The 121,668-nt window shown below is 48.9% G+C and overlaps 3 protein-coding genes across 4 annotated transcripts; 2 read left to right on the plus strand and 1 right to left on the minus strand.

The window, feature by feature from the left end:
* Positions 1-9,969: 9,969 nt before the first annotated feature.
* On the minus strand, positions 9,970-72,163 carry LOC116938986 (formin-binding protein 1-like). 2 transcript variants are annotated; one of them, XM_032946791.2, is made up of 14 exons: positions 71,953-72,163; positions 51,011-51,126; positions 36,281-36,337; positions 31,004-31,151; positions 30,295-30,357; positions 27,735-27,833; positions 26,254-26,382; positions 25,920-26,066; positions 25,221-25,367; positions 20,740-20,849; positions 18,739-18,871; positions 17,183-17,274; positions 15,163-15,293; positions 9,970-14,426 (listed from the first exon to the last, which is right to left on the minus strand). In XM_032946791.2, the coding sequence occupies exons 1-14, from the start codon at positions 71,974-71,976 to the stop codon at positions 14,284-14,286; spliced, it is 1,539 nt and encodes a 512-aa protein (XP_032802682.1). In that variant the 5' UTR covers positions 71,977-72,163; the 3' UTR covers positions 9,970-14,283. The 2 variants fall into 2 exon arrangements, with proteins under 2 accessions (XP_032802682.1, XP_032802681.1); XM_032946790.2 differs by lacking the exons at positions 51,011-51,126; positions 71,953-72,163 and adding an exon at positions 41,957-42,066.
* A 6,352-nt stretch (positions 72,164-78,515) lies between these two features.
* LOC116938987 (uncharacterized) lies at positions 78,516-95,996 on the plus strand. The gene is made up of 6 exons (XM_032946792.2): positions 78,516-79,046; positions 83,833-83,895; positions 85,624-85,752; positions 87,774-87,935; positions 88,541-88,714; positions 89,773-95,996. The coding sequence occupies exons 1-6, from the start codon at positions 78,963-78,965 to the stop codon at positions 90,886-90,888; spliced, it is 1,728 nt and encodes a 575-aa protein (XP_032802683.2). The 5' UTR covers positions 78,516-78,962; the 3' UTR covers positions 90,889-95,996.
* An 11,812-nt stretch (positions 95,997-107,808) lies between these two features.
* On the plus strand, positions 107,809-121,058 carry LOC116938988 (uncharacterized). The gene is made up of 9 exons (XM_076061137.1): positions 107,809-109,725; positions 110,384-110,533; positions 111,801-112,187; positions 113,349-113,476; positions 116,225-116,448; positions 117,142-117,214; positions 117,689-117,814; positions 118,652-118,890; positions 119,802-121,058. Exons 1-9 carry the CDS (start codon positions 109,302-109,304, stop codon positions 119,965-119,967), a joined length of 1,917 nt encoding a protein of 638 aa, XP_075917252.1. The 5' UTR covers positions 107,809-109,301; the 3' UTR covers positions 119,968-121,058.
* Positions 121,059-121,668: the final 610 nt, after the last annotated feature.

A 121,668-nucleotide genomic window follows, 5' to 3' on the forward strand; every position in this document is an offset into this window, starting at 1 on the left:
AGCAGCAGCTAGAGGGGCAGCAGCAGCTAGAGGGGGCAGCAGCAGCTAGAGGGGGGCAGCAGCAGCTAGGAGGGGGGCAGCAGCAGCTAGGGGGGCAGCACCGTACGTAGCCAACCGTGCTTCATCGGAGGTGCGGGGAGGGAAGGACAACAAACTAAACACACAAAGCAGTTCCGAAGCAATGAGCTTTTGTCAATCCTCGGATGATTTAAAAGTGCCGTGGCTCCTGGTGGCTTCCTCATGCCGGAAGGAAGAGCGTTCCAGACGGCCGCAGAAGCGCGCATCTGAAAGCGCGCGTGCTTCATCGTCGGATCATCATCGGTGGCACATGGTCAGTCCGCTGCTGGATGAAGACCCCCCCCCCCTCCGCGGTCCCCCCCCCCAATATTCCACCTCTCACCTCTCCGCCTGCGATGTCATTAACATTGTGCGGGCATCGCTTCTCTGGTTCCCATTCGTCTTCTCTCGCGAGAGACCCCCGCAAAAAAACAACAACAACAAGGACGCTAGGAGACATTCTCTGGACGCGTCCCGCCAGCCGATCTCCACGTATCTCGCCACTTTGCGCGAACAACTCTAGGAGGAGGCGTGGGGGGGTGGGGGTGGTTGGATTTTCTTGCAGCGAGGAACGTGTGACCAACCATCCGCCTTTGTCACAATATTCAACCGCTCGTCGTGAGAGACACTGAGAGAGGGGAGCCCGATGGAAGTGTGCTTGCGCATGCGAATGGATTTCTTCACGCGGCATTGCGACTCGTGAAATTGTTGGGGGTTTGTACAGAATTCATGGGGAGCGGTGGTGCAGCGGTTAGCGCTTACGATGCGCTACGAACCCGGCGACCCGAGTTCGATTCCCGCTCGCGGCCAACACCCAGTGACGATTATCTGAACCGGTCCTGGGCCTCCCCTAGGTCGACTCGGCCTCAAATGAGTACTCCGGTGCGGTGTGTAAACATCGCCACTGGGGAGACAAAGGCGGTCGGGCGTGGTGCTGGCCACCCACCCCTTCGTGTACCGTTCCAGCCTTCATAGGTGCTCGCTAACAGCACTTGCCGCTTCAGTCTGTTAAGGCTATACGGGGGATCTTTGTCTTTCTTCACATGGCATTGTGGCTCTTGAAATGTTGGGTTTTGTATTTAATTCGAAAAAATATATATTATCTTGTTACTTTCGTTTCCAACCCCTAATTTGGAATAGAGGTCAGACATTGGGCAGTGAAAATTCAGGCAAATCGCCTTTTTATTCACGCTTCGGGAATGCTGCATTGAAAAGATGCCCCCCCCCCCCCCCCCGGTCTATTTTCGTGAATAGCTCAATGGTTTACTGGTGTGCAGTGTATTGCAAACCAACCTTGCTGCACGCAGGCAGACACACAGGACAGATCAAGGCTTTCACTCCTGAGAGCTTAGTACAACGTTGACTAAATGCCGAGCCGTGGTGGCCACGAACGTCGCCTAAATTGCAAACTAGTTTGTTTAGAACTGCTTTTTGTGTTGAGTTGTGTTGTCCGACCCCACCCCCGCACCTCCTATTAGCACGGTTGGCTACGTACGGTGCGGAAAAAGTTCAACATACATACAGACGCCTGTAATCCAGCACTGGAGGCAGCGAGGGTCGGTGGATCACACACAGAAGCAAATGTTGTGAAACTCTTCTTCCCGTCGGCGTCGAGGAAGTGCTGTACCCTGGCTCGCCGGGACAGGGCGGTGAAGGAAATTTAGACGAATCGCCATCTATGCCATCTGTATGGGATAGAGTTTTGCCGCGTAACGCACGTGGGGTTTCTCCGATTGCTCCGGTTTCCTCTCGCATGTTTAAGCACTCATTAATAGGCTGAAAACATCTTAATATATGGGGAACCGCAGATCTTGGGCAATTGTTGTTAGCCGCCGGCTCACCGTCTTGGCTGCTGACTCGACTTGTTCCTGCCGGCGCTTCTTGAGTCATTCTCTCTCTCGTCTTCGAGAGTGAGCCAATTGTTGTGCGGCGCGCTAGAAGCTCAAATGTATTGATATATGTTTATTCGTGAACCAAAGATAATGGTGCAAACATTTGAAAATGCAGTCAGAATCATGACTCAAGTGATTTTTTTTCTTTGATTTTTATCTACAGTACACGAAAATGTGACACGGTATACCACACGGTGAATATATTTTGCACGCTGTAGTCATACTGTACTTGCAAATAGTTGTTATTTGCCCGGATGTGTAAAAGGCGTGAAGGGTGGGGAAAGAGTCTCTTGGAATTAAGAAAGAGTAATTCTTGAAGGTGGAAAATTAAGGACGCTCACCAAATCAACAGGTCCTAAAAAAACGTGGCAATGTTATAACATTTGTTGTTTCCGGATCGGTGGTGGTGGGGGGATATGAAATCAAAAGTAACCCATGTATATTGAGAAGTCACTGAAAAACTATAATTGCTCAGTACACATTCAAAGGTTGGGTCAACTTTGGCATGCGGCTGGAACCGTTGGTCCAACGGCGGCCCCAACGTTTGATGCTCGCTGGGTCTGCGGAGAGGCAAAGACTCTCTGATGTTCTTTGGTTCTTTCGGTAAAGTCACGTAGAATGAGAATAAAATAATAAAATAATACGTTAAAATTCTCACGACGTTTCGGCCACAACGCAAGCGGCCGTCACACTTTATATCTCATGTTGTCGCCTGCCTCGTGCGTTGCGTCTCGTTGTTTACTCCCATAAGCAACGCAATGACTTATCAACATTGAATTATTTAATGCATGCACAAAGTATATACGTTTATTGTGACTGTGCTCATTGATTTCAATCGTTTTAATAATTAAATACCTATTACAAGTCTCGCTTGGTCTCGACCAGTGTTCAGGAGGGTCCTGCTTTACATGTTTCGCTCGCTTTTGAATATATATTTTACGTGTGCACCCTGGACAAAACCACACTCGCTTACGAGGACAGCGCTCAAACCCCATGCACATAAATTTCGGCAGCCTAGTTGCTGTACTACCTTCTTGCAGGGACGTCAATACCATGGATGTTGGTCTTTCAGACACGTAATTTATATGCGATTCACCTGCAATTTATTCAAATTACACGTATTTCCATTCCTTAATAAAAAAAATTGCGATGGGATGTTTCATTTTACATGGTTGTTTTATCATGAGCTTTTACGCTTTTATGAGGTTGTTACTGTTTTATCATTTAATTTTGTTTAATGTTTTTAGCTCTGTACAACACCTTATGGCCTCTGGGTGAATATTGCTGTAAACGTGTAAATAAAAATTACAGTTTTATTAAAGCTCGGAGTGACGTATGAACATTGGTTACATGCTAACATCCCTGGCTGAGCTTAAAGTGCAATCAATCCATAACACGTTTATTATTTTCTGATCTTCCTGATATTTTGTATTAAGTACCAGTTACCGATTCTCAAAATGATCAGATAATTCTGATGATTGAGAGCACTTCCCAAATAGCCACGGAGAAAACAGCATTTGATATAAAAAGGCTCGACACGACTCCCACCAATCTCAACGCGACGTTGATGCAATCCTTATCCCCCTCTGAGAGATATTGATCCATCGCTGATTGCAGTGTTTCGCTGCTGAGAAGAGAGATAGGGGGCATTTGCTCACCTATCTGTTTTCACATCGCGGTGCAATCCACAAACATCGCAGAGCCATATGATGTGCAGGGTTGGCTATGTACGGCACGAAAGAAGTCCAACAGAGTGTGAGCCCTCCCTGTCCACGAGGGTTACGTTCTTGAAAACGCTCGCGAATGCAGAAACCTTGTTCCAATTTGAAAAAAATGGGGTTACGTTCCGTAATATTATTCTAGGTTCGCGGGGCGTTCTTACAAAACGACCGTTCTCTGAATCCAATACAGTGTTTTATCTCGCCACATGACGGCAATACAAAATAGCAATTTCAACTTAGCACTGACGCCGCACAGAGGAGCGAGGAGGGACCAAAGGGTGAGCGGAAAAGAGAGCCACGTGATGAGCCGGCACCAGTTTCCCCCTCCCAAGCTCTGTGGTCCTGTATATACGAAGGTGTTATCGGACAATTAATGAGCGTTTTTAGTAGTGGGAGGAAAAACCGGAGCACTCGGAGGTAACCCACACGTGCGAGGGGGGGGGGGCAGCCTTCGGGCCAGCCCAGGATATAGCGCTTCTTCGACACACACGGGAAGGGAGTTTACCAACATTTGCGTGGCGATCCACCAACCCCTCCTAGCTGCCTCCACAGTGCTGGATTGCAGACATGCACAGTCACCACCGCCCGCACGGCTGTGGTGATGCTGAGACGTTGTGACACATCATATAGGAGTGCGTGGGTCTTATCCTCGCGTGAGAAATGTGGAATTGCCACCGCTGGCTCAGGGCAGTTAGTGGGGAGTATATTATCACTGACTCGCACACATTTGAGGAAGGAAATGTTTTGGCTGCGAGTCAAAGGGATTTCAACAAAATGTAGGCCACGCACACGCCTCTTATTGCCACCACTGCACGGTGACTCAATGTCCTCTTAAAATATAATAAAAGCGTACAGCCCTTTGCCAATCGACAGCTGGATGAAGATCCTCCGCATGCCATGTCGGTTATTAGTGTTGTTTGACCATACTTCACCACGCTGGTCAGTTGAGGTTGGAGCCCCGGACCTGTTCGGATAACACTCGCTACTGATGTTAGCCGTGGCTGGGAATCGAACTCGGCTCAACCGGGTCTGGAGTGCTGCGTTGCCAACCGCACTGCCATTCATCTTTATTTGCATACCACCAGAACCGAGACGTGGCCATTGTGAGCTCACCGAGGTTATCGACCCGCCGGATTTTATGATTTCCGTATCGCGAGAACGCTCGGTTACTTGAGACTTTTGCGAAATCATGAGCACCAAGAAATGGAACAGGTGTTGGACTTGTGGGGGGTGGGTGAAAAAGGTGAATGTATCCTACCACGAAGGGACGAACCGTGCCTCTGAGCCGTCCAATCGGTCATGGGTGCGATTGCAAAACGGTAGAACGCCTCTTATCCGCGGCGATGTTGGGGCACGAATGGCAGGAAGTGTTGTGGAATCCACAGCTGCTGGTGCAGATGAGTCGCATGGAATAGGGTCACAGAAAAGATGAATTTGAATATTTTATTCTGCGCATGCATTCTAAGTGGAGCCGCCTTGCATCGCCGACGAACAGAACGGCGTTTGAGGAAACCGTTGTTACCTTTTTTACAAATCGACGAGACTTGTGTTTTCAGATATTTTGACAACAATAAAAACAAATATTCCTTTTAGCCAGTAAAGCTTCAAGTAGTCTTTAAAACGTTACCTTTCATGAAAGTTCTGGCATGGGATGTTCTTTGACTGTGTATGCTTTACAACGAAGCTTGAAAGCATTTACGAAACTCAGATTTCCAAAACCACCCCAACCTTCAAATAATTGCCCAATGTATGCATACTCTGTTATGGTTCAGATATGTGTCCACGATGTGCGATCACATATCACCGTGAGAGTGGAGTAATGCATGTTTCATTAACTTAGCCCACTCACCCACTCACTCAGACGCACAATGAAAAGCGGAACAGGATCCACGCGCGTGCCCATGCACGCGCGTGCCTATGCCACATGGATTTATTTATTCGTTTGCCATTCACCTGGCACTGTGGTTGGCACACTCCGCTCACCATCGGGCTGAAATTCCGCCCGAGGGCCGGCTCGGATATTTTATCCATCAGTCAAGCCGGGGTGGATAAATTGAGTACCGTTTTTGTGAGGGGTCGACAAGTGGTCGTCCTGTGGGAACTCGGACCCGCCAATGTAATGTGGAATTGCCACCTACTGTCGTGGTTCAGGATCGTAAACAGCGATGAGCGCTGCCGAATGAGCAATCGAGCAGGGCGACACTTTTGACCATTTTATCTGAAGATGTTCGTTCAAAAGCAACGCATGAAAAATGTGAACGTTAGTATTCGTAACTGCCAAAGAGGTCTTACCGAGTTATTAATTATTATGATCAACTCATCGACCGTACAGATTTACAGACCCTATGTACTATTTTTATTTTACCAGGTAAGGCCCACTGAGCTGTACGGCTCTTTTTCAGAAGCGGCCTAGCCACAAATGATAGTTCAACGAAGTCGCTTATCATGTGGCACATGTATCGTAGCCCAATACTCTAAACGCATGTTTATGAATTTGAAAGGAAAAATTGGAGGATGCGGAGAAAAATCCATGCGACTATGGGGAGAACACGCAAACTCCAGAATATAGAGCAGGCAACAGGGTCGGGATCGAATCCACGACTTCCTGAATACCAGGCGAGATCGTTAACATCTCGTCACCGTGGCAACCCTATGACCGTGTGTGCGTGTAATTTTTATGTTCGTGACCTTGTTATTGCTCCACCACTTGGGCAATATAAATAAGGGCCCTCCTTGCGGCACGTTTTACTTGATTCGCCACACACTCCCTATCTGACTCCCAACCAGTGTCGCAGACGACCGACCTGCCCACGGACTCACACAATCTCACCGCACAACCTAAGTCCACGCGACGAGTAATCAGCGGCGTCCAAATTCCAATGCCACGTGGGCTTTTGTGGACAAACAGTGCTTGTCGAAACAGGGCGGTCGGCGCTACTGCCTTTAATTGCAGATGAAAACGTATTACCTTGTGCAATAGAACACCTCGCCCCCCCCCCCCCCTCCGAATGCAGACCACGCAGCCACAGGTTACCAGAATTGGGTACTGTTGATCATCGTCATCATCAAAAGTCCAGTCATTAAATGTGTCCGTTCTTTAAATGAGAATGATATCGCGTGCCCGCGAGCAGTCAACCGTGGCGCTGCTTATCCGGCCATGTGTCAATCCACTGACCAGATGAAGGCCACTTCTGCCAACGTCATTTGGGTTTTTTTTTATTTAAAGCTTTCATGACTGCAGTAATTCATATTCTTAGTTCTTTCGGTAAAGTCACGTTGAAAGAACTAAGAATATGTCATTTGGGTTGTGGGCCGTTTTTTGACCGCATCCACTCTGGTCAGCATGGGTTGGTGAATGGCAGGTAGCCCATGACCACCGGTTCGGACTGATAACATTTTTTGCTGTGGCCAGGAGAGTCAAGATCGTGGGGGCCACAGCGCAGTGTTACGGACCACCGGGCCACCGCTCCCCCACCCCAGCATTATTTCACTGCCGAGGTGAAACGCAAGATGCGCGTGGAGGATGCTGGGGGGCCCTTCGTGGAAGGTATTTAGGTGCAAGCGATATGGAATTTCAGAAGAAGGGCTGTCGATGCAATCGGGGAGAGAGGAGGCTGAGAAGGGTGGGACCTGTGTATCAGAGGAGCGGTGTGACGCAGTGGTGTGCGCACTGCACTATGAACCCGGGGACCTCGAGTTCGATTCCCGCTCACGGCCAACACCAGTGACGATTATCTGAAACGGTGCTGGGCCTCAACTCAGCCTCAGATGAGTACCTGGTGCGCTGTGTAAACATCGCCATTGGGGAAACAAAGACGGCCGGACGTGGTGTTGGCCACCCACCCCCTCGTGTGCCGTGCCGGCCTTCGTAGGTGCTACTCGCTCACAGCGACTATGGAGAGAACACGCAAACTCCAGAATATAGAGCAGGCAACAGGGTCGGATCGAACCCACGACTTCCTGAATACCAGGCGAGATCGTTAACATCTCGTCACCGTGGCAACCCTATGACCGTGTGTGCGTGTAATTTTTATGTTCGTGACCTTGTTATTGCTCCACCACTCGGGCAATATAAATAAGGGCCCTCCTTGCGGCACGTTTTACTTGATTCGCCACACTGCCTATCTGACTCCCAACCAGTGTCGCAGACGACCGACCTGCCCACGGACCCACACAATCTCACCGCACAACCTAAGTCCACGCGACGAGTAATCAGCGGCGCCCAAATTCCAATGCCACGTGGGCTTTTGTGGACAAACAGTGCTTGTCGAAACAGGGCGGTCGGCGCTACTGCCTTTAATTGCAGATGAAAACGTATTACCTTGTGCAATAGAACACCTCGCACCCCCCCCCCCTCCGAATGCAGACCACGTAGCCACAGGTTACTAGAATTGGGTACTGTTGATCATCGTCATCATCAAAAGTCCAGTCATTAAATGTGTCCGTTCTTTAAATGAGAATGATATCGCGTGCCCGCGAGCAGTCAACCGTGGCCCTGCTTATCCGGCCATGTGTCAATCCACTGACCGGGTGGAGGCCACTTATGCCAACGTCATTTGGGTTGTGGGCCGTTTTTTGACCGCATCCACTCTGGTCAGCATGGGTTGGTGAATGGCAGGTGGCCCATGACCACCGGTTCGGACTGATAACATTTTTTGCTGTGGCCAGGAGAGTCAAGATTGTGGGGGCCACAGCGCAGTGTTACGGACCACCGGGCCACCGCTCCCCCACCCAGCATTATTTCACTGCCGAGGTGAAACGCAAGATGCGCGTGGAGGATGCTGGGAGGCCCTTCGTGCAAGGTAGTTAGGTGCAAGCGATATGGAAGTTCAGAAGAAGGGCTGTCGACGCAATCGGGGAGAGAGGAGGCTGAGAAGGGTGGGACCTGTGTATCAGAGGAGCGGTGCGACGCAGTGGTGAGCGCACTGCGCTATGAACCCGGGGACCTCGAGTTCGATTCCCGCTCACGGCCAACACCAGTGACGGTTATCTGAAACGGTGCTGGGCCTCAACTCAGCCTCAGATGAGTACCTGGTGCGCTGTGTAAACATCGCCATTGGGGAGACAAAGACGGCCGGACGTGGTGTTGGCCACCCACCCCCTCGTGTGCCGTGCCGGCCTTCATAGGTGCTACTCGCTCACAGCACTTGCCCCTACAGTCTGTTAGGGCTACACGGAGTGGGGAGGGGGGTCTTTGTTTAAAGGGCAGGCCACGGAGATGAGATCGGAGGCTCTCCAACATCATCGGCAAATAAAACAAACATCAACATACAGTACCAATTATTCAGATCTTATTGCCTCTCCCCCCCACCCACCTTGGATCCACCAGTGGGAGTGGCACGGCACAACGGATGTCACCCGACGGGGAACAGCCGTGACGTCAGTTGCAAAATTGTGAACGTCGGTCCAACGTTGGCACGCTGTTTCACTGGGTGGCGAGATACTGCGAGAGCAGACCTTTGAGAATAAAAGGTGCGAGTGGCGACAACATACTTTGTCAACGCCGTATCATTCATTTCCCCTGCCTTATTGCAGACCAATTCAGACCCTCATTGGTCACCCCGTGCCCCTTTATAAATCTCGGCGTTCATCCTGTAAAGTCCCATCACAATGGGGAAACACGAACGACCGCACCCATCCTGCGCACTGCCCTTGGGTACACCTCGGGCTCTCCCACTCTTTCCAATGCCTACCTGCCGACGTCGCTAATTTCGCCTTTCCTCGCCGCAGGAGGTGACGCTGCTGCGCTCAGTCGCTGGTGCAGTGGCGTGGCTTGTGTGTGTGTGTTTGGAAAAGCGGACGTGGAAGTGCAGCTTGTTGCGCGTGATCTGCGCCGAGAGCGCCTTAATTCCCGATCATATGTGTCGGCTGCTGCGGGGATCGCCACTCTTCAGAGTAACGAAAACTAAAATCTGTTCCACGACTTTTTAAAATTTTATTTTGGCCGTATTATTTTTTGTTGTTGTTGTTGCCCGTATTGAAACGGCTGTACGTCGCCGTATGGACCTGAAAACTCAATTGCCCTGTAAAAGGATACGGGGTAAACCGCATGGGTTGACAGCTGTGGCAACGCAAAACGTAACGAGAGATGATGTCGGTATTTGCATAGCAGCTGGAGTCGGCGCTGCTCGTCATCAGCGATGACGATGTGGCTTCAGAAACGCCGGATGGGTTTCGCGATTCACGTTCGAACCACAACGAGCGTCTTTGAAGGAAGTTTTATTGCTCTCAGGGGGGGGGGGGGAGGAGGAAAGAAGGCACTTGCAAGGCAGTGGTCGGCGAGTCCCACAATACAAATATTTGTTTTCTTCAAATTTTATTACATCCGATGCTTACACATTACAACGCAAGCCCTGCCCACTGAATCGTTTATCTGAAAAAAATGTGTAAATTTCAAACCGGGCGGAGGAGTGCCACTGCTTTTATATATACAAAAGATAAAAGACCCCCCCCCCCTGTAAAGCCTTTACAGACTGTTGGGGCAAGTGCCGTTCGCGAGTGGCACTTGCGAAGGCCGGCACTGCTGTGGCACACGAGGGGGGGAGGGGGCAGCAACACGCCTCGGCCGCCAATGCCCCCCCCCAAACTGGCGATCTTTTACACAGGGCACCAGGTACTCATTTGAGGCTGAGTCGACCTAGAGGAGGCCCAGGACCACACAAGAGCCGTGCTTCAAATTGGTGGCTACAAACGATGCCGAGATCGTCCCCGACTGTGCATCGGCCAGGGCGGAACAAATCCCCCCCCCCCCCCGGAGAACGTACGGAGTGAAAAGGCGTTCAAAACGCTCTCCAGTCTTGTCCAGACACAACGCAATTCAGAGGGAAAGGGCCGTTTCAAACCAGCGATGTTGCTTAACTCTCTAAGGATGCGCGTGTGCGCTCTTCGATCATAAAGGAATCCCACCGGCGATGAGAAAAGGGGTTCTCATGTGGTGGATCGTTTCCTACAGTAGGGTTCCATGCATCATCTCCCCTCGGGCATGGGCATTTAAAAAAACCATCAACATTTACAAACGCGTGACACCAAAGTTGTGGGATTCGTTTTAAAATGTGACGTAAAACTGATTTGCGATACGCACACAGTGGATTGGACGTCAGTTCGTGGGTCAGTGCCAAAAGTGGATTTTAAAAAAAATCACGGCTCCGAGCAAAGGGGAAAACGTTGGCCGATATCGCCTGGGCCCTTACCACGAGAACGATCACGGACGGCCACGTTGACGCCAATTAAACTTTGCATGGGCAACCACAGTCCTCAAACACCTCGCCCAACATCCGGCATCGTGACGCAGCCAACGAACCCGATAAACCGTGGCAGAGCAAACGGCGCCCCTGCCCCCTAGATTTTGTAGACGAGACGGGTTGACATCCGTCACCGGCAGCGCGTTGTCTACGGACGTTCAACTTGCGCCACTAGCACGTGGCCAACTGCGCTCAGCGGGGCTACGGGGTTCTGGAGGTGCGAATTCCTAGCTGGCATGTGCCGCAAAACACACACACAAAGACGCCCCGTGTAGCCTTAACAGACTGTAGGGGCAAGTGCTGTTAGCGAGCACCTATGAAGGCCGGAACGGTACACGAGGGGGTGGGTGGCCAGCACCACGCCCGACCACCTTTGTCTTCCTAGTGGCGATGTTTACACACCGCACCAGGTACACATTTGAGGCTGAGTCGAACCATGGGATGCCGGGGACGGGTACAGATAATCGTCACCGGTGTTGTCCGTGAGCGGGAATCGAACTCCGGCCGTCGGATTCGTAGTGCAGCGCGCTAACCACTACACCACCGCTCCCCACACACACACGCTCGATCGATCGATCCAGGCGATAACTTCACCAGATCGCCGTGGCAGGTGCAACGGGGGAGAGCCTCTACGTCGCACTGCGATGCCGAACATCATCAGCACTCGGCCGGACGAGCGGCAGGCCACCTCCGAAGGTCCGAAAACCCGCTCCTCGGCAACTTCTCTCGGATTCCCTCCCGATCGTCTCGACTGCCCCGAGTTCGTGTAACCTCACTCTCAACTCGCTGGGCTGTTTGGAGGCGGCGGCGTCCGTGACGAAGGAAGATCTCGGACAGGTGGACCGTTTTGACGTGCTCTGCCGTGCAGAGTCTGACCACCCAACACCGCCGGTGCCGGCGTGCGCACAGCTCAGGTGCTGCGGTGGCTCAACTTTGTCGTAGGTTTGCCCCTGCGCTTCCCCCCCCTCTGCTCGCCCACCCCCCCCTCAAACTTTCAACAGCGTCTTGTCCACACGCAATCCGTCTACCCGTACCATGACAGGCCGATACCAGGACCCGCCGACAAAGCGGTCTCGCTCCCACCAAGTGGGGAGAGACTCGCAGGCCAGAGAGGACACCGAGCGGCATCGACACCGCATGGGAAGAATAAGAATCCAAGCCGCCTCCCTCGTCCAGGGACGTGACACAACCGTTACTCGGAATCATTGCTACTGCTCGGCTTTCCCTTCCGTGGTTGATTTAATAATATATCGTTACGCACGCACAGACATTAATAACACTAGATGTGATGATCTCACTGGGCTCTCACCCCATTTGATTAAGGTCAGCGATTGTGTAGCCAGGGGAAAGGGTTGAGCCTCGTTACACAAAGTCGACGTCAAGGTCGGGACTTGGAAACTAAACTATTTAAACGGAAAACTATTTTGTATTTTACCAGTTAAGGCCCATTGAGCTGTATAGCTCTTTTGCAAAGCGACCTGGCCACAAATGATAGCTCAACGAAGTGGCTTTTCATGCCGAAATGTATAGAAGCCAAATACTCTAAACGCACGTCGATTCTCAATGTGGAGGGAAAAACAATAAGACCCCGAAGAAAAAAATCAACACGCAACCATGGGAAGAACATGCAAACAAATATACTGGCGTTAGGGTCGGGATCGAGCCCACGACCTCCTGCATACCAGGCGAGGTAGTTAACATCTCGCCACCGCGGCTCATCTATAATATACACACCATGCGGTGATATTCCCTCGTGTTTTAATCAACTCGTCACAGAAAGTGTATGCATGACCCGCCCCCTACTCGACACTTGCCCGCCCCCTACTGGACATCATGCATAGCTCATCGGATTCCTCCAGTCTCAATACGGATTCTGATCCTAGGATGTAGTCCATGAGCCCAGATCAGATATTTCACTGGTCACTACGCACCCGAGGAGGGATCCAGTTTCTTCACGTGGCCAGAAAAAAAAAAGACTGAATTACGTGATAACCACTTGAAATGACCGAGTTATCAAATAATTCACTCTTGTTAGCCGTACGCATAATAAATCGGTGCGACGAAAGGTTCTAGAGCAAAGTTGGCACCAATTTACGCTCTGGTCCATGGACTAATGTGGCCCACCAAAGTCAAGGCTAAAAAGACTGCAAATTGGTCACCCGTGGAATTTTCTTAGACCGTGGCTCCTCCTACTCGTGGCCTCTCGAGTGGCCTGGCCTGGGAGATATGGCTCGCCGAGACACAAAGAGGCACGTATCACCGAGATGAGGCAGAGGTGCACAAGAGACAGAAATGAGAGCGCCGTTGAAAAAGGGATTGAGGCTAGCGAGTAAAAGTGAGGTAAGGAGACTCCGGGGTGCGGAGGTATGGAAAAGCGGTCACGTGCGCAGGCTTCTAACGATGTCACAAAACCCACGTGACGTGAAGAGGCCAAGTGCCAATTTTTATTTGAGGCTCGTCAGAAAGAAATTTAAAAAAGCAGCAGGTATAGATCCCGGGTCTTAAGACAGCAAAAGGGTCGAGAAACCAACGAAAGTAACGGTAGAAGTGCGTGAGAATCCAGCGCTGCTGGTGAAGTTCACGCCGCAAGTTTTGGGCCCTACGCTGTGAAACCCGGCGATTACGACCCAACCCTCGGGAGGGTTATCGTACGACCGGTTCTGGTTAGAAACGCTCCTTGAGATTCCAGGGTAATGCCTCGGTAACAAAGCAGACTTCACACCCCCCCCCCTCCCCCCCGGTTCCAACGCCACATAACATTCTCCCGGTTGTCAAAGGTGCTCCTGGAGTTTACGCGCTTGTGGATGCATATTCAGAACGCCAGAGAAATATATATTTACACTGTCAGGGCACATTCCAGTGACAGGGACCCACAATCAGAAGAGTGGCCTCTACTGTGACTTAACGGTGATTGGTACTACTCTTTATCCACCCTGGAGGGATGATGGGCCACCGAGTCGACCCCATGACAGGGACTTGGCGAACGTTGCATTGTGAGTCTCACACTCCGGAAAACAGTGCCCGCTGTTCAGATGGTGAATATATATTAGATGTATTATTTTATTTGTGTACCTCACCACAATTGCATGGTCATGAGCTCAAAACTGGTGGGGGTCGCTTGAGCCCCCCGCCCCCCCCCCCCATGGTTCTCTCCCCGGTTTATGAAAATAAATTAGCACCAACCAATTCGTCAGAAGTCAACAGCAGTGGTCGTCATACCGAGAGACTGGCCTCGGACATAGGAACTTGGAAGTTTCACCGCTGGCTCAGGGCCACCAATCGACACACACGAGCACCGCCCCACCGCCCCTCCACCCGACGCTCGCTCGGTGAGAACTTTGTTGTGGGCTGGACACGCGCTCGTGGTGGTGCTCAGAGCAGCAGGTAGGTGGTGGGCACGTAGCCCTGGGCCTGGCCCGTCTGCCTCTTCACCAGCGTCCAGCCCTGCCCCGCGTCAGCCTCCACCACAAACAGCGCCTCGCCCTCCGCCACAGCTATGGTTCCATCCGAATCGCCTGCACGCGCGCACCCACCACCACCCACGATACACCACCCACCATCACCACAACAACAAAAACTGCCATTCGCCACTAAGTGGCAGTGACGCCACCACGGTGCTTGTGCCAGGCTATGTGTACGTCAAGGCCACGTGAAGTGTCGAACGCCCGTCGGCAGGAGGTCACGGGGCAGACCCAGGTGCTATGGGTTAACTGACTGAGATGACTATGTGATGCACCACCTGTGCCCCCTATTGTGCCAACTTCACCACACACACACCACAACACACGATACACCATCAACCACCATCCTCCCCCGAAACACCACCACCATACGCCACCACCACCACACACCACCACCACCCACCCACCACCGCAATCGCACACAGGCATCCATCAGCATACACAGGGAGGGATAATCTCCCCCCTCCCTACTCCATCGCTAGAATGTGTCCCGATAGTGTAAATATGTATTTCTCTAGCGCTCTGAATACGCATCCACAAGCGCGTAAACTCCAGGAGCAATACGGATGATGATGCCAATGCTGAGGATGCTGGCTGTTGCTGCTGATATTAATGATGATAACAAAATTGATGCCACAAGATTACCAATAAACATTTTGGGCCAACATTGGCTCAACGGGTTCCAACAAAGATGGCGACGTTGGCTCAACATTGGCATGTTTCCCGGGTTGTTGCGGACGTTGATAATTATGCCGCTGATGCTGCCGCGAGTGCACGTCCGCGCGTTTACCAGGGAAGGCGTAGGCAGCTCGACACTGCTTCTGGGGCTCCGCCTCGTAAACACCATCGTCGTCGTCATCAAACTCGTCGTCAAATGATTCGGACGAGGTGGGCTGCGAGGGGCCGCACGTGGGCGTGGGGCTGCCGGGACAGAAAGACAGGAGACAGAATGGGACAGTGTGGGGAGGTCAGAGAGAGAGAGAGAGACTGTGAAAAAAGAAAATAGCTGGCTTGATCCACAGACGACGAGGCCCCGATGATTCTCATTAATTCAACTCAGAAATCGCACTCAGCCTGGGGGCCCCCAGCGGTCAGTGGACCGCGGCCAAAGGCACCACAGGGAGGGAGGAGGGGAGAGACCCATTGGATCCCTACTGCAGCAGAGCTGGTGGTTGTTTTTACCCAAATCATGCAAAAAAGTGCACAAGCTGGCGCTGACGAACCGGATACGGAAGTCCAACATGTTGCACGCTGTGGTCACAGTGCAAATCCCATTGTAATGTACGTGAGTGTTTTTCTAAATGTATTAGTCTGCCTGTGGCTGCAGCTATCCCCATGAGAGGCGGGACGAGTAGCTAGTTAAGTCGAATGGCTGACCAAAAATTGTAATCGCCTACTTCCTTTATGATCGAGTATGAGGCTTCGTAGACAATGGCCGCCGGCCCGACATCCCGAAGGCATTGAAACCCCCACACAAACCACGCCCAAACGTGATGCAGGCAATGTTGCTGATGACATCACCAAGCCCCGCCCATCGAGTCCCATCCAACAGCACACGTTCGAGTAACCGAAATGACAATCGGGAGAGTGTTCGATGATCAAATAATCAAAGGGAACAGCTCTCATCCACACCACGCCGGGGAAAGGTTAGGAAGGCCAAGGTTATGAATCTCACGCGCTGGATTATTCGCTTACGGCACGAATGCACTCACCCACCCGAAAAGCAGCCTTAGAGCCAGGCCGCAATGTACGTGTTTATGTATGTATGTTGAACTTCTTTCGCACCGTACGTAGCCAACTGTGCTAATCAGAAGTGCGAGGGAAGGACAACATGTATGTGCACATGTGTGTGTGTGTGTGTGCATGCACGTGTTATGGGTAGCGGTGGCGTAGCGGTTAGCACATTTCGCTACAAAGCCCGGTGACCCGAGTTCGATTCCCTTCACAGCCAACACCAGTGACGATAATCTGAACTGCTCTTGAGCCTCCGTAAGGGTGACTCAGCCTCAAAAGAGTACCTGGTTCCACTGGTGAGACAAAGGCGGCCGGGCGTGGTGTTGGCCATCTACCCCCTCGTGTTGACACTGCTGGCCTTCAAAGGTGCTCACTAACAGCACTTGCCACAACAGTCTGTTAAGGCTACATGGGGGATCTTTGTGTTTGTGTGCCCATCTGTATGTGATGAGTAGGGGGGGGGGGGGGGTGTGCTAGTGTAGCGGTTAGCGCACCAAACTACAAACCCAGCGACCAGAGTTCAGTTCCTGCTCACGACCAATAAGTTTTGCGAATATTGTAACCGGTCCTCTAGGTCGACTCAGCCTTTAGTGAATAGGTGGTGCGGTGCATAAACATCAGCACAGGGGAAACAAAGGCGGTCGGTAGTGGTGCTGGTCACCCACCCCCATCGTGTGTCATGCCAACCTTCATAAGTGCTCGCTAAAAGTACTTGCCCCAAAAAGTCTGTGAAGGTTATACGGGGATCTTTGTCTTTGTGGAGAGTTTTGGTGATAACTGAAGCCCATCCTGGGCCTCTCTATGTGTTGACCCAACTTGAATTAAGTGCAAACATCATTACTGGGCAAGGCAAATGCGGCCAAAGATGGCGCTGGTCACACGAGCGCCTTGTGGGGCGCGTTCAGCCTTAACAGGTGTGTGGCCCATGCACAGCACGAGCCCCAACAGTCTATACACGCTGTACCAGGGGGCGGTGGTGGGGGGGCTCTTTATTGATCTGTGCGCATATAAGAGTGTCATGTGCCTCGGGGTGACTGTTGACGAGGGAATTCCATTCACACACGATGGCATCGCACCTCTCCGGCGGTCCCTGAGAGACTCGGTAGGAGCTCGTGCGAGAGGAGATGGAACGCGACAGGGGTTTCCCATCCACCTCCATCATCCAGGTCTGCACGCGCGCGCGCACGCACGCACACACACACACAAAGACAACGATCACCGATATAGCCTGTAGTAGGCCGATGGAGCAAGTGCTGCAAGTGAGCACCTAAGAAGGCCAGCACGGCGCACGGGGTGGTGGGTGGCCAGCGACACGGCCGGCCGCCTTTGTTTCCCGAGTGCTGGTGTTCTACACGCCGCACCAGGTACTCGACCTAGGGGAGGGCTCAAGAGCGATTCAATTATTTGCTACCGTTATTGGTCTTGGCCGGGGACAAAACTCGGGCCACCTTGTTTATAGTGCAGTGTGCTAACGACAACACTGCCGCTCCCCACACCCCTGCACAGGCATGCAGGAAAATGCACACACATTGTGTTCAGCCCTTTGTCAATCCGCTGCTGGATGAAGGCCCCCCAAAGCCACATCGGTCGTTGAGGTTGCGTTATCATACTTCATCATGCTAGTCAGTGTCTCACAAACTGCCTCGCACTGTCCCACCAACTGCCTCGCACTGTCCCACCAACTGCCTCGCACTGTCACACCAACCGCCTCGCACTGTCACACCAACCGTCTCGCACTGTCCCACAAACTGATCAGATTATTTCCTCTCCCCTTCTGTTTTCCATTTTCAAAACCATCTTCGTCATATCTCCAGCTGATCCTTTTGGAATACAACAAAATAAACATGCAGGCAACACGTCGCCTTTACATAACCGTCTCGCCACATGAAATTTTAAGTATTTGTTATATAATCCATCGGCCGCAGAGCCCTCTTCCAGGAGGGCATCCTCTTAGGAGCATTAATTCAAATTCCAGCACTGGTTTTTCGACATACCAGTGTCTCGTCAGCAGAGCCGGGCTCACTTGTAATCAATGCCAGAAAACTGCCGAGCTTACAGGCAAGGTATGCCTCTTCAAGATATTGGTAAACACTCATTAGTTGGCCGATAACACCTTAATATAGAGAGGACTGCAGAGCTTGGACAACTGCAATGTTGGCGCAGCCTCGTCACGTGGCTGCTTTCCTGCCCGTCTGTGGTCGCTCGCACTTCAAAGTTGTTATTTTATTTTGCGTTTCCTGAAGAACACCGCGTAATGGAAAAATCGCATGAAAAAATAATATATATAACATGCGGTGAAGCACAGTCCGCAATAACGGCGTGAGATGCGCACGCAGGATGAACAAAGACTGAGGCGCTTGGGTAGCATCTAGAAGCATACAGCAGCATCCCGCTGTGTGTGATGATGCTACGCTGAGGCAGCCGTACAACCGCTTCTCTGTTCACTCAATCGCGTGATTTCCAATTTGCATCCGCATTGATGTAAAAATGAGTTCCCCAATACATTCATCGCGTGATATCCAATTTGCTTTACGGAGAACAGACTGCACCTATCCGGTGCGTTACAAGTTGAGACGATCACTGTCACGGGATACAGCGCGGCGTGCCAGCCGTAGCACCACCGCTCCATTACCTCATACTTGTGCAGCTCCTGCTTGAGCTTGTCGAGTCGCAGCTTGTTCTCGTGGATCTGCGGGTCGAGGATGGCCGTGTCTCCCAGCTGCGGGTTCTTAGTGTACACGTCACGCATCTTTTGCAGCGCCACGCTGCGACCCAGGCAAGGACACATGCGCACGCACACAGAGCACACATGCACAGAAAAAAAGACAACGATCCCCTACATAACCTTAACAGACTTTAGGAGTAAGTGCTGTTATAGCGAGCACCTATTAAAGGCAAGCAAGAGGGTAAAGACACACACACACCTTCCTCGTAAGCCTTACACGCTCGCCAGTGGCAAGGGTTGTTAGCGAGCACGTATGAAGGCAAGCACGTCACTCGTAGGGGATAGCTGGCCAGCACCATGCACGGCCACCTTTGTGGTACTAATTGAAGGCCGATTCTACCTATGGCAGGCCCAAAACCGGTTCAGATATTCGTCAAAGATGTTGGCCATGAGCGACAATCGAACTCGGTCGAGGGGTTCGTTGTGCTGCCTCTTGGTGAGTGCTTGCAGACCAACAGTGGCGGTGCAGCACTAAAGTATTGGGGCAGGTAACGACTCATTCACCCAGACGTTCGATCAATCGCTGCGATTAGATGAAATAATCTATTCTTTCATCTCAATTTTTATCACCTCATTTATTTTGGCTATGGTTGTTTTTTTTTGGCCTGTTCATCCTGTTTTGTTTACACCATGAGTGTAAATGTCACATTTGCATATATTTAAAAAAAAACTTTTCATAATCCGATGAATGCATCTCGAAATCATCCCTTTTCCCATTCATTGGAACAGAATAGGGAGTAATAAGCCACGCGGGAGGGCGTGTGGCGTAGTTTGGCACCGGCTATCATCGAGTATGGTCATGTCCATATTCTTAGTTTTTTCGGTAAAGTCACGTTGAAGAGAAACAACAGAATAACAAAATATATATAAAACAATAAAAAATTCTCACGACGTTTCGACCATAACTCAAACGGTCATCATCAGATGACCGTTTGAGTTATGGTCGAAACGTCGTGAGTTGTTTCTCTTCAACGTGACTTTACCGAAAAAACTAAGAATATGAATTACTGCAGTCACGAAAGCTTTAAATCAAAATTTATGGTCATGTCGTTATGGTTCTCGGCGGTGAGTACAATGTCTTTAAAATAACGGCGCTAAGCTTCTCACTAAGATTAACGCCAAACACTTGCACGCTCCGAGATTCAGCGGTGAACGGGACCCGCCCTATAACTTGCAGACATCTCGGAACGGGAAAGCGTTAAGAATCCGTTTTTATTGACGGATCAATACTTTGTTGCGTGCTTACAAAACTTTACTGGCTCCTGACATGGATATGTGAAATTTCCATGAATGGCTCATGGCCACCTACAGAGTTAAGTGCTGCCCCATGCTCCGTTGAGTATGGGGGCATTCTTTAGCTTGATTCAGTACGCACTGCGGTGGCTGCCATAGCGTTCAGGAGCTAAATGCCAAAGTTGAGTTCCTGCTAGTAGCCACGAGCGGGCTTCAGGAGAGAGATTTTTTGTCGTAGACTACAGTGGCTCACAACACGGTCCAAAGTTTGGGTTGCATGGCAGTAGTCGCACTGCTGTGGCTTGTGTCTTTCATTTTCCCTTCGTGAAGGAGATGTGTGTGCATTTGCTTTTTGGTCTTCTGATGCGGTTGATGGTTAAAGGGGTCTCTTTGAGAAATATCAAAATCAGGAGGTGCTTTGTTTGGGTCTTGAATTTAGGTGTTTATTCTGCTGTTCGTCAGAGTTATTCTGGACCTGGGTGAGATTCTAGGATGGTGACTGCACGATCCCCTACAAGGGGGAACCAGGACTTGAGCAGCAGTGAGAAACATCGTTGAGGTCTTGGGTTGATGGGTACGGATGTTGTTGGCAAGAAAACGTGCAAATCGTGTGAAATATGATGTGTGCAAACGAGACAGTACAATAGTTTCCATTCACCGCGCATTGACACGCACCTCTGGTCCGACTCCTTGGCGATGTCACGGTTTAATTCATCCATCTTGTGCTGCAGCTTCTTGCGCCTTTGTTCGGGGGGCAGGTGGCTGAAGTCTTCAGCTGGGGGGCCCTAGACACGTGCACACACACACTCACTATGGTTGGCGCAATATGGCAATTAGATATTTAAAACCATTCAACTAAATGATGAAACATTTTTTTTTATTATTGTACCAGGTTAGGCCCACTGAGCTACATAGCTCTTTTTTCAGAAGAGACCTGGCCACAAATGACAGCTCAACAAACTTGCTTATAACGTGGAAATTTATAGCAGCCAAATACCCAAAATCACTTGGCTGAAAATCAAACTCAGGTGACTGGGTTCATACTGCCGTGCATGAATCACTACGCAAACAATGTACCACACTTACCCCAACAGAGTGTTGAGGCAAGTGCTGATAGCGAGCTGCACAGATGAAGGCCGGCACGGCACAAGTGGGGGTGGGTGGCCAGCACCACGCCCGGTCCCCCTTTGTGGTACTCATGTAAGAGTCCATACTCTTTGGTTCTATTCGGTAAAGTCACGTAGGTAAAAAATAAAACAACAAAAATCACGACGTTTCGGCCACAACACAAGTGGCCTTCATCAGGTGAAGGGACTGTACTGTGAGAGAGGGAAAAAAAACGCTTTGACAAAGGAATTAGCATAAAATGCTGTAGAGGACCTTTGTCAAGACCTGGGCTTGGCTGTCTTCACTCCAACGCTGTCCTCTGGACAGTACGGTCCCTTCACCTAATGAAGGCCACTTGTGCTGTGGCCGAAACGTCGTGATTTTTGTTGTTTTATTTTTTACCTACGTGATTTTACCGAATAGAACCAGAGTATGGATCCTTGCAGTCACGAAAGCTTCAAATCTAGAACTCATGTAAGAGGCTCGGCTCCTAGTGGTCAAAACGTGCCGGTAGACACGGAGCTAAAATTTAAATAAAACATGCACAGTGTAATTGTGATTGGCGAAACACCAACAATGCTGAATAATAACCTGCAGGTTACTCATTTGGGCTTACACACAGCGACAGTCCATTAAGCATGCCAACGTTGGGATGTGGATGGAACCATTGGCCCAACATTCCATGCTTATTGAGATGGCCTCCCAAGTAAGAAAACCTGGCAGGACATTCCCGAAAAAGTTTCTTAAGACTCCGTGAGACTGTCTTTCGTAATACAAAAAAACCGACATGAAGCCAAACCGGAACTTCTCAGAACACAAATCCTTGCTATCAGCACGGTTCCTATTCTACGATGTCTCCGCAGAAGGGGAACGGCAGTGAAATGTGTGCTGCAGGACGGGTAGGTTCCACACCGGCACCTCTCTACACTTACACTCGGGATTTCCTGACAAAATATTCACAAAGTAACCAAATCGTCAATTGAAAGTGTTACCAAATAGCAATTATCCATCAAATGAGCGCTTTGCAAATATTTTGCAGAGTCGTCGATGCCATGATGATTATGGTATGGCATCATGACCTTCGTAGTTATGTTAAGTAATTTAGCGAAACCGACACTTGTAAATTCTATGCTGCCCACCATCAACTAACCCGCACAAACTGATTACTGTACACGTGTAGCGTTTCAACCTGGACTGACAAGTGCTGCTACGCAAGCGCCAATCAAAGACGGCAAGGAGGACAAACAGTGGGTGCTGTGGTCAGCACCACACACAAGACGCAACAGCAACAAGAACAGCCGCCGTTCGCCACCAAGTGGCAGGACGTTTTAGGGCAGAAGGCTCGCTGACAGGATGGCATGGGATAGACCCAGGTGTGACACACACACAGACAAAGATCCCCCGTAAAGCCTTCACAGATTGTCGGGGCAAGTGCCATCAGCGAGCACCTATGAAGGCCCGTCAGGGCATACAGGGGGAGTGGTGGATGGCCAAGCGTGACACAACTTGCCACCTTTGTCTCCCGAGTGGAAATATTTACACACTGCACAAGGTACTCATTTTGAGGCCGAGTCAACCTAGGAGAGGCCCACAACCAAGTCAGATAATCGTCCCTGGTGTTGGCTGTGAGCGGGAATCGAATTCAGGTTGCCGGGTTTGTAGGGCAGCACACTAACCGCTACATTGCCGCACATGCTCACACAAAAGGCAAAGATTTCCCGTAAAGCCTTCAAATACTTTTGGGGCAAGTGCAGTTAGCAAGCACCTATTAAGGTCGGCACGGCACACGAAAGCTGATATTTTACACACGGCACAAGGTACTGATTCGAATCAACCTCGGGGAGGGCCAGGTCTGGTTGAGATAATCGTCACTGGTGTTGGTCAAGAGCGGGAATTGAACTCGGGTGGCCAGGTTTGTACAACAGCGCACGAACCACCAGTGGCGGCTCGTGAAATTGCCACCAGGTGGGGCTGTTGTGATTGACCTCTGAAAAGATGGTGTTCTAATTAAGAAAAACCTCGTTATGTTATTGACCTTCACGTGAAAGTTATATACAGTGAAACCTTGGATTGCGAGCATAATTCGTTCCGGAAACGTGCTCATAATCCAAAGCACTCGTATATCAAAGCGAATTTCCCCATAAGAAATAATAGAAACTCAGATGATTCATTCCACAACCCAAAAATACTGTATTCATATAAAAATGATTAATACAAAATGCCTCTTATTATCTAAATTTAATATAAAGTAATCACATTTATTAATTATATTTAATCGTGGCTGGTGTGAGGGAGACGAGAGAGAGGAGGAGGGTTATTGTGTAGGACGACTTTCACTTGCAGTAGTTACTAAAGAACAGTCACGACACTTGGACACAAAATAAAAAAAATGCTTTACGCACACACACGTGCTCACAACACTATAGTGCTGTAGTAAACAGTACACACGTGGTCACACCACTATAGTACTGTAGTAAACAGTATACGCTCGCACGGATGTTGACTATACGAGTGAGGCACGCCGACTGAGACCAAGCATGGGAGATGATTACCCACAATCCCGCAGCGAGAGAGAGAGAAGAACCACTGGCTCAGTTGTGATCACGTGACGCTCGGCAGACAAAGCGTGTACACGTGCTGCTCGTATTGCAAGACCTCGCTCGTTTATCAAATTAATATTTATTTAAAAAAATTTGCTCGTCTTGCAAAACACTCGCAGACCAAGTTACTCGCAATCCAAGGTTTTACTGTAGTTTATAGTTTACACAGTGTTAATCTCCTTACAGATGTTACCGCAGAGCTGTGATGGGAATGGAACTAGCGGCTTCGATGCAAGTGGCGCGGTGCAAAGCCCCACAGAACATTGAACCGCTTGGGCCAGCTGAACAGATTCTGGGCATTTTTATTTATTTCAATGTTTTAACTGGTTTGTGCGTGCGAAGATGCAATTTTGTGCTCTGAAAAATGTTTCATTTCAAATGCGTAGTCGTGGATTTTAAGCGTGAAGGTGTTTGCAATAACGTTTTCCATTTCTTCCGGCTCTGTAGATGTTGAATCTTACACACGCGCACACGGAAATCAACGTGCGACCTGTTAATCCTTGTACTTTTATATGTAACCTGACCCCAGTTTTGTTGAGCTCGAGGTTAACATTCAGTTGTTGTTGTTGTACCAACAAAACTGGTCACAATAAGCTGTGGTTACAAGTGCCCACGCGCAGGCATGCACGCACATGCATGCACGCACATGCATGCACGCACATGCATGCACGCACATGCATGCACGCACATGCATGCACGCACATGCGTGCCTTATCCTATCAACGGTGAGGCATTTAGAAACAATACGAAACGAAACAACAAAGCACTAAAATGCTGTCCCCATGGCCTCCAAGTCCACACCACACAACCCCCCTTGACATTTGCAAAAGCCTAAAGAACAATTAAAGACCAGGAGCCAGTTGCTTGACAATAAACTTCTCCTGCAAAGTCGTCCTTCAAATGTAATATTAGGAGCGACTCCACGGTGTTCGTTGCTAGTTATTTTCTCGCTGCGCCTGCTGCCATAGCCATTGCTGTTGTTTCCTTCTAGAGCGTGTGTAGGCCGCAACCTCCGATATTTGCACACTGCAACTTCGCGTCGTCACATCAGCTCATTACAGCCATCAGCGCCTTTTTCACCACCCCAAATGTGTCTTAAAGGCATGGTTAGAATGCGAAACTAATCGCAATGAATGAAGGGATATCTCTCACTCGGACACCTTCAAAGCCGCCCCGAGACCTCCGCAAAGCACAAATCAGACTGTGGTGCTGCAGGGGTTTCGAATATGAACAACTTAAAATGTTATCTTGATTAGGCAATTCACGTTGAAAGAATCATTATATCTATAACTAAACAACAAAATAATCGACAGGAGAGTATTTTTTATTAGAAAAATAATTTCTCATCTCCAGCTGCTTGGTGCGGTAGTGCCCCAATGCCTCTAGTGGACGAACCGTGCCTGCCAACCACGACTCTACCCCTCTCCACGTACACACACACACACACACCTTGGTACGTTTCCAGGGCCAAAGAATGAGCTTCCCTTTGCCCGATGCTCCCAGGTCATGTGACCCCGCCTGGCTAAGATCTTCGAAGGCGACGTCGCCTGGAATCTGGAAGCCTGACTTGTAGGCTTCGATGACCCGCTGTGCATCCTGAGCAGGCAAATGCAAAAAAACAACAACAGGGAAAGTCGGGCGAGTTCAACAACAATGCCATGCAGAGCACGACACGACACTGATACCACAATCGGGATCAAATTTAAAAAAAACAACAGAACAATGCCGCACCACTTGTTGTGCCATGGTAGGAAGGAATCAACTCGCAATCTAAAGGTTAGGGGTCAACTAAGCCCATCATCCCTCTTTAGTAAATACAATTATTACCTTTTGTGTGAAGTCAACAGCATAGATTGTTGGGAGTTTCAAAAGTGGGGACCCTATGGCTACGGAGAGACCGGTCCCCGCCATCACAATGTGGAATTTTCAACACAACTATGCATGCATGTACGTTGAACTCCTTTCACGCCGTAACGTAGCCAACCAAGCGATTCGGAGGTGCGGGGGGAAGGACGACAAACGAAACACAAAGAGCAGTTCTAAGGAAATGCGTTTTCGACCTAGATTTAAAAGCGCACGTGCATGCCGTATGTGCATATGCGTAGCTGTACGCGTCTGCGCGTGCGCGCGCAAAGTGCCGGTACGCACCGTGTCGGGCTGCACCGAGTCCGCCGCCTTCTTCATGCCCTCGACGCACTTGGACATGATGGGCAGCACCTCCTGCTCCCTGGAGGCGGTGATGGTGAGGGCAGCGCCCACCGCGCTCACCCTCTGCCCGTCGAGCTCCTGCAGGGACTGCATGCACACGCGGGGGGGGGGAGGGGGGGGAAGGGGGGGAGCAAGCGTTCGCCACGAACGCGTTACTGACGATACCTCCCACCCCAACGTGACGTGACGTCACGTGACGTCACGTGACGTCACGTGACGTGACGTGACATGACGGACGCGCGCGGCAGCGCGGGGGCCGGGGACGCGCGGTCACCTTCAACACGCTGGGCATGACGGTGAAGTAGTGCTTCTTCTGCTCATCGTTGAAGGTGGAGTGCAGCATCGCATATTCGGCCTTGCTCTCGTCGTGCGCGCGCTGCCTCTGGGCGGCCTGCTGCTTGGCCTGCACACGCACACACGCGGGTCGCCATTGAGCAGCCCCGGCTCAATGTTTACGAAAATTAAACAACGTGCGCTCGTATAGCGGCGTCTAAACGCAAGCGCACCCTCCGGACGCTTTCGCCGGGTGGGTGTGGGAGGGAAATAAAACCCGACGATGAGCTGTCCCCCGCTCATGAAAACAAGTGCGACCTTAAGTCTCAACTGCAGAGTTCAAGAGGAAGAGGATTGCGGGCAGCAGGAGCAGAAGCCGAGAAGGAGCGACAAGCACCAATCAATCATCGAACATCGGGCCGGCTAAACCGCCGCTTTTGGTCGGCGATCGCGGTGAAGCCAATCGAGGGGGAAAGCATTGGCGGGGAGAAGTGGGGGCGGGGTTTTGAAGCGCGCTGCAGACAGAGACTGTCACGCGGCGCGTGGGCAGCAAGAAGAACCCACACGGGTAGGGCCCAGCGAGAAATCGGCGAAAGGTCAGAGATCTATACGCCGTGATAGAAGGACACCGATTAGGTGGGCCGGGAAAACCTGGGGGCAGCGTTTTGGAATTTTGGTAAAGTGGAGGGAAAATGGAACGGAGGCGGACAAGAGTCTAGGATAGACAGACAGCGTTGTAAATGTAACCGTTTTGAAAGTACACCGATGTTATGGCGAATCTCAAAATCAGGATGGCGTTGCTTCATCATCATCATCATCAAGGTCACAAAACGACTGAGAGCGGGAGAGGAGGAGGGAACTATCATTAGATACGCTTTTTTAAAAGTCAGAGCAGGGAATGGCGCACATCCCCGCTGGTAACTCTGAGCCATAGGAATATTCCACATTCCCATGACCCGGACCAATCCTAACGTGTGACCACTGCCGACTCAGCATAGACTGGTACTGGCTTGGTCCAAGCTGCATGGAGCATGGGCCGAATTTTAAATGTGGACTTTGAAATGTGATATTATAGCTGTGAGGTTAACCTCCAAGCCAATGTTAGTGGGTATTTTATTAATTCGTAAATGTTTAAGGTTACGAGTTAAAATTCCATTCGAGAATTAATTTCGCCCATCATCTCATCTTTTTTTCGGTCGAATTAAACCAGGTACCACTTACTGGGATGTCAACAAATTGTTCGATGTAGAAACCGGCCCCCTCTACCAGTGACTCAGCGGCGTGCTCCATTTCTTGAGCGTTGCCGCCTTTAGAGTTTTTTTTTAATTTGCCGAGCAAAGCGTCACCGAGTTTCAGGACTAAAGAGGGTTTCCGCTAAGGACATGTCCACGGTTAATGGCCTTGCCCTAACACCACACCTCTGAGCCACGTTCGTTTTGGAAGATCATTCAGTTACTGCTTACACCACAGGCTCTCCCTTACCTTATCAATTTCAGCCTTGATGCCTTCTGATTCCGTTTTCTCCAGGAGCTGCTGAGCTTTCTCCCACTCCCGGAATTCCCGCTCGTACCGTCTTCTGGCCTGCATCGGAAGCACGTGACACGCACGACATTATATAGGCGCACGTAAGTATATGCGCGCAAGTAAATACGCGCTTGAGAAAACACGCCCGCTCTCAGGCTCAAGGAATTGATTTCAGATGGGAAGGCCCCGTTGAGCTAAGCCAGTGGTTCTCAAACTTTTTTGGCTACTGTACCCCTTGGTTAAATTTCGTTTCAACCGAATGTAAAACTCTTTTGAACTGGATGAAAACATCTTGATATACAGCGAGGGAAAAAAATTATTGATCCCCTGCTGATTTTGTACGTTTGCCCACTGACAAAGAAATGATCAGTCTATAATTTTAATGGTAGGTTTATTTGAACAGTGAGAGACAAAATAGCAACAAAAACATCCAGAAAAATGCATGTCAAAAATGGTATAAATTGATTTGCATTTTAATGAGGGAAATAAGTATTTGACCCCCTCTCAATCAGAAAGATTTCTGGCTCCCAGGTGTCTTTTATACAGGTAACGAGCTGAGATTAGGAGCACACTCTTAAAGGGAGTGCTCCTAATCTCAGCTTGTTACCTGTATAAAAGGCACCTGTCAACAGAAGCAATCAATCAATCAGATTCCAAACTCTCCACCATGGCCAATACCAAAGAGCTCTCCAAGGATGTCGGGGACAAGATTTTAGACCTACACAAGGCTGGAATGGGCTACAAGACCATTGCCAAGCAGCTTGGTGAGAAGGTGACAACAGTTGGTGCGATTATTCGCAAATGGAAGAAACAAAAAAGAACTGTCAATCTCCCTCGGCCTGGGGCTCCATGCAAGATCTCACCTCGTGGAGTTGCAATGATCATGAGAACGGTGAGGATTCAGCCCAGAACTACACAGGAGGATCTTGTCAATGATCAAGGCAGCTGGGACCATAGTCACCAAGAAAACAATTGGTAACACACTACGCCGTGAAGGACTGAAATCCTGCAGCGCCCGCAAGGTCCGCCTGCTCAAAAAGCACATATACATGCCCGTCTGAAGTTTGCCAATGAACATCTGAATGATTCAGAGGACAACTGGGTGAAAGTGGTATGGTCAGATGAGACCAAAATGGAGCTCTTTGGCATCAACTCAACTCGCCGTGTTTGGAGGAGGAGGAATGCTGCATATGACCCCAAGAACACCATCCCCACCGTCAAACATGGAGGTGGAAACATTATGTTTTGGGGGTGTTTTTCTGCTAAGGGGACAGGACAACTTCACCGCATTAAAGGGACGATGGACGGGGCCATGTACCGTCAAATCTTGGGTGAGAACCTCCTTCCCTCAGCCAGGGCATTGAAAATTGGTCGTGGGTGGGTATTCCAGCATGACAATGACCCAAAACACACGACCAAGGCAACAAAGGCGTGGCTCAAGAAGAAGCACATTAAGGTCCTGGAGTGGCCTAGCCAGTCTCCAGACCTTAATCCCATAGAAAATCTGTGGAGGGAGCTGAAGGTTCGAGTTGCCAAACGTCAGCCTCGAAACCTTAATGACTTGGAGAAGATCTGCAAAGAGGAGTGGGACAAAATCCCTCCTGAGATGTGTGCAAACCTGGTGGCCAACTACAAGAAACGTCTGACCTCTGTGATTGCCAACAAGGGTTTTTCCACCAAGTATTAAGTCATGTTTTGCAAAGGGGGTCAAATACTTATTTCCCTCATTAAAATGCAAATCAATTTATAACATTTTTGACATGCGTTTTTCTGGATTTTGCTGTTATTATTCTGTCTATCACTGTTCAAATAAACCTACCATTAAAATAATAGACTGATCATTTCTTTGTCAGTGGGCAAACGTACAAAATCAGCAGGGGATCAAATACTTTTTTCCCCTCACTGTATGTAGAAGACCACAGAGTTTGGGCAATTGTCGGCGCCAGATCACCGCCTGGCTGCTGCCTTTCGAGCGTGTCTGTGGTTCCTTCTCGTGCCTCTGACTATCTGTGGTGTATACATTCTTAAAAAATAATGCAAATTCCGGTCATTCCCTTCGCAGCTTTTGGCTAACCATCGAATAAGGACAGTCACTACAGCGCTTTCAGATGCGCTTCTTCTGCAGCTGTCTGGAACGCTCTTCCTTCCAATATTAGGAAGCCACTGGAGCTATGCACTTTTAAATCATTTGGATTGAAAACTATTTCTTGAGAACTGATTTTTGTGTTTAGTTTGTTGTCCTTCCCCCGCGCCTCCAATTAGCACGGTTATCTACGTCCGATGCGAAAGAAGTTCAAAATACACACACACATACATGTGCACTGTGAATTGACAGGGCCGTTAAGTCATATGCAGCAGTGGAAAATTAACCCACTCACACAGATGGGGCAGCAGCTGCAGTGCGTGAGTGTGACTGATGCTTGCTGGTCTTCTCTCCCGTGCGTAAGCACGTGAAAGTATGTTTTGACTGCTGTGGACGTGCTGCTGCTGTTGCTGAGAGTGTAAGCTTGTATCTCACCACTTCAAGCTGCTTTCCACAATTCTCCAGGTTTTGCTGATGGCGCTTTCCATCCATTAACATCTAAAATGCACAACCCAGAAACACGCACGCACACGCACGCGTGCACACACCACAGTTAGAGACGGAGAAGTGCTTCAAACGCACCTGCAAATCCATTCTCACGCGCGCCGTCCGGCTCCACAGGTGAAGGTACGAGATGACACGGGGTGGGGCTCACAGATCGGAGATTTGAGATCAGAGCTGGCACCCACGGTGTTAATACGGGCTACTCGCTTAATTTGGGATATTCCATCTGGGAACATATTTACATTTCGGTTTACTTGACGTGTGTGTGTGTGTAAGCATGTGTGCGTATACATTTTATATTGTGGGGAGCGGTAGTGTTGCGGTTAGCGCGCTGAGCTGCAAACCCGGCGATCCGACTTCGATTCCCGCTCACAGCCAACACCAGTGATGATTATCTGAACCGGTCCTGGGCCTCCCCAAGGTCGACTCAGCCTCAAACGGGCACCTGGCGCAGCGTGTAAACATCACCGCCCGGGGAAATAAAGGTGACCGGGTTTTGGCGTTGGCCACCCACCCCCCCGCGTGTGCCATGCCTGCTTTCACAGGTGCTGGCAGCTAACAGCACTTGCCCCAACAGTCTGTCAAGGCTACATGGGGGCCCTCTGAATGCATATCGTGTGTGCGTGTGCATGCCTCTCACCGTCTTGCGCTCGTGCTTGACCATCGTGTGCACGCGCAGCAGCTCCGTCGCGACCTTCCCCATGAGCGTCTCGGCCACGAGCTCCCTCTGGCCCGCGAAGTCGCCCACCTCGTTAGTCAGGTTCTCCATCGCGCACACGTACGTGTACCTGTGCCGGACACGCACACGGGATGACGACGTTGACGAAGAGGGGGTGGAGGAGATGGCGCCACTCGCCACCAAACGAAATGATTAAACTATTTTCTATTGTACCAGGTAAGGGCCACTCAGCTGTATAAGCTCTTTTTTCAGAAGTGACCTGGCCTTAAATGATAGCTCAACGAAGTGGCTTTTCACGTGGAAATTTTAAGCAGCCAAATAGTCTAAACACGCGATGTGGATTCGAAATGTGGAGGGGAAAACCGGAAGAATCTACATGACCACGAGGAGAGGACACACGCAAACTCCAAATATACAGCAGCAGGCGTCAGGGTCGTGATCGAACCCACGACCTCCTGTACACCAGGCGAGGTAGTTAACATCTCGCCACGGGGAGAGAGAGAGAGACACGCAAACTCCAAATATACAGCAGGTGTCAGGGTCGGGATCGAACCGACGACCTCCTGTATACCAGGCGAGGTAGTTAACATCTCCTAGCTACCGTGATGATGATGATGATGAGCGAGAGAGAGAGACACGCAAACTCCAAATATACAGCAGGCGTCAGGGTCGGGATCGAACCGACGACCTCCTGTATACCAGGCGAGGTAGTTAACATCTCACCACGGGGAGAGAGAGAGAGACACGCAAAATCCAAATATACAGCAGCAGGTGTCAGGGTCGGGATCGAACCGACGACCTCCTGTATACCAGGCGAGGTAGTTAACATCTCACCACGGGGAGAGAAAGAGATACGCAAACTCCAAATATACAGCAGCAGGCGTCAGGGTCGGGATCGAACCGACGACCTCCTGTATACCAGGCGAGGTAGTTAACATCTCACCACGGGGAGAGAAAGAGACACGCAAACTCCAAATATACAGCAGCAGGCGTCAGGGTCGGGATCGAACCGACGACCTCCTGTATACCTGGAGAGGTAGTTAACATCTCATAGCCAACGTGGTGAGAGACAGCACAAGGAAATAAAGTCCTTTATTCGTTCACGTCACCAAATCATGTTTCACGGGTCCCGAGGGGGAATTGACCAGTGTCACGAGGCAGACACTAGATGGCGGTATATAAAGGTCACTGAAATTGCTGCCAGAATGTTTAAGTCAGGGGTGTCCAAACTACGGCCCGCGGGCCAACTGCGGCCCGCGGTCCAGTTTTTATTGGCCCGCAGCAAATTCTGAAAATATAATTGAATATGGCCCGCACAAGAAGCTTGAGCTCAACTCTGTTGCACTTCTCAGTTTCAACACTAGATGGAGCCAGCCACGGAAACCGCGCTTCTCCACTAAACAAAATGAAGCAAAGAAAAACTTTAACCGCGAGTCACCAGAAATGGCAGCACCGAAGAAACGCAAAATAGCAAGTGGGTGTAGAAGATTTCAAACACGGTGGGAAAATGAATATTTTTTCAAAGAAATCAACGGAAAGTGTGTCTGTTTGATTTGCAATGAAGATGTTGCTGTGATGAAAGAGTATAATGTCCGTCGGCACTATGAGACCAAACATCAGAGCTACACATCGTACACCGGTGCCGAACGAACACAGAAAGTCAAGCAAATGGCGGCTAGCCTGCAAGCTCAACAACAATTGTGTTTTCGTGCTAACAAAATACAGGAAAACGCCACAACGGCAAGCTATGAAGTCACTAAACTTATTGCCCAGCACGGGAAACCGTTCTCAGACGGTGATTTCATAAAGCAGTGCCTCATCAAAGTCACAGAAATAATGTGCCCGGAAAAAGTGCAGGATTTCAACAGCGTGAGCTTATCCAGAAATACAGTGGTGTGGAGAATCGAGGACTTGTCAGCTAATTTGAAACTTCAGCTGAGAGACAAAGCTTGTGCTTTTGATTTTTACTCGATAGCATGCGACGAGAGCACAGATGCCACAGACACCGCGCAGCTGTTAATTTTTTTGCGGTGAGTAGATGGTAATTTTTGCTGTACGGAGGAACTGCTTGATATGATGAGCCTAAAAGGCACAACGACGGGTAGAGGTATTTTTGAAGCTGTGTCAGAGGCAGCTGAAAAGATGGGGCTTAAATGGGACAAGCTCTGTGGAGTAACAATGGATGGAGCTCCGGCCATGACGGGCGAGCGCAAAGGAATGGCATCGATGGTGTGCGCCAAGGTAAAAGAGAGCGGAGGTGAGGCTGTTAGGATGCACTGTATAATCCACCAAGAAGCACTGTATGCCAAGAATGTCCAGCTGGGCGATGTGACGAACACTGTTGTAAAAACTGTCAACATAGTTCGAGCTAGAGGACTGTACCACAGAGAATTTCAAGCTTTCCTATCTGATGTGGATGCTGAATACGGGGATGTACTCTACCACTCTGATGTGCGCTGGCTCAGCCGCGGCTCTGTGCTGCAGCGGTTTTATTCGCAGAGATCAGAAATCGCCCAGCTTTTGAAAGAGAAGGGCCGACCTCTTCATGAACTGAGTGACCCTCTGTGGCTGGCAGACCTGGCATTTTTAGTTGATCTTACTCATCATCTGAATACACTGAACAAGAACCTACAAGGCAAAGACCAGCTGGTGCCACACCTGTATGCGCACATGAAAGCCTTCTGTGTAAAGCTCCGCCTGTTTGAGACACAACTACGAAGCTTTAATGCTGCACACTTCCCTGCGCTGTCTGAAATCAAGTATGCTTTTCCAAAGGCCGACCTTTCTGCTAAAAAGGAGAAATGTGTCTGTGATTGTATCTCTCGTGACAGAATTCAACCAGCGTTTCCAAGATTTTTCTGTCATTGAAAAACAAATCAAGCTGTTCTCGACCCCCTTCCTGGTGGATAAAGAAGAAGTGGAAGAGAGTCTGCAGTTAGAACTGATTGAAATGCAATGTGATGATTCTCTGAAGAGTCAACATCAGCTTCTTTCCCTCCCTGACTTCTATCAGAGTTTGGATAATGCCAAGTTTCCTCTGATGAGACGCCACACAAAAAGAATGATGAGCCTGTTCGGCTCAACATACATACGTGAACAAACATTTTCTCTGTTAAATCAGAACAAAAGCAGACTGAGAACCAGAATGACTGATAGCCATCTCTGTGAAGTCCTTCGTGTCTCAACCACCAAACTTTCTCCTGACATGTCAGCCATCCTTCAATCCAAAGGACAGCATCACTGCTCCCACTGAGTGCAATGTTCTTCACATTATAGGTGAGTTAGAAATACACACAGTATTCACATGTCAATATGTCACCTCTAGTGTGTGGCCCGGCCTTTTGTTTATTTTTCTGTATTTGGCCCTCACTAAAAAAACTTTGAACACCCCTGGTTTAAGTGTTCTCTCCCACCACGTTAATGGGTTTTCTCCGGGTACTTTGCTTTTTCCTCTCAAATGCAAATACTGAACGTGCAAATTATAAAGCCGCAGATTTCAGATATCACCCTGCTGGGAAAAAGTATTGCGACGTGTTGAACGTTTCCTTGACGGGAAAATAATTCCCGTATTATCATTATTGTCTTCCGAGGCAATCGGAGGTCATTACCATGGGGCCCAAAACCTTCTCTTCTCCCATTATCCCCGCTCACATGGAACTGCAACCAGGCAAGGAATCTAGGCAAGATTTTGTGGCCTACTTCTAAAGGCTCTGACCAAAAATAATAACGCATTGCAATGATCCAATAAGTGCTGATCATGTATGTTGAACTTCTTTCACACCGTACGTAATTAACCGTGACAATCGGAGATGGGGGGGGGGGGGGGTAGGACAACAAACCAAACACAAAAAGCAATTATCAAGAAATTCGTTTTCAATCTAGATTATTTAAAAATGCATAGCTCCAGTGGCTTCCTAATATCGGAAGGAAGAGCGTTCCAGACAGCCGCAGAAGCGCATTTGAAAGCGCGCGATGCGGGGACCGACTTTGTTCGATGGCTAGCCAAATACCACTGTTGCGAGGATGACTGGAGGTCGCGTGACGGATTATGCTCATTGACGAGATCCGCGAGGTATTATGGTTCATTTGTGGCAAGCACTCTGTGTATAATGAGTGAATTGAAGTACGTCTTCAAACATGTCAAGGTACAGCCTTGCAGCTACGTGCTTTGACCACTGCTGGTAGATGGGCCTCCAGCAGAGGGAGCTCTATAAAACGCCTCTGTCGCAGGTGTATTTGGTCTACTCTTCCACACCGGCGGAACCCACACTTTACCCCCACCGCACACGACCTGCGGGTCAACCGCGGCGTAACCCACTCATGGGTGGAGTTAAGCACCATTGTTTCAACCGCTGTGATGGGAGAACGACTCGGCAGCCTTTGGATCGCAAGTCCAAGGAACGTTCCCCAAACGTGCAACGTGACAGGTACGCAATCAGGAACCTCCTCCGATTACCACAACGCCATCTTTTCAATTCACCGTAAATACCGGCAGCCCCTTGTTTTTGCCAGGAAGGGGGGGGGGGGAGGGGGCTTTGCCAAATGTTGGCGCTATCGAATCCTTTTCCAATCGTTTCACAGAAGCCTCGTACATGACAGGCCCTTCGTCGTCACGTTCTCGCCGCTTTTTCGACGACACGTCAATTTTCGGACCACAAGCACAACTTTTTATTTCCGGCCGGGAAGCAAAGCCGGCGCCTCCCGGTGCCTAACCCAGGTGGCTCCCGTTGCGCAGGTCTTGCTGGGGAAAAGTCTACGCTGCACAGACATTGACACCGATGCCCATAAGAGTGACCTTAACAGCCCCTTAACGGCTCCACAGCCACCCAGCAAAATTCCAAGCCTCTCTCAAAGCTCATGAACGCGCAGGAGTGTTTATTGAGAGACGGCAAATGAATGATAATCTATTTTTGCTCTTATTTCGTTTTCATCTTTCCCTGACTCATGATAATTTCAGTTTTAAACAGCGTCATACATGCGATTGCTTCTCACCAACACTGTCCAGTAATTACATATATGTATTAAAAAAAATCTGACGAAGGGCTAAAATCCTATTTATAGCAATTAAGAAAATGAAATGCTCAGAAAATAGAAATGAATTATTTAAAAAAAGGTATTAACAACAAAAGCAGCTATCACAACAGAGGTATATAAAATAATGTGTGGAACAATTATGTACACAGCTCTTAGCTTCTTACACCAGCAAGAGGAATTAGTCCACAGAGTGGCTTAACGTACCGAATCTCATCGTCCTCCTTCGAACTTTTCTTGGGCTGGTATTTCTTGACAAGTGATCTACGCGCGCACAAACACACACACAGAGCAACAGTTGTTAGAAGCAGAAATTGAAGAGGAATACACCGTGTGAGGCTGGCTGGCTCGGTGGTAGCATGTCCGCAACTGATCAACTAGACGTGGAATGAAGGCGTCAGCTCATCATCATCATCAGGCATGCTCAATCCACTGCTGGAAGAAAGCCACCCCCAGCTTCCACCGCCATCTCTCACAGTGCTGCGTCGCCAAGATCCATCCAACACCTGCACATGAAGTGAGTTTGTTGCTCCATAGACGAGGTGGAGGCTCTCTCGGACGAATTCCGTTCCATGGCTGTCACTCGGTTATTAGTTTCGATCGTCGTCCATCATCCTATCTAGCCGTGACGCGTTCTGCCCAAGCCCCACTTTATTTTATTAACCTGTTTCGATGACGGACGCGTACATCATCAAAACAAAACTGGAAGAAAAACTAAAATAAAACAACTTCATCGGTACCGAGGCTCCCACAAGGCCATGCGGGAGGGCGTGTGGCAGAGTTTGGCGCCAGCTATCGTCCAGTGTGGTTGTGTCACTACAGTTCTCTGCGGTGAGTACAATGTCTTTTAAAACAACGGCTCAATGCCTATCTAAAATGAATGTTAACCGCTTGCGCGTTCCGAGATTCAAAGGTGAATAGGACACTCACCCTGCAACTTGCAGACATCTCGAAATGGGAAAGGGCTAATATTTCAAGATTTGAAGTTTTCGTGACTGCAAGAATCCATCATGCTCTTTGATTTTATTCGGTAAAGTCACGTAGGTAAAAAATAAAATAAACAACTAAATTAAATCACGACGTTTCGGAAGCAACACAAGCCGTGTCTCAACAGGACCAACTGGATCTTCACTTCCCCCCCCCTACTACTCCACACCCCTCGCCCTCTGCACCTCTCCTCCCTGGCTCCTCCCCCCCTCTGACCTTATATAATCACTTCACAAACAGCTCTCTTTGCCCACTACAGAAACACATTTTTGCTGCGGTTGTCCCGGCTGATGACGGAAGCTTGTGTTGCTTCCGAAACGTCGTGATTTAATTTAGTTGTTCATTTTATTTTTTACCTACGTGACTTTACCGAATAAAACCAAAGAGAAAAGGGATAATAGTTTCGATCATGTAATTAACCTGCGTACATTCTCCAATTCACGTGGTTTTTTTTTCTATCTCTCGGTGCATTTCCCCGTGCATCTTTGCGCACTTTTCAGTTTTCGTTCGATGTTTTTCACGAATGACCGCGGCGTTTAGGAATCGCACATCATAACAGGTAATATACGCACCGGTTAATCGATTAAAATCGATCCTTACACTCACGATACATGCCTTCGAATTGTGGCATCTTGAGAATGAATCATTCACGACCTTTGGATCTTATACGAACAGCGTTATGCTCCCATTACATTTCCACCAATGGGGCAAAACTGAAGTGCGTGGATGAGAAATGATACCAACGAGATGGGAAAACAGGAGAATAAAACTATCGATTTAAGAATCCGGTCGCATCCATGAATCATAGCAACATGTTACTTCGCTGGGGGGGGGGGGGGGTGATGAAGCGTAACTTATCTGGAACCTCCTAGAATTACAGGCTCCAGCAGGTAAGCCATGAAGCGCTTTTTCATAGACGTCCAGGAGGGGCACGGGGTCAGAACATTACAATAATCAATACAAAAAGAGGACAGGCGTGCAAAAACATGCATTCATATACATTATTGCAAGGGATTAGACTGGCACCTACCTGCCATTGCAATGAGGAACTTCAACCACTGACTGGTTCAGGGCAATTCAGAGAGACAAGCAAGAGGTGCGACGCTCATTTGGGTGGAGAAATCAACCCTCGCATCCAGCATAGCCCAAAATGCAAATTACGAAAAAGGGTCCCTTGCAGCCAATCCCCAAAACTGTCCTCAAATAAAAAAAACATGGGCGGGCGGCTTTCTCTGTCACGAGAGACAAAAATACGTCCCGACGAGACTGCCCTAGGGCTACACGAATGAAACCACACACACAAACACAAAACGCACGCAGGCGCACGCGCACACGCACAGACAAAACGCGCGCACGCACACAAAACGCACGCACACAGTCAACCCACCCTCACACTGCTTGGATGGCTATCTGGTTGTACAGCAAAATAAGAAATAAGAAAATTCACAATTGAATACGAACTTCAGTTACATTTCTAATAGTAATCAGTGGGCAAGAGTAGTTGGTGTGTGCGTTCATGCGTTTTTGTTGGAAGTGGAAGTTCAGTTTGTTCAGCACTGCACCATGAACTCGGCAACCTGGGTTCAAATCCCGGCCGCAATAAACGTCAGTGGAAACGTGCAAGTCCTGGGCCTTCCCCCTGGGGGGGGGGGGGGGCTCAGCCTTAAATTAGTACACGGTAGTGTTGCGTAAACGTTAACGCCGAGGAGACAAAGGTGGCCGGACGTGGAGGGAGCCACGCCATCCCCTCGCGTGCCGAGCTGGCCTCAACACCTGTGCCACCAGCTCTTGGCGCAAGAGAAGACAAACACTGCTCACGAACGCAGAGGCCGGCGACGATGAGGGTGCTATCAGACACTCATGTCACGGACCCAGGAAATTAAAGCAACTAACCCGAAACTTCCCATTTGAGTCGCTTCTAGAGACATCTCTTATCCAACACTTAAACTACTATAAAACAATTTGTATTTTTATAGCTTTACCAGGTAAAGCTATAAAACTTTTTTTATATATATGAATAAACGACCTGGCCACAAATGATAGCTCAACGAAGTGGCTTATCATGTGGAAATTTACTGCGGCCAAATACTCTAAATGCAAAAAGCGGAGGACCCGGAGAGAAATCCACGCGGCCACTGGGAGAGCGAACATGCAAACTCAACCTATCGAGGCATCGTCGGGGGTTGGGATCGAGCTCACCACCTGCTGTATATCAGGCGAGGGAGTGAACATCTCGCCAACAGGGCACTTTTTCGTGCTTTATAATGTATTTCTTCGGTTCATAATCATTGGTGACTTATCCGAGACCATCACCTCTGCCGGACCGTGTGCCTCCATCTCTGTATGTATGTTGAATTTTTTAAAAACCGGATATCGCCAACCATGGCTAATCAGAGGTGCGGGGGGAAGGTCAACAAACTAAATACAAAAAGCCGTTTTAAATATGTACGTATGTGTGATCCACAAACTGCCACCTCCAAGTCACAGGATTACCAGCGTGCACCACCACTTTCCAGTGACGACGATGACGACGACAACGATGACTACGACGGTGACATGGTCAGGCAGACTTAAAATAAAATCCCGAGGTATAGTAACGAGTTTGCCCAGTGGATGGGAAAACTACAGAAACATCCGGGCAGACATGGAACCGACCGGGAGCCAATGTTGAGCCAACGGTTCCCCACCGAATGCCAACGTTGGCCAAAAGCTGTGCGTCTACCGGGATTGCGAGGTCATGCAATTGTCCAAGTGCGCTGGCGATGAATGTCAAGAGCCGCTACCGCCGGAGCCAGAGGATACGAGCCACATCGCACACAAGCATTCCTCAAATTCCACCACTTCTGCACTGTACAGCTTCGACGTCGTGACTACGGCGACGCCCAGGGATTCACTCAAGCCCATCCTTCCCTCGGTGGCCGATAAAGGAAAAAAACACGGACTGCGGAAAACGAATAGCGGTCATTCCGGTTTTTAAGCGTCGTACAAACGTGGAATTTCCACCGCTGGACCAATGGGTAAAGATTGCCGCCGCATGACCTTACGTGAGTATGGGAAGACATTGGATGTTTTACTTGAGATTGTCATCCTGCCAACAATTGCATAACCGCCACATTCCCCATACTTGTGCGCGCCTGGCACCCGAGTGGATTGGTGCCTGGGGAGCTGTGGCGACCCCAGTTCGATTTCCACTCGCAACTAATAACAGCGGCGAATAATTGAACCGGTTCCTGGGCCTCCCCGAGGTCGACTTGGCCTTAAATGTGGAGATGAAGGCGGCCAGGCGTGGTGCTGACCACCCGTCCCCTTGTGTGGCGTGTAGGCCTTAATAGGTTCTCACGAACAGCACTTGCCCCAACAATCTGTTTAAGGCCGTATAGGGAATCTTTGTTGTTTGTTTGTATAGATGTACCATCGCTTGCTTCTGCAGTGCCAGGCTGAATTATGTGATCATTTGTCCTTAATGTTCAAGTGAGAAGCATTGGTATAGTAGACCACGCGAAGTGGTGTTTGTACTTGGCTAAGGTCTCCCTTAAATTGACTCGGCCTAAACTCAGTGACATGATGGGAGTGTGTAAACACCAGGATGGTGGAGATTAAAGCGTGCCTGTGTATGGACACAACGAACTTTCACGCACAATGCTAGCTTTAATGGACACTCACTGACAGCAAATGTTCCTGTAATCTACAAGGCTCATACTATGAACCTTTTTTTGTCGGTGCACGCTTACACATTGGGAGTGAATGGGTGCACTGTAATGGTCAGCGCAATGAACTATGATCCCAGGGACCCGGGTTCCAGTCGTCGGCAAGTTAACCTGCTTGCTCCCTTGCATGATCAACCAATCCCCCCTTTTCAGGACAATGGATTTCAGGTGCGCCACTGCTGGTGTCATCAACACAACTCAATGAGTGTTGCTTGAGATGGAGCCACGTTCGAGTGGAGTCAAATGTGTCGACGTGTTGAGGCCAACCGTAGACGTGTGATCCAAGCGTCTCATTTCACGTTGATTTTGTTTAACCAGCTGAGAATTAAAGAGGCCGATGAGAGTCTCGTTTGCAAGAGTGACTCCCGGGTCACCGAACTGGCACAAAAGTAAAACGAAGCACAGCATTGAGGCAAATAGAAATCAGAACACCCTCACCTGGGGGAAAGGCCAGGTGTGTGGAGTCACACTACCGAGGGCCTGAAGCCTGACAGCCAAGGGATTGTTTTAAAATCGATTTTGTGTAAATGGGGGTTAGGTCGGGTTTCAACTCCGCATTGTAGATGTTGAATTTAAAAAGGGGGAAAAACAAAGGCACAGCCCCCTTTGGTTAAACGAGGAGTTGGGATCGCAAAGCCCGTGACGACTCCAAATTATTGGTCATGGAAACACAAGAGAACGTTCACAATTCGCAACTGTTGTTTTTTGGCCATGTGTAGGCGTATCATTCCAACAGCTGTCCACCCATTGCTGTTACATTTGTTGGAAATTAAGTTCTCAAAAAGAAAAGTAATGGGCTGAAACTCATTTCTGTTGGAAGCCCTGAGCCAGTTGTGGAAACTCCACATTCCATGGCAGGCACCAGTCTGCCCATAGAAGAACCACTACCATGAAGTGGCACTCATTTTATTGGCTCATGCCTGTGTCTCCGTATCTCTAATTGTATCTCCGTGTCTCGTGTGTCTCCGTCTATCTATGGGCCTCCCATGTCTTTGTGTCTCTATGCCTCTCTCTGTGTATCTCCATGTCTCTATGCATATCTCTGTGCCTCTGTCGGTGTCTCTCTTTGCGGGTCTCTCCGTGTCTATCTCTGATCTCTGCATTACCGGTGTGCAGCGTGTGTTCAAAGTGACACGGGATCTCATAAAAATGACAACAATGAAAAAACGTGTACGAAAGCCAAACTCACCCGAAAATTAAACCAGTTGAAACCATACTCTGTGGTTCTTTTGGTAAAGTCACGTAGATAGAAAAAATAATAAAAGAAAACACGACGTTTCGGTCGCAACACAAGCGTCCGTCTTCAGGTGAGAAAATGATCTGTGTTGTGGCTTTATATAGGAACGGGAGAGGGGGGGGAAGGAGTTTTGTCGAGTCGTGGCTGTAGGAGCTCACGCGGGAGAGGGGGGGTTGTGGCATGCAGGGACGGGTGGGGCTGGAGAAATTAGCAAGTAAAGTAGCTCGAATTAGTAATTGGACGACGACAACCGGGTGGGCGAGTGAAAATCATAGCAGTTAAAACTTGGCGCGGTTTATCACATCCTTCCAATGATTGCTCAATCTAAATCCATCTTCTCGATTAAAGTTTTGTCTGTGTTTGTATATCTGGATGGCTTCATGAACAAATCCCTGATGGTGGCCCGAGGGTTTGCAGAGCACCTTGGTCTCGGAGAAAACAATGTCACGTGTTAATGTCACGTGTGCCCACAGCGTTGAAACAATGATCCGCCACCGCCGAGGTGTTGGTTCTGCCGTGTTTCAAATCCGCTTTGTGTTCGCGAACCCGGTCTGAGACACGTCGCTTCGTTTCACCAATGTAACTGCTGTCGCAGACACAACTCAGCTTATAGACACCAGGACATTGCATGTCCGGAATCGCATCCTTCACCGATGGGATCAAATCACGGATAATGTGTACGGTATTGAACCGAACTTGGATCTTGTGTTCGTTCAAGATTTTGGCAATCCTTTTGGTAACCCGTGCTATGTAGTTTTCTCACCTGAAGACGGACGCTTGTGTTGCGACCGAAACGTCGTGTTCTCTTTTATTATTTTTTCTATCTACGTGACTTTAACGAAAGAACCAGAGAGTATGGATTCCTGCAGTCACGAAAGCTTAAAAATCAAGTTAAAAACCAGTTTTATGCAATCAGTTAAACGGAACCAAAACCATCTATGAGCCTATATTGGAACGATTGAGCTGTGTCCAGTTTAACGCGCAGGGTTGAGGCATGTCTTCCTCAAACAGTTTATATTTAAGCCAACCAAACCAGACGAGCTATCTGGTTTCAATACGCCGATCATTCGGCAGCAAATTCTAATTCTGGTTGGGGGTCGGCTCTGCCCACAATCCCTCCAGGCTTGATCAAACGAACGCGAATTTGTTTAGGGAAGCAAACAGCGGCCATGATAAGCAGTCACTGCCCCCACCCTCTACGCTCCTCTCTGCTCCCACCATAGGGATGTAGAATTTCCAGCAGTGGTTCAATGCCAGACATCTGAAATAGCAACATCCTGCTTCATGCTTGTGCAGGAAGTCACCTGCTCAAAAACTATTCCAGGCACCTTGACTATGCCCCCTCTGCCCTGTCTTCGTTAAGCCCACAGGCGGCGTTCTACAGCTCCAGTCGGCGTGACGACGAACTTGAGTGGTAATTTCACTGCTCCTCGGCTGAGCACTCAGCTACCAGATTTAAGAACGAGATAACCATCGTGCGGGCCCACGTTCCAGTCGCTCTCTGCTCCCTGCACGCGCTCTCCACTCCAGCAAGCAAGGGCTCCACCTAAGCCCGCAATCAACTTTCGATCAGTACAAAAGAAATCGCCCTTTCATTTATGCTGCCCCTGAAATCCGTAAACCCACTGGAGAAGTCCAGGGCTTAATGCCTTTCTCTTATCCTCTTCCTTTTTATTACTATTATTTTTTATTTTACCAGATAAGGCTCACTGAACTATGTAGCTATTTTTCAGAAGAGACCTGCCCACAAATAATAGCTCAACGAAGTGGCTTATCACGTGGAAATTTATAGCAGCCAAATGCTCTTAACGCGCATGGATTCTAAACGTGGAGGGAAAAACCGGATAAAATGTCACGCGACCACAGGGGAGAGAGAAATGCAAACTTCAAATATGGCGAAAAAATTCAAATATGGCAAAAAAGTAAAAAAAATACTTTGCCTCGCTTCCCCTGAACGTCTGCGTCCCAAGAGGGCTCCAACACTGCGTCTTGATACGCATTTGTGTTGGGCGCCATCTTAATCCACGTGTTCTAAGCCCTCCAGTACGGCAAGAAGCCACCGGGTCAACAACATAAGCGGCCAGTGCCATTCGCGTGCCAAATACATGAGACACGCACAAAACAACGATCCCCCGTATAGCCTTGAACAGACTGTTGGGGTAAGTGCTGTTCGTGAGCACCTATTAAGGCCGGCACGGCACACAAGGGGATGGGTGGCCAGCACCACGCCCAGCCGCCTTCATCTCTTCAGTGCTGGTGTTTACACACTGCACTATGTACTCATTTGAGGCCGAGTCTACCTAGGGGAGGCTCAGGACCGGTTCAGATAATCGTCACTGGTGTTGGTCGTGAGCGGGACTCGAACTCGGGTCGTCGGGTTGAAAGCACACACGCGTAGGGTAACGCTCACAGGCTCGGATATTACTTTGTTGAATCTTCCTTGCTGTTAGCTGATGTGTAAGTACAATATGAGAGTGTGTTTGTGCATGGGGAGTGATGGTGCAGCGGTTAGCGCACTGTGCTACAGACACGACGAACCCGGTCGGTGTTCGATTCCCGCTCACAAACCAACATCGGTGATGAATATCTGACCTGGCCCGGAGCCTCGCCTAGGTACATTCAGCCTTAAATGTCTACTTTGTGGGATGTGTGTGTAAACATCAGCATTGAGGAGACAAAGGTGGCCGGGCGTGGTGCTGGCCTCACTACCCTCCCTGGTGCTAATAGCACTCGCCCCAGACGGTCTGTTAGAGGCTACCTGGGGGATATTTGTCTTGGTGAGAGTGAAGCCTGCACAGTGGTGAGAAGTCAGAAGCCGTTGGACAGGTTAGAGGGGATTTTTTGAATGAGCAGAAAAACACGTGCCCGGTAAACGTGTTGAAACACACACGGTTACAACTATCCTGACACAGACACACACACGCGCGTATATCTCTATGGTAAACCCAGATACACACAACTTAGACAAAAATCCTCCCATTGAGCCGCATAGACGGGGAAAGTGGCTTTCAAAGAGCAATGTGGTCCAGGAGCTAAGTTCCAGTGTCGATGTTCGCTGGCCACGACGAGATGGCTCCAGGATATAGAGCTCGTGGAGTTTTGAAGAGATAAAAACCTGCATACATTTGGACACATACAAAGACAAAGATCCCACAGTGTAGCCTTAAAACACTGTTGGGGCAAGTGCTGTTAGCGAGCACATATTAAGGCCGGCACGGCACACGAGGTGGTGGGTGGCCAACACCACACCGAGGTGGTGGGTGGCCAACACCACACCCGGCCGCCTTTGTCTCCCCAGTGGCGATGTGTATAAGCACCGCACCAGGTACTCATTTGAGGCTGAGTCGACCTAAGGGAGGTGCAGGACCGGTTCTGATAATCGCCACTGGTGTTGGCCGTGAGCGAGATTTGAACTCGGATCGCCAGGTTCGTAGCGCAGCGCGCTAACCGCTACACTACCACTCCTCACATACCACTCCTCACATACACATACATATAGACACAAACATATACACAGAGACCCGCATGGACACATGCACATACAAGTACAACAAACATGCAGAGAGATACAAAGATCCACCCTATATAGCCTTTAACACGTATGAAGGCAGACACCGCACACTTGGAGATCGGGTGGCCAACACCACACCCGTCTGCCTTTGCCTCTCCAGTGCGAATGTCTACACACCACATCAGGTATTCATTTCAGGTTGAGTCGACCTAGAGGAGGCACAGGACCAGTTCAAACATCCGCCACTGTGATTGGTCATGAGCGGGAATCGAACTCGAGTTGCTGGCTTTGCAGGGCAGTGCGCTAACCACTGCGCCACCGCTCCTCACTGGGGATACAGACACACACGTAATTACTCAGTTTGGACTGCGCACACTTCTCAAGAGTAATTTTACGTGCTGTGAAGAAGAGCCGTGGCCCAAAACATCGACTAATATAGATTTATTTATATTTAATTTTAGGGAGCATTATTGACGAATGTGTTGAGTTTTTTTCAATAATAATTAAGAGTTAGCGAGCGCCTATTAAAACCAGCCACAAGACGTGTGTTGGGCCGCAGCGGATAGTTATAATTTAGTCAGACATAACCCTTACACATGGACAGCAGCGATTAGAGGCCTGAAACACCACCAACAACAACAAGGATGACATTTGTTAATAACGGCACACGCGAGAGACAGCAATCCCATTAGGAACAATGGACACGTTGAATTATGGAGCTCCGGATCTTATTGTTATAGACGGAACGGATGTTTGCAGCGCCCCTGACCCGGGTTCAGTCAAACTCGTGCGGCAGTGAGTGCAGCGAGGAGGGGGGGGGGGGGGGGGTACGGGGAGACAACTGGGGTTCAACAAATGGACATCCTCCCTAGCCGAACAGCCTACAGCTTCAAACGAGCGTGCGCGGCGCCGCCGTTGACGACAACGTGGAACGCAGGCATGTCCACACACACACAAAGAGACACGCACGCACGCACAGACAGACGTGCGACATAAACAAAGAGACAGAGCCCCCGTATAGCCTTGGACAGATTGTGGGGCACGCGAAGTTAGTGAGGACCTATGAAGGCCGGCATGGCACACGACCGGGTGGGTGGCCAACATGACGCCCGGCCGCCTTTGTCTCCCCAGTAGCGATATCTACACACCGCGCCAGGTACTTATGCGAGGCTGAGTCGACCTAGCGGAGGTTCAGGACCGGTTCAGATATTCGTCACTGGTGTTGGCCACGAGCGGGAATCCAACTCGGGGTCGCCGGGTTCGTAGCGCACCGCAGCGCGCCAACCGCTACGCTATCGCTCTCCCCAGGCACATGCACGCACACACAGACAGACAGACACAGAGACCTCATGTAGCCTTGGACAGGTTGAGGGGCAAGTGAAGGACAGCACGGCGCACAACGGGGTGGGTGGCCAACACCATGCCCGGACGCCTTTGTCTCCCCAGTGCCAAAGTTTACACGCCACGCCACGTCGTCATACGAGGCGGAATTGACCGAGGGGAGGTTCAGGACCGGTTCAAATGTTCATCGCCGCTATTGGCCGCGAGTGAGACTCGAACTCGGGTGGCCGGGTTCGTAGGGCAGCACGCCAGCAGCTGCGCCTCCGCTCCCCCAATAAAAAACACCCACAGACATATAAACACGCAGACATTAAGCATGCAAAATGCAGACGTTCCCCATATAGCCCATGCAGGCTGTTGGGGCAAATTATTTTGGCGCGCACCGATTCATGGGGGCCATGGTCTACCTAAGGACCTTGTGGCCAGCACCACACCGGGGCCGCCTTTGTCTCCTCAATACTGATGTATGTATACGCAGCGCAGCAGGTGTTCCTTTAAGACTACGGCTACCCAGGGAGGAACCAGAAACAGCTCCAGATAATAGCCCTCTGATGTTGGTTGTGGGATCCAAACTCAGGTCGCCGAGTTCGTATCACAGCACGCGAACTGCTACACTTACAGGCAGACAAATTACACACATCAATTTACACATGGACATACAGAGGTAAACATAGAGATGCCAAGAGACACAGGCACGCACTTGGAGACAGAGGCACATGACAATAGATACAGACACAAAGACAGCTATCTACAGAGTGCCTCGGTGGCGAGATGTTAACTACCTCGTCTGGTTTACAAGAGGTCGTGGGTACGATCCCAAACCTTACACTTGTACAATAAAACCATGGATTGCGAGTAACTTGGTCTGCGAGTGTTTTGCAAGACGAGCAAAAGTTTTAAATAAATATTAATTTTATAAACGAGCGAGGATGTTGCAATACGAGCAGCATTTCTAGACGCTTTGTCTGCCGAGCGTCACGTGATCACAACTGATATACGAGTGCTTTGGATTACAAACACGTTTCCGGAATGAATTATGCTCGCAATCCAAAGTTTTACTGTATATTTGAAGTTGGTATGTTCTCTCTCTCCGTGTTGGCGTGGATTTTTCTGCAGTTCCTCCGGTTTTTCTCTCCACATTCGGAATCAACATGGATTCAAAGTATTTGGGGCTGCTGTACATTTCCACGTGATAAGCCACTTCGTTGAGCTATCATTTGTGGATAGCCAGGTCGCTTCGATACAGTTTAGTGGGCATTACCTGGTAAATAAGTAATATTTAAAAATACATTTTTTTAACACGCTTTTATGAAATGTACGAGTAATGGCAGAACTCCACGACTCCAAGAAGTGGCCCTGAAACTTGCCATAATGTAAGGGACAGTGGCCAATTACAGCCAACGTCAGTTGAGCGTGGACAATTAGACCCAAGCCGAAACATAACATAGAAAAATGTTTTAAAAATATATATTTTTTAATGATAAAATATAGTATTGTCATCAGTATGACATAAGTATATACCAAGTTTGCAGTCGATACCACATTGGGAAGTGGGTTAAAATTGAGTTACAAGATTTGAGGATACAACAACAACAATGACAACAACAACAGACAGAGTGAGTTAAAAGAAAGCGTGTAATAAAAAATATATATACAGACACAGTTGCCCCATACAGCCTGTCCTATTCAGGTGCACACACACATTGCCTATGGGGAGGACACAACACACAGTGTTGGGGAGAACAAGTAACGCATTACTCTCCGATCAAATTAACAAACGCACAAACCGTAAACACTATAACCCCTATTCTTGGTTCTTTCGGTAAAGTCACGTAGAAGGGAAACAATAAAATAATAAAAATATAAAACAATAAAATTCTCACGACGTTTCGACTGCAACACAAGCAATCTTGCTGTGGTTTTCACACCTGATGATGATTGCTTGTGTTGCAGTCGAAACGCCGTGAGAATTTGATTGTTTTATATTTTTATTATTTTATTGTTTCCCTTCTGCGTGACTTTACCGAAAGAACCAAGAATACGAATCCCTGCAGTCACGAAAGCTTTAAATCAAAACTATAACCCCTTTTTCCGCGTGTGTGTATTCAGATGACAATTTTTTCTGCTATAAAAAAACGAAACTTCTTCCACAATCAATTTAGAGGGAGAAATGCTTGTCCATCATCGAAGTGATTTCAGGTTAGATCACGTAAATATAAAGGTGTCGTTTAAACCCGCCGCCATCCGGTGTGTTGAAGAGTAAACCAACTGCGTTTACAAAGAATTAAGCCAGCAGCTTGAGAGCAATATGACAAGTAATTGGATTGAATAGAAAAAAAACACACACAACTGAAACCGTTACAGCTGGAGTGCATTCTATTGCTATTTTCGACAGCACATTCGCCAAATTAAGTTCATTTCACTATTGAAGTCCCATTAAAAAAAAGCTTTGTTCACTGTGGCCTTTGAGTTGACCTTGGTTTCGGTGCGCTGTGTGGCTTTGCGAGGGGCATTTTATTTTATATATTTCTGTTGTCTTGAACAGCGTTGCAAGATGCAGTTTTGCATGAACGACACTACATTTATTAAAAAAAAACAATCAGAATTATACGAATCCGCGGTTTTGCACCATCCAATCATTTACACATACAGTATATGCATTCGAGTGTTTCACCGGGGTGTGATATATTCGCCAAATTAACGCTTTCCGTTCAAGTTATAGCTTTTAAATGTTCGCAGACGCGTCGCAACGTGTTCGCTATCAAGAGTGAGGCAACAGCAGAGACCCTGTGGACACACCTTTACGCAAATGAAACATTCCGTCGTGAGGGATTGTTCAGGTGAAGCATTTGAATATTAATCGTCATCATTCTCTTACATTCTTGAGTATGGCAGCAATACGTTCAGGGAGCTAAATGCCAACATCGAGGTCCTGCTGGCCACGAGAGCACAGATTACGGTGGGTTTATGAGACGGTTCATCGTTTGGGTCACACGGTCACAATCTCACTATTGTGGCTCGTCTCGAACCCTTTCCCATTCCGATGACATAGGTGTACGTCACCAGTTTCTTCTTCCAATTCCGGATGAAAAACTAAAACAAAATAACTTTATTGGTTTAAAGCTTTCGTGACTGCAAGGATTCATCTTCTTTGGTTCTTTCGGTAAAGTCACGTAGAATGAGAATAAAATAATAAATTAATAAAATAAAATAACACAATAAAATTCTCACGACGTTTCGGCCACAACACAAGTGGCAGTCTCGTCCCTTCACCTGATGAAGGCCACTTGTGTTGTGGCCAAAACGTCGTGAGAATTTTATTGTGTTATTTTATTAATGTATTATTTCATTCTCATTCTACGTGACTTTACCGAAAGAACCAAAGAAGAACTTTATTGGTACCGAGGCTCCCACAAGGCCATGCGGGAGGGCATGTGACACAGTTTGGTGCCAGTGGTCATGTCGCTACGGTTCTCTGCGCCGAGTAGCAATGCCTTTAAAAACAACGGCGCATTGCCTCTCTAAATAAAATTAACGCTGAGCCGCTTGTGAGATTCAGCGATGAATGGGACCCCAACCTGCAACTTGCAGATATCTCAACGTGAAAGAGTTAATATATCTCGATGTATCTATATGGGTCTCCATGTATCTCCGTGTCGATGTCTCTATGTATGTCTACAAGTCTGTGTGTGTGTTTCTGGCTTTACGATATAGCGCATGGTTATGGTTGCATGGCCATAATCGCACTACTGTGGCTCGTATTTTATTTTCCATTCATGAAGGAGGTGGGCTACACATCCGCCTGTTCATGTTCTTGTGCAGTCGACAGCTACACCAGTGTCTTCGAGGAATTTCAATGTACGCCGTCCGACATTGGGAAGCCATCGGAGCCGTGCACTTTTAAATCTACATCGAAAACCCATTTATCTTAGAACTGCTTTTGTGTTTGGTTTGTTGTCCCCACCCCAACCGCACCTCCGCTTAGCACGGTTGGCTACGTACGCTGCGATTAGAAGTTCAACAGCACGTAGGTACATGCACATGGAAGTCGTTAACGTCAATGGACGCGAGCAACGACGACGGACTAAAAGTGACAATGGCGCGAGGCGATGACTGCCGCGGCGTGGTCGTGGCTCCTGCCCGGGGGACCTCACCGGAGCTGCTTGGCGTAGGCCAGCTCTATATCCGCCTTCTCCCGCGCAAACTTGGACAGTTTGTCGACAAACTCCAGCCCCCACGCCGTGTGCTTCTCCACATTGTCCAGCTGGTCCTGTACGCACACAGCAGACAAAGAAAAATAACAATATATATAATGTGTCCCCCGTGTGGCCTTTTAAAACAGACTGTCGGTCGGTGCAAGTGCTGGGAGCGAACACCTATTTCAGAATAGGAATATTTATTTATACTGAAGGAATCGAATGAGCTGTAAAGCTCATTTTCACAGATGTCCGGGTCAGAACGTTAAAGGGCAACGCGGCGCACGAGGGGGTGGGTAGCCGGCACCATTCCCGGGTCACGTTTGTTTCCCCAGTGAACACACACACACAAAGAGAAAGATCTCCCGTATATCCTTTAAAACAGACTGTTGCATGTATGTTGAACTTCTTTCGCAACGTACATAGCTAACCGTGCTAATCGTGCCACTTTCGAAACGTGAAAAGGACCACTGTTGAGGCACGTGCTGGTAGCTAACACCTATTTAAAGGCAGCACACGAAGGAACCAAGCCTCACAATATTTGTCTTCAGTGCACACACAAAGACAACAATCCCCCTTATAGCCTTAACAGACTTATGGAGCAAGTGCTGTTCACGAGCACCTATGAAGGCCGGCAAGGTGCACGAGGAGGTGGGGTTGCCAGCACCACGCCCGGCCGCCTTCGTCTCCTGCGTGGCAATGTTTACACATTCGACCAGATACTCATTTAATGCTAAGTCGACCTAAGGTAGGCCCAGGACTGGTTGAGATAATCGTCGCTGACGTTCGCCGTCAGTGGGAATCGAGCCCAGGTCGCTGGGTTCACAGCGCAGCATGCCAACCGCTAAAATACCGCACCACACACACGCACACAAAAAACATTCTATATTGTGCTGCACAGCCTCGATATCCAAAAATACGATGGCCTCTCTCAAAGTACCCACCTACACGCCTGCGGAAAGGTTTGGTCATCAAATGGCATCTGTCAGTCTCCATTGACAGCAGTCCTGGCTTTAATAGGATCCACCCTCGTACATGTACAGCGCTGTGTAAATGCACTGCCCGATGAGGGCCCCCCCCCCGCATCGCGTTCCAACGCGACTCTAAATTTGTCTTCACGTGCGTCTGGATTTGGGGGTTAAGTAATGGCTGAAACAATGCTGCTGAAATTATGCACTCCCAGAAGGCCGTGAGGCTCATGGGTTGCATAAGAAATAATTTAATGATGGAGAGACAGAGATGTAAAGAGGACATTGTTATCCGATTTATTTTTTTATTATTCATCTATTTCCACAACGACGCAAATGATTATTCTGAGCGCTATTTGCTCATGCATCGCCTCGCCGGTACGTGCGGGTTTATGAAGGTGGGTTGGCACATAGATGTAGGAAAAAATATGTACAGCATAACATTGGATTTTGCTGCACTGAACAAAAAAAAATATTATTGTTCATACATGCAGGCAAATAGAATTTTTTTTTTTTTACCAGGCAAGGCCCACTGAGCTATGTAGCTCTATCATGTTGAAATTTATAGCAACCAAATACCCTAAACACAGGTTTATAAATGTCGAGGTGCAAAAACCTGGAAGACCCGGAGAAAAATCCATGCGACCACGGGGAAAACATGCAAACAAAAAATATTCAAGGGTCACGGTGGGGATCGAACCCATGACTTCGTGCGTACCAGGCGAGGAAGTTAACATCTCGCCACCGTGCACAGCCCTCTGTTGCCCAGCCTGCAGCCCCCACAGCCTGTAATGCTTGTAATGCAGGGAAGTCCCTCATCCGAGCACTATCCAGCCTGAATCCGGATGAGCTTCCAAGATACGATGGGTTAAGATGCATTCTGGGTGAAATGCTCATACATGCAAGCAAATACATATAATGAAGACATTGGTCAAACAGCCCACGCAGCAGCCCATCCCGAAAGTAATAACAATGACACTTACGTAAACAGGAAAGTCTCACTTAGTCTAAAGAGTGTGTTTTTTTAAGGAGGGTCCTTCATTGGGATGTTTGGCCAGGAAATTCTAGGTCCAATAAGCTGGGTAAGACAGTATATTAAGTGCATAAGCAAGTTGAACAATTTGACACAACTGTTTAACACCGTTAGGCTTTCGCGAACATGTTTTGTTGGCATGTTTCCATGACAACCCTTTATAAATGTCTGTCGGGTGGTGGGTTTAACGACACATTTATATTTTTACACGATCTAACCGAAAAAATACTATTTTGGATGCAAATGAGGCTATTGGGCGAATATAACGGTGGGAGCTCAATGGAAGGAAGGTCGCGGTTGCCGACGATGCCTTTGAGAGGGGACGCCGCACGGAGACATTTAGGCTTGTTTCACTTTAAGAAGTGTTCTCGTGTCCTGGAGAAAACCCATCACACGTACTACGCGCAAGATGGGCATAGCACTCAACGATCTCACATGGATGGGTCACGAACCCATTTGCGGCACTGCAATATGCTGGCTGCCCTCGCGACCCAACAGCAACAACAGGCTTGGAGGTGACAAATTTCTACCTGATCTACTCACCCTCATCTCCAAAACAAACTAGGTAGAGGCGCCACCACACTCGGATCAGACGGAACGCAGAGATTATTCCCCGAGTGGTGAGGGTGAGTATTAACACTCGTTATTAAGATGCGTTTACCAATCAAATTACAGATGTTCAATGCAAGACCCAAGTCCAAAGTGGATGTGTACTCGCACAAGCTATTGAGGGGGGTGGGGGGGGGATATTCTCAATTTGTGGCTAATGAGCCAGTGGAGGATATTCCACATTTCAGTGCCTGCCAGTAGTCTCTCCATAGGGTTAACACTGTCGCCGATTAATCACCATACAGCGGTAAGTATTGACCCTGGAGTAAGAGTCTAACTTATATGAGTCTCTGATTACGAGTTCAGCCTGGCCAGGCGGGAGGTATGAAACTAAACTACTCAACTTTTTTTTTATCTTACCAGGTAAGGCCCCCACCAGACTATGTAGCTATTTTTAAGAAGCGACCTGGGCCACAAATGACATCCCAACGAAGTGGCTTATCACGTGGAAATGTATAGCAGCCAAATACTCTAAATGCGTGATGTTAATTCCAAATGTGGAGGGGAAAACCCAGAAGAACCGGATAAAATTCGACACGGCCACAGGGAGAACATACCAACTCCAAATATACAGGCGTCAGGGTCTGAATCCAAACCACGACCTCCTGTATACCAGGCGAGAGAGTTAACATCTGGCATCGTGCTCGTGAACAACGGGGCGGCGACTCTCGGAGCAAGTGCCCCGGACACAGCACAATCGAACGATGCCTTTGCAAAGAGCAGGAGTGCCGCACGAAACCAGTGGGCACTTTAAATTAGTAAAGAGAAAGGGAGATAGCGCATCTTCAGCCTGGGCTTGGGGACATGGGCAGGGAGCCGACAGCACGGATGGCAGGGTGGGGTGGGGTGGGGGGGAGGAAATTTCAGATCATGGGGGGCATTAAAAGAGAAGAAATATAATCTTTGGTTCTTTCGGTAAAGTCACGTAGAATGAGAATAAAATAATAAATTGATAAAGTAAAATAACACAATAATATTCTCAATATTATCGTGTTATTTTATATTAATATTCTCAATATTATTGTGTTATTTTATTTTGTCAATTTATTATTTTATTCTCATTCTACGTGACTTTACCGAAAGAACCAAAGAAGATGAATCCTTGCAGTCACGAAAGCTTTAAATCGAAAAAGAAATATAATGCTTCTGCAGAACCGAGGATGTTCCTGCAGACTCCAGAACGCTATCTCATGAGATACGGACATTTGTGAAACCACTGCACATCTGTGAAGAATTGCTTCATAGCTCATCGGATTCCTCCAGCATAAATAAAGATACTGATTCTTATATCTGGATCCCTGAGTCTGTGGATATTTTAAAAAGTCGTCTTAAAACATATTCATACACATTTCGCTCATGCAATTTGTAGCCAATTCCGCAAATGGCTTGTGTAGCATTACATGTGATTGTTTTGGCGTTTCTTAGTTTTTAAGTTTCACGAGTTATTGCTATGTCGAGTGTCTTCTGCAGCCGTGTCTTGTAGAGAGTTTTGAGATCCTTGATGAAAGGTGCTTTATAAATACAATAATAATCATTATTAAACCACAGCGGGGCATGGCGGGACATGGGCAGAAACCACGTGCATAACTTAATACTCCAGCAAGCGTAACGGAGGCTCGCTCACCCGCCAGACCGGTTTGGCTACTGCTGCTGACAGACCAACTGCCAGGCATTAACTATTAATTTCGTCTCATGATAGGTGAGACAGTTTATCCTTTGTTGCACGCTTCTTTAGAAGGCACACACACACGTAATGTATCCCAAGCATAGCACCGCATCGCCTCTCTTACCGTATGGACCTTTTTTGTGACGACAAACGGGCGAGTGCCATCTACGTGATTTAAAAAAAAAGAGTCGGGCAAGTTCGGTTTGGACACAAGTCAAGAAAAGTGGGACTGCCTCCAACATCATCTTACAGGGCAGAGGACAACCCAAGGTCAATGGGTGACTCGTGCGCCAACACAGACTTAAAAGCCGGCACGATACCTGACAATAGCCAACGAAGGGCAGGCCAAACGTGGAGAGTTGGGCAGAGGAGGAGGAGGCATCAGCGGTGCCCACAGGACCATCGCGATTACGGGATGGATGATGGCAATGATGAGAGTCTACAGGCGGTGAGTTCGGTAGCTCCGACATGATAACCACGGCCGTCCGCAGGTGGTGACCTCAACACTACCCTGAGGCATGACTCACCTTGCTCAGGCACAGGAGCGTAAGGAGCGTGGTGGCAGGGGATGTCTTGCCCCTCCCCCTCTGCCCCGTGGGTAAAGCTACGAGTTGGGGACCCCTTGACAACCGCCACGAGATACGTTTTCAACAACAGTGTCAAAAAACACAAAAAACACGTATTTAAAACGCGACTGAAATTTATATATATTTTAAATGCTCTCATTTACGTTCCACGTTTTAGTTTGACTTAATCGGAGCAGTAAACGTCTGGCGACCGTGCGAGACAATATTGCCCCCCCCCCCAACCTGGCCGATTGCCGCACCCCCCTCAGCTGATAATGTCGTCACTTTCGACACTGCTCAGACGCTAAACACCGAGATGATGAACAGCACCGAGATGATGAACAGCACCGAGATGATGAACAGCACCAGAGATGATGAACAGCACTGAGATGATGAACAGCACCGAGATGATGAACAGCACCGAGATGATGAACAGCACCGAGATGATGAACAGCACCGAGATGATGAACAGCACCAGAGATGATGATCAACAGCACCGAGATGATGATGAACAGCACCGAAATTATGAACAGCACCGAGATGATGAACAGCACCGAGATGATGAACAGCACTGAGATGATGGACAGCACCAGAGATGATGGACAGCACCAGAGATGATGAACAGCATCGAGATGATGAACAGCATCGAGATGATGAACAGCACCAGAGATGATGATCAACAGCACCAGAGATGATGATCAACAGCACCAGAGATGATGATCAACAGCACCTAGATGATGATGAACAGCACCAGAGATGATGAACAGCACCAGAGATGATGAACAGCACCAGAGATGATGAACAGCACCAGAGATGATGAACAGCATCGAGATGATGAACAGCACCAGAGATGATGAACAGCACCGAGATGATGAACAGCACCAGAGATGATCAACAGCACCAGAGATGATCAACAGCACCAGAGATGATCAACAGCACCAGAGATGATCAACAGCACCAGAGATGATGAACAGCACCAGAGATGATGAACAGCACCGAGATGATGAACAGCACCGAGATGATCAACAGCACCAGAGATGATGATCAACACCGAGATGATAAACAGCACCAGAGATAATGAACAGCACCATAGACGATGAACAGCACCATAGACGATGATCAGCACCAGAGATGATGATGAACAGCACCAGAGATGATGAACAGCACCAGAGATGATCAACAGCACCGAGATGATGAACAACACCAGAGATGATGAACAGCACCAGAGATGATCAACAGCACCGAGATGATGAACAACACCAGAGATGATGAACAGCACCAGAGATGATCAACAGCACCGAGATGATGAACAACACCAGAGATGATGAACAGCACCATAGATGATGAACAGCACTGAGATGATGAACAGCACCAGAGATGATGAACAGCATCGAGATGATGATCAACAGCACCGAGATGATGAACAGCACCGAGATGATCAACAGCACCAGAGATGATGATCAACACCGAGATGATAAACAGCACCAGAGATAATGAACAGCACCATAGACGATGAACAGCACCATAGACGATGATCAGCACCAGAGATGATGATGAACAGCACCAGAGATGATGAACAGCACCAGAGATGATCAACAGCACCAGAGATGATGAACAGCACCGAGATGATGAACAGCACCAGATATGATGATCAACAGCACCAGAGATGATGATCAACAGCACCGAGATGATGATGAACAGCACCGAAATTATGAACAGCACTGAGATGATGAACAGCACCAGAGATGATGAACAGCACCTAGATGATGATCAACAGCACCGAGATGATCAACAGCACCGAGATGATCAACAGCACCGAGATGATCAACAGCACCGAGCAGTGTCGGCTTACGCGGCGAATGTTCGGTCGGCCCAGCGGGAGCACGTCCGCCGCTCACTGCGGAGGTTCGGAGGTTCACGGTTCGAATCTAGCGGGCGGGTGCCTATGCCGCAGTTGATACTCCGGCGCGCTGTTAAAGAGATCCCCCACCCCGGCAACGTTCACAAGGAATAAGCCCATTGGCGGCGCTGCCATCTGGGTCCAACGCGGCCGGCGAAATGACTCGTTTGGAACTGCACAGAGGCAATCATCGCCCCCAGATGAGACTACTGCCCTAGTCTCTTGAGTTGTCACCCTATGGTTAAACGATCAAGTTGCTCATTGCGAGCAGTATTGCTGTCCAGGAAGTGGAATTACACCAAGCGTAGAACTCTGCTCGATTCCTCTCTCTATATATAGCATGGCTGTGTACTTACAACTCGTATGAAGAGTATTCCAAAAGGAAAACAATCACTCAGAATGCACCAAACCTCATCATATTTCGAGAAGCTAAGCAGTGTTGACCCTGGCCAGTGCCTGGACGGGCGACGACCACGCATGAAACACGTGTTGTGTAGAAGGCGACTGCAGGACTACAATGCGAGCAGATGGCTGTACTGTACTATACTGAAACACCTATGTTCCCCACTATCACCAAACAGCGCTGACCTACGTGGGGACGCATGGTCAAATGACCCGCACGGCATGGGGAGGCCCTCATCCAGCAGTGGATTAGCAATAGGTGCTGCACATGTTCATGCAAAATCTAACCAAATAAATTATTTTGTGTAACGTCAGACTTAGCATAAGCAGATGGCAAATCATGACAGACTTCTCCAGATAACCAACCATTTCCCCCACCTTGACCTACCTACCTGCTCGCTCTACTGCAATTACTTTGCTGCTGATCCAAGTTCAATTCCCGCTCATGACCAAAATCAGTGATGAATATTTGGAGCGGTCCTGGGTCTCCCCAGGATCGACTCAGCCTCAAGTGAGTACCTGGTGTGATGTGTAAACATCGCCACTGGGGAGACAGATAGCCAGGCATTGTGCTGGCCACCCTCCCATCGTGTGCCGTGCCGGCCTTGATAGGCGCTCACTAACAGAACTACTACACGTGTAGTAGCTAACGTGTAGTAGCTAACGTGTAGCTACGCGCCCCGCACTTTCAAGGGCTCCGCGCTAAATGCTTTCAAGCTATCAATTCCGGTTCAGCGATCCTGCACTTGCTCTATTACTATAGTACTATACTGCCTTCAACTTTTATGAACGACTGGGTGTTTAGGTTTGCGATTTGTCGTATCATCTGGCCGTATAGCAAATGCAAAAAGACAATTACTTTACTATGCAAGTAAAAAAAGAAAAATGTGTTTTATTTTTTTATTTAGGGCCCCTTTATAACATATGCTACAGGCCTCGCACTGGCTTAATCCGCCACTGCAGACGACGAGGCCTACTTATTAGTGCACAGCTTTCGCAACGTCCCGCTGAAGGACGCGCGACCGTGCGCGTTTCATTTACGTGGCCCACTGATGAGGCATTCGCGAAGATAACGCGCGTCTTGAGACGGAGAGCTATTTGTGCTTGAGCTGTCGCAACACTCTCTTTAATCGTGCGTTAAACCGGCTCCCCGGGGGTTGGGCAGCCTAATGTAGAAGCCCTTCCCCGTCTGTCTCCGATAGGCTGGAGCGGAACCACAAAAGCCCCCCCCCACCGCCTCTTTGTGCTGTCACAGGACACGCAGAGAACTGGTTTCAAACAGCGAGTGAATCAAGATCGGTATACAGTATTGAAGAGCGGACACGTAGGAGCGAAAAAGCTCTCTTTTTTCAATCTACTGCCAGACGAAGGCTTACATCCCCCCCCCACCACCACCATGCCACGCGCCGTCATGGGAGAGTTGTTTGACCGTACTTCACCAACGCTGGTCAGCGAGGCCTGGTGATTGGTGGGGAACATAGAAGTGCAGACAGAGACGTCCTTAGGGTTACACGGCGGCGAATCCGAGGCGACCGCCCCGGGCCACGCGCTTGGGGGGGGGGGGGATGGCACGCTTCAACGTCACGCTGTCAGATGTAATACCTCCGACCCTGAGTGCAGTACAGCAAAGCACCGGGCCACCCTTATCCCATAACAACCTGTTTGCAGACGATGGTCGCGCCCATCCAAAGCCGCACACTATCCAGGCTCAGTCCTGCTTTATCTTCCGAGATCTGAACGATGTCAGGGCGAAATTATTCCGGGGGATTAAAAAAAAAACTAAAAATGTCAATGGTTCAGTTTGTGCGATTTTAGCACGTAGCAAACACCACCACCAACACCATAATCATCCCCGTTTGGCGATTTGCGAGGCTCGCTAATCTTGTCGTGTTAGTGGTGGTGCTGTTGGCCTGTTCTTATTACTTAGTTTTTTTGTTTAGGAATGTGGGGAGGTCGTTGACTTTAGAGCTCTTTAATTAAAGCTTGGGCGTTTGCCTGTTAAACAATGATACATTACCACATTAAAAATGACCTTATAAGAAACGGAAACAATCCGCTCAACGTGTAGATTTTAAAAAAAACCGAGAGACTTAAGCATTTCGTTAAGAGCCACGATTGGGAATTAGTGTGTCAAAGTGAGGCGTTAATGTAATTCAAGTAGCTTTGGAGAATTGTGAATAACAAAATAAATAAGCAGACAATATGGCTCCTTCGCATATATCTCTATCTTGTCATCATCATCATCTATATACAGTATATAAAAGGGGAATTTGTGAATGTGTCTGTTCGAAATGTTTAGTATACTTCCCAACATGCAACAAACTTGAAACTTGGCATGTTGGTAGCTTCCAGACTGTACACAATGCAAAAAGTGTAAAAATAGACTTTTGTATTTTGGGGGGGCCACAATAATGGATATATTTTGCACGACCAAGTGAGCGGTGACGTCACATATGTGATGTCACCCGCATGCGGCAGCGTCATGCAGTGTGCCTGCTGACGTCACGCATCCCCCCCCCACCCTCCGCGTAGGCCGTGTATTAATCCAAGACAAGAATCCAAGTCTCGGGCGAAGCCGGGTAGTAAAGCTAGTAAAATAAAAGTATTTCTTACACAACGAATCAACTTCATGACATTCTGGGAGGGCGTAATTTCAGCAGCATTTATGCAAATACAAGCAAAAAACTCTGGGCCGGTTTTGACACAGCGTCTCATCAGGAGGGTCAGGCTTGAGTTAAGGATAATACAATTTTGCGTCGCACTAAAGGACCCATATCGTAAAGGGACACGTGGGCATTGCTTGCGAGGTCAGGAGGTCACCGGCACCGATTCAAGCTGTATTAATGCCAAGTCACCAAACAGTGGTCGGTGCTGTTCTGTGTGTATGCGTTATACATTTCAGCATCTGAGTAAAGCTTCTGGGGCTTTCTCTATCGTCGGTGGCTTTTCACCCGAGTCAAGGTGCCCGCGATTCAGACCAGGTGAAAAGAAAGTGGAGTGCTGTAAGAGATTACACGTGGGTAATGCGTTTCAACAGCAATGCTGCGGCCACTTTTGAAGTCTTTACACAGGGAAAGCCTCTGCCAACATGTGAAAAGATTGTAAAATATTAATCGGTGTATGCTCACCCATGCATACAGCGCACATAAACGAACAAAAAAAAAGCCTAAGTGAATGCGGGCATTGGCAACACTGAGCCAGTGCTGGGAATTCCACATTTCCAATCACTATTGACGGCCTATGACCCCCAGAGTTGACTACCAACCAGCATTTGATGACCCCCGTGCGTTGAGGAATCCTCCTCCATGCCACCCACCTAGATAAAAAAAAACCTCATAGCTGTGACTCAGCATTACAGACTCTTGGGGCAAGTTCAGTTAGCGAGCACCTACTAAGGTCGGGCATTGCCAGAGATAGATTATGGTGTGGTCAGTACCACAGACTCCTGACCACCTTTGTCTCCCTCGTGGTGATGTATAATAATATGACCAAACGACTGTACTGCGTACTTATCTTAGGCTGAGCCAACCCAAGAGAGGGCCCAGAACAGGCTCCAATACAAATTGTCACAACTCACGTGAGCCAATAGCAGGGAGATAAACCCACGTAGCTTAAGGTGCCAACTACTACATAGGCAATACCTGCGTTTACATACAAGTAAATACGAAACCACACCACACGCACACAACATTCGCTGCCAGGGGTGGTAACGATGCATATCGAATCTCAAGCTCATGCACCAATATGCACGTGAAAAGAAGCAAGCAAGAAGTGCCCTTTGGAGCTGCACCGAGAGACAGTATACGCACGTGGCTTGGAGAACACATGCAAGTCAGAAGCATCGTAGTAGCCGTTTCGGAAAAGTAAGTGTGGCTTGGACAAGAAGGAAACTTTTTTTAAAGGGATGATGGCCAGCGGTCGAAACTAATGATGGAGTGGCAGCTAATGGAAGGAACGTGTCCGAGAGGATTTCCACGGCAGAGACGGAGCATTGAAATCGTCTTGCGTGCAGCAGCTACGTGGATTGCTGCTGCATCACCGCAAGGCCACGAGAGATGGCGATGGCTTCTAGGGGAGGCATTCATTGAGCAGTGGACAGATCATGGCTGATCTTCTTGGCGAATGGCTGCTGATGTAGATGCAGAGCAACAACTACAATGTTACATTCAGGTGGTCAAGCCAGGTAACTGCATCAGGAGCAGCGACGCGTATCACTGTGATGTCTCCTTCGTATTATTATTACAACATACATTATTTATATGTTGTACGGTCTGTTCTGGATGACCAGTGGTATACACTGGAGAGTTTTCAATTAACTATTTCTGCATCAGGTATGATGATATGGCATATGTAGTTATCGGCGAAATATTGAAAAAAAAAAGATTGCTTCTTGACTGAGTGGCGACCCTTAATCGGGGGACAGCTCACAATCCCCAGGAAGGGTTGGGGAGGTGGTGAATTCTCTCCAACCCCTATTGACCACACTCACGGTGCGATTTTAGACATACAACCCAATCTATGGACCACATCGTAAACCTCTGCGGTCCGCGCGCTCCTTCAACGGAGCAAAAGTACACGAACGAACACTCTCTCCTCAAGCCCTCTCCCGTCCTGGCCAGCAGACCTCGACATTGGCATTCAGCTCCTGGGCGTATCGCTGTGATGCGCAAAATAGTAGAACGGAGCAGAGCGCGTGGGCACCGCACGTTAAACAATAACTTCCTGACACATTCACAAAACTGTACAAGGCCACTTAAGATAGATCCTGAGGTGCCCTTTGCACTTCTGGCAACTGCTGTCACCTGCCCACAGATAAGCTGAGCACACACGCCCGAGCGGAACACAGATTGTGTGCAAGCAGCAATCAGTGTACACACACACACATAGACAAGACATGAGGGCCCTCATTATAGTTTATGGACAAGTCAGCCGTGCTGGCTTATAAAGACGTAATGAGGCTGCTTGTCTGTACGACTCAATGAGGGTTATTGCCTATGAGACAAGGAGCGGTAGGGTAGTGGTTAGCGCACCGCACGAAAAAACACGGCGGCCGAAGTTCGATTTCCGCTCATGGCCAACACCAGTGGCGATTACTTGAACTGGTGCTGGGCCTCCCCTCGGTTGACTCTGCCTGAAATGAGTACCTGGTGCAGTGTATAAACATCGCCACTGGGAAGACAAAGGCCGCCAGGCGCGGTGGCTGGCTGCCCACCCATCATGAAAGCCGGCTCGGCACGCTGGTGCTCGCGAACAGCACTTGCCCCAACAGTCTGTTGAGGCTATACGGGGGATCTTTGTCTTTATTTTTGGTAAGGACAGGGCAAGTCACTGCTGCTTGTCTGATAGAGAGTTCGGCCTTAGCCATATGAATATAACATTTCCACCACGAGCTCAGGGCCACCAATGGAGATGAGCACCGACCGCCGCCCATTTGGGCTCTCCGACACATACGACCACTATTGAGTCGTGGCATAGCCAACACGGTGGCATGTAGAATAGTATCAACAAGGCTCGATTACTGCAACTCACTCCTGTACGGGAGGTGTGGCAAAAACATTCCCGAGCTGCATTGGCTTCCGGTTGCTGGACGAATGCATGATATGGTCGCACTCATTACTCACAAAGTGCTTGCCACAAATGAGCCACAATACCTTGCCGATCTCGTCAAGGAGCATCTAAACCAATCGTGCAAAGCCTGGTCACCTTCGGAGCGGCGTTTGGCTAACCGTCGAACAAAGACGGTGGTCACCGCATCGCCGCGCTTTCAGATGCGCTTCTGCGGCCGTCTGGAACGCTCTTTCCTTCCGATATTAGGAAGCCACTGGAGCTATGCACTTTCAAGTCTAGATTGAAAACTCATTTCTTCGGAACTGCTTTGTGGTTCAGTTTGTTGTCCTTTCCCCCCCCCCCACACCTCCGATAAGCACGGATGGCTACGAATGGTGTAAAAGACGTTCAACAAAAATACACTTTGAACGACGGTGTGGGGGTGGGGGCACGAACTTTGAATGACATCGAGGGTGGCGGGAACCTAGAAGCCCATGGCCGCGCAAGGCTTCCACGGCACACGGGACCGATCCCCAAGCCATGTTTATCTGCCACCGTGAGCAGCTTAGCCGCACCAATCGGGCTTTGCGACGGCTGCGTCTCCGAGTTCGGCACGGCACAGAGCCTTCTGTCAGAGCAAGGGCCTCTTGCAGTGGACAGGAGTTTTGAGGTATCTGGCTATCGAATCGAAGGTCCTGAGGCACGTTCCTATGGCAGAGTTCATTCATATAAATTGAGAGCCATGTTAAGGATCATGAGTGCATTGTGCGGTTGCTTAGCCATCAAGCCTGCATTACGTGTGTGATGTGCGCACCAAAGTTAGATATGAAAAACACTCATTAGGAAAGGGGCCAAGCCCTTACCGATAAAAGAGACTTGCGGCATTCCTGAATAAAACAACAGACCTGCTATTCTTCATTTTGGCAGTAACCAGTTTCTGTTTACAAATAAGTCGCCACAGTCACCACCAAGTGAAGGTCACCACAGCAATCGCGCCAGCCAAGGTGCACTTTGAGACCGCATGAAGTGCCAAAGGCTCGTGTATGTACACTTATACAAAAGCAAAGATCCCCTCGTATACCTTTTAACACACTGTAGGGGCAAGTGCTGTCAGCGAGCACCTAGAAAGGTTAACATACACAAAACAAAGATCCCCGTATAGCCTTTAATAGACTGTAGGGGTAAGTGCTGTTCGCGGGCACCTATGAACGTGGGAACGGTACACGAGGGGGTGGGTGGCCAGCAACATGCCCCGACCACACCTGCGTTTCCCCAGTAGCGATGCTTACGCATCGCACTCGGTACTCATTTGATGCCGAGTCGACCTAGGGGAGGGCCCAAGACACGTTCAGATATTCATCACTGGTGTTGGTGGTGAGCGAGAATAGAACTCGGGTCACCAGTTTCGCAGCACGCTAACCACTGCGCGACATGTACACACGAGGTTGGGGTAGTGGCGAGGTGGGGAGGGAGGGTGTCTACTGTGGAGGTGGAGGAAATTAATAAACTCGTGTGCAGGTGCTGGGGGAGAATTGCTCGCGACATCACAGGACCGAAGGGGAGGAGATAGTGCAGCCTTCTTTGATGAGGTCGACGATCATAATGATGATGAAAAGTAATCAGATCACTGATGTGTGTGTATGGCTATTTAGAATGAATGAAATGTCTCATTCTTACACATATATACTACACTTATATACAGTGTGGTGTATAAAGACAAAGGTCCCCCGTATAGCCTTAACAGACTGTAGGGGCAAGTGCTGTTAGCGAGGACCTATTAAGGCCGGCACGGTACACGAGGGGGTGGGTGGTCAGCACCACGCCCGACCGCCTTTGTCTACCCAGTGGCGATGTTTACACATCGCACCAGGTACTCATTTGAGGCTGAGTCGACCTAGGGGAGGCCCAGGACCGGTTCAGGTAATCGTCACCGGTGTTGGCCGTGAGCGGGAATCGAACCTGGGTCGCCAGGTTCATAGCGCAGCGCGCTAACCGCTACACTACCGCTCCCCACCTACATGTACACACACAGACACACACACGTGTGCACGCTAACTGAACATTTAATTGATCTTGAAATAACGACAGTCCACGCTCGCGTCTAATGAATTAACACTGCACACACTGCGCTAGCTGTGGCCCGAGCGGCACATTGCTGTGACAACGGCAGCGACATAATGGTCACATTGTGTGGCTGTTAGTTACTTTGGCTGAGACTGCTGCCACATTTTTCTCAATAGTCCCTTCTCTTCTGCCTTTGAGCCATGGGGCCACTTTAATGTCCCCTCTCCAAAGGTGATGGCCACGGTAAACACTGCCCCGTGTGTGTGTGTGGCGAGCGGTGGCGCAGTAGTTAGCACGCTGGATTATGAACCAGGCGACGGGATTCAATAATGCAGAGCTGTATGTAATGTAGGGGTGTATGTTATGTTCGATTCCCACTCCCAGCCAACATTGGTGACGAATATCTGAACTGGTCGGTGGGCCTCCTCTAGGTCGGCTCGGCCTTAAATGGGTACATGGTGCGGTGTGTAAACATCAGCGCTGAGGAGACAGAGGCGGCAGGGCGTTGTTAAGCTGGCCACCCTATCCCCTTGTGTGCCGTGCCAGCCCGAATAGGTGCTCGAGAAGGGCACTTGCCTCTCAACGTCTGTTCAAGGCTAACACGGTGGATCTTTGTCTTTGGATGGCGGGCAGAGCGATAACAGCTCAGTGGCTCGCGCACTGCACGACAAATCCGATCACCCGAGTTTCAACATCTACCACGGCTCTAACATCATTTGGCGACCGATATATGAACAGGTCACGTGGCTCTTGGGTATTGCCACCTCTGCGATATAACGAAAAGCGGACGTGTCCATGGGACTAAGACTACTACGTCACAACACCTTTAGAGAGTGGGGGAGGGAGGGGCGGGGGAAGAACTTGAATGTGCATCATCTTCCAGTGGTGGAGTGCGATTACGCAACTGCCAATCAAAGAAAAGCCGGGAACTTTGAACGTCGGCAGCTATCTCGGAGAGGTCGGCGGCAACCTCCGGCGCCGGGAAGTCGCACGCGGTTCGTTTTCGGGACTGGCTTCGTGACGTCATGTATTAAGGACTCGACGTTTCGTATCCAAACTTGCACTGCGAGCGCCGACGGACGTGGGAACGGTACACAAAGGTGGTGGGCGTGGCCAGCACCATGCCCCGACCACACCTTCGTCTACCCCACGTAATGTATTGCGGCAATGCAAACGTGGGGGTAAACGCCCTTGTTGTTATTTTGAATTTCCGATCCCTGGAGCTTATCTCGACAACAAAAAAACGATCCTGGGGAGAAACTCGGATATAGGTGGTAACCCCACCTGGGCCTCCCGGCATGCGGTTGGAAAACCATTGGACGAACGTTGACGCAACGTTGCGCGTCTTTTACTGGGTGCCTGGCGTGGTGTGTAAACATGAACACTGGAGAGACACACCACACACCACACACACACCACACACACACCACACACACACCACACCACTCACCACACCACTCACCACACCACTCACCACACCACTCACGCTCGTGCGCCGTGACGGCCTTAACAGGCGCTCGCCAATGGCACGTGTCGTGAAAAGGTCCGCATGGCGACATCGCTGTGTTTGTTCTCATGGAGGCGTTTGTCACAGTCTACACGTGTGTGCGTGCGTGCCTGTAGATGATTTGTGTAATGGGCTGTAGACCTGTATAGTTTCAGGTGTAGGCTTAGTGCTTTGTTTAACACGTAGGGTTTCGCGACCAATATTATTCATAATAAAGGTTTTTGGGTTAGGTCGTGTTATTTACAAATGTGTCGTAACCCTCCACCACCCGACACGGCCAATCAGCAAAAAAGTGTCACGTTGACAAAAGACAAATAGTTCACTACTTTATCCCACCGGTGTGTTGAAGAGTGAATCCACAACATTTACAGTTTGAGTACGACATTTCGCCGGTAATAACATCCAGCATCATCGGGCAATTCGCCAGAATGGTAAAGCCCTCGCTTGCTCCCGGTCTTAAATAGAGCAGCAGGGTGACGTCATCCTTAAACTCATTCAGGTGCAGTAATTATATAATCGATTGCTAATCAGTCAATGGTTATGATTAGTAATAAGTTGTAGATTAGTAATTAGTTGTAATGTGTGTTATTGTGATTATATGCTACGTTAGTAATCCGTTAATTAGTATGTGTTTCCCCTATAAGGAATTGTAATACTGGTAGGCACGAAGTTGTAAACTGAGTGTACCAGCCTGCAATAGATTAATGTGTCCGTCCGTCCATCCCCTTTCAATATTAACGAAGTGAAATCTCGTGCTGTTGGGTGTAAAATCAGCAATAGACAGCGCAGAGACTTGTCCTACCAGCCCACCCTGCAGGGACTTCTGTATTATTTAATAATACGCTTCCAAGCCGCACTAATGCTTTGGTTAACCACGTGAGAACTTGGCTCGCCAAAATGACAAAAGCGACAACATGTACGCTGACCTTCTTTCGCACCGTACGTAGCCAACCGAGCTAGCGATCACATGTATAGCATGTATGTAGAACTTCTATAGCATGTATGTAGAACTTCTTTTGCACCGTACGTAGCCAACCGCGCTAATCCGAGGTGCGAGGAAAGGACAACAAACGCAACACAAAAAGCTGACCGAAAGAGATTGGTTTTCGATCTGGATGTAGGCAACGTACAACAATGAAGCGACTGAAACTGACGGCATGTACCAATATACGCGCGCGCGCGTGCGTGAATGACGGCGAGATTGATGTTCAGCATTCTGTACAATAAGCGTGCGCGCTACGCAGGCGATTTGTGTATTTTGCTGTGCAATATGAACCAGGATAAAGGTGCACAGCGGTGGTGACGTGTATTGCAGTGGGTCTGGGGTCAACCAACAGGTCATGTTTGTTGTACCTGTGTACGTTGAACGCCTTTCGCACCGTACGTAGCCAACCGCGCTAATCAAAAGGTGCGGGGGAAAGGCTAACTAATTATGATGATGGTTGTGTGCTTTTACTGCCTGGTCCAATATTCTGGTACAAGCTAAGTGTGGTTGAGTGCGTAGTGGACTGTAGGTGCGTGCTTTTATTTCGCGTGTGTTGTGCCGCGCACGCGTTTCACGTGTGGGGGAGCGGTGGCGCGGTGGTAGGCGTTACCTCGCTACTAACGCGGGCCCCGCCACCGACGTTCGATTCCCGGTCCACGGCTATCCATCATTGGCGAGTGATATCTGAACCGAACCTGGGCCTCTCTCTCCCACCCCCATCCCACCCTAAGATCGACGCAGCCTCAAGAGGAGCACCTGGTGCGCTGCGCAAACATCAGCACCGGTGAAAACAAAATGTTGCCGGGATGTGGTGCTGGCCACCCACCCCCACCTCGTGGGTGCAATTCGCTAACAGCACCGGCCCCAAAAGTCTGTTGAAGGCTATAAGGGGGGGGCGGGGCGGATCTTTGTATTTGAATTGGGGATTGTATTGTTTTGCTGTGCACTCGATTACGTGGTCAGTTGGACACGCAGCAGGCTTTCGAGACCAATAATATTATTATGTTTTGGGTTAGATTGCGAAAATATTAATATGTCGTTAACACACCACCACCCGACACAGTGAGGGTTCTCACGAAAACAAAACGTGCCAACCAACAAGTAGTTACTCAGAATAACATCATCCATTGTAATGTATGACAACGTTTATCCCCCCCCCCCCCCCCCCGTGGTATTTGCACCTGGTCGACTCACAGTGATGACATAACTTTTACTCTATTTAAGACCGAAACAGAAACACGTCTTCACAATTCTGTCAAACCGCCTGATGAAGCTGGTTGTAATCACCAGTGAAACGTCGTGCTCGAATTGTAAATGTTGTCGGTTTGCCAGACCGGTGCGCTGAAGTAATAACTAATCGCCACGTTTTGTTTACGTGAAAACTCTTACTCATTGGCTGTGTCGGGTGGTGGTGATGGTTTAATGACATTTATGTTCATGCGATCTAAAAAACCTTTTTTTACAAATCGGCCACAGTGTTTAGACGTCAGCAAGGCTGTCCATAGGGGGTTGGAGGGCCCGGGGTAGGTCACGTTGTGTGACCCCCCCCCCCCACCGACGCCTTCAAACTAATACGGAAGAATTACATCTGACACCGTGCCATCGAAGAGCGGGGTTTGGGGCGGTCGCCCCACTTCGCCGTACCCGAGAGATAGCTCTGGATGTCAGTGTGTGTGTGATTGGGGATTGGTGTACTGTATATTATTATTTTCCACGTCCACACCGGGATTGTACACGCGTGTGTTGATGCTGATGTGTATCGCTTATTGAGGCACACCATGTGTGGGTGGTGGGGTGAACGTGTCCTTCCAGTCCGTTGTGGAGTTCGTGCAGGAATTTGTTTTAATGACCTGGCACGCATCTCTAAGTTACACACATCCCTACATTACACACAACCATACATTACACACGACCCTACATTACACACAACCATACCTTACACACGACCCTACATTACACACATCGCTACATTACATACAACCATACCTTACACACATTCCTACATTACACACAACCCTACCTTACACACATCCCTACATTACACATCACTACATTACACACATCACTACATTACATACAACCATACCTTACACACGTCCCTACATTACACAACCATACATTACACACGTCCCTACATTACACACAACCATACCTTACACACGACCCTACATTACACACATCACTACATTACATACAACCATACCTTACACACGTCCCTACATTACACAACCATACATTACACACGACCCTACATTACACACAACCATACCTTACACACGACCCTACATTACACACATCGCTACATTACATACAACCATACCTTACACACATTCCTACATTACACACAACCCTACCTTACACACATCCCTACATTACACATATCACTACATTACACACATCACTACATTACATACAACCATACCTTACACACGTCCCTACATTACACAACCATACATTACACACGTCCCTACATTACACACAAAGCCTACCTTACACACATCCCTACGTTACACGCATCCATCCCTGCGTAACACACATCCTTACATTACACACATCCCTGCGTAACATACATCCCTACATTACACACATCCCTGCGTAACATACATCCCTACATTACACACATCCCTGCGTAACATACATCCCTACATTACACACATCCCTGCGTAACATACATCCCTACATTACACACATCCCTACCTTACACACATCCCTACGCTACTTACATCCCTACCTTACTCACTCCTACGTAACATACAACCTTACATTACATACTGCTAAAACGTCGGTTGTTGTAAACCACATTCTGAAATTCCACATTCGCGCGACGAGAGCCAGATTTTCCACTGGAGAACCACTTTTTAAATTCCTGTGAATTGGTACTCGGCTTATCCACCCCAACACTATGCCGATGACAATGATGATCACGGTGGTGGTGATGCGGTGTGATACACAGTTTGTGAGAAAACAGCGGAGCAAAGCCGGTCTGGTTACATATGCACACATAGACCCCAAGTCAAATCAAGCTGATTTGTTCAACCACGTGAAAATTGAAAGAGACCAGTATAGTCTCATTGTGGCAGTGACCAGGGTATAACGATGTTAATGACGGTGATGATTGTGATGCTGATAGTGATGATGGTTACGGGGCCGATGAAGCTGGTGATGATGTTGATGACAATGGTGATGAGGAAGATGATTACGATGATGATGTTGGCTATGATGAAGTTGATGACGGTGATGATGATGATGTTGGCTATGATGAAGTTGATGACGGTGATGATGATGATGTTGGCTATGATGAAGTTGATGACGATGATGATGAGGCTGATTACAGTTGTGAGTGAAGAGGTTGATGACGACGATGATTATGATGATGTTGAAGTTGGTGAGGAGGTTGATGATGACGGTGATCAAGTTTGCGGTGATGATGTAATTGAAGGATTAGCCGAGGCGGGATGACGAGTCACGCTGGCATCGCCACCCATCCGGGTCTCAGACCTTACTTTTCTCCAGGCGCGAGGCTGAGATTGGAACCCACCTCGCCCTCCCCCGGCTACACCTGTGTGTGTAGGCGCACGCTATCCATACAGCGCGTCCACACACACTCACGTCTGTGAACATGGACCTCGCCGCGCTCTGTACCCGCAACTCACCCACAGCTCCATGCCCCAGCTCATGGTGGCGGTGGCGGAGGCCGCGGCACGGCGGCTGAGAACGAGCGCGGAGGATAAGAAGGAGAATAAAATCAAATAAACACGAGCACAGGATGAGGAGGAGGAGGAAGCGCAGAATGGGGCTCACGCTCGCTCTCTCGCTGGGACACGACGCTCCGCCCCCTACTTAGCCCCCCCCCACACTCCGCGACCAGGGGGAGGAGCTTCCAATGCAGGTGTGGGGGACACTACGAAGCACCCTCCTCCGAGACCAGGGGGAGGAGCTTCCAATGCAGGTGTGGGGGACATGAGACTCCACCCCCTTAAGGACCCCCCCTTTCTGCGACCAGAGGGAGGGGCTTCCAATGCAGGTGTGGGGGACATGAGGCTCCACCCCCTTAAGCACCCCCCCCCTCCACCGGGAACAGGGGGAGGGATTTCCAATGCAGGTGTGGGGGACATAAGGCTCCACCCCCTTAAGCACCCCCCCCCTCCACCGGGAACAGGGGGAGGGGCTTCCAATGCAGGTGTGGGGGACATGAGACTCCACCCCCTTAAGGACCCCCCCTTTGTGCAACCAGAGGGAGGGGCTTCCAATCCAGGTGTTGGGGACATGAGGCTCCACCCCCCTATTAAAGACCCCCCCTTCCGCGACCAGGGGGAGGGGCTTCCAATGCAGGTGTGGGGGACATGAGACTCCACCCCCTTAGCACCCCCCCTCCACCGGGAACAGGGGGAGGGGCTTCCAATGCAGGTGTGGGGGACATGAGGCCCCACCCCCTTAAGCACCCCCCCTTCCGCGACCAGAGGGAGGGGCTTCCAATGCAGGTGTGGGGGACATGAGACTCCACCCCTCTATTAAGGACCCCCCCTTCCACGACCAGGGGGAGAGGCTTCCAATGCAGGTGTGGGGGACATGAGACTCCACCCCCTTAAGCACCCTCCCCCCCTCTACGATCAGGAAAAGGTGCTTCCGATGCAAGTGTCCGGGACACGAGGCTCCGCCCCCTACTAAAATATTTTTTTCAGATCCTGTACCTCGTTGGATGTGGTGCAAATGCAGAGATTTTTTTGTTTTAAAAAACTACACGTTTGTCAAGTAACACAGCTTTAACGGAACAGATATTTAAAATAGCGGCCTTTTGGGCAATGACCGGGGGGCGGGGTGTGAAATACAGGTGTATGGGAAACGAGGCTCCGCCCTCATACGAATGTGGTGGAAATTACACATTCGTATGGCAGGACCAAGTTCACCATGGGACTATTGTTGACTTCCCACAAATCGGTACTCCTTTTATGAGTCTCGGACGGCTTATTGGGTTAAGCTTATGTTGATGAGTACTTTGCACTAATCGAGATGGGGTAGATTATTAATAGGTTCCGTGAGATGGGATTATACATTAACAAGCCTAAGTAAAGTCTTAGGATTTGGATGGATGTTACGATCAGCCAGCGTACAGGATCCCACTGTTGTGCTCTTGCAAAGTTTAACCCTTACCCTGAGCTTACACAAGAGCAACCTAACCACATTTAAACTAAACTTTTTATTTTACCAGGTAAGGCCCACTGAGCTATATAGCCATTTTTCAGACGCCACTGGCCACAAATGATAGCTCAACGAAGTGGCTTATCATGTGGAAATGTATAGCAGTCACATACTCTAAACGCACGTTTCTAAATGTGGAGGGAAAAACCGGATGACCCGGAGAAAACCCCACGCGACCAAGGGGAGAACATGATATCACCTCACGCATCCGCCTGTGACTTGACCAAGGTGACTCTTGCAAATGAGGCCTGGTGTATTGAGTTCTCACCCGGTTAAATAGATCATCTAAGCCTCTATTTAAGGAACGAAACAGGAGGACTGCTCCACAAATGTGGCTGTCGCCTGATGAAGCTAGTTGTAATTACTGGCGAAACGTCGTACTCAGATTGTAAATGTTGTGGCTTTGCTCTCCAACACACCGGTGTGCTGTACTAGTGACGAATTGGCACGTTCTGTTTAAGTGACAAACCTTAGTATAAATTGGCTGTGTCGGGTGGTGGCGGGTTTAACTACATATTTATATACTTACGTGATCTAACCCAAAAAAAAACCTGTATTATGGATCAACAGATTAACTTGACTTAACTTTTGATTTAAAGCTTTCGTGACTGCAGGGATTCATATTCCTGGTTCTTCCGGTAAGGTCACGTAGAAGGGAAACAATAAAATAATATTGCTTTATATTTTTATTATTTTATTGTTTCCCTTCTACGTGACTTTACCGAAAGAACCAAGAATTTCACTTAACTTATGAGAATATCTGTATTAGCATCGCGTATGGTGCCAAAGTCACACTCTCTGTACGATGGGTGACCGGGCCTTTCCTCGCGTGGCCCCCAAGCTGTGGACTTCACTTCCACTGGACGCTCGCTCTATTGACTCCCTCGCATTACTCAAATCGCTCCTTGAGACGCAACTCATGTTTAAGGGCTTTTAATAGATTTCTTGACTCCTTTATTTTTTGGAGTTGGATTTTATTGGTGTGAGCGTGCCCTGTGCGTGTCTGTTTTGTAGTGCCTTATAACCTCCCGGTGAAAAGTGCTTTAGAAGTGTAAATTATAGATTATTTATAGCATCAATGCAGTTTAGCCACGTTAGACTGTATAAATAGGGATATCCGATTAAGGGATTACTCTTCTGATTATAATCGGTTCGATTACTTGACTAATTAGATAACATGACAATTGGGGAGGGGGGTTGTCACCTGTGTTCCCACGTGTGCCAACTGGACGGGCTGCGATGAGCCGGGCTTAGCATCGGCATCATCAGCCGCATGACACTGGGCATGGCGTGTAGGGGTTTCTCGCCTTCAGGAGGCAATGGGGAGGCGGGCGCCTTTTTTGGGTGTGAGTAATCAACCATAAAAAACAGGTCCCTGCAGGGTGGGCTGGTAGGAACATTGGCAAAGTAACGTCACGGTGCCTTCGAACTTCGCCTCGCAAATGGTATTCGGCTGTGGGCTGTGTGTGAATTTGCCACATCCCCAAAAGCGAAGTTCGCAAATGAGATAATGTGACTTCCAAATGTTGGGTGCAATAAGACATATCAAGTCTCTGCGCTGTCTATTGCTGATTTTACACCCAACAACACGAGATTTCACTTCGTTAAAGTATTGAAAGGGGACGGACGGACGGACACTAATCTATTGCAGGCTGGTACACTCAGTTTACAACTTCGTTCCTACCAGTAAAAAGTTATATGATTACAATTTCAGTCGATTCATCGACTTAAGTGCCTAATCGTATTCGCTCTATGTGGAAGAGTTTTGTTCTTACTAGGATAATACGTGTGGTGCGGCCCTGCTGTGTGCTTACAAAATATAATAGTACAGTAATACCCCGGTTTAGGTTGGGAATACGTTCCTGAAAGGTGCGACGACGAATATCAAAGCGATGTAAATAAAAGCAATTTACAGAGTAGGTGGAGGCGAAGGCTGAGGCGACGGATATCAGAAATTACGGATGCTCTCAGCGACATAAGTGTGGGTTGAGGCAACGCAAATCAAGTAGTGGTATTAATAAAGTGACGACATATTTGCGAATCTACGGAAAAGGGGGTGACGTAAATCGGGATATTACTGTAATTTATCATTTTTAAAATGCCTTATATCCAAGAAATCCTTGAGTGTCAAGACTTTTTCAGGGGCCTCGCATTGGGATGTTTGGCCAATTGCTTTCAAGTATATTTTGTTAACCTACAGGGAAATTATTTGGCAAGAGAAACACTACAATGATGATTACGAATCCTCGTTGCAGTATCCCAGTAAACATGTAACGTTGGACAATCTTAGTACAAGGTCAACCAACGTTGGCCCAACATTGCATGTTACCGGGATGTCTTTGATACGCTGCAGGACAAACATTAACACCAGGCAGGCAACGATTAAATTTCATAAAATCAATTTGCACTCCTGATTGATGGATTATAATTATGTTAAGATGCCCCGTCAGCGCTCGAAGTGACACCCCAGAAAACACTGAACGTTGAACCAATGTTGGCCCAAAGTTGCGCTTTACTGGGACACTGCTATTGACGCATACGAATCTTGGAAAAGACACCAGAGTGACGGCAAATAAGTAGCATGATGATGCACTTGACCGGAGCTTTAGAGTATCTTTTCTCATTCACGAAGCATCCAAATCCTGTCCAATAGCCCAGGATCTCACAGTAAATACGCCAACGTTGTAATATGGTTGTGTAGGAACCGTTCGACCCACGTTGGGCCAACGTTTCATGTTTACTTGCGACACCCAGCCTCTACACTTATGCATTACAAGTGTTGCTGTTTTATTGATCTAGCAGTATATTATGGTCACCACAAGATAAGCTTCGTTTTACTACACATGCTTTAAAATCAAACGTGAGAAAAAGTTCGTCGTAAAAACATAAATTGTATGTAGTGATACCGATCTGATGTCGTTGGAAACCAAACAAAACTCAAACATGGCAATGATTATAAAATCCACAAAAGTAAGCATCAGATTTGGCCTGCAATAAAGTCTCACCTTATACAGTGGGGCCTGCACAATGTTAATTATCAAAGGGCCGAAAAATATTTCAACCCGACACATCACATCCAATATACCACTCTCTCTCTATAGCTGTGGCTACTGGAGACAAGTGCCTACTATAAACGACAGTATTCCGTGAGATATTAAGTCTTTGCTTGTAAGATATGCAAGACAAGCAAAACAACCCCCTTTACATGACCATTCCGCACCTCCGATTAGCACGGTTGGCTATGTACGGTGCAAAAGAAGTTCAACATCCATACATATTAGCAATGGAATCCCAATGAACATGGAATGTTGGGCCAACGTTTACTAACCAACATAAAAAAATATATAATGCGTATTCTATCATAGGATGCCAATGTGCAATGCATGAAAAGCAGGAAACAAAAACAGAACCAAGGCAACCGACCAAACTAAAGAGGGACGGCCAGTTTAAAGAGATGGGTTTTCAAAGCATATTTAAATATATCCACCGACTCTGATTGCCTGATTTCAAGTGGCAAGACGTTCCATAGCTTAGGTGCCACACTAACCAAAGCCCGATTGCCAGAATAGCACAACCTAAACCTGGGAGTGCTGAGCAGTTGGAGATCAAAATATCTTAAGGACCTTGATGGAATATATAAATGTATTAGTTCCTGCAAGTAATGTGGGGTGAGCCCTTTTAAAGCCTTATCGGTTAACAGCAGTAACTTAAAATCCACTCGGAATTTGACCGGTAGCCAATGAAGAGATAAGAGGACTGGTGTAATGTGCTCGTGTAATCGTGTGCGTGGTGCAAGCACTCGAGCAGCTGCATTCTGAACAAGCTGGAGTCGGCCCAGTGCTTTGCTCGGTATCCCAGCCAGGAAGGCGTTGCAGTAGTCGAGTCTGGACGACACAAAAGCATGGACCAGTCTCTCCAAGTCAGCAGGTGACAAAAAGCGATGCATTCTGTCAATATTTATTCGGTAGAAAAATGCATTTTAACCACCTTAGATATATGTGCCTCAAAGGATAATGACTAGTTAAACTGAACACCAAGGTTTCTGACCTCCCGTGTGGGAGTGGCATCGTGACCATTAATCAACAAACGAGGCGAACCAATTTTTGAAAGATGCCGAGGGGAGCCGATGGATATGGCTTCAGTATTGTCGGCATGCAGTAGCAAAACGTTTTGGCGCAACCATGAATTCACGATTGTTAGTGATGCAGATAGCGCAGAAGATACTGTTGCATAGTCTGAGATTCCATTGCGAACCCAGTAAACATGGGCAAACAACGTTGGCCCATGTTTACTGAGGATGGTACCTAAATGTAAATCGCCCTCACGCTGTCATTCCAAAAATATATATTAAGCGATTTGTTTACCTTCATCCAGAAATTGTTTGCCTGGTAGGATGGGGATGGTTTAGTTTTATTTATATGTTTTTAGAGAGATGTTTGCCTTTCCTGTACTTTGCACTCCTATAGTCCCCCCCCCCACCATTGTTTGTTGCTGTAACGTTCTGACCCCGTGCCCCTCCTGGACATGTGTGGGGAAAAAAGAGCATCATAGCTCCATACCTGTCAACCCCTCATCACCCCGTGCCCTAATAAATCTCAACGTTCATCCGACAAAGTCCCATCACAAGGAGAGAAACACAAACAAATAAACACATTGTTTGTGTGTGTGCCCGTATTGAAACGGCTGTACGCCGTATGGACCTGCAAACTCAATTTCCCTGTACAAGAATGGGGGGATTAAACCGTGCGGGTTGACAGATATTGTAGCTCATCGGATTTCACCTCCGGGGATATAAATAAAATATTCAAAATCTACTACCACGCCACAGCGCTCGGCTATTCATACTCTTTGGTTCTTTCGGTAAAGTCACGTAGGTATAAAATTGAATAAATTAAATCACGACGTTTCGATTGCAACACAAGCAATCATCATCAGGTGGGGAAACCACAGCAATCACGAAAACTTCAAATCGAGATTCGCTCGGCTATTGCTAGAATTCCGAGAACGGTGGGTGACGACGCGGTGACGTCTTCGCCTGCGTGATGACGCCGTCCCTCCCGGCGCGTGCGCGCTGACGTAACCAAATCGCGGCTTGTCAAGTTTTGTTGTGGGAACTGCAACATTTTTTTTGTTTACGCATTCAAGCACTCGCACACGAACCAAAACACCCGGCAGAGTTCCCAAACTCTCATTCTCCCGGGAATTTCTCGGCGCCCCGGGCTTTTCTCAAAGGCGCGGAAACCAAATGACACCGGCCGTTCCGCCAGCCGCGGCCCCGCGTTCGGCAGCCGGCTCCCTCCTAGGCCTTTAGCCGAGGGCCTCGCCCGCCGCCTCGACCTCGCCTGGATTCCCCGCGGGAACTGGGTGATCCCGGCTCGGTCGAGACCCTCGGGTCCGCAAGGTGCGGGATAGGCATGGCGTGAGGCGGGGGTGAAGGTGTGGCAAAGGCGGACGAAGCGAGGCGATGGCTACTGCCTCCTCTTCTGCTGCTGTCTCCGCAGCAGAGGCGGAGCGAGGAGCCGCGGACGGTCTGGACCCCAGGATCAAGGTGCTCGATTGGGGAAAGGGTGGTTCTCACACACACACACATGTGTGTTTGTTTGTATATGCCTAGGTAGACTCGGCTTAAAACGAGTACCTGGTGCGGTGTCAGAACTCAGCCGGCTGTGGTGGTGGGGCACACCCCTCCGTGTGCCGTGCCGGCCTTCAATGGTGCACTTGCTCATACAGTCTGTTAAGTGTATAGAGGGGAGGTGGAGGATCTTTGCGTGTAAGTTTCTGGCATATACTCTCTGGTTCTATTCGGCAAAGTCACGTAGGTAAAAAATAAAACGGCAAAAATCACGACGTTTCGGCCGGGACGACAGAGCTTCAATTGAAGAGCTTCAATTGAAGCTCTGTCGTCCCGACAGTTCTGTGCCTTCACCTGAAGAAGGCTACTTGTTTTTGTGGCCGAAACGTCGTGATTTTTGTTGTTTAATTTTTTACCTACGTGACTTTACCGAATAGAACCAAAGAGTATGGATCCTTGCAGTCACGAAAGCTTCAAATCTAGAATTTCTGGCATATATCTATATCCCGATGTGTTGAGACGTGTTCTTAGTGAAGTGTTCTTCACTAATTGTCAGATGTGGGCCACTTTCATCGATTAGACATCGCGGTGTGAGGTCCGCCACAAATGTGAAACCATTGGGGGTTTGACAGCATGATCGGGATTTTTCACTTTTGTATATTTTCGGGGGGGGGGGGGGCACTTGAGGGCCTCGAACTAAAAGGCCACCAGGGGTCGCCAGTGACCAGCGGGCCTTGCAGTGAAGCACGCAGAGATGCAACGATTTCCATGAATTGAGAGACCAGCACCGATGAAATGTCTACAAAACAGTCGCATGAAGAATATACTGGGTGTGCGCCAAGTGTAATGCCGCTTTGTCTTTAATTATGAACTTTTCATTGGCCTACAAGTCTTAATTTTGCGAATGGCATTCTTTTCCAGCAGCTTAGTTTACATTAATGACTCCATGTATATAGCGCTTTTCATCAAGGATCTCAAAGCGCTGTACAGGACACAGCAGCAGACGCAGACACTTGGCATAAAAATAATGTTGCTGAGATTTGTCATCCGTCATGGGGCGAAATAGATGAAAATCTGAGGTTAGCCCTGACTGGGATGTACGTTGGATGGAGGCAGCATAGTACCCCTGAACGGGTCCTGTGGTCTCTCATGTCCTCAGGCTTGCGTAAGGCTTGGCGTTATCTTGTTGTAGAATGACTTCTGCCATCTGCAAGTCTGGACGTGTTCACCAATTACGGATTTTAAAAAATCGTCTTCAGCGTAACAATTTTTTTTCAACTTATATATTGCGTAAGCAATAAAAAGTGTTTGAAAGAAATGAGGCATTCATTTGAGGTATCCCTGGCGGTAACGCGTTCACCGCATGTTGCAGAGGTTCACGTTTCGAGTTCAGCGGCCACCCTGGTTAATACTTGTGGGTGTCTTAACCATAAAATAATAACTAATATTTTTATAAAACTTGATGAAATGTACTAGTAATGGCAGAACTCCACGACTCCAGGAAGTGGCCGCGAAGCTTGCCATAACGTAAGGGACCGTGGTGATTTAAAGCCAACGTTAGCTGAGCGTGGACAATTAGACCCAAGCCGAAACATAACATATAAAAAATAATGTTTAAAAATAAAAAAAATAATGATAGAATATAGTATTGTCATCAGTATGGCATAAGTATACCAAGTTTGCAGTCGATACCACATTTGGAAGTGGGTTAAAATTGAGTTACAAGATTTGAGGATACAACAACATACTTCACGCTGTCCGCTTTACGGTGGAGGCTTAAGATCCCGCGACGTCTTTTGCAAAAGTAGGCCTTTGTATATCAGCGTCATGGTCCAAATTAAAACGACTACCAGCAAATTACTCAATTGGAATATCATTTTGCGACTGCGAAAAACTTTGCATGATCCTCCTGAAAAGAAGTCTTGAGAATCGGTGATGCTTTCCTGGATAAACAAACATAATCATAATGAATTACATACTATACAGTACAAGTTATTTCAAGTATACATTTAAAAAGCCTAAATCCCATTCAGACGGGACATTTATTTGGCTAGAGAGACCTGAAAATACAGGTTTGATGGTCTGTAAGAGAGGGGAGTCCAGTGAGGCAATGTCTTTTTCATTGGAGACCTGGGAAAGACATGGCTTGATCAGGTATGGAAGATAATAAAGTAATACGTGGTAGTATGCTTCGTGCAATTTATACATTAGGTACCAAGAATAAAAAAGTATGTACAGTATATTAAACAAATAACTTCAGTTAAAAGATTAAATCAATTGAGAGACATTCAGCAGCTTAGAGGCTAATCCCTATGTCTGAGCACTGAACCAGCACAGCTGAAAGATCCTGAGTTCAAATCCGGACAGCTTTTTGCGTATAATAACACCCCTGTTCTCGATTGGAGTGAGTTGATGGGCTCAGCCTGGTCAGTAGTAGTTAAATAAACAAAAACACCATTTTACATTTGGTTTTGTACCTGGATTTTCTAATGGAATGAGCTTTGAGAAATAATTATTGAACAGATTGTCATTGGGTGAACCACTCTTCCATACAACTAAAGTATCATGCCTTAACGGTTGAGATAGACCCCTGAATCATATCACATAAGGCCTACAACGATTTATTCCCCCCCTACTCAAGCATGGGGCAATGGTCATCTGAATGTTGGCAGTCCTCAACCAGCAGTGAAAATTGTGTACATTGTTATGGTGTGGGCATGTCTCTGCATAGGACATCTGTGTCACTTGAGGATGATTAGCCACTGTGATGAGTGAGTAGTAAGGGAGTTTGAGATACGAATGTAATTTCCACTGTACCCCGAATAATATAGTGCATACTCTTTGGTTCTTTCGGAAAAGTCACGTAAGTAGAAAAAAAAATCACGACGTTTCGATCACAACACAAGCAATCGTCATCAGGTAGAAAGATACAGCAGTAGAACTGCTGAACAAGAAAGGGCTGCTGCAACAAGAGGTTATATAGAGGTTTGAGGCGGGGTCAGAGATGAAAAGGAGTTCAAGTTTCAAGTTTTCAAGTTTAATTTATTAGGTATAGCCCTGTGAGCCATGCGGCTCTTAAGTCGGGTGCAACCGCAACAAACAATATTTGAACACAGAACATCTTAAAGCGACAACGCGTAACAGAAACATCCCGGAATAAACCAGCAAATATTCCACACACAAAAAAATACGTATTAAAACGCTGTGTGCAAAAATCAATGTGGTGCAAGCCAACAACAACAACCATGAGACAATTTAGATTCAGCATATGTTTTCGAATCACCAAAATAAAGCTATAAAAACAATGCAACAACAGTAATCATAGGAACTGTGATTTTAAATTTAGCAATAAACGATATACATAACACGCACAGCAGTTGATTTCTTCACTTGCTTTAACGCAGCTGCTGTGCGTGCGTACGAAGACGGTGCTCGTGTTGCGACTACGGGGCTCATTTTACGTTGTGCTCGTTTACATTAACATGCCAATCCTCCTTTGGCGCAGCTGTTGTGCGTGCGTACGGCGACGGGACTCCTTTGCATCTCTGACCCCGCCTACTTACCCTTGGGTGACACCCACCTCACACCTCTATATAACCTCGTGTTGCAACAGCCCTTTCTTGTTCAGCAGTTCTACTGCTGTATCTTTCTACCTGATGACGATTGCTTGTGTTGCGATCGAAACGCCGTGATTTATTATTTATTTTCTCGACCTACGTGACTTTGCCGAAATAACCAAAGAGTATGGATTCCTGTAGTCACGAAAACTTCAAATCAATATAGTGCAGTTGGAACGCTGGTAGGGAAATAAAATAAACTTGAAATATGTAAAATATTTAATTGCGCGGTCCCGTCACACTGCATTCTATGCTGAAATGCACAGTGTACAGTCCTGGTCCGTCGTTGACAACGACCCTGAAAGACTGAACACTTCCCTCGTGTGCATGTGCAAACAAGGGACAGGATGTGAACCAAAGGGAGGAGAGACAATGGTTCGAAAACAGACGCAGTGGGAGGCTGAGGAAGAACAGCAAGAGGATTGTGTGTGCTATGGTTGCATATGGTTACTCATCGCTTGTACACTACATGAGCAGTCCATTGCACGGACAGTATTAGCAATTATGTATATATTACTCTATTTTTTTCGAATCCCACTCAGGGGTCAACTTGGTCCATGCTTCCTCTGATGTCGATAAAATAAGTATCATTTTCTGGGCGGTCAGTAATGTTTATCACCGGGAGAGACGGGTCCCTGCCTTGGGAATTGAAAACTCATTTCTTTAGAACTCCTTTTTATGCTAAGTTTGTTCTCCCCCCCCCCCCACACCTCCGATGAGCACGGTTAGCCACATATGGTGCAAAAGAAATTCACGTTATAACTGGCATGGGGCTGCCAATAGAGATGAGCACCATCTGAGCACCATCCAATTTCTTGTTTGAGCAGGGAAAACAGACTTTGGTTTGATACAAAACTGGGCTCAAGGAACAGAACAGAAGGACTCTTGATTATAAAGACTGCGGGGGCGGGGACTGGGCCCTCACTTTCATTCATGCCGCTTCCCCACCCCACAACACAGTTTCCACTCAAACGTGTGTCTTTCACCCTCGCTCAGAAAGCCAAGGAGGATATCAATTGGGGGCCCAGTGGCAGACAAGTGCCCATGGGGCAAATACTTTTACAGATTCGCACAAGAGGGGACCCAAAAGCCACACTGTTAATCACTGCCTTTCTCTCTCTCTCTTTCTCACACACCTTTTCCAGGAGGAACTGGAGAAATTAAACCAAGCAAGTGAAGAAATCAATGAGCTGGAAGTGAAACTCACAGTAAGTCAACGTCGTCTGCGTTCAATTCTCAGTCCTGTCCAACATAGTGATGGTTGAAATCTGAATCGGTCCTGGTCGCAACCGTTCACAAATCTGTACTAACCTATGTGGTGTGAGCCCTGGGGAGCCCTTCATCTAGAAAATGATTGACAACAGGTAGCAAATTATTACATAATTTTAGATGCATGCTTCCAGCATGTCTCCCCACAGACGTGTAGAGGCAAGCACAATGCTCACTTGGTCCAAGAGTTTAACCGGTTTAACCGTTTTCAGTATTCTGATTACCGAGTTCGCTTGTTTTGCATTAGGGACTGGTATTTGTACTACACCGTTTATGAGCTGAGAAACCTTTAAGATTGAAAGCGTGTGTTTGCTCAAACGAGCATGCCGCAGTGCCAATTTTATTTGGCGGCCGTGAGCCAGTGGGGGAAATAGCACATAACCATGGTGGGGACCAGGCTGTCCACATGACAAGCACTGTTGGCTGTGTACAAAGTGTTACTCATTTAATTAATTATAGGGGGTGATGGGCTAAGTTGAACTCACGCGGGGTTGTGAATTCACAAAGTTCCCAAGGTGAGATGATCGTTTAGGCATAATGCCACCTGGTCAATAAAATTACCATTGCAGTACAGTGAGCAGTGTCTGTTGGTCGTAAATGCAGCAGTTACTGAACCCAATTAAAATGATTCAGCCAAGTTACAGCAGTGAGGTGAGCAATATTGAGCAAGCAAAGATTTAATTATCTGGACCCCTTGGCACTTGGCGGACACCCAAATGATGCTGTTATATTACGTAATTTTCAGCATCATGTGTGTAAGTTTGCGTGTTTGTTTCCCTACATGTGTGTGTGTGCTATAGAGTGAGTTCCACTGCACGTGTGTGTGTATTTATTTACATGTGATTGGGTAACTTTATGCTTGAGTATATATGTGCACGTGCGAGAATGTGTACTCACCCATGTGTGTATGCGTGTCTGTTTAAATCTTGACTTAAAGCTTTCGTGACTGCGGGAATTAATATTCTTGGGTATTTCGGGAATGTTACGTCGATAGGTTCAAAGAAAATAACAAAAAAGAACCAAAAACTAGGACGTTTCGATCGCAACACAAGCGGTCGTCTTCAGGAAAAGGAACGTCGTAGTTTTTTGTTTTGTTATTTTTGTTTTTACCTATGTACGTGATTCTATGGGTCTTTTGGTAAAGCTGCGTACTCTGGTTTCTCTTCAGTAAAATAAAACAAAATAAAACAATTAAATCATATTTTATCTATGTGACTTTACCGAATAAAACCAAAGAGTATGAATCCTTGCAGTCACGAAAGCTTCAAATCTAGAATTAAAGCCACGTAGATAGAAAAATAATACAAATATCACGACGTTTCGATCACAACACAAGCAATCGTCCTCACCTGAAGACGATTGCTTGTGTTAAGTGATCGAAACGTCGTGATATTCTTTTATATATACGTGGCTTTACCGAAAGACCCATAGAATATGTATTCCTGCAGTCACGAAAGCTTTAAGTCAAGATCTATCTAGTGGCTTTACCGAAAGACCCAAGAATACGTGTCTGTTTACTTAGGTGTTTGTCTGTGTGTATGGGGAGGGGGGGATGCGTGTGTCCAGACCTGCATGCGTGTGTTGACGTGTGTGCTCGGTGCTCCTTTGTTTTCACAGCTCGGCATGCCAGTGTGTACGTTTAAACGTGTGCCCGTGTTCGCCCCCAGGCGACCAGAGCTGAGTACTGCAGGGTCCTGTCTGAATCGGCAAAGAAGCTAAATGTGTGCGCAACGAAGTTGGGCAGCTGTGTGGAGCGGGCACGGCCTTATTATGAAGCCAGACGGCAAGCCAAAGAGGTCAGTATTTTGTCTGCAGGTGTGGATGTAAAGGCGTCTGTGTGTGTGTTTGTTTATTTGAACTGGTCCTCCCCTCGGTCGACTGAGCCTCAAAATAGTTCCTGGTACGGTTTGTAAACATTGGCACTCAGGAGACAAATGCGGACGGGCGTGGTGTTGGCCACCCACACCCCTCGTGTGCCTTGCCAGCCTTCATAGGTGCTCGCTAACAGCACTTGCCTCAACAGTCTATTAAGGCTGTACGAGGGATTTTTGTCTTTGTTCGTTAAGCCCTCAAAGTGCACCTGGCTTGGCACAGGTGCAGTGGTGACGTCACCGTCACTTAGTGGCGAATGGCGGGTATTGGTATTGTTAAAGCTCCGAGACGTGCCTGGTTTGGCTGAGACAGTCCCGGTTTCAGAAAAGTTGTCCCTGTGTCTGAAAGCATTTGTCATAATTGGGACATCGTCCCACTTTACGATTGTCTGGCCTCATGCTCGACTCATGATGCGGGCAAAGGTTGAAGCTTTCTGGGTAGTGGGTGGGGTTGGCAAAGGAGTGAGCTTAGCAATGTAAAAGTTGGTGGGGCTGAAGGAAAGAGGGGCTGCCATCTCACCATGTGCCCTCCACTACAATCACAATGACTGGACTTGGATTTCTGGATATTCTTGGCCTCTCTTCGATACATTCAGCCTTAAATGTGTAGTGGGTTGAATAACTAGAAGAGAGCTTCTCTGAGACAACACAGTTTTTATTTAACAATTAACACAGAGAGGTAACGGCCCCTCGCACCCGATACACTATGGAGGTTACGCTCCAGACTACCACGCCTCTCACTGGCTAATCTACACGTCCTCCTTGAGTGAAGCTTGAATCTTCACTGGTAAACAAGCTTAGAGCCGACCCTTGCCAGAGGTACGGCTCTGCCCTTAGGGCTCTTCAGTCTTCAGGAGGCTTCTTGTCTTGGACGACGACTGCCGGGACCGTTCAGAGGTCCGGCTTTTATAGAGAGCCGTGGCTCGCTCCGCCCCGGCCACGCCTTCCTTCTCGAACCTTCGAGAAGGATCTGGGGATGATGTCATCCCCCAGCCCCCCCTCCTGGGGTCTGGGGTCAGCTCCTTTTTGCATACTGTTACATAGGGTAACCGTTGGGCGCTGGCCCATAGACTCTCAGCATTGGGGCTCAGCCCCTCTGTTGTCCCCTATTGGCCTGTGGCCGGTATTGCCTGCAACTGCATGGGGAACGGCGCATCTTGGCCCCATAACACCGTTACATATGCATAGGAGATATGGTGTGTCAATGTCAGTGCTGTGAAGCTAAAGGTTTTCGGGTATAGAGTCCTGCTTACCTTAAAAGGCATTAGGTCCTTTAAGTTTAAACTGGAGATCTTAGTTTGTATCCAGACATTGTCGCCACATAGTGCCGATTGGCAGCTGTTTTTGTTGTCTATGGATGTGTGTTTTGGTGGTTTTGGGTTAACAGAGTTGACCGCGTGGATTTGATAACCTACCCTAGTTGTAGATATTATTTTGACCATTAATAAAGATAATGGGGGCTTCGGCAGTTTACGTGGAAAGAATGATAGCCAGTGGTCAAGGCTAATGACAGAGTGGCAGCCAAAGGACCAAAGATGCCCGAGAATATGTCCACCACAGAGATGGAGCAATGAAATGGGCTCATGAGCAAGTACAAGGTGGATTGTTTCATCGCAAGACTGAACAATTTTTTGGGAAGGCCTTGTTCCAGCAGTGGATTGATCATGGCTAATGATGAGTGTTTTGTATAGTATATATGTTTCTTTGTGTATTATTGTATGTGCAAACATGTTTAATGTGTGCGTGTCCACATGTATGCTTGTGTGTGTGCACGTACCTGTGTGTGTGCACGTATGTGTCTGTTCGTGTGTGTGCACGTGTGTGTGTGCATGTATGTGTACGAATATACCTGTGTGTTTGCACGTGTGTGTGTGTGCGCACGTGTGTATGCGCATGTACGTGTGTGTGCACGTATGTGTGTGTGCGTATATGTGAGCGTGTTTCAGGCCCAGGCGGAGGCACAGCGCGCTGCACTGCGGTACGAGCGTGCCGTCAGCATGCACGCCGCCGCCAGGGAGATGGTGTGCGTGGCCGAGCAGGGCCTGGCCTGCAGGGGCGGCACCCTCGATCCAGCCTGGCAAGAGATGCTCAATCATGCCACCATAAAGGTATCGTTATATACGTGTGTGTGTGGAGGGAGCGGTATCGTAGCGGTTAAGACACTGCGCCACAAACCTGGCGACCCGAGTTCGATGGCCAATGCGAGTGAAGATTATCTGAACCGGTCCTGGGCCTCTCCTTGGTTGACTGGGCCTCAACTGAGTACCTGGTGTGTGATGTGTAAAGATCAATACTCGGGAGACAATTGCAGCATGTGTGTATACACACACACACACAAACCATTATCTCTAAGACTGTCCTTGTAATGGGAGTTGGGCGATTTCATGAGCAGGGTTCGTCCAAAACTAGGGTAGTGGGACTGCTAATTTAGTACAACTAACCAAGGGATATGAAGCTTTAAATAGGCCTGTTGCAGAGACAAACAATAGTAGTGGAGTCTCCTGCCAGCCATCAACCACCACTATGGCATGCTGCGTGATCTAGCAGAGGGGAAAAAAGTGCCAGTGCACAGTGGCATTAACCACATTGCTTTGTGATGATGACTTTTCGACGTTGACCTTTGCACGGCACCTGCCCCTGTAGTCTATGCTATACATCTCTAAACACAGAACCTACGTCTTTGATCATTGTCGCCCCCGCACGTGCGCTGCAGGTGAATGATGCAGAGGCCGACCGCCTGCACAGTGAGAGGGAACACCAAAGCCGGGCGCTCCGCTCCCAGAATGCCGAGCGGCACCTGCAGCAGCTGGCATCGTCGCTGCGCCGCGTGGTGATGAAGTCGCGCCCGTACTTCACTCTCAAGGCCACGCTGGGAGCTCAGCTCGAGGTCTTGAATGCACTAAATTCCCCCTCCCTCGCGATCCTCGTGCGTTCACTGTCACGCTAGCGGCTAGAAGATTGCGGCTTGAACGTTTTGGAATAGGACATGGGAGGAAAGCGTCGATTGCGATGGGTGGGATGCTTTAGAAAAGCAACGAGTAAAGAAGCCTGTGGCCTTTTAAGGACACGTGCATTCACAGGACGCTAGGAACCTTAATGAAAGGATATGGTAAGCAACTTGATACTTGAACATTGGCCATAAAGTATTGTGGGTGTAATCAAGGAGAGGAGGTTGAGGTGGAGGAGGCACCAGTGCAGCGTAAAGGAAGGACATGTAAGCAAGACATGCACAGGATTGGCAGCCGGAGGTCGGCAACCATGCACAATACCTAAAGCCAGGTAGTGATGATGATGATGAGACGGTAAGAGTGATCTTGGATGTTAGGTGTTGATTGAAACATTAGCATATCTGGCCAAAGTTAAGGAAGCGATAGCAGGGAGTGATGGCATCAACAATTAATTGCTTGTCGGGATTGGATTCAACTTGTTATAGTCCTAAGGTTAGTACAATAATGTGAGTAAGATTTTATGGGATGCAATAGAGGTTGACCCATAGAAAGACTTGGCCCCACCATAGGAATGTGGACTTTCCACTGCCACTGGACAAGATCACTCTCCTTCACATTCAGTATCATTGCAAAAAACAAGTTTTCAATCAAATTGAATACACAGTATAGGATGATTTGTGTGTGGTCAATGGGCACAGATCATAAGATCACTCCACTTGAAACCCAGCTAAGGTGCAGGTGGCTGCCGAGAGTCAAGCTCAGCGTCTCAGTTGTGCCGGCTCAGGGTTCTGTCACTGCCAATGTGCATTTGACGAGAGGGATATAGTCCCAGTCCTTGAATTCTTTATCTCAGAGGTGCTGCCTCATGCCTCTCGCAGGGCCATGAGTAATAAGTCTTTCCGAAACAGTCACCCTGAGCCTACTGAACCACCCATCCACATTGTGTACAGTGCAGTTCGCATCTGTGTTAAACGATCCACCCTGTTGTACATTGCAGGAGAACAAATCCAACGTGACGTCGCTCGAAAAGAAGGCCCGCGATGCCAAAGCTCGCTATGCAGCCGCCCTGCGGAGCCTCGAGAAGATCAGTGAGGAGATGCACAAAGAACGGCAGCTTCGGCCCCAGCAGCAGCGGAAGCAGCCGTCGCCGCAGCCCGGCCAGCTGCCGACCAAGCAACAGGAACCCGATCAAGAGAACCAGCAAATCAAACAACAACACAGGCATCAAGAGCTGCCAAATGACCTTCAAATTCACAGAGGAGAGTGTGCACCACAGACGCAGAGCCGGCAGCAAACGCAGTCATGGCAATCCAGCAATAAGGAAGCAGGAAGTCCTGGCGATGGAACTGCATCCCCGGAGTGGGATTCCCATGATCCCCTGGGTGTGGCTCCGCTCTCCGCCGTTCCCACCATCAAGCTGAGCCGCGCGGAGACCGGCGCCACCTCGGAGTCCGGTTCGGATGAGGATCTCATCGAGGCGGTGCAAGTGAGCGTGCCGACACTCACCTGCGTTCCAGAGCTCGATGCCGTGGGCGAATTTTACTTGCCGGAAGATGAGGTGGAGGAAGAGGAGGCGGAGGAGGAGGAGAAGAACGTTGTGCAGTGGGATGGTCTGCCACCACGGCAGGGCAGGAAGCACCCAGAGCGAAGTGTACGCGATGTCTTGGGGGCGGAGGGCCAGGCCATGCCCCCGCGATTCCGGGACGGATCGGAAGGTGGCACGACCCGCTCCCTAGCGGCGCTCAACGCCCTCCGCTCCGACGCTGACCTGGAATTCGCGCTGAGCTTCCATGCCGCGGAATCGGAGCTGGCGCTGCCACCGGACGCATGGCCCGAGCCGGACGGCGACTCGTTGTCGCTGGGAAGCCTGCGAAGCTTCGCATCCGACCTGCAGAAGTGCGACTCGGTGGATCACCTGGCCGGGCTGGCCGACACCCTGAGTCTGTGTGGGAGCGACGGAGCAGCCGGGCCGAGGGCAGGAAGTGAGGGGCGAAGAGGGACAGCGACGGCGGTGTCGACGGAGGCAGAGGCACAGGCGGCCGCGGCCGCAGGGGGCTCGGCGCTCTGGGTGCGAGGGAGCAGTAAGCAGCACCAGCGCAGCATCAGCATGTGACTACGGTGGTCGGTGTCTCGAGCAGTACAGGCAATTGACCCTGGAGTGTGAGCGTGTGAGTCAGTAAGGGGGGTTACCTATCAAGACAACAAGTGTATCCGTGTTCAAATGAGTGTGGCGTGCCACTCCTTCTCCATTGGCTCTTCATTGCTGATTGTGGAAATGCTGCATTCCTTTGTCAGCCCAGTCTCTGCATAAGGTGACCGCTGATGACTTCCCACACACAAGTGCTCAGCTAATTGGCCCAGGAGCCATGGTAAGGGCAGTGTGCTCAGTTGGCCCTGGGCAGCTAGAATTTGAACTTTGCAACATTTTGATTGATAAATTGAATGCTCTGGAAGAAGCACAACCAGGCTGGATATGTAGAGAGATTATTATTGAATAAAAATACCAAATTACTGAGCAATGCGGCAGTGCTTATCTCCTTCATTGGTGCGCCTGAGTAGGGGTGGAAACTTTACTTTTTTTGCCGCAGGATTTAATCTCGAGCTTTCCACAAAGTGCCCACCCACCTCAAGCAACCCTGATAGGATGAAGGACTTTCTAAAAGAGAAAAGTATCTAGGCCTTGAACTGGCTGCCTGTCTGCCCCTCTTGAAATTTAAGCTCGAGTGGAAGAAGGGGAGAAGGAGGGTAGAGGGAGGAGTCAGCAGTGGCGATGACTTGGGGAGGGGCGGGAGGGCGTTCCAGACAGTGCAGCACTAATCATCTGCCCGCTCGTTTGAGCACTGGGACACTTGTATTGAACGCATGTGGGACGACGGCCTGAGTTGCAAAATCAAAATGTGTGTGTGTGTCTACGTGAAAACGAGCCCTTTTTGAGTTGTCCTCTGCTTTACTTAACGCTGACCCCCTATATCACGTGCACTCCACTAACACTACTGATAAGCATTTAATGCTCTGTGCGCAACCAACATTGTAACGCTATTCGTATCGCCTGCTTGACGGCTAAGAACGAATGGCAAGTCGTACGATTTAAATAACGGGTCACTGCTGTCATCCATCAAGTATCGGGTGTCTGAAAGAGTTATTATTTGGATTTTTGCTGGTGTGCAATGCCACTTCTAGGCGTCTGGGGGTATGTGGGTTATATGTCTGTGTCCGCGTATGCATGAAAACTTATTGTACAGCACTGGAATTTGATATGAAGCAAGCTTGGCAGCTTGAATGTTTAAATATAACTTATTTTTTGTAAGCTATTTTTTTATATTATATCAAACGTATAGTGAACGATTATTTAGGCTTAATTTAATAACCTACTAAGTGGCGTTTTGTTATGCATTTCACATATTCAACTTGGCACCTGTGAATATTCGAAAATCTTATCGAGTTGACTGAGATGGCGCGGAATACTCAGTGGTTGTTGTACAGCCACTGAGGTGGCACTACTGAAATCCAGAATTTTAACTCGGGTTCGAGAGTCTCACCTGTGAATTAAATGGGCATTCTCAATTCTAGAGAGGTGATGAGGCTCAATCTGATCAATAAATACTGCAGAAAAATCTAACTCAATAAATGCGGTCTATGGTCAATTCAGCCGAGCTCTGATTAAAATCTGTGAAGGTATGGGACTGACTGCTACGTGGCAAAGCACTCTTTGCACCATAGTGTAAAGGAGGAGAAATCTAGCTTTGAGTGGCAGAGGGCTGATTGAAGTGGTTCAGTTCTATCTCTCCGAGGGCTGTTCTGTGACGTGATCTTCTGCCGGCTATTTGAATTTCAGAAGAAAGCTTATTTTGCCTCGTGCCATTACTGTGATACGTAGTCATAAAAAAAGACATTGTTTCGTAAGTGGAGCGAGTTGTACATAGGACATGATCAGTCTTAACTGAAGGTACACTCTACTATGCGTTTCACATTACAGCCATCGCCACCCGTGTTGAGAGTGAACTTTGCCTGGACACATTGCCTTAACCAGAGTGTATGGCGCTGTGTGTGTACGTTGCTTGGTCTCTCGTGTGGGTATGAACAACACCAGCGTTACTAGAGCCAACTGATATTGAGTAGCAGAAAATGTATAGCATAACTTTAACTGATGCTGCCCCCCCTCCCCCGCGTAATGACCAGCACACTGGACTTGCAATCCAGAGGTTACCTATTCGATCTCGCACAGCTGTTAAACAGAGGGCAGGTTTCTTAAACCACCCCCCCCCCCCCCCGGCTCTGTCCACCCAGCAGTATAAATTGGTACACCACATTTGATCGTTAGGTCACGTGTGGTGGGTAAAGCTTGGGTATTCCCACCTCTTCCAAGACGTCTGGTCAGTGTGGAAGAGTAGGATAAAAAAAAATACCATATAGGGGGACTTTAGAGCTGCCCTTAGAGGAGTCGCTTCTACCAGCAGTGGTGTGAGCAAGATATTGCAACATAAAAATGTAATTGAATACTCAAAATCAAAATAGGTTTTTAAAGGTCAAAGTGTCTCTGCTCAAACTAACGTGACGTGACACTCGTCTCTGTCGTATGTATGTTGAATTTTATTTTGCACCGTATGTAGCCAAGCGTGATATTGGTGGCCCTCGGCCAGCAATGGAAATCCGACATTGTTAGCCTGCCACAAATTGGTACACAAGCATTGTTAGCCTGCCACAAATTGATACACACAGACAGACGATGGGCTGAGTTGAACTGCTCTCTGACCGTTGAAATTAAAACCTTCCAACAGCTCTAGACAAGGTGGTGCCTGGGTTTGTTACTAAAATAGCTGCGATTAACACAAGGGTGGTTTAAATATATATTTATTTTTTACTTGCGTTGAATGTAGTTTATTGTGAGTTCAAATAGCTGTGCGCACTTTTACATGATAGGTAATACGTGGTTTGTGCTTTATGTTTTGGACAGAAAAATGTAGAAAGTTTAACTTAAATATAATTGTATTTTTTACGTGGCTGTCAAAACCTGGCATGACCGAACTACTGATTCATTAATCTTAGGCACTGTGCACTCTTTGGTAATCATGCATTGCTGTAATCAGATTCATTTTGCTCAGCTTGTACTGATTACTTATGAAGATGACTCTCAGTTACAAATAATTGAAAGGTAGTTAAAAGTAATTGGGTTAATAAAATCCATAAATGACGATAAAGCCCCGCCATCGTAACAGGACTAAGCTGGAAAACTACGAGTTTCAAATATCACACGCACAGACACGTGTTACTCAGCGCACGTGTACTCGGTACACGAGTGCGTTAAGCAAAAAAACAATCGGAATTTCCTGCAGTAATACATTGCGGTCCTCTTATCCTCGGTCAAAATAAATGCGAGTACACGTGACCGGGCTGACTTAATTTATCCATTATTATCTTTGTTACGCGCGCACAAATTGAGCCTGAAACTATGTATATAATGTATGTTGAACTTCTTTTGCACCGTGCTTAGCCAACGGTGCTAATCGGAATGTGTGAGAGTACATCCCGTGGTCACATTTAACCGTGGGAGGTGGAGACGTACATGGTTTCCACGGGCAGACTTCGCAGCAGTGAGCATTTGTGACGACTGTACCGATGAGTCCGAAAATGACGGAACAGGTCGACAATGCAAGGACGGCAGCGGTCGACTGCACACAGAATCCACCACAGGCTGAAATGTAATTAGAGTGCTGTTAGGTTGACATTAAGGACAACGTATTTGAATTAAACAAGTTTATTATTATAAAATATCAAAGTATGGACGCTGTGTTTATTTGAAAATGCTAAATATTGGATTATTGTTACATTGCTTTTAAAACATGGAGCAATCAGTTGACAGACTGATTATATTGCTTAAGCCCCAATCCCGCACCTCTTAATTCTGACCAATATACATCCGGTTAATATATACACTGCGGAAATCAAAACACATTGTACAACGTAAATCAATCACTGTCGCTGCAACTAATAATATAAAATGTGTGTGTGGGGCTATGGCGACAAATGAATACTAACGGACTACGTAATCAACCGTGATGCTTATGCACTGTCAGCAAGGTAGCGCCTTCTCAAGTGACAGCATTAAACATTTATAGAGAGGGCATTGACGCGGCAGTCAAAAGCTATGTCGTGTGTGACCATAGTGCTCAACGCCAGCGCACACTTTTTAAAGGCCCCCCCCCCTCGCACACCATACAGGTGTTCTTCTTTAGGCGTAGTCACTCCCAGTGACTTCGTGTATGCCCCGTAGCACAGGTGGTGCCGTATAGCCGGTGGTCTTTTAAAAAGCAGATAAAAATGGAACCGTTACGTTTGTGAACATCACTAAATTTAACGTCAGTCTTTTGCTGCTCTTAGCAATTGTTGCATGGTGGCTGCCATGATATGTGGCCGGGTCCCTGCATTGATTTAATCACTCTTGATTTATGCTACTGTTGGATGTACACGTACAGTCATTTGTCAGTCCACTGCTGGATGAAGGCCTCCCCACACTTCAAGCTGTAAGGGGGGGGGCATTATATATAACTTTACGTCTACTACCACCACGCTGGGCCATGTATGTTGACGGAAATGGGGAGCATAGACGAGGGAACATAGACGTGCAGTACAACATTGCATTCTGTTGCGCCACGGTCTACTGACCACCATGTAGCACAGCTCCGCATCCACCAATGACAGCCTGGCAAGCGTGGGTGGTTGTCTATCCGAGTATTATCTTTGATCAAATCCTGCTTAGCTTCTGAGATGTGACAATTGGGCGCATTTTCGTCACATGCTGTTAGGGTCGATGGACCTACCGGCATTGCACCACGTCGAATGGGCAGGCATTCAGCCACACTAACGACTTTGAGCCTGTGCATCGTTTGGTTGAAAGTTTGTTTCGAGTCGTGCTAAGCCTGGAACTTTAAATGTGTAAATTGTTCGCATTTCTTTGCACCGATGTTGGACGAGTGTCCGCAAACACTTAATGTTCAAAATAAGACTACTGAAGTTGGTGTCTGCTACTGGGCTATGGCGATCAAGTGTGACTGCACGTGCGCTTGATGTACAATGACATGCGTGTACGTGTGTATGATCATACGTAAAGTGAATGTATGCAAACGTGTTGTGCATCTACGTGTAGTGAGTTTACCCGAAATGTATGACAAAGTACATCATGCGTATGCACAATAGAACAATAAAGAATGTTGTTGCATTTTTTATTCGTGAATTTTGTTCCATTCATTTCAATACACAGCGTCACGCAATTTACAGTATACTTATTGATGAGAGGATCAGCCCGTGTTCAACTGCAGGCAACCGCAAAGGTATCTAGAGTTATTTGCACAGTTTCTACCAATTGCGTCCCCCATATCAACCCACGTAGGTAAGTAGAATTTCACTATACCCACTATATGCAGTGCATCTATTTTAAGTCTTATGTACTTGACGGGGTGGAGCTGTAGGCCAGTGGTTAGCGGCGCTGGCTTTTGAACCGAGCAACCAGAATGTTTTATGCCCGGCTATGGGTATCAGAATATGTATTTGTACTGGAGGAATCCGATGAGCGACATAGATGTCCAGTATCATCGACCTGGATAACCCCCTTTGCCAACCTGCACTGACCAATCCGGTGAAGTATGGTGAAAGAGCCCCACGAATGTTACAGTTTGGAGAAGCCGTTGTCCTGCAGTGGATCTACACGGAGCTGTTAATTTATTTTCCGAATATATTCTTGGTGCTCGTTTTCTTTGGCACTAAGCCAGTGTGGTGATAATTCCATATGTCTGTGTCGGGAATTCAGCCAATACGATTTGACAACCATGTCAAACATTCAAAGGTTGCAACTTATTATCTTGTCACCCTGGATAAAATGTGGCAAGAAGACACCCACATTGTATTGGCGTGACACCCAGAGGTCAGCATTCAAGGGGATGATGACTGCTGTGGCGAGATGTTGACTAACTCGCCTGGTATACAGGAGGTCGTGGGTTCGATTCCGACCCTGGCGCCTGCTGTATATTTGGAGTTTGCGTGTTCGCTCTCCCTATGGCCGTGTGGACCTTTCTCCGGTTTCTTTCTCCATTTAGAATCAACATCAGGCGTTTATAGTATTTGGCCACTACTATCAATGTGCACGTGATAAGCAATTTCGTTGGAGCTATCATTTGTGGCCAGGTCGCTTATGAAAAATGAGCTACTTAGCTCGGTAGGCCTTACCTGGTAAACATCAAATATAGTTTGGTTTAGAGTAGACCTTGTCGCTGGGGGACCAATGACCAGGATGACTTCTCAACGCGAGATCCTTTTTCCTCCCTGAAGGGTGGCAGGAATTGTGGCGCAACATCGCCACACACGAGGAGCTCGCTACCGACTTTGTATGTAGTGACATAGAATCGGTCACGTCGCAGCATAGCGCTGGCTGCTGGCGGGGAAGGGGATCTGCAGCTTACAGCAGCCCTGACAGACAGCAGGCCACGTGATAGACCAGAGAGGGATCTAGGGGAAGGGTTACGAAAGGGGCACACCGAGAACCCGCTGGAAGGTTCCAGAAGGGATGTGGCTGGGGGCGGAGCCAAGCCACGCTGAGAGTAAAAGAGGGGCCCCGGGAGGGGACCTCAGGGCTGTCGTTTGGAGTGGGGGGATCCCCGTGGTGCTGCTGCTGCTGGAGTCTTCACCGTCGTCTCCGTCTTCACCATCTCGGTGTCGCCAGTCAGGCAGTCTACCAGCTGTCCTGACTGGGAACCGGAGTTCAAATAGTGACGAGTTATAAAGTGTTAACTGCCAGGCTGTATTAATAAACAGAGTGCCTCCTACTCTTAGTGTCTCCAAGGCAGTCACTAAACATGCAAGAACTCTCGGGGGTTCAACTCCTATTTAAGACAGAGTGGTCAGCCCTAAATCATTGCAGAACAGCGCACGGCAGATGCGGTCACCTCCATCGATGACGGAAAATGAAGAACAGTCCGCAGTGTGACTGCTGCGATCCAAAGAGTCAGAAGATGGACGACGTGATCCAGCGCTGCCCCCCGCACCGCCGATTCACAGAGCTTTCTCACATGATCCCACACTGCCCCCCACACCGATTCGCAGAGCATGGAACACGAGATTGAGCACTGCCGCCTGCATCGCCGAATTGGCGGGCAATTTCACCGACACCCACCAAGCTTCCACAGAGGCAACTGGATGGCTAAATCAACTCCATATCCACAACAGATAACCTTTGTGTTGTGGATGTGGAAGAAGAGGACACGTTTCGCCTCCGCTAAATCCTCCGTGACCTTCAGCCATCCCGAGTCACTCCCGCCGGCCCCGCAGCGAGAGCGCGGCCGGTGCGTCGTTATGTTTTGTTGTCGGCGAGCGGTTGGTAAAATACAACGCCACTGAATAACGAATGCGTCGGTAAAATATTCACGAGCTCCGAGTCGGAATTCAACACTCGGCAGCGGGGCAGCGTGACGCGAGCGGCGCGTATCCACTTTCGTTGCATGCGACGTCAGCTCCTTTTGTGCGAGGCTGGGTTGCGACGCTGCGCTTCCATTTGGGATATGTGACCTGGGAGACAGGAACATGTTTGGCCGCGGCTGTGCCAAAGTCGCAACGTTTGGGTGGAGACCTGGGACCGCTCTACCAAGAGGCAGTGCTGCGGGTATGTGGACACGCGGTGGCGGTGGCGGTGGCCGGGGCTTTCGATTGTGTTCGGCGAACGGTGGCAATCGAGAGGGCTGGTGTGCCGTGCCGCAATAAGCGATGACCGTGCCATGTGGCAGTGGTTCTCAACCCTCGTTTTGGCTACTGTTACACCTTGGTTGAATTTAGTTTCAACCGAGAATGCCCCCTTCTTCTGAGCCAAACATGGTTTTGAGAAAGAAAGAAATGTATGAATTAATGAACATCAATATTTTAACCGATTCGTCCATTTTGTGAGGTATATCCTAACTCATATTCTTGGTTCTTTCGGTAAAGTCACGTAGAAGGGAAACAATAAAATAATACAAATATAAAGCAATCAAATTCTCACGACGTTTCGACTGCAACACAAGCAATCATCATCAGGTGTGAAAACCACAGCAGTGACGATTGCTTGTGTTGCAGTCGAAACGTCGTGAGAATTTTATTGTTTTATATTTTTATTATGTTATTGTTTCCCTTCTACGTGACTTTACCGAAAGAACCAAGAATATGAATCCCTGCAGTCACGAAAGCTTTAAATCAAAATATATCCTAACTCGCTCGTAACTGCAAGCGAATAAAAGCAAATCAATAAACACTCTTCTTGCGTAATGTAATTTGTTCGCGCTCGCTGCTTACTCTTGGAAACTCCGTTGTTTACGATCAATGAGTTTAGAAAGGTCTTTTTTATCGTCTTAAGTTACCATATGTGATTTAAATGTTATCGTAGTTATTTTAAATTGGCAGATTCATACGTGATTTTTCACCAATGACTCTCACGTATGATGTAATTTCACGCAATTTATCAATCACCTTACGTACCCCGTTGGGACATTGCCACGTGCCCCCAGGGGGTCCGCGTACCCCCCCCCCCCCCAGTTGAGAACCACCGCAACGTATGGGACTGAACCAGCCTGCCGACCGAGTCGCCCTTTGAAGATGAGATGGACAGCTCAATGGGCTTTTTTCGGCTACTAAGCCAGAGCGGTGAACTCGTGAGACACCGAGAAGTATAAACAAGACCAGGTGGTTTCCTTATTAAAATATGTTTCTCTGGAAAACATTGCTCGGAGGGTAAGTTGGTTGCCTTATATTGTGTTTGGTGATTAGAGCCTGCCATTTACAGTTTATTTGTTAAATTAAATAGTCACTCGCACTGATGTGTAAAATGTTGTGTTACGTAACAAAGCGTGTTTTTGTTAGGATATGCGGAATTCAAACAATTACTGCATTGTATATACTTGTGCGTGGAAGTGGTGAATGTGCTATCCAAGCCATTCCAAATAATGGCGGAGGGGGGGGGGGGGTTATTGAATGAGACGAGGATTCTACATCGCATGAGGCACGGATTCTGTGTTGGACGAGTACGGGATTCATTGCCGACTCGAGTTTGGGTCCCGGACAGATCTTGGAGGGATTGTAGGCTACTGCAGGGCTGAATTGCGGGCAGCAGCCACCGGTGTAACACAAACAATTGTTGCATTAGACTCGCCACGGTGGCGAGATGTTAGCTTCCTCGCCTGGCCTGCAGGAGGCCGTGGGTTCGATCCCGAATCTGACGCCTGCTGTATATTTGGATGTTTGCGGTGTCTCTCTCTCCGTGGTCGCGTGGATGTTTTTTTTTTGTCCGGGTCCTCCGGTTTTCCCCCTCCACATTTAGAAACATGCGTTTAGAGCATTTGCCTGCCATAAATGTCCACATGATAAGCCATTTGGTTGGAGCTATAAGTTGTGGCCAGGTCACTTCTGAAAAAGAGCCATGTCGCTCAGTGGGCCTCACCGAGTACAATAAAATAGCTGTGGGTTTTAGTTTACTCCTGCATGTGTCCCCACATCGATACTGCCAACTTTCACCAACCCGTACTGGTCAGCGTTGTGAAAGTGTGGTCAAATAACATCCACGACCTGCACAGCCGGGGTCGGTGTACATTTGCAATGACACTTGTCCCTCCAGCATGCAAAGCTAACCGGGTGAATAATGTTTGTGGTAATGTTTACAGTCAGGAGCAGGGGGCACGTGCTGCTATTAATGAAGACATGAGGCCGCATGGAGCCACTGCCCAGTTTGGCCTCCACAGCCACGCCACTCACAAGGCAGAGGTGAAGAAGGGAGACAGCGATGGGGTTTCAGGCACCTGCCCACACTCTGTCTGGAAGGTGTCGATTCGAAAGTTGACACAAAACATTTCTTGACCAAGTCTAATAAAAATCGGTTCTCCCTCGCGATGCTGCACTAAGGGGCCGTCCGTAAATGACGTCACGCACCTGAGGGGGGGGGGTCAGACATTTGTGACGATGTGTGACGAGGGGGGGGGAGAGGTTGAGAAATGTGACGTCACATTAAAATGCGCAACTTTAAATAAATATGGACAACACGTTCTACTTAATTAAATATACTTTGTACTAAATGTTTCCTCCTTCAACATCAGAGTGCAGCGCCACATTAAATACGCACTGCAATGACAATAGTTTAAAGCGATTTGAAGCATGTTTTATCTTTTTTGGGGGGGAGGGGCAGAGCTTTATGACGTCATATTTGAGGGGGGGGGTCGGACTTTTTGTGACGCCGTGTGACGAAGGGGGGGGGTCAAAAATCGTCCAAAATCGCGTGACGTCATTTATGGTTGGTCCCTTACACAGACGTATAGACTCCCACACATACTCATTGGACTCACTCACACGGAGGCCCACATACTCTGACAGATACTCACAGACTTACAGAGACCCAAAGACTGGTCATGCATAGCACATGACCAGTATCACGTGATCTATATTTGCTGATGAGCATGGTGATAGTGATGACGGCTGTGATTACGATGTTCACGTGGCGTCGAAGGAGCGTAGGCGAGTAGTAACATTGTGGGTGTCTCGGTGTCTGTGCGTGTAAGTCTATGGGTCTCCGTAAGAGTCTGTTAGTCTCCGTGTGTATGGGTCTATGGGTCTCTGTAAGAGTCTGTTGGTCTACATGTTAGTGAGTCTGTGGGTCTCTGTAAGAGTCTGTTGGTCTCCGTGTGTATGGGTCTATGGGTCTCTGTAATAGTCTGTTGGTCTCCATGTGAGTGAGTCTATGGATCTCTGTAAGGGTCTGATGGTCTCCGTGTGTGTGAGTCTATGGGTCTCTGTAAGAGTCTGTTGGTCTCCATGTGTGTGAGTCTATGGGCCACTGTAAGAGTCTGTTGGTCTCCATGTGTGTGAGTCTATGAGTCTCTGTAATAGTCTGTTGGTCTCCATGTGAGTGAGTCTATGGGTCTCTGTAAGGGTCTGATGGTCTCCATGTGTGTGAGTCTATGGGTCTCTGTAATAGTCTGTTGGTCTCCATGTGTGTGAGTCTCTGGGTCTCTGTAAGAGTCTGTTGGTCTCCATGTGAGTGAGTATATGGGTCACTGTAAGAGTCTGTTGGTCTCCGTGTGTGTGAGTCGCGTGGGTATCTGTAAGAGTCTGTTGGTCTCCATGTGTGTGGGTCTCTGTAAGAGTCTGTTTGTCTCCATGTGTGTGAGTCTATGGGTATCTGTAAGAGTATGTTGGTCTCCATGTGTGTGAGTCGCGTGGGTATCTGTAAGAGTCTGTTGGTCTCCATGTGTGTGAGTCTATGGGTATCTGTAAGAGTATGTTGGTCTCCATGTGTGTGGGTCTCTGTAAGAGTCTGTTGGTCTCCATGTGTGTGAGTCTATGGGTCTCTATAAGAGTCTGTTGGTCTCCATGTGTGAGTCTATGAGTCTCTGTAAGAGTCTGTTGGTCTCCGTGTATGTGAGTCTGTGAGTCTCTGTAGGAGTCTGTTTGTCTCCATGTGTGTAAGTCTGTGAGTCTCTGTAAGAGTCTGTTGGTCTCCGTGTGTGTGAGTCTATGAGTCTCTGTAAGAGTCTGTTGGTCTCCGTGTGTGTGAGTCTTTGGGAATCTGTAAGAGTCTGTTGGTGTCCATGTGTGTGGGTCTCTGTAAGAGTCTGTTGATCTCCGTGTGTGTGAGTCTCTGGGTATCTGTAAGAGTCTGTTGGTCTCCATGTGAGTGAGTCGCGTGGGTATCTGTAAGAGTCTGTTGGTCTCCATGTGTGAGTCTATGAGTCTATGTAAGAGTCTGTTGGTCTCCGTGTGTGTGAGTCTGTGAGTCTCTGTAAGAGTCTGTTGGTATCCATGTGTGTGAGTCTGTGAGTCTCTGTAAGAGTCTGTTGGTCTCCATGTGTGTGAGTCTGTGAGTCTCTGTAAGAGTCTGTTGGTCTCCATGTGTGTGAGTCTCTGTAAGAGTATGTTGGTCTCCATGTGAGTGAGTCTGTGAGTCTCTGTAAGAGTCTGTTGGTCTCCGTGTGTGTGAGTCTGTGAGTCTCTGTAAGAGTCTGTTTGTCTCCATGTGTGTAAGTCTGTGAGTCTCTGTAAGAGTCTGTTGGTCTCCGTGTGAGTGAGTCTCTGTAAGAGTCTGTTGGTCTCCATGTGAGTGAATCTATGGGTCTCTGTAAGAGTCTGTTGGTCTCCATGTGTGTAAGTCTGTGAGTATCCGTAAGAGTCTGTTGGTCTCCGTGTGTGTGGGTCTCTGTAAGAGTCTGTTGGTCTCCGTGTGAGTGAGTCTCTGTAAGAGTCTGTTGGTCTCCATGTGAGTGAATCTATGGGTCTCTGTAAGAGTCTGTTGGTCTCCATGTGTGTAAGTCTGTGAGTATCAGTAAGAGTCTGTTGGTCTCCGTGTGTGTGAATCTTTGGGAATCTGTAAGAGTCTGTTGGTCTCCGTGTGTGTGGGTCTCTGTAAGAGTCTGTTGGTCTCCGTGTGTGTGAGTCTTTGGGTCTCTGTAAGAGTCTGTTGATCTCCGTGTGTGTGAGTCGTGAGTCTGTGAGTCTCTGTAGGAGTCTGTTGGTCTCCATGTGAGTGAGTCGCGTGGGTATCTGAAGGAGTCTGTTGGTCTCCATGTGTGTGAGTCTATGGGTATCTGTAAGACTCTCTTAGTCTCCATGTGAGTGAGTCTCTGGGTCTCTGTAAGACTCTCTTGGTCTCCATGTGTGAGTCTATGAGTCTATGTAAGAGTCTGTTGGTCTCCGTGTGTGTGAGTCTGTGAGTCTCTGTAAGAGTCTGTTGGTCTCCATGTGTGTGAGTCTGTGAGTCTCTGTAAGGGTCTGTTGGTCTCCATGTGTGTGAGTCTGTGAGTCTCTGTAAGAGTCTGTTGGTCTCCGTGTGTGTGAGTCTGTGAGTCTCTGTAAGAGTCTGTTTGTCTCCATGTGTGTAAGTCTGTGAGTCTCTGTAAGAGTCTGTTGGTCTCCGTGTGAGTGAGTCTCTGTAAGAGTCTGTTGGTCTCCATGTGAGTGAATCTATGGGTCTCTGTAAGAGTCTGTTGGTCTCCATGTGTGTAAGTCTGTGGGTATCCGTAAGAGTCTGTTGGTCTCCGTGTGTGTGGGTCTCTGTAAGAGTCTGTTGGTCTCCGTGTGAGTGAGTCTCTGTAAGAGTCTGTTGGTCTCCATGTGAGTGAATCTATGGGTCTCTGTAAGAGTCTGTTGGTCTCCATGTGTGTAAGTCTGTGAGTATTTGTAAGAGTCTGTTGGTCTCCGTGTGTGTGAGTCTTTGGAAATCTGTAAGAGTCTGTAAGAGTCTGTTGGTCTCCGTGTGTGTGAGTCTTTGGGTCTCTGTAAGAGTATGTTGATCTCCGTGTGTGTGAGTCGTGAGTCTGTGAGTCTCTGTAGGAGTCTGTTGGTCTCCATGTGAGTGAGTCGCGTGGGTATCTGAAGGAGTCTGTTGGTCTCCATGTGTGTGAGTCTATGGGTATCTGTAAGACTCTCTTGGTCTCCATGTGAGTGAGTCTCTGGGTCTCTGTAAGAGTCTGTTGGTCTCCATGTGTGTGAGTCTCTGTAAGAGTCTGTTGGTCTCCGTGTGTGTGAGTCTCTGTAAGAGTCTGTTGGTCTCCGTGTGTGTGAGTCTCTGTAAGAGTCTGTTGGTCTCCATGTGTGTGAGTCTCTGTAAGAGTTAGTTGGTCTCCGTGTGTGTGAGTCTCTGTAAGAGTCTGTTGGTCTACATGTGAGTGAGTCTCTGTAAGAGTCTGTTGGTCTCCGTGTGTGTGAGTCTCTGTAAGAGTCTGTTGGTCTCCATGTGAGTGAGTCGCGTGGGTATCTGTAAGAGTCTGTTGGTCTCCATGTGAGTGAGTCTGTGAGTCTCTGTAAGAGTCTGTTGGTCTCCACGTGTGTGAGTCTCTGGGTATCTGTAAGAGTATGCTGGTCTCCATGTGAGTGAGTCGCGTAGGTATCTGTAAGAGTCTGTTGGTCTCTATGTGTGTGAGTCTCTGTAAGAGTTTCCTCTCTGTCCCTTCGCTGCTGTGTTACCTCCCTTTGCCGCTTCTAACGTCGTCTTTCTGATCAGTGGCTCGTCTGAAGTCTCACTATTTTTGCCGGTCTCTTTTTGTCAAACAACGCAACTAACGCGGATGGAAGAATGTATTTATAGATGCGCATCGACGTGCTACATATGTGTGTTCTCTCCATATACGTTGGCGTAACATTGCATGTTGTACTGGGTAGCAATGACATCTCCGTTAACATGGAATGTTGGCATGTGGTTGGAACTGTTGGACCAACGTTACCCCAACGTTGGCCCAACGTTCCGTGTTTATTGTGCTGCCTCTCCCCTGTGGTCTATTATTAACGAAGAACAATTAACGGTCCAGGTGAGGGCCGTGTACCTGGGCTCCGGGCTGCCCTCGTTAACCCTGCGACACAGGCCCACGATGGGGCTCGGCTCCGCTGTGGGGCCCAGCTCCGCTGTGGGGCCCGGCTCCGCGATGGGGCTCGGCTCCGCTGTGGGGCCCAGCTCCGCGATGGGGCCGTCCGCACTGGCACGGGGCTCACAGGTGCAGGACGTGCGCGTTCACCAGCAGCCGTGGGGCGGCAGCGTGGTGTGCGCATACCGGGGCATGCTCCGAGCTGGGGGTGAGTGGAGTGTTACATCGGGGATCGTTGGGCCATTAGGTCAACGTGGCAATGTTGCAGGTGGCGTTTGAAAGAATCTCGTAGGCGGGAGATTGAGAGGTGAAAATGGAGCAGGCTGTGAGGCACAGAGCCCCTTTGAGGCAGTGGGGAGGCCGAGGTGAATATTTACATACAGGATTCAGAGTGTGAGTCCATCATCCAGCAGTGGAATTATATTACATAACAATTTCATCTCTTCGCGCACACAGTAGTCGCTCACTGTCATAGAGAGGCATGCGGAACCACAGACAAGCAGGAAGGCAGTTTAACACGTTAGGCTTTGACGACCAATATTATTCATTAACATTCGTTTTTTTGGGCTAGATCGTGTCAAGGAAGGCAGCCACGCTGTAAACCGGCACCAACAATTGCCCAAGCTCTGCGATCCTCTTTATATTAAGGTGTTATCGGCCAATTAATGAGTGTCGACACAAGTGGGAGGCAACCAGAGAACCCAGATTAAACCCACGCGTGCGAGGGGGAAACACTGTATCCCAACCAGACGTAGTAGTTGGGAGTCCACATTTTTGCTGTACAGGCATGTCTCGCTCAACGAGCGTTCTTTCTACGAGAATTCGTCACAAACGAGCAATTTTAATTGAGACCAATTTGTTTAGCAAAAACGAGCTAAATGTTCGTTTAGTGAGCGGAGAACGAGCAATCAAATTTGTACTGCGGCCCGCAGCTGTTCACAAGCTTTCCTGTGTGGCCACGTGTGGGTAGAGGGGGGCCTCATGGTGGCACGATAATGGGTGAGGGGTTGGGAGGAGATAATTAATTGCAGACAATGAGGATAGGCACTTGCATGTATGTTGTTGAACTTCTTTCGCACCATACGTAGCCAGCCGTGCTTATCGGAGGTGCGGGGGAAGGACAACAAACTAAACACAAAAAGCAGTTCTAAAGAAATTAGTTTTCAATCTATATTTAAAAGTGCATAGCGACAGTGGCTTCCTAATATTGGAAGGAAGAGCGAGCATTGTGGTTCTTCATGTGTGGTGTAATATTTGATGTTTAATTGCTTGATTTTTAAAATCATAATTTGCATTTCTCACGGTAAAAAAAAGTTGTTCAAGAGTGCAACATTTTGTGGCTGAAACGTAGCTCAGCTTTTAACATTCGGAGTAAATGGGAAAACGATGATCCTCTAACAAGTTTTCGCGGAACGTATTTCGCTCGTTAAGCGAGACACGCCTGGATTGGCTTCTCGCGATCCAGGGTTACGGCAACTCCTCGACGCCCAGTGGAAGGGAATTTTCACAACATTTGTGTGATCCGCCAATCCTCACTGCCTCCACAGTGCTGAATTAGATTGTAGTCCAAGTGCACAGCCATTACCGCCCAGCTAATTGATAAAGGACTGTACATGTATTATTATTATTGTTGTACGGTTCAACCTAATCGAAGGGTCCACTTGCATTCTGGGTCAACGGTCCGCAGACTTGCATGCGAATTGGAATGTCCCCAGGGGCAAGGCAGGAGTTGTGGCAAGCGTTTGAGCGCAGTGCCCCAAGTGGTGTGTGTGCATCTGAAGGACAAACGGACGGATGGGAGGGTAGCACGAGAAGGGTCATCAGGTCAGATCGATAGGTGTCGAGTCTAAGTTAGAGGTCAAGTCAAGCATGCGAGAGTGCCATGGTACAAACAAAATTAAGGGGTAAAGCTGTAGCCCTGCAATCGCTTGTTCACTGCACTTCGTTGCCAACCCCTTATCAGTGCCCACCTTATTGCAGACCAATTCAGACCTTATTGGTCACCCCGTGCCCCTTATAAATCTCAACGTTCATCCTACAAAGTCCCATCGTAAGGGAGAAACACAAACAAATAGACAAAAAAAAATTGTGTCCATATTGAAAGGGCTGTACGCCGTATGGACCTGCAAATGAAATGTCCCGATACAAGAATATGGAGTGAACCGCATAGGTTGGCAGCTATGAGGTTGAAATATAATTCAAAAATTCAACCGGGGAGGGGGGTGGGTATGGTTAACAGTCGCCAAACCAAGGTTGAGAAACCACTGCCATGGAGCATTAACTCTCTTGGCCAACGGCGGTTAGAAAAAGCTCCGTGTCTGATGCTCCCATCGCGTTGCCCCCCCCACCCCCCCCCCTTCCCTTCCCCAGACTCATTTGCGTTCTGCTCCCGCCGCCGCTGCCACCGGCCCCTGAGTCTGAGCTTCCACATTGGGGGGCTCCCCGCGGGCCGCGTCTCCTGCTGCTGCGAGCTGCCCCTGCGGGGTGGGGCCGCCGTGCCCGGGGGACGCTTCCACATCGCCGGCATCGAGGGAGGAACGCCGTGCGCTCGGTGCGCGCCCACTGCCGGGCCACCCCCTCGCTGTTTCCGTGTGTGCGTGGCTGGCTGGGTGGGCGGGGTGGCTCTCTGTGTGTCTGTGCGCGTGTGGTGTTGGAGCGGTGGTGTGGCGGTTGTTCGCCTGCGCTACGAACCTGGCGGCCCGAGTTCGATTCCCGCTCACCAACACCACCAGTGACGATATTCTGAACCGGTCCTGGGACTTCACCTAGGTCGACTCAGCCTCAAATGAGCACCTGGTGCGGTGCGTATAAACATTGCCGCTGGGAATACAAAGGCGGCCGGGCGAGGTTGTGGCCACCCACCCCCTCGTGTGCCGTTCTGGTCTTCGTAGGTGTTCGCTAACAGCGATTTCCCCAACAGTCTGTAAAGGCTGCACGGGGTATCCTTGCCTGTGGTCTGTCGACTCGGCCTCAAATGCGATGTAGTAATCATCGCCACTAGGGAGACAAAGGCGGCCCGGGCGTGGGGTTGGCCACCTTCCCCCCACCCCCTCGTGTGCCGTGCCAGCCTTCATAGGTGCTCGCTAACAGCACTTGCCCCAACAATGTATTGAAGAGCTCTTTGTCGGTGTTGGTGTTTAAAGATAATAGCAGTTATTTTCTCCTGGCGAGACAAATCCTCGTTCTTGCAAAACAATTCCACCTGCTCAAAACCAGTTGCCCCATCGTCAGTTCATGGGAACACTCGGTCTCTGTTTTGACTTTGATCTTTATTTGTCAACAGCTTTTGCTTTCTGGGAATACAGGTCCCTGTCGTGCGGGATAGGAGAATCTGGGTTTAGTTTATACCGGTAGGAAACGTAGTGGACTGGAAGCCCAACCGGGATTAATTCACAGGAGGCAGGGGATTATTTGTGTATGCCTGTGGATGTCTGTCCACGTGTATCCGGACACCCGAATATATAACAAATGCGCTCCTAGTGGGCATTACTGGTAGGAAACGTAGTGGACTGGAAGCCCAACCGGGATTAATACTAATCGAGCAATGCACACGTCTTTTTTGCGGGAGAAACGTAGTGGTCGGCCAACAAGTTTGGCTTAAATATCCGTACATAATTACTTAAAAATTTCCTACCAGCCCCCTCCGCAGGAATGTGTTCTTTCTTTGCGAAACAGGTGCAGTGCAGTACTGGGTCTGGGCAAACCGAGCTGCACCTTCCAGACGAACTCCGTGGCCTCGTGCCTCCTCCCTCATCACCTCCCCCCGGCGCTCACCAGGGACGGGTCCCCCTACCTCCACGGGGTCCGGCCCTTCCTCAGGCGCGCCGCCTCCAGGAGGCCAGACGGCCTCGCCAAAGCGTCCACCGCCGACGGCAGAAGCCGCTTCGAGCTGGCCCCGTGGACCGACCGATACTCACTGGGACGCGACGGCAGGCGTTGCTTGTACGCGGGCAGGACCGTGACGGACGCTGGGCGCGCGGCGTTGGGACGGGTGAGGCCCCACGGAAGCTTCGAGGAGGACAGGAGCGTCGAGGAGGTGCCCGTGTCATCCAGGGGCGTGGGGTCGAGTCGCAGGGAGCGCGCGAGACCCGGAGGCGAGAGTGGCGTTGACCTGGACGCCGGCTTTGAACCGGACGCCGGCTTTGAACCGAAATGCAGGAGACGCGAGAAGATGACGAGGAGCGCTCGTGGCCACGTCGATGACTCGGGCGGCAGAGTTCTCGGCAGAAGGTGGAGGAAGGCTGCGGGTGGTGATGCAGGTGGTGCTGCTGCCACTGCTGCTGATTTCAGCGATGATGATGCCACTGATGGTGGTAGCAGTGAAGATGGCAGTGATGTGAGTAGAGACGGCAAGTTTAGTGGACGGTGTGGAGAGGCCAAGGGAGGCGTGGGGTTTTTCGCTGGGGACATTCAGGACTTTAAAAACGGCGATGACGCGGATAGAGACGCAGCAGGCCGTGGCCGTGACCGTGGTTACAGTGGCGATGGTGATGCGGTGAGAATGGGCAAAGATGGAGATGGTGGCCATGGGACTGTGCAATCCGTCTCTGCACGCGATCATAAACTTCACTCGGAGTGCAGGTTTCCTGCGCAGGGTGAGTAATTAATAATGTTACACGAAAATTCCACCGTGTACAACTCATAAACGCACAATTTAATTAACGTTCGGTGTTTTATTTCGTTGGAGACTTTTCAATAGATTTTTGGATGTTTAGTCGATTGGATTTTTTTTAAATATTACTTTTGACAATTATACGAATAATGTTTTATTATCTCAATTAAAATAATTCCAAATAATCCATTATTTACTCAAAAGAACCTCAACTGAGTCTCGACTCATTTACAGAGGATGCAATTCTTTATTAAGTATACTGCGTGGCCGACCCACCGTTAAAACATTGAGCTGACAAGCTCAATGGGCCTTACCTGAAATAATCTGACCGACTGTTATGCGCAGTTTTGTGACGATTATCTGAACCGGTCCTGGGCCTCCCCAAGTTCGACTCAGCCTCAAATGAGTACCTTGTGTGGTGTGTAAACATCGGGGAGACAAAGGCGGCCGGGCGTGGTTCTGGCCACCCACCCCGTCGTGCGTCGTGCCGGCCCTCATAGTAGCTACTCACTAACGGCACTTTCCCCCATTGTCTGTCCCCACTATTACCGGGGAACTTTGTCATTGTCTTGCCATGTGTTCACTAACCCCTCCATCAATCGCATTTACCCCTCAACATCCCCACTAAACCCTCCGCGCAGTGGACGCGTTGCTTCCGGCACGCGCTGTCCTGTCTGGCCTCTCGGGGATTTCGCGAACCGCGTGCTCCCCCTCCCCGGACCCGGAGCCGAGCGACTCGAGTTCTGAAGACGACGGGACGCGTGCCAGGCACGCGAGATATCTCCATAAAAGTAAAAGCACCGGGAAAATGACGACGTCTAACTTCACTGGAAATGATCTAATAGACGATTCGCTGCCGCTGAAAGATGTGTAAAGTTATGGTTATGAGATGGTTGACCACATGTTTGGCTATTTCAGTCCACTAAGACTGTGAGAATGACTATAAAAATACACAGATTTACACTTGACAAAAATTCCACATTTTCTCGTCGACCAACAAAGTATATTACTACAAGAGATAATGCTGGCTGAGTTAACGCTGGAGGTGGCCATAAGCAGGGAGACATGGACTTTTTGCCATTGTGATAATGTCTCCTCATCAGGCCAGCTGGCGCTGTGGTCATAACACAGCACTTAGTTCATGATTTAAAATTCCAAATGGGGCTCTGCTCAGCCTATACTTCTCTGGATTCTATTGAAAATCAGTACCACTTTGTGGGCAGTCAGCAGTGGTTGTCCCGTGGCTAGACTTATCTCGCCTCTACTGGATATCTGTGAAAAAGAGCTTTATAGCTCATTGGATTCTCCCCCAGTATATTATAATTCTGTTTGGATGGAGAAACTCTGTCCTGCTTTCGAAAGGCTATGCTGGCACGTCATCATCAAGTAATTTCTTATACCCATATATTAACCCATACTGCTGTTGTGTAATGGTTGCAATCCACAGCTCGCCAGTTCAATCTCTCAGCGTGGCAGTTGAAACAGTGTGTATTTGTCTGAAATCATTCTGCCTCTGTTCACCCAACAGTATGAACGGATACATCATAGTTAGTCGATGGGCCGGTTGTGTGTGGTTGAGTTAAGTTTGGCTACTTTCCACCTCTTTAAAAACATATGTCCAGCGCTTCTTCTAGTAGAGACCCTTCTGCTCGAAGTGGTGTGGCCAAGAAATTGCAGGGCTGCACCTTGGCCTCTGACTTCTGTCAAGGCACAGCCCTGCAATGGATGAAGGCCTCCCGAAAAAAGTTCAGGTCGTGGGGGGTCATTTGACCATACGTCACCACGCCGGTCAGTGCGGCTTGGTGAAGATGGGGAGCGTAGACGTGGGACCACAGGAGCATGGGACAACAACTGATTTTACTGCACTGCTGTTTTGCCGCACACAATGAAGTCCCGCAACAGGCCACAATCCCTGTTTTATGCACAGTGCTTGGTGGTCAAAGCACTATCCAGGCTCAACTCTGCGTCACCTGCAAGATCTGATAAAACCAGGGGCATGCCGGGTGATTTGGTTATAGTCGTTTGCCACGTGTGTTTGTGTTTTCATTCCTTCTGCAGGAACTTGGCCATCTGCCCGATCACAAGAGTCTGGGCCGGGGTTTGTTTTTAAAGCCGGCGCCGCCGTGGGGGTCTCACGATTTCCCCCGGCTTCCCCCGAAGGACCGCAGTTGCAATCTACGAGCAGGGGCCATGTCCCAGACGTGGCACGAGGAGCGCTCGCAATCACGGACACCACCTCGGGGCGAGCAGAGGCTCCGTCTGGCGACGTCAACGGTGGAGCGACCCCGACGTCGGTCGAGATCCACGGGGCTCCATCGACGGAGCGGTCCAGGACTGGAATGTCGAGCGACGGCAGAGGTGGGGGGGGTGATCGGAGACGACACGATGTGGGCCCAGCGGCAAGCGCTTCCGAAGACTCCATCCCGACGTTGGTTGGACTTCAAGGTGGGTTCGTGGCGAGCGGATGACTGAATGAAAAAGGCGCACAAAACGTAAAATGGTAGTTAGGTGAGATGCAGGAGATAGTGGCACGGTCGGGTGAAGGTCAGGGGTCGGCGCTCGTGTTAGTGAGGGCTACGGGTAAATTTAATAAGAAGTGAGTTTAGGCAATTCGGTTAGCAGACAACAGCTATGAGCAAGGGTATGGTTTGTTGAGCTAACTTGTCAGGGTTAGGGTTAAGGGGCTAGAGTTATGGATAGAGTAGTGAGGTAATTAGGCATCAGGGTCACAAAGATTCGATTGATGATGTTTCTACTTAATGTTTCTGTCTGCGTCATCTTGCCCATATCCCATGTTCCATATTGGTCTGTACATTAACATAGAATTAGATAAATGGCATAACTGCTTTTTGTCTTTAGTTTGTTTTCCTTCCCCACACCTCCGGTGTAAAAAAAAAAATCAACGTACATAACATGTACATATGAGCTTCATAGCTCATCAGATTCCTCGAGTATAAGTAAATATTGTGATTCAGATATAAATAGTATAATAAAATCTGATTGATTCCTTGGGGAGAAATTTGATGCATTAATCATTTGCTGCAAGAGTTGATTTTCGTGGATGCATCAACGCGTCGCTCTGGTCCTAGTGGACATGCATCAGGTCATCTGACCCTCCTCACTCCTCAAATTCACGGATTTATCAGTTTTTATGGTTACGATTAAAGAATCTCTTCCACCTGCCTTGTTGGTTCCGCCTGTGTTTCCCGCACGGTCGGCTACGTACAGTGCGAAATAAGTTCAGCATACATACGCATGATTAGCACGGTTGGCTTACGTATGGTGTGAAAGAAGTTCAACATCCATACACAATTATTCTGTCAGACCATCAGTTTACCAGGCAAAATGGCGCGTAACTTTTCCGATACGCGTAGAATAATACATTGTGTGCAGTTTGATGGAGCATATATGGTACGTAAGAAACAAACTGACGGATAGATACATTCTTCCATGCCTAACAATTAGGAGTAGAGCTGGCCTTAGTATTTGGTGGGCTGGGATTGTTTCGCCCCCTAACGGTTGTGCCCTTCCTTCCGCCCGACCCCTGCCAACCGTGGCCTCTTGGCTCGCTCTTCCCTCTGACCGTGTTGCGCCCCGGCTTCACAGGGCCCTCACCGGCGGAGGCGCGGTCCGACTCTCGTGAGGCGGCCACCGCGGGCAACGGGTTCCAGGTGCAAACTTTGAGCGGCGAGGACGGCGGAGCGGGGTCCACGAGAGACCGCTTGAAGAGACAGGTACTTGAGGAGACTGGGGGAGTGAGGAGACTGTGAGGAGTGAGGAGACTTGGGGAGTGAGGAGACTGTGGGGAGTGAGGAGACTTGGGGAGTGAGGAGACTGGGGGAGTGAGGAGACTGGAGAGTGAGGAGACTGGAGAGTGAGGAGACTGGAGAGTGAGGAGACTGGAGAGCGAGGAGACTGGAGAGTGAGGAGACTGGGGGGAGTGAGGAGACTGTGGGGAGTGAGGAGACTGTGGGGAGTGAGGAGACTGGGGGAGTGAGGAGACTGGGGGAGTGAGGAGACTGGGGAAGTGAGGAGATTGGGGGAGTGAGGAGACTGGGGAAGTGAGGAGACTGGAGAGTGAGGAGACTGGAGAGTGAGGAGACTGGAGAGTGAGGAGACTGGAGAGTGAGGAGACTGGGGGGAGTGAGGAGACTGTGGGGAGTGAGGAGACTGGGGGAGTGAGGAGACTGGGGAGTGTGGAGACTGGGGGAGTGAGGAGACTGGGGGAGTGAGGAGACTGGGGGAGTGAGGAGACTGGGGAGTGAGGAGACTGGAGAGTGAGGAGACTGGGGGAGTGAGGAGACAGTATGATCTATAGTTTGTCCCACTACAAACCAAATTTTTAATGTCAGAGCTGACGTCTGCCAAGCTAAAAAACGAATTTATATGTTGACGTTTTGTGTATGTGCAGGTTGAGACCATTGACTCACTCGCCTTGAGAACCTGAATAAGATTTGAAGTTTTCGTGGTTGCAAGGATCAATATTCTTTGGTTCTTTCGGTGACTTTACCGAAAGAACCAAAGAATATTGAACCTGAATGAGCCTTGGGTGGCTTGAATCCAGACTCGCACTCAGCAGTGAGACCACCATTATAATGTATGTGTGTATGTCGACCTTCTTTCGCACCATACGTAGCCCACCGTGCAAATTGGGTAATAGAGAGACCCCCCCCCCCCCCCGACCATGGAACGCGAGTTAAAGATCTCATTTGGTGCTGGCCCAATGGCTCCAAAACAGCCTAAATGAGGCCCTCGTGGGCCTCATTAAAAGTGAAACGCACACCCACAGGGCTTGTACATTAGAACTCAGCAGTGCCACCTCAGTGTCCTGACGTGGCCCATTACCAACAGCTTGGACCCTGAACCTCAGCAAGTTAAAACGTGTCTTGAATTGATCAAGGTCATACGAACTCGGGGAAAGAGACGATGGGCAGGAATTCCAAAGCGGAGCAGCGAGGGGGGTAAAGGACCCCAGAAAGAGAGAGTGTTGTGACCTGCAGTGTGTTGGATGAACACGGTACGGATGATACGACCAGTCAGATATACGGCTCGTCTCCCAACTTCGGCCCAATTAGTGTTTTGCACAGCAGCAGTAGTAAGTGAGAATAGATTTTCCCCTTTTTTCTGGCAACAAACACTATCAGAGAGCTCGGGCTGAGCAGCTACATCATGGGACTTGCTTTGCCAGTACCGTTTTGAGACGAGGCTCAAAAGAAAGCTGTCTCTGGTGTGGACCAATCCGTTTCAAAGACAATGCATCATATTATCAGAGTATTTATTTTTGCATTCTGACCACAAGTATTTTGGTTAATGCAGATATGTTTCCTTATACAAGGTTTCAGTTTGGTATTGTAACATCTTAACACAGCTGTTTTGTTGTCAGAAAAAAAGGGGGAACACCCTATTCTCATATTTTGGTACCGCCAAAGGAGTTCCCATGAAGCAGTAGCAAGTTTTAGGAGTTAAAGACGAAGGATTTTTCACGGAAAGGAAAACCAAGCTCCTCTGATGATGCCTCCTTTACCAGATTGGCGATACAGCCTTTCTGCGACAGCGCTGATGAGACTGTGGTACCAAGCAGATGAATAGTTTTATTATCGCTAAGTATATCATTGTTAAATCATGGGAGGAATTGTGGAATGCAAAGTTTTATTATGGATAAGGACTATATATTATTGTTAAATGACAGGAGTTGTGGAATTGCCAGTATTACGTGACGCAGTGTCTGTGACATGGCCATTATTTGGCCAAAGAGGGATGCAGCCCCCCCCACCTCTATCTCCTTCCTGACCCCTGACCCCTGACCCCCCCTCTCCCGCCACCCCCACGTTGGCCAGCTGTTATCTCCCTCGCCTGGTATGCAGGAGGTTGTGGATTCGATCCAGACCTTGGCACCTGTATATTTGGAGTTTGTACATTTTGTCCGTGGCCGTGTGGATTTTCCTCCAGGTCCTCTGGTGCTCTCCCCTCCACATTTAGTATCACACATCACGCGTTTAAAATATCTGGCTGCCATACATTTCCACGTGATAAGACACTCGGTTGCGCTATCATTTGTGATAGCCTGGTCGCTCCTGAAAAAAATACCGATGTAGCCTTACCTGGTAAATAAATAAAAAATACAGTAAACTCTCTCTGTCCACGGGGGTTACGTTCCTGAAAACGCTCGCGAATGCAGAATTCAGCGAATGCAGAATTCAGCGAATGCAGCAGGAACCTTGTTCCAGAACGCAGCGGGCAGCCGAGAAGGCGTGCCCAATCTTCGTCAGACAGCTTCGAATGTAAAGTTGTGTGTGCACCTACCCGGTGTCGGTGGTCTGGCATGTACACTTGCGAGTCCGGCGAGTTAGTGTGCATTTTAGTGTGCATTGAGTAGCCCGCGAACAAGCGAAACTCGCGAAACTCGCGAATCCAGAGCTTGCGCCATAGCAAGCATTTCACTGCAGTTACGTTTTCGACATTTACCTGCCTGGCACACCCAGGTGCAGCAGCTGTGCGCGTTCCTGGAGGTGTCGGGCCAGGCGGAGGAGCTGGTGCTGAGGAGGAGTGGTCTGGACGGAGAGCTCTTCTCCCCGCTGTCGGTGGCCATCGCGCGAACGCCATCGTTCCTCTCCACCCTCAACCTGAACCTCAACGTCCTGAGGTCGCACGGCGCCCGGCTGCTCGCCACGGCGCTCGCCACGCAGAGCCGCCTGAAGACCCTGCTGTGCGTGGCGGAGTCGTGCGCGTCGCGGGCGTGTGCGCGGCGACGAGTTTTCTGAACCGGTCCCGGGCCTCCCCTAGGTGGACTCAGCCTCAAATGAGTACCTGGTGTGCGGTGCGTAAACATCGCCACTAGGGAGGCAAAGGCGGCCGGGCGTGGTGCTGGCCACCCAGCTCCTCGTGTGCAGTGCCGGCCTTCATAGGTGCTCGCTGAGAGCACTTGCCCCAACAGTCTGTTGAAAGCTACACGGGGAATTTTTCCTCTTTGTGTGTGACCGTACGTGGCCACACCGGTCAGTATGGCTTGGTGAAGTAGGGACGGCGGTGCCCGAACCGGTTGAGGTATCACTCGCCACTGATGTCAGCCGTGGCCATGCCCAACCGCCTTTGTCTCCCCAGTGGCGATGTTTACACACCGCACCAGGTACTCATTTTAGGCTAAGCCGACCTACGGGAGGCCCAGAACCGGTTCAGATAATCGTCATGAGCGGGAATCGAACTCGGGTCGCCGGGTTCGTAGCGCGAACCGCTAATCTACCGCTCCCCAACCTAGGGTCACACAACTCCCAGGACTCGCGTGCGGTGTGGGGAGGCCTCCGTGGATTGGTAAAGGGCTCTGTGCATTAAATCGCTATTGCGTAACACCTGGTGGTCGTGATGATGATGATGACGACGACGACGTTCTTTGTTCCTGCAGGTTGTTTGGGAACCAGATGTGCGATGACGGCGTCTGTGCTGTGCTGCAATCTCTGACATCGGCGATCGCGTTGGTGAGCGGATGCCTGGTTCCATCTCACCAGCCTGGCAGAAAGCGTTGGCCTGCCAAGGCTCCTTGCCGCGTACCTGCTGTGTCTAGGACATAACAGCGACATTAATGCCAACAAGACGAATGGTAGATTCCATTAATTTAACTTGAAACTGAGAAATGTTGCTGTGCTGTCGTCCAAATACTATCTGCCGCATCACGCTGACCCATCCGATGCAGAAGCCCTGGTTTAGGTCTTTTGCCTGATCCAATGCAGCAGAACCATTGTCTCATGTGAGCCAGAGCCCTCGGCAGACCTCGGGTGGTCCGACAAGGCCATCATGAGTCCCCAGAAAGAAAAACACCCAGTCCCAGTACTCGAACCCAGAATACGAGCGGTGCCATGTCGTCGCTCCGACACGGCCTTCGTCCGTGAATCACCGCGTCGCCGTTACGCGCCGCGCCTCGTTGCGATGCGGCTGTGTTCCCGCACCTTCAGGGCGGCCGCCTGCTGGAGCTCGACGTGGGGGGGAACTGCCTGACGGGCGTCGCGCTGGGGGAAGTCGCCTCGTACCTCCGCACCAACACCGCCCTCACCGAGCTGGGCCTCTCCAGAAACCCAGACGTGGGTGACGCGCACGCACCACGCCGCCAGGCCCACGCTGGCTAGGAGACGTTGGCTACCTCGCCTAGTAAACAGGGAGGTCGTGGCTTCGATCCAGAGCCTTAAGCGCGACCCCGAAGTTTGCGTGTCTCTTTCCCTGTGGTCGCGCGGATTTTTCCCGGGGTCCCTCGGTTTTTACCCGCATATTTAGTGAACATTCGCCTCGAGTATTTGGCTGCTATGAATTTACACGTGCTAAGCCACCTCGTTGAGCTATACAGCTTAGTGAGCCCTACCTGGTAAAATAACAAGTTTTTAGTTGAGGTACGGGGGGGGATCTCTATAGCGGGGTCAAGGGGTCAACATGGGCTATGCCGCTGATGTCGTCAGAACACGCCGTTACTTTCAAATACCTTTGGAGAGGCAACACAGTTGCGCACATCTTAGCGTTATCAAATAGCAAAAAAAAATAATTAAGGCTCACCTTTACAGGTGACAGGATGCTATAATACAAAATGCAGTGTTGCCCTAATCAAAATTATTCGCCTCTTGAATCCGATTAGCGGAGCTAAGATGCTCAGTGTTGGACACACATGATTCGTGGGCCGCTGCGAAGTGCCATAGGCCTCATGTGGTCGTCAGTCATTGTACAGGGAGGACACGGCGGTCAGTGCGTCATCTACGCGCGTCTCGACTCGCTCATCGCCGAGCATGGCTCGGCTTGTGGTGGAAAAACAAGCAGGTGTCACGCGAACCGCGCCGGGCAGGCAGTCTTGGCACGACCCAGGCGTGGCTCGGTTCTACAATGTTGCGAACTGCAGCAGTTGTCAATGTAAGTTGTTGCCACTGTCGCTAAAGGTTCTTCCAGAGGACTGGGCTCCGCTCTTCGAGGTGCTGGCGCTGCCGGGTTGCGGGCTGGCGCGCCTGGCGCTGGAGGAGAATCGGCTCGGCGAGCGGGGCGCGTCTCTGGCCGCCCGTGCACTCGCGTCGAACCGCAGCCTACGGGCGTTGGAGGCCGAGGAGAGCGGCCTCGGCAGCCTGGCCGCCCTCACCGAGGTGCTGTCGGCTCTGCAAGCCAACACGGGCAGCCGGCTCGGGTACGTACATTGAACTTCTTTCGCACCGTACGTAGCCAACTGTGCTAAGTCGGAGGTGCGGGGGAAAGACAGCGAGCTTAACACACAAAAAAAGCTATTGTGAAGAAATGAGTTTTCAATCTAGATTTAAAAGTGCACAGCTCCAGTGGCGTACTTAGTGTGCGAGTGGCAGAGAAAGCAATGGCGTGTTGTGACATTAGCCTCATAGCCCAATGTTGATCCCTTGACCCTGCTCTAGAGGTTATTCCCCCCCCCCTTAGGACCTAAATTAAAAAGTAAACTATTTTTTCTTTACCAGGCAAGGCCCATTGAGTGACCTGGCCACAAACGATAGCTCAACAAAGTGGCTTATGATATGGAAAGTTATAGCAACCAAATAATCTAAACCAGTGTTCTTCAATAATTTTCAGAGGGGGGCCACTTTCGCCGATAAGAAATCAGTGTGAAGGCTGCCACACCGCCTGCAAGGGGTGTTGTCACGTGTTGTGTATTGTCGGGGGCGGCATGTCAGGGGCCTCACTGAAGGCCACCAGGGGCCGCTAGTGGCCTGCTAGCCTTGCACTGAAGAACACTGCTCTAAATGTATGTTTCTAAATGCGGAGCGAAAAACTGGCGAAAAATCCACGCGGCCACGGGCAGAACATGCAAACTCCAAATATACAGCAGACATCAGGGTCGGGATCGAACCCACAACCTCCTGTATACTCGGCGAGGTAGTTAACATGACGCCACCATGGCCAGTGAGGGCCCTGAAAGGCCACTTATTTCCAGGGCTTGAACCCGGCATCTATCTCCTCAATGTTCTGCTCAGCGTCTGTACATGAGAACATTGCAAAACCCCTGTGAGAAACACCCAACCCCAGGGCTTCGTGCCACCCTCCCATCATCCCGGCTCTGTGTTGCCCTAACAGCTACCTGTCCCTGGACGACTCTGTGGAACGGAGTGATGATGCTCGCCGCATTTACCGGCAGCTCCAGCGCCTCACCGCTTCACGGGGTGGCCAGGTGGGGCCCGACCCCCCACCCACGGCCAGACGCGTGGCCACAGGCAACGCCGCGGCTGAAGGGGGGCCGTGAGGTGTGTGTGTGTGCCGGTGCGGAGAAGTGTGCACAGGTTAAGATCTGCCTGCTGGGGGCATTGACAATACCGACAGCGGTAGCAATGAGTTGTATTCATATTGACCCTTTCCCGTTTCGAGACGTCAAGTTTGCAGGGTGGGTCCCTTTCACCTCTGAATTTCGGAACGTGCAAGCGGTTGTGTAAATTTTATTTGAGAGGCGTAGCGCCGTTGTTTTAAAGACATTGTTATTCGCTGCAGAGAAGCATAGCGGCATAACTATACTCTATAAAAGCTCGTAGGAGCCTCGATAACGATAAAGTTATTTCATTTTTTCTTCCGGTTTAGTTTTGATGTACACGTACGTCATCAGAATGGGAAAGGGTTTTGCAGACCAATATAATCCAGCATCATTTAAGGAATTTAATTCCGCAGCGGTTTTGTAATTTTTGGTTTCATCAGTTCAGTCTGGCCTTTTAAGCAAATGCTGCTGGGTTATTATCTTATTGGCCAGAGTACTCCCCCTATCAGGGGTGGGGAACGTCCGGGCCGCGGGCCGTATGAGGCCCGCTAAATCATTTGGTCTGGCCCTGCCAAGGTAACCGCACGACTCGAAATTCAATAAATCTCGGCGCTTTTTTATAGCAACATTTATTTAATTTTGTATGGCCCGCGAATGATGTTATAAATATCCAAATGGCCCTTGGCAGAAAAATGGTTCCCCACCCCCGATTCTAAACGATGGGGTACTGTCCCAAAGCTGAAAGCAATATTGTATAAAAACTGGTTTTGCGTTGTTGCGTTACATTAAATGGATCTGAGTGTGTTGATATTACACGTGCAACAAGCATCCATGTAAAATTATCATGCTCATGATGTATGCATTCTCTCTCGTGTCCTAGAATTATGCATAAATCACGCCATATGTATGCAAATGATGTACTCATATAACATTGAAGCATATGTAGCGTACAAAACTGTACAAATGTAATGTAAAAATGAGAAAACATCTGAATAAAATGTTGAAAACAAGACGAAAAATCACATACGGAATCAAATGATATATGAATTCTTACAGGCCCAATCCACATACAGTAGTGAGAGCTGATTTAAAACATTCAACATTAGTGGCCTCGAGCAAGTGGTGGATATTTCACATTCCCATGGTGGGGCTGTTGCACTGTAAACATGGGGAGGGAATAGGGGCACCACGGTGGCGAGATATTAGCGACCTCACCTGGTGTACAGGAGGTCGTGGGTTCGATCCCAACCCCGACACCTGTATATTTGGAGTTTCCCTCTTCTCCCCGTAGTCGGGTCCTCCAGTTTTCGCTCCACATTTAGAGTATTTGGCTGCTATAAATTTCCACATGATAAGCCACTTCGTTGAGCTATCATTTGTTGTCAGCTCGATTCTGAAAAAAGCTAGATAGCTCGGTGGGCCTTACCCGGTCCAAAAAAAAAACAGATACAAAAAACTATTGTCCATTATATATTAAGTCTAGGCCGATGGTGCTGTGGGCAGTGCGTTTTGACACAGCACGTGGATTTATTTACTGCGGGCGTATATATATGCAACTGCATCTCCGCAGGGCATATCGTGTTTATGTTACAGAGACAAAGAGGCAGGCAGAGGAAAACTGCAAGGCCTTGAGTCCTGGACTTGACCAAGGCCACAGAGTCTATAGTACAGACGGCTGCGGGAAGGAAGTTCCAGACA

The sequence above is a fragment of the Petromyzon marinus genome, chromosome 5, assembly GCF_048934315.1.
Source record: "Petromyzon marinus isolate PM22_M1 ecotype Great Lakes invasive population chromosome 5, UKy_Petmar_22M1.pri1.0, whole genome shotgun sequence".
Classification (NCBI taxonomy): Eukaryota; Metazoa; Chordata; class Hyperoartia; order Petromyzontiformes; family Petromyzontidae; genus Petromyzon; species Petromyzon marinus.

Excerpts from the sequence above, each read along its gene's own strand:
- LOC116938986 (XM_032946791.2), bottom strand. The coding sequence starts at position 71,976 with ATGAGCTGGGGCATGGAGCTGTGG. Across the intron at positions 26,383-27,734 it reads TCAAGGCTGAAATTGATAAG|GCCAAGCAGCAGGCCGCCCA; the intron begins GTAAGGGAGAGC and ends GTGCGTGTGCAG. Across the intron at positions 20,850-25,220 it reads GGCCCTGGAAACGTACCAAG|GGCCCCCCAGCTGAAGACTT; the intron begins GTGTGTGTGTGT and ends GCACGTGTCTAG.
- LOC116938987 (XM_032946792.2), top strand. The coding sequence starts at position 78,963 with ATGGCTACTGCCTCCTCTTCTGCTGCTGTCTCCGCAGCAGAGGCGGAG. Across the intron at positions 79,047-83,832 it reads GTCTGGACCCCAGGATCAAG|GAGGAACTGGAGAAATTAAA; the intron begins GTGCTCGATTGG and ends CACCTTTTCCAG. Across the intron at positions 85,753-87,773 it reads CCAGACGGCAAGCCAAAGAG|GCCCAGGCGGAGGCACAGCG; the intron begins GTCAGTATTTTG and ends AGCGTGTTTCAG.
- LOC116938988 (XM_076061137.1), top strand. The coding sequence starts at position 109,302 with ATGACGAGGAGCGCTCGTGGCCACGTCGATGACTCGGGCGGCAGAGTT. Across the intron at positions 110,534-111,800 it reads CGCGAGATATCTCCATAAAA|GAACTTGGCCATCTGCCCGA; the intron begins GTAAAAGCACCG and ends TTCCTTCTGCAG. Across the intron at positions 113,477-116,224 it reads GAGACCGCTTGAAGAGACAG|GTGCAGCAGCTGTGCGCGTT; the intron begins GTACTTGAGGAG and ends TGGCACACCCAG.